At 37.7% G+C, this 144,179-nt stretch overlaps 1 protein-coding gene across 2 annotated transcripts; it reads left to right on the top strand.

Annotated features, from left to right (window-relative positions):
• The first annotated feature begins 30,270 nt into the window (after positions 1 to 30,270).
• Positions 30,271 to 136,596, top strand: SLC6A11 (solute carrier family 6 member 11). Of its 2 annotated transcripts, none has more exons than XM_049826562.1 (15): positions 30,271 to 30,320; positions 31,310 to 31,540; positions 35,497 to 35,631; positions 35,800 to 35,940; positions 37,400 to 37,490; positions 60,483 to 60,615; positions 82,741 to 82,875; positions 117,371 to 117,474; positions 123,420 to 123,544; positions 125,687 to 125,799; positions 127,144 to 127,281; positions 131,932 to 132,034; positions 132,919 to 133,019; positions 134,378 to 134,548; positions 136,349 to 136,596. In XM_049826562.1, exons 2-15 carry the CDS (start codon positions 31,321 to 31,323, stop codon positions 136,499 to 136,501), a joined length of 1,863 nt encoding a protein of 620 aa, XP_049682519.1. In that variant the 5' UTR covers positions 30,271 to 30,320; positions 31,310 to 31,320; the 3' UTR covers positions 136,502 to 136,596. The 2 variants fall into 2 exon arrangements, with proteins under 2 accessions (XP_049682519.1, XP_049682518.1); XM_049826561.1 differs by lacking the exon at positions 30,271 to 30,320 and adding an exon at positions 30,593 to 30,856.
• Positions 136,597 to 144,179: the final 7,583 nt, after the last annotated feature.

The raw sequence follows: 144,179 nt of genomic DNA, 5'->3' as shown, positions 1-144,179 counted from the left end.
CTGGACCGATCTGAGTTTGAATTAATTTTGACTCTGGTAAGTTATATAATTTCCAAGCCATAGGTTCATGAGGGTTTCCATTTGCTTGGGTTATTATCAATAACAAAGCTAACGGTATATTAGAAAAAAGGGAGTCCATCAATTTTGCCAATTTAAGTATATTTTTACCAGTCCTGGGGAAGTTCGGCCATTGCTGCTTTTGTGTCCCATTGTTCTGGTTTTTTTCTTCACAGTTTGTTCCTCCTCTGCCTTGCCCGTCGACTCGGTTGCTTCGAGCCACGGGGTATACCATCTTCTCGGCAGCAAGGGAATTCTTCAGGAGAACAGCTGTTTGGGGCTTTCTGCCTGTTTATATAGGCTTCCCACTTTGCAGCTTTAACTAATGGGACAAAGCAAGACACAGTTGGTATTTCCCTTCTGCACTTTATAGCCAAGATTTCAGCTACAAAGGGAACTGGTTCGTTGGAATGGTAACAATAATATTGAGGGTTTATTCCTTTGGCAAAAATTTCCCACCATTCATGGGATTCTCGAATAATTTCTTGTTTAGACTCTAATTGTTTTAGTTTCCATTCAGTGAGAGTTCTTTGGATTTTCCAACACTGTGTGCAAACTCCTATCGGAGGGTATCCATATTCACAGTGTGTCCACCATTTATCCTGGCATACCTTACACCTGAAACAAGCAAATGGATAACAATTGCAGTTCAAATTATTACACCTAATTCGTACATCTAGAGTGCTCAAATTATTTACATTAGTATACAATACGATTCGTTTCTTCAAGTAATAAGGCAGCAGCAACAATGATTTGTAAACAACTTGGCCAACCCCTGCTCACAGGATCCAACAGCTTTGATAGGTATGCCACCGGTTTCTTTTGTCCGGCCCATTCCTGAGTTAATACTCCGAATGCCGTTCCTTCATGTATGTTAACGAATAAATGGAATGGCTGCTTTAAATCTGGGAGGCTTAAAACCGGTGCTTGTCTTAGCTCCCTCTTGAGACTGCCAAACTGTTCTTGATCCTGAGGGGTCTACTTGGGTATTTTGTCTTTAGACAGTTGTTCATATAAAAATTTAACTTTAAAGCTGTAGTTCTCTATCCATTGCCTACAATACCCAAATAGCCCTAATGCCTGCCGAATTTGCCTCTTAGTGACAGGCATAGGTAATTCTAGAATTCCTTTAATGCGCTCTGGATCCAATATCTTCTTGCCGTTAAACAAGTAATGCCCCAAATATTTCACTTTTTCCTCCACAAATTGTAACTTTTCTCGTGATACCCGTAGTCCTTTTTGTGCAAGAAAGTTTAGGAGTCGAATGCTTTCTTTTCTCACATCTTCCTTATTATTCCCTGCTATGAGCAGATCATCTACATACTGTAACAGTACGTTTCCCGTTTGTACCTGGTATTCTTTTAAGAGCTCTTCCAGGGCCTTCCAAACAGATTAGGGGACTCAGTGAACCCTTGGGGGAGCACGGTCCATCTCAATTGCTGTCTACGGCCTGTCTCTATGTCTTCCCATTCAAAGGCAAAATAATCACGGCATTCTTCTGCCAGTGGACAGGCCCAAAAGGCATCCTTTAAATCAGTCACACTATACCAGGAGTTATGGGGTCCTAGTTTGCTTAGCAGTGTGTATGGATTTGCTACTACAGGGAACCGGGTGATAGTTCTTTTGTTTATTTCCCTTAAATCATGTACAAGTCGATATTTCCCATTTGGCTTCCTTACAGGCAAAATGGGGGTGTTAAAGGGTGACATACAAGGCTCTAAGATTCCTTGTGCTAACAATCGATCAATTTCTGGTTTTAATCCTCTCCGTCCTTCTAGGGATATGGGATATTGTCTTACCCTCACAGGTATGTGGGGTTCGGAAATTTGAATTTTAATCGGTGGGATTTCCAGTTTACTTATTGTGTCTGGAGAGTACCAGACATCGGGGTTAATTTGTTTTTGATCATCCACGGTCAAAGGATAAGCAGACACCGTTAGCTCTTGATTTTTTACTTTAATTTCTAATTGCAATTCAACAATTAAATCCCGTCCTAACAGATTAAATTCTGCTTCAGGGACGAGCAGGAGTTCACCCATTCCAAATTTATTTTCAGTTTCGAATACCACATTTTTGATTTTGCTTACTTTAAAGGGTTCTCCTTTTGCCCCAATTACTTGTACCTTTTCAGGGGAAACTTTACAGCCCTCAGGTATTTGCCTAATAGTCGATTTCTCAGCCCCAGTGTCTACTAAAAAGGTGAACTCTTGTTTATGGGGACCTATTTTTAATTTCATCAAGGGCTCATGATGACTCCGGTCCCCTAAGATATAGAGCCCCTGACTCTCCTATTCCGTTTTCAATATTTCCTCATCCCTGATCTTTTCTCTGCAATTCTTCTTTATATGTCCCTTCTTTCCACAGTAAAAACAACATCTCTGTTCCTTCTCTGTTACTACGTTCCCTTGTTTCGTTCCAGCAGATCTATGTTCACCAGTCCGCCCTTTGCGATCCTCTCTGACCGCTGCTACCATCATTTTTACTTGTCGCTTGCTGCTCTCTTCTTCCCGCCTTACGTAGACTTTCTGAGCTTCCCTCAATAATTCATCCAACCCTCTATTCTGCCAGTCTTCTAACTTTTCAATCTTCTTTCTGATATCTTCCCATGATTTTGCCACAAACTGAGTTTTGAGGAGCGCTTGCCCTAAAGGGTCGTCCGGATTTACCCTAGAGTACAGCTGAAGGGCTTTCCTCAGTTGTTCCAGCCACTCAGTGGGGCTTTCATCTTTCTTTTGCATTTCATTAAAGGCTTTATTGATATTCTGGCCACGGGGTACTGCTTCTCTAATCCCCTGAATTACTATAGTTCTCAGGTCCTGCATATGAGTTCTATGCACCTGATTCTGATTATCCCAATTAGGTCTTTGGAGTGGCCATTTAGTATCTGCTTGGGGTCCCTGGGCATGCTGAGCATCCCACAGTCTCATTCCTGCTCGTCTAATCATATCTCTTTCCTCGGTAGTAAATAATTGACCAAGGATAGATTGCATCTCATCCCAAGTATAAAGGTTTGGTCCCAAAAATTGATCTAATCTTTCTGCCACTCCGAGTGGGTCCTCAATTAAGTTTCCCATCTCGGTTCTTTTAAAATCTCGCAGGTCAGCCGAGCTTAGGGGTACAGAAATATATCCAATCACAGGTTGAGGTCCCCCCATGGGCATTTCCCTTAGAGGATATATCTGAGCTGCCCCTTTTTGGCTTCTAGTCACGCGTCTAGGAGGAGGGGGAGACCCTTGCTCCGACTTTGGTGGGGGAGTGGGCGCTCTGGGGACCTCTGGAGGGGCTACGGGAGCAGGAGGAGGAATGTAAGGAGGAGGGGTTAGAAGGGTTTCGTCTAACTCTTCCTTCTTTTTCTTTTGTTTAGTTTTTACTTCATTCAGTGGGTAAAGTCTAACTCCCGGTCTTTCTAGCCACACTTCCGCATACTGACTCTCCTCCGGGTTAAGGGGTTTTTTATTATTAACCCAGAGGTTTAATTGCTGTCTTACCCAATCCTCTTCTGACCCATAGACTGGCCAAAAGACATTTTTAGAAATCTTCTTCCCTCCCCATATCTTAGTACAATATTCTATCATTTTCTGCTTATCTTTCCCTAGGGTTCCAGGGAAATATCTCCAATTGTCTAAGATATATGCCAGAGGGGTATTCTTAGGTACAGTGGGTACCCTTCCCATGGGAGTCGAAGGCTTGCTGCCCTTCGCCCCCATCTTCTGGATTATCCACACACACACACTCACTCGCTCCCCTTGTTCTGGCCCAGTCCCTCGCAGGAGATGGGAAGCGCAGTACTTAAGAGTCCACACTCGCTTGGTTCAGTATATTGAACCTCTCATTTGTTATAATCCAGGAAACCCAATCCCGCCCAAACAGCAAACTCGCGAACAAATTTGCAATATACTTACGCGTCCTGCGTCTTCATCCGGACTCCCGTGCACAGAATTTTATGGGATGTTACCGGTTTCTCCTTTGCTCACTATTCTAGAATTTAGGTTTGTCGGTAAGGTTGAGGTAGGCTGTCGGTCACGGGGCCGCGGATTGCCGCGGGGCGCCTCCCTGGAGGACAGAAGCCCACCATTCCTTATCCAAGTCACGGCACCAGGAATTGTTATAAATTGAGATCACAATGGATCATAATCCAATTAAAGTTTTATTAATTATAGCAAGTAGAATGTGAGCAAATACAGCGCTGGACGGCAGGGGAGTCTGCGCTCCGCCCACTGCCGTACTGAGCAGTTCAAACAGTCCCTTTTTATACATCTTTACTTCCGTGTTCATGAAGTAGTGGAGATACTCTGCGCATGCTTCAGTTGTTGTTAGGGGGTCATTTTCTGCCTCTTGGTGGTCATTGAGGCCGAAGTAAGAAGTCTTCCTCCTTTGTCCTATAGTTGACCCCTTACTCATATGTTCTTATATGGGGTTGTCTGTCCTGTTTCTGTCGGTTCCTGGACATCTGGCGGTTATCTTGCACAAGCGGTATCTGGTTTAGTTTGTGTAAATGATTGCGGTTATCTTATCTTACACAAGCGGTGTCTGGTAGTTGTTTGCATAAGCGATTTCATATCTTTTGTTGCCTGACCTTTACATTGAGCCTAACATAAATCTTAATAAACAATACCCTAGTCCATAGTTTCTCACACTAGTCTGACTAGATAAACAATGGGTCATCACTCTCAAGCACTGAAACTGGAAATGTTGAATCTCCTAGGCTGATACCCTGCTGCAAATGTCAAACAAAGGATGGAGGGACAATTCTGGGAATTTTACTCTGCTGAAGTTAGGTAAAATCAGCCTTTTCTAGGAAGACCCACTGAGGTTTTGCTGTGTGTATAAGTGAGGCTAATAAATCCTTCTATTTTTATGGTAGTTTTAAAAAATACTTGAACTCCTTACTAAATTCAGTGCATGGTTTTCTCAGCATGGTCACTGGAATTTCGCTGCTGCCATAAATGATAGCAAGGACTGCCAAGGACTGCCTATGTTTTTGTAAGTGAGAGAGATCTTTTGTTCCTCATAGCATTTTTAGAATTTGGGAGACTGATCAATTAATAATGCACGTACCTCTGATAAGTGGTTTGGCCTTAAATTTCTGAGGTATAAAATGGGAGATGATCCTGTCCAGTAAGGCTGCATAATAAATAGGTCATTAATTGAGATCATGGACATTTAACAGAAGCCATTGGTACTTGGAAGTGTGGTGGTATGATTGTTCATTTTAAGTTTTTTTTTAACACACTGGCAACTGTGCTGTGTGTGAGCAGCTGACCTAGAGCTAGAGGTGAGCAGAGGAATTATTTGTGTCAGCACACAAAGTGAACTACCCTAATTTGGAGGACAGTCAGAAAATTGTTTTTGCTATCTTTGCTCATCTTGTCTGTTATTCTTTGGTATGCTGTCTGAATGGGGTAACACTGTCCTTATCTGTAGGTTGGCTTCAATAAATGGGTCTGCAATTTACATTCCTAGTTTTACTACCTCATTAACTCTTTACTTATTCTGCTTTGCTTCCAACACTGCAAATATTTCATCTATTTCAAGGGGGCTCCAATGCTAAAGTCAGGGGAACAGAGGGCCACCATGCAGTCCAATAATCCTCATAATCTCTGATCTTGCAGTCTGGAGACAAGCTCCTTTGTGTCCTCCAGCTAACCAGCTGTCTGTGCTTGTGTGATGGTAACACAGAGGTAGTGCTTTTCCCTGTATATGCTTTGTTCCTTTTACCCTGCTTCCTTTGGGGAGCACAGAGTGACTTCCAGAATTAATTCCTTTAAAATTTCGGTTTCTACCTGCATATCCTTAGAGCAGTCTGCAGCAAGCAAACAGCATACTACAGATAGTTACAATGAAGAAAGAGCAGTGGCTTGGCAACTGCTGTTGACAGGCATTGTGATCTTGGTAGTTTTTCAGCCTGGTTTCCAAAGGAGAGAGGGTGGGTACCATCATATTAGATACAAGTCTGCCTGTCAATCATTTTCTCAATAGTTTTAAACAAATTTACCAAATTCAAACAAATTTAACTTTGAGGTAACAAGCTAAAATAGTATGCTTTTGTAAATTTCTTGAGAACAAATGGAAAAGCAAAGTCTAGAATGTAATACACAGAGCCACACACTTTGTGTGTGTGTGTGTGTGTAAGTGGCTCAAAGACAGGTGTGAGTCACTGAGGTGAGGGGATGGGACATCCTGGCTGCTTGTATCAAAGCAACAAACCTGCTAATTTATAAGCCGTAGACATTAATTACACTTAAAATGGTCTCAATCAGAGATGGAAATTAATAGGTTCCATTAATTAGTCATATGCTATAAACTAGCAGCAAAGAAATGGAAAAACAACATTTGGAAAGGCTTGTGTAACCTGGACAAAGACATGACAAAAAGTGAAATTAGAACACTGAGGATATTTGTATCACTGGCAGACAGCAGGAGAAAGTGATAATGGTGATAACAGTGGTCAGATCAACCTAAGAAAATCCAGTCTGTATATGTTAAATCAGAAATGCTGAAATATTAGTGTAGCGATGGCAGGAGCTGAGGAACTAAATTAGGGACTAGAAACACTAATGCGGGATTTGAGTGTGGATTTTATGAGGAAACAGAAGCATGGTTTGTGGTGGACATACTGTGATCTGAAGGGTCTGCTTTGGTCAGGAATGATGTAGATATTGTTTCACATTAAAGAAGTAAAGTAATAGGACATAAAATATGAACATGAGGTGGGAGGGGAAGACTGAAAAGAATAAAGGGAAGTTCTTAAGTATGACTCAGTATTAAGTCTGCAGAGTTTTGCCTTACTAATACACTGCATTAAACATATTGGCACTGTTGCCCAAACTCATAAGAGCATCAAAGATAACATGTTTGTTTTGCAGTCTCTGTTTTCCATAAGCACAATTTTATTGGTTTTGCATTCCGTAGTTCTTTTACATTTGGTTCTGGTAGGAGCTGTTTGGTTATTCTGACTGGGAATGATTCCTGGCTACCTTTTCTACACTTGCTTTCCATGTATTCTTCAAAAAACATTAGCACAGATTTTTTTTCCCCGAGTCATCTGAACCTTCCCTGTCTTTTGGAGTTATTGAAAATCTGCATTAAAAGTTTGTTTTTTGTTAGTTCTTTTAAGATTCCTGAGTTAAGTTTACTAGACATGCTGACTTTAAAATTCTTGATCTAGCAACTGTGATAGCATCCTGAGTTTCAGTTGTTACAGAATGTATTTCTCTGTGTACGTATGTGTGGTTTTTCCCAACGACAGCTTTTTTCACAACTTAGACTCCAGAAATGCAGTGAAATGCACTTAATTCCTATCATTGCTCACATTTTTCTAATTAGATTTTCATTCTGTGCTGGTTTGATTCCATTTACTTCACTTATGCAATTGGCTGTTTAAAAGAATCACGTAGATAGTGTTTGAAATTTTTATCTCTTTGTCAAATCATACCAAGTTCTAGTCATTTGTATACTCTAATAATATTACTTCTTTTTCTGAGATCGGCTCATCTTTATCAGTCTATCATCACACTAACACTGTGATATATTGACATATTGTTATATTTATCAGCACAATTTAGTTTCGACCTGTGTCAAAGTTGATACTTTAGGAGTTGGAAAATCTCTATTGTACTGTTCATATATAGAAAATACACTGGATTTTTTAGTACTCGTTGACTGAACAATTCAGCGTGTATTGTCCAAACTGAAGTTCACGATGATAACAAAACTTTAATTCTTACTCATTATAAGTGGCCAAAAAGTTTTAGTGTGGTTTTATGGAGTGGAGGAGACGGTAAGAGACACTCCCGTAGAATCATACAATGGTTTGTGTTGGAAGGACCTTAAAGATCCTCTAGTTCCAACCTCTCTGCCATGAGCAGGGACACCTTCCACTAGACCAGGTTGCTCAAAGTCCCATCCAACCTGACCTTGAATGCTTCCAGGGATGGGGCAACCTGTTCCAGTGCCTCACCACCCTCACAGTAAAGAACTTCTTCCGTCTTGTGCTAGAACATTGATACTGAAGATACTTTAATTTCAAGGCTTGAAAGCAAGAATTATTGGCTTTGATCTGGAATGGCACTGTCCCTCTACTTCTGACCTAATCCTTCTTACAGGGATTAATATAACATTTGTTGTGAATCATTTCTCCGTACATTCGCCCTAACAGTTATACCAGGATTATTTTCAGAAATAAGCAATTCCAGAGCATCTTATCTAAGACTGCTAATATTGTGGGTAAAACTAACAGTTGAACAATTTATCTTCGCATTCTTTAGTGTTATTATTGTTAAATAATGATATTTTATACTGAACTTATTTTTCTTATTTTCATCTTGCAACAAATGATATAACATTAAAGTTTGTTTACAGTTTGCCGTTCGAAGACAGTTGCACTGGATGCATGTTCATATAGCCTCATCTTCTGCCCTCTAGGTCAGGCTGAACTCCTGCTGGAAGAGTGAGATGATTTCTCTCCAAAAAACAACTATGTATCTTATAGCTGGAGTGCTGGGGCTGTGAAGGAAACCTTTTCAGCCTGGGAAGTTCTAACAGAAGAGAAAGGGTTTGCTCATAACAGGACTGAGATCCAAAGCAAAAATCTCAGGTGTGAGGGAAGAAGCTAACTTTCCAAAGGTCCCAGAGGAAAATTATGGATGTATTTACATTAGCAAGTCAGTGTGTTGGAGGGGTTTTTGAGGTGCAAATATTTAGCCTGAGGCTAAAAATGATGTCTTGGTGGTAGCACACAAATGCGTTACTGTTCCACTTGAAGGAATTCTACTCCTTGTGGAACCAAGATTGAAATTGCAGCATTTTGAGTGCCTGTCTTGTAATGTGAATGCAAGGTCCTCCAGTAGTTACAGTTAATTTTCTTTTAATTTAATGCCTTTTCAATGGTGCTAGCTGCCTATCCTCTAGATGATTGCTTCTCTTCTTGCTAAGAGGACAGACTGTGTTTAAGCTTCTGTTCCTGTAATAAGCCACATAAAGCTTCTCTGTTTTTATCCCAGTGATCTAGCTACTAGTAGCATATTCTCATTCCACCTTTCTTCGTAAGAAGTACAGGAATAAATACAAAGAAAGCCATTTCAACATTTTCTTTTCTCCAGTATGTTTTCTGGCTGCCAGAATTTTATAGTTTGCTCTATCACCCTCCTGCTCAGTTTCAGTGCTGATATGCACCGTCACTAGTGGATCCCTGCCCACAGGCTTCAGAAATGCATGCAATCTGAGTGTGACATATTGTCTTGGCTCTGGGAATGCAGAACAGACTTTTCTGATGACATGTTTGGCTTCTAAAAATAACTACACATCAGGTAGCTAGCATTTTTTTTTTCCCCAAGACCAAACTCTAAAACATAGTAACATGATGTAATGGCTCCCTGTAATGCTACTCCATTTCCTTGTTTTAGATAAAGGATGTTGGAAAGAAAAATTTATAAAGATTAATATAGTTCTAACTTCTCGACTAAGAATAACTTTAACTTCAGACCATTTCCTTCAAGGTATTTAACTTTGTAACAGGTATTTAGGAAGTCTGTGGCTCAATTTTTCATTAAATGAGTGCAAGTAATATAGATTACTTCCTGTATCTCATCTCTATAAAACAAACTGTTGACCAGTCTGGGAACAAAAGTCTAGAAGTTATGAAAAATGCTAATAAGCTTTATTTTGGAGCATAGAATGGATGACTGTAATTGTGCCTAATCATTCCTTTTTTTGTTTGTTCCAGACAATGTTTTTGGATATGTATATTAACTGTGATAATATGAGTTTCCACAGACACGTTCTCTAATTATGGAGAAGTAGCAAGGCTTAATGCTGCTTTTAAAACACTAGGATTGAATATTTCTGTAGTCTGATCATGCATACCAAGGCTAAGCAATAATTCCACTGTCTTACTGAATGTACTCTCTTTTGTCTTTTCCTGTCTTGGTGATTCCTGATTTAGCCAAGATTCTTTTTTTTTTTTTTTTTTTTTTTTTTTTTTTTAAAGGCTGTGACTGTTTTCCACATTGAAAGGTCAGATTATTCCACAAAGAATATTGCAAGATGTTTCTTTTGTGCTAGATATGTGTATTTCCCCCATAAGGCTACCAGGTGTCTTTATTTCCATCATGTGGGTAACTTATTTTATTAGTTGTGAATCTTCTCCTGTCCATGCATATACTTAAAATAAATTGGTTTTCAAATGACTGCATATTGCTTTGCCTTTCCTGAGAAGATTTCTATGAAATGTAGCATTTCTTTTCCTGGTCTACATTTAAACTCAGTCTTGCTTTCTAGTTCCACAATTTTCTTTACCCCTTGGTTTTACTTCTGGGGAATCTCTGTGTGGTTTGGGCTACTGGTGCTCAGAATCAAAGTTATAACTGAACCATGTTGAAATATGCATACGTCTATATAGTAGCAGGTCTACTTTTCCAATATGTATGTGGAAGAATATTGGAAAAGAAATATTAACATTTATATGTCTGCAAAAGTTAGTCTGCATACCTACTTTTACCATAGATTTGTCCCCGCAAGCAAATTCTGCTCTTCTTTGGGCACAACGAGAACTCCCCATGAAAAGGACTACAGACTTACAAAATAATTAAGCAAAATTCTGTTAATGAAATTTGCAAAACATTGCATATAAATAAATTCTTGGTCGGTGTAAGTCTGGATATTACTCAGGAGATGGTGCACTCTTTTCTCAGTTCACAGTGTACAAAATAAGCCTGCACCACCCAATTTGAAGACTTTGTAATGTTATCGTAACAGTGGACACTTAAAAGGGCACCAGCACTTTAAAAAAAACCCAACACAGATAGGGAAGAGGCTTTTTTTAGTCAGGAAGATAATTTTTTTATTTTTTTAAGAGGCACTTAAAATATGGAACAAGAAAGCTGCTCACTCAAGCCCAGGTTGAGGTCAGGGTTATTTGGGATTCATAGCAGAAGCTGCAGGTGAAATCATAATGTGCTGAATATTTTAGAGGAACATATACATGTTCAAAAGAGACAGTATGAAATGAGGCTCCCAGTTCCCTCCATTGTGGAAATATTTAGCCAGGCTTTGGTTTATAATACCTTCTGATCCTCCTCGGTATTTTTGTGGTGGCTGTTCTTTCTTAGTTCAGTTTATTGCATCTCCACCCACAGATTTTCTGATGTTACTACAATGGAGTATCATGGATTTCCAAAGCAATCGATTGTAGTCTGATTTCCCTTGTTAAAACTTGGCAGTACCACCAGATTCAGTGGACATACTATTTGACTGAAGGTGAACATGATCTCATATACCTTCTCCTTTCTTCCCAAAATGTTTGTCTGTGATAGGGTATTGTCCTTACCAAGTTATACTTTCCTAACTTGCTCTGATCATTGTCTAAATAGTGCTTTAAAAAACTCTGAATAGGTCACTCTGTCTTCCAATGACCTACTACTTATTGCAGCCACTATTTATTGGCTGCAAGGAAAATTATAACTTGCAGAGAACATTATAATGCTGGTTATAACATTTTTCTTTGTTGCCAGCAACAGAATTTAGAAATATTTCTGTAGTGATGTGAAATTACAGATGAATTGTTAAAAATCTCTCCTGCGGCTTAACAGATGTATCGCAGACCTAGTCTGTATTCTATTATAAGATAGCCAAGGGTCACTATCTTTTATGAAGGTATACAAGCTTTCATCCATGCTATACAACTCAACTAGGTTAACATACCTCAGCTAATTTTTTCTAAGCAGTTTGTTTTGATATAACTACTCTACCAGGTACATGGAAAATCTGTGTCCTAGTAGCCACAATACCTAGTGAATCATCACTGAACAATTGTTACATTCAATCATGTTTAGCAAAGAAAAAAAAAGGCAAATTCTATTTATTCTTTAAGCATACGTTATCCACATATTGCTCTGGTTTCAGCTTTTTTTACATATATAAACATACGTTACATATATATTAAAAAAAATCTGGGTGTATTCTTAAGGACTGCTGTGTATCTCAAGTTATTGTGCTGTGTAAAAATAAGTTTAGGTAACTTGGAAGACTATTACCAAAATAAGTAAAAAAACCAAAACAGAACTCAGTGTAATCACAAATAATCTTAACAGTGATGTAAGTACATAAATGTAGCCATGGAATGAAATTACAAATAGATAAAATGTTTTGGTGGGATTTTTTTTTGTTGTTGTGGGGGTTTTTTTTGTACAAAAATAGTCCTTTATTGTCCTATGGAGAATTGAGCTTGATACAGTTTGGACCAGGGAATAATTACTTGTAAACCTCATCAAGCTACTCGAATATACAATAGGCTGAGAGTATCACAGCAAATATGTGGATTTAGAAAGAAAATATCTGTAGAGTCCTGCTCAGCATTAGCAGAATTAGCATTGTACGTGTTCCAGAAGGTTACAGGAAACAAAATTCTTTCCTCCTTCATATTTTGGCAGGAAGAAGCTAACAGTTTCTGAAGCATCAGACTAAATGACTAGGTCATATACTATTTTCAACAATTTTTTTTTTTTAATTGATAGTTACTGTTGGTCTTTGCTGTATATGCAAACCCACTATGGCAAGAGCAGGAATGTCCCTTTTCAAGGTGCATTTCAGAACTCCTTATGAGTCTCCAAAAGCGCTGGCTACTTACACAGTCTGTTGTATGTAGGTGTTCCTGAGGTTTCTGTGAGTACTTTGTTTTCATCAGGCCTTCGCACAGAATGTCGAGCTGTTTATCATCTTGGAGACAATTCCTGTTGATTTGTAGAATAGGACACAAGGATACCACGAGGATTCCACCTGCTAGTTGACATCCTTGTTCTGCTGCAGACTTTTTATAATACTGGTCTCACTGGTTTGTTTAGTCCTTTAGAAAACCCTTCTGGCATTGATGTCTCATGCTTATAGACTGAATTTTTCCCTGTCTGTGCCATAGATCCTGACAGTATGATTGCTCCACTTCGTAATGATTTTAGCCAGCTTTTCATTCCTAGCATTTATTCTTACATGTCTTTTAGTCTATGCTGTTTTCTTGCACATAGCCTGTCTACGTTTTGCCATTTTGCTTCCCATGTGTCTGCTTCATAGTATGTTGGGTAATCTGTCTGTCAGAAAGAGGTTAAAAAGGTTGATGTGGGGGTTCACAAAAGTAGCAATAAAAGTAGTCACTTGACTTAGCCAGTATTACAAGAGTTAACATATTTCTTGTGTAACAATTTTGAACTTTGTTTGACAAACCAAATGAAAATAAAATGCTTCAACTGAAAGTAAAACAGGGAAAATTAGTAGAGTATAAATCTCCAGCCTTCCATCAGAAGATATTTATGAACTTTTTTTTTCTTGCTTATGCCTTTCCAGTTTCCTCCCCCATTCCACTGGGAGAGGAGTGAGCAAATTACTGGGTGGGGGCTTTCCTGCCAGGTGGGCAGGATTTAAATCTGTAAGCTATTAACCCAGGAGGACTGCTTTAATTATCTGTTCTGACCGCTTTCCTTGTAATGAAACCTATAGCAGCACCAGGGATGCCACCAAGAATGTAGCTTTGACAGTGCTGCCAAATCACTGTGTATTCTTTTCAAGATAGTTTAAAATAGTTTTTTGCATTTTTATATACACAGCCTGGGAGCAGAGTTAGGATCTCTCTAACTTTTTCTTACACACAGGTGTGTTCTCTCCTTGTTATTGTATTGGTATTGTAACTGTTACCCAATAGTTGATGTTAACATTCTGCAGAACTCTCCTTGCATTGGAGATGAAAGCACTTTAGGAGATTACAGCTTTACCCAGATGACCTCTTCTCTAAGTTATTTTGCAATGTGAAGTCCAGATCTGAATTCCTAACTTCCGGTCTGAGTTTAGCTCTGTATAATTGCATTTGAAATCAATAATAATACAGATTTTAAAAAAAAAAAATAAAAAATTTTCTCTCTTTCTCAGTAGTATTTGCACAACACAAACTTGCCATAGGTAGATCAAAGACTTTAGGCTACATTAGTCTGAAAAGTCAGTGTGTATTACAACTTTAATATTTGTATGCAAACTATCTTTAACTCAAGGATCCCTTTGTCATTTGAACTGACACATATTCAAAAATTTGATTTGTTTTTGGTTATGCCAGCAGAAGTTATTTTGAAGTCTTTCTGGTGTTGTGTAAATGTTTAATCATTCACATTTTGTACAGGATGAAGCAAATAATCACTTTGTCAACTTGAAATGAGAATAGAATGGTACAGTTTTGCTACCAGTAAAAACTAATTTTCTGTTTGTTTTAGCATGGTGATTCCAGAGGCTACATAGAAAATTGTTTGTGGGCATTCAGAATAGGTCATGTCTGCAGGTAATCATCATATAACAAGAGACTTTTGTTTTTTCAGTTGTTAATAGATGTTGTCATTTAGATTTCTTAAATGTTTGAAGATAGGCATGTGTTCTAGCTGGAGCCCTGAGGCTGCAGTTAGGGGTATCTTGGGGAACAATGATAGTGAATATGCAAAGGAAATATGGGATTTATACAGAACGAGGCCACAGAGTAATCTGCTTTCTGGAGTACTTGACAGATTCGTGATGGTCTTCATGAAAAGCCTATGTAAAGTAATTCAAGAAAGCAGTCAGGGTGAAAGTAATTTCTTATACCTTTTCTTTTTCCTATATCAGTCATATCAGTTGGATCTGAAAATGTGTTGGAAGTATGTTGTTATGAACATAAAGCACCAGGAAGTCTGACATTATTGCATTCTAGTTAATGGAATCCATGGATATGCAGTTGCTCAGTTTAGACTGTTACCAATACTAACAGCAGCAACAAAATGTGCAGTATTAGAGCACAAGCAGAATTAGTATTGTTTTCCAGTAACTTTGTTACTTGTAAAAGCGATAAACATAGAAGCAACTTGTCAGCTTGGGAATTCAGCAGGAGGTGGGGATATTTGGGCAAAAGGACTGTCTGTACCGTAACTCGGCAGACAAAGTGTATTTCCGTAGCAGTGTACCTACCAGAAAAGTGTTTGAGAATGTTAATGACTTTTAGTTGGTTTCATTGCATGCAATGTACTTTCTGGTCAGTGTGCAAGAGGAAGCTGGTTTCTACTTTTACATGCATTTCTGTTTATAAACGGATGTAGCGGCATCCTAGGTGGTCCAGGGTTGTGTTTGGTTTGCATTGATACTTTTATCTTCCTAGGAAGTAGAAAAGGTCAAACAGTTAATGAACTTATTTTAAGGAATATCAAGTCCTGTTCCAGCCAGATATTCAGCTCTGACAACATTGGGTTGCTGAGCCAAGGCCCCATTTTGTTGTCATACACCTCCTGCTGAGAAACCCATTTTCTAGATAATAGAGTGACCACTCAAGTGTAGAAGGGGGATGAAGGAAGGCTGCTGTTTAGAAAGGTCTATCGCTGGAGTGGTGTTAAATAGCATGTAGCAAGTAGCTTCTGCTACATTACCAGCATTCCGTGATATCTGTTAGTATCGCAGTAAGCAGTTTTCAAGGAGACAGGAGTGATATGAACTGTTTTTACAGCTGTTAACTTTAACTAACTGCTGCAAACTACACACTTAAAAACAAGTGTACCTTTCCATTCTGTCAACTCATGACAATTTGACAAGAGGAGGCTTTTCTTAAAAATAAATAACGTAACAAAGATTTAGCTATAAGTTGTAGATCTCAACCCTTTGAGAGAACAGTCATAGAATAAATTTTCTAAGCTGTTTCTAGAGTCAGGGAGAGATTTAACCAGACTCTTCAAAAAAGCTAACGGGGAAGTAATGTTGAGGCACTTCAGGTAAAAAAACACTTGTGGGTGGGGAAGTTCTCTCTCCTGAGCATCCTTGCTACTACCTCTTTCACTGATCTACTTGCTGTTGTACACTGTTTGTCCTTGATGAAGTAAGAATTCTGTTTCGACATTTGTTTTCTATCTAGGTGAGATTTTAAAATTAGTTTAATTTTGATATCTGATAGTATCCAAACACTGATGTGACAAATCAGCTTCAGCCACTGAGATGTGCCTGGTTTTGACACAGAATTCACTGTCTGCACAGATTCCCTTGGAAGTTTTATTAGATCACAGCACATCTGGTCAGAGTTCATAGCTGGTAATGAAAATGGGCAAGTTTGATTTTGTTTCTTTTTTAACTGCCAAGATTTTGTTCAGTTCTATGAATCAATCGTTACAGCAATTAGGCACAATGCTCCCAAGCTAACAACATAAATAAACATAGCAAAATTTTGTTGATGAGAAATGGACTTCCTATTTATAGCATGTTTACATACTTTAGAAAGCACCTGTAGAAATAGTGTGGAATAGTGTAGAAAACTGTAGAAATACTCCATATAATAGTAGTTACATATTACATTTAAAGTGGTGCAGATACACAGCCTGATCTGGAATATGTTGTAGTAAGTCAGTCAATACTAATAAAAAAAGACAGTGTAAATGGGAGGCCCATTTTAAGCCATGAACTACAGAATTAATCATGTCTAGATGTAGACTTTGTATACTAACATGCTTTCCCATGCCCACAAAGTGTAGAGACTTTTTTTTTTTTTTTGCATTTGTGAATATATTTTGAGCTAATCTCTAGTGAAGGAACTAAATGCAATATTTAAAATGAAGCTTTCATTTAATTGTTCCAGGATTTGGCTTTAGCCTGTTTGCAGTAGGAACTTGATTATCCATTTAACAGAGAAGTATTGCTCTTCTAATGAAAAGTACAAGGTTTTGAGAAGATTTCAGATATTTCCTAATCTTAATAGTCTAAGATATGCAAACCACTTAACAGGAAAGATATTCCCTTCATGCCAATATGAAAAGTAATATACAAAGTAACAGGTTTTTGTCCTTAATCTTGAAGTTAACTTGAACAATTAACTTCATTAATATAAGTATAATGTTAGACCTAAAACTGCAGAAAAAAAATAAGGATTATATTTAGAAGTAAAATTATTTTAATGGTAAATAATACATTAAATAATGTTAAATATGTTAAAAAATAATTAAAAATAATGGTGTAATTTAATGTTAAATAATACAGAAATAATTATGGCCCAGAGACATATGCATAGAATCAATTCATAGAAAAGATGTATCTGATCACATTCAGGTAATTATGCCTTGCAAACAAATATTAAAAATTGTTCTCTGAGAGGCATTATCAAGCATAAACTGAAATGAAGCTAAAATGCTGACAGAGCAACCCAGCCTGAGAAAGCTGACCTAGTGATCGTTACTTAACCATTGCTGCTGACTATGGTAGCAGTTTATATGACCATGCCTGTTAAAAAACCAAAAAAACCAAAACGCCCCTCAAAACCCAAAACCCAAACCCAAACAAACAAAAAAACCCAACACATTTACCTATTAGTATTATACTATGTCACATTATACTCTGTTAGCCACTTTTAAAATAACATTTTTATCTGCTGATTTAGTCTGATCACACTCTAATACATTTTCTGTGAAATTCATCAATAATTTTTATAATTTGGGAAAATTAGTCTGGCTGTGTGTTTTGAAGGTGGAGTGAATGAATGCCCTCTGCACTGGCTATCATATTTAAGTTGATAGCTGACTGGCTGAATCATTAGGCCAACACATGAGCGGTGGGTTTGTATACTCATACTGTTACCTCTTGAAAGGACCTGGTTCTTTTTTTTTCCAGAGGTGGTTATATGCAACTTGTGATCTTTAGTCTTTTAAAGCTTCTGGAGATCTAAATGTCCTGATACTTTAGGAAATCTTTGACTTTGATTAAAATGAGCTTTAAAAATATTAATATATCTGTGAATAATTTCATAATAGTCAAACTATTTTGTTCAAGACAACAAACTGAAAAAATCTTAGAAGATATTATTTAAAAATAACCCCAAACCCAGAGAAAAATGAATAAAATATTCAACGTGGAAGAAAGATGGGCCTCAATTTGTCATGTGAGATTTAGTTGTGCAAGTTTTTTTGATATATTGTTGTAAAAAATCTGGGCAAACATATTGCTTGACTTCTTATGTCTAGGGACTGCAGTACACTATAGTTTGGGGATTATTTTTAAATGGCTGTTATGTCCTACTATTGCTATTTAGTTTTCAGTGTTGTATTTAGAATGGGATGGAGTTTGCAGGCACTAGTTTTTCCATATGTTAGAGATGCATCAATGAGAAAGGAAAGACTATTATTGTTATTGAAAGGGAATTTTATGAGGAGCTGCTTTTAAGCCCACGCCACCCTCAGCCCCCCCCTCAGTCCTTAAATAAAACAATGAGCATTATATTCTCCTTCTACTACAACTGCATGGAAGTCCTTTCCATCTGAGTAAGGCTCTGCTATATAGGGTTTGAAGGAGTGGATATGATAGAGTTAGGAACAATTGATGAGCAATCATTTGGGAAAAGGCATTTTAAGAATATCTTGGAGACTGAAAATATAAGAGGAGGATGTGAAGAAACTAAATGTAAGCAGAGTACACTATAATGCAACCTTTTTTTTTTTTTTTTTTAATACAAACATAGATGTAAGATGCACCTAATTCTAAAAGATATAAATTAGAACTTGGAACACAAGAAGTTTTAATACCTTTTATTTTTTGCAAAATTTGAGAATGGAGATTTTAGCGCTGTTGCTATTAATTATTATAATTCCATCATAGTTGTAAAAGCAGAGTGAGAAATAACTTTCAGTCAAGAATTAGAATATGAAAAAGTTTGGATAGTGGAAATTAGTAGATTTGAATAGATTTTCAGATATTTCAGCCTACCTGACAGGAGCTGGTAATAACATTTATGTTAGAATAATGTCTTGTAAAACAGTAGTTCTCATTAAGAGTAAACTATGTATGGAAAAATAATATGAACCACAGAACTTAAGAGTGTGTTAAGTGTATTGCATTTAGCTACTACCATTTCTTCAAATAAGTTTTCTTGAATGACTAATTGTGTTTAATGTGAAACTGTAATTTATATCTGCTTCAATTAGAAATAGGGTGGTAAATTTTGAAGGTGGTAAAAGGAGTTTCTGAAAGCTTCTGCTCTGCCATTATACCAATTAGGTGCCATTCACTATGGTATTTTGACCTTTAACATCAGATTTTAAATGCAGCTCAGGAACTTTCTTTGGCCTCTTCATTTTAATGCAACCCAAATGCTTCCTGAGCAAGCCATTAGGCAGCAGCCAAATTTTGTTTTAATCAAATGGACTCATAGATGGGTTGTTTTCTGTGTCTGGCCAGGATTCTGATTTGCAGACATAAAAGGGGACTTAGAACTTCAAGATGTTGTTACCAAAGTAGCACTGAAACAAATAATTCAAGAAATCATGTAGAGCCCTGTGTTTAAAAAATTATGTGTACATGAGACTATACAGTATGAACACTCTCACATAGCAATCAACACAAAATTAAATTGATATCTTGCTGGATGATATCACTCCACTTCCACTGGTTAATATACTGTGACACAATCATAGTCCTGCAATAAAGGTCAGTGCAAAAAACCCCAGTGTGCTTTTCAGTATATATAAAGTTTGATATACTCTGATTTGTGTTACAGTTCACAAAATTCATATTTAATAGGTGCAGTCTGTGTTGCAGATTTATTGGCCGTACAGCAAATGAACATACATTATTATTACTTTGAGCTTAATATGCAAACAGCAGAGTAGAAAGCAGCTGCTTTGGAAACTCTATCTCTGCCTGTATAAAAACATGTATTGCACTTAGAAGTTTTCTCTTTATTGTAAGCGGGTGGAACCATTACCCTGTGTCTCAAAGGGTTGACTAGCTCAGCAGTAGAAGAGGGACACTATGCTCTGTTCCTTGTTCAAGGCTCTTGTTAAACCCAGTACTGAACTGGTAAACTCTTAAGCTTAAACAGACTTAAAATAGAAATAAACTTACAATTGAAAATCCATTTGGCACAAGCATCTGAAATGTAATACTTTCTTATCATTGCTAACAAGGACCTGAAATTAGTTACATTAATAGCTAACTGCTCTAAACCCTTACTGCTTGTCTTAGAAACAAACCTCAGAAGAAACCCTTTCCTGATTTAAAACCTTTCTTTCTATTATGCATGTATAATATGTCTTTCTATTATGAATGTAATGTGAGTAAAGAATTGAGGAAACTATCACACTTTCTGGAAAGGTAAATGCACTTATAGATACAGAGCCATGAGATATAGAGCCATACCTCCTTAGCCTCAGCTACTTTAATCATCCCAACATTCAATGTTTCAGATGCGCAAACCCCTTTCAAACTGCAAGCAGCTGATCAACTGCCTTATTCTAGCCCTCTTCAGTAGAAGAGAAAAGACCACCTTGGAAATCTAGCTCCTGAAAGCTTTACCTTTAGGCCCCAAATCTGCAAAGTATCTATTAAGAAATTAATTTCAGGCAATAGATGTTGAATGTGCTGAAAGGTTTGCAAATGACACACTGGTTGAAAATTTCATAGTATTTACCTGCAGCATATTCTGTAGCCAGTAAAAAGTTGAAAGGTTGTGATTATGGATACCTCTGCAGATCAAATTATTTTCCTCCTTACTATGCGATTTTCTACTGTTAAATTATATTTAATCTCAGTAACAGGTGGAGAAGCTGACTGCAAAACACAGAATGATACTCTCAAAAATTGTACACTTGTGAATACCAGGGCTAATGAAGACCTGTTATTTGTGAATATGTCACTGTCATTCATGTTCTTACACTTTAGGATATATTAGTCTATTTGCCTTGACTCCATCAGCAAAGACTTCCTTTTTCAGTGGGACAAGTAGATAATGTGGCATCTAGTAAGGAGGCCTGAAGCTGCTGGTGACAGTTTTATTAATATTCTTCCCGGTTTAGTTAACTAACACTTCTAGTCATCAGGAAATGACTACTAGAACAATATTCAGAAAAAGCTAAACTTTTAGAAAATTGGTTTTTAAATTGATAGCTAGCATTCCTCAGCATAAGGAATTTTTCCTACAGAATAAGAAAAATAATTTTTTATTCTTACAGATATTGGAACAAATTAATTCAGGGCATAGTTTTACTGAAACTTATAGAATTACATTATAGTCCAGGCTGACTTGCAAACTAGCAAGACATTAGTTCTTTCCGTGTCAGGTGAAATTCCAAACTTTTAACCTTTTATATATTAAGTATTTAAAAGGTCCACTCATTCCTTGACTTTCTGATTCTCAAAGATCTCCTGGATTTAATAAACCAGAATAATACTTCATTTCATTCTAACATTCATATTGCTCCTTCACTCCAGAAATCAACGATCCATTATTCTCCATTTCAACAACACAAAACATTTCCTGCAATGATCTGTTCAACATTGTTTTGAGCATGTTTATCACAGTATCACCTGCTAGACACTGTCATGCTAACAACTCTTTCTCAAAAGATGTTGAGTAAAGCTTCAGTGAGGATTCAACCCCTTTTGTTAAATCAGGATTGTATTTGTAGCTCGGGCACTTGCTAGTAAGGATAGGTACTGTCATGCTTTCAGTGTGTAAGAACTGCCATGGAAGATAATGAATAAAGGTCCATTTGGCTCCATATTTTCAGTGACAATCAATTTAGAGAAGGAGTTTAAGAAATAGGATACTACTTTGAGTATTACATTCACCAGACATTGTGCCTAAACTAAAGCATAATGGTGGGAGCACAGAATACCAACTGATTATTTCCTTCCAATGAGCAGTTCTACTACCACCTTTCTTATTACAAACTGCGAAGAGAAATGGGCCAAACTTCTCATTCTTCATCCTGTTCTGAAGCCAGGAGAACTACATGTTTCAGAGTATGAAATGTCTCCCTCTGCGTGATATGTTTTCTATAACTTGTCCTATAAATACTAGGATGTTGAGGAAGTAAAACATAACCTGTTGGCAGAAGTTATGAATAAAATTACCTTCTACAAAATTTCTTCTTCTTTCATGCATTTGGTTTTCTATGGATTATGCTCGGTGTTTCTGGTAGTATGATTCTACCCAGTGCCAGACATTTGGAAAAGAATTTGAGATGTGTATTTTAAGATTCTCTCTTCACTGTAGTCAAACACTAGAAGATAAGTTTCAGCTTTCCTGTAGGTAGGATAGGAATAGAGGATGAGATGGAGTAGGAATTATTAGAAATATTCTGAATCATCTAAATAATACTCTTCACACCTCTGCTTTAAACATCATATTAAAATAACACTCTCATGACTATCTTAAAAGTTCCAGGAAAGCTTTTTCCCACTCATGAAGATGTGTCCATTTTGTCTTGTGCCTGAATCATAACATCCAAATAGATGCCATCCATTTCTGAGAGTGCAGCAGCAATTCATACGTCTTCTCTTGCCCTCTCACCATACCTATTATCAGGCTTCTGAAATCTGTGCCAGTAAGAACCCACTGTTCTTCATTCCTCTAGACACATAGTTTTGCATATGTAAATGTGATCTATGTCTTTTTGCTGTAAGATTCTTCTGTCATTGATTTTCTTTGCTCACTTTTAACAAGTCATTGGGGAAAATAATTGTCCAGCAGATATAAAATTGTCTATAATTTGGTATTCTTGTATCCTCTCCATTTGCCTTTCCAGTGGATAAGTCTACATTAACAGCTACTCACTCTTTTAGCTGTGGAAGACAAAAGTTCATGCACCAGGACTGGCACATAGCTGTACTTTTTAGTAAGTGGATATCATAAAATTTGACAGTATTCTATATTTTGTCTCTTAAAACACTGAGATGTTGTTATTGCTGGGCATAGTGGGGTGGGGTTTTACAATACTGTTTTTTTTCTGGTCTACCAGCTAAGTTCCAATCACAGAATATAAATCTACAGGTGTTGGCTTGATGTCAATTAACAGCTGATTTTTCACAGCTCTAAAGAAAGTGTTTTGGTAAGAGGTGTTTCTTCAGTACTCAAGTACTGCAACACCTTTTTTTTAAAAAACCCAAACAACTTAACAGAAGGAGTATATTTCTGATTAAAAATACAATGACAAAAAGCAAAGCAGTAAAAAAATCTTTAGGTACTTTTCAACAGTGCACAGAAACGCAACTTGGCTGAAACATCTGCAGTATCACATCATCTACTCTGCAGGAATCTTGTTGAAGGCAATTAATTGTTAATTAGCAATGTGCCAGCAGACAGCTCAAGAAAGGATTGTTTGCTGAGTTAGTCCAAGTTGTTATATGTAATTTATGTGATAGAGCAGTTGCAGTAGCATAGTCTCTGTATCAATATATTAGGTCTGCTTTAGAGAACTTAACACCTGCTACTTTCTCTGAAACTATAGACGTTCCAGTGCTTAAATGCTTACAGTGCTAAAATGTAAACAAATACTGAATATGATAGGGTGTGTTTGATAAGAGCTGATCAAAATTTTTCAGGCAAATATTTTGTTTTACTAACGTGCAGCTTTATCCAAAAACAATTCAGTAAAGGAAACTTTCTAAAAAATGAGACCTCTTTTTTTTATTTTTTGAACCAATATATTGATGTTGCACTCCATTTTCAAAGATATAAAATACCAAAAATAAAACATGTGATTAAGTTGAACAGAATTTTGGGTGTAACTTGTCATATGTATTTCTTATTATTTTGTATCATGGAGAAAAGTAAATCATCTTCCTTACGGGTTGACCTGTCTTTTGGAACTTTTCTCCTATTCCAGATCTGAAACTCAACCACGTCACTCCCTCATTCACGTCTTATGACTACATTTCTCATGGTAACTTGCAGTTGTTCATTCTGATGTATTTTAAAACTACATTTGGCAGACTGTGCGCAGTGTTGCTGCTACCCTTCACTCAACATGAGTATTGCATAGGTTACCATGTTTGTGAGGGACAATTGGGCGCTGCACTGTACGTTCAAGGTTAAACACCGGTCTTTTGCTTATGGGTAGGCATTGGTTTAACCCCAGTAGGCAGCTAAGCACCACACAGCTGCTCACTTTCTCCCCCAGGGAGATGGGTTAGAGAATCGGAAGGGTAAAAGTGAGAAAAAACTCATAGGTTGAGATAAAGAGAGTTTAATAGGTAAAGCAAAGCTGCATATGCAAGCAAAGCAAAATAAGGAGTTCATTCACTATTTACCATCAGTAGGTAAATGTTTAGCCATTTCCAGGAAAGCAGGGCTTCATCGTGCATGACTGTTACTTAGGAAGAAAAATGCCCTAACTCAAATGGTTGTCCTCCCTTCCTCCCTCTTTCCGTCAGCTTTTATTGCTGAGCATGATATCATATGGTCTGGAACATCCCCTTGGTCAGTTGGGGTCAGCTGTCCCAGCTGTGTCCCCTCCCAACTTCCTGTGCCCCCTCAGCCTACTCGCTGGCACTGCAACGTGAGAAATAAAAAAGACCTTGATGCTGTGTAAGCACTGTTCAGTAATAGCTAAAATATCAGTGTGTTATCAACACTGTTTTGGCCACAAATCCAAAACATAGCTCCATACCAGCTACTATGAAGAAAATGAACTCTATCTCAGCCAAAACCAGTACTGTAGGGAACTTATATAGATGAACATACTAAACGGTTGAATCAGGAGAAATTCATTTTTATCAAGAAATGTTTCTGTTCCTTGTCATGTACATTTAAAAAAATATATATGAAGGGATATAATTGCAAGATACTTACATTTCCATGTTTATTTACTTTAACTATTGATGATTAGCTTCATTTATAAGCTGGAAAATGTTTTTTTAATTACCGTTCTATAGGCTCAAATCTAAAGCCTTAAAGCCAAGTTAAGTTGTGTGAAATTCATGGATTAACACAAAGCCTGACTCAATGGGCTCTTCGTGCAAAAGAATTGCAATAAGACCGCTACCTAGGAGTTGGGCGAGATGCTTCTTCCTATCAGGTTCCCTCTTTCCCACCTGAGGTGTAGAGTTCAAAGAATTTAACTTTTTTAATCTTAACAGTCTTCCCACATTAACCTGAAGCATACAGTGCACAAAGCAACTCCTTATCCTACTTTCTTCTACAGCAAGAAATAATATCTGGGGTAAGATAAAGGACATCAGATGCCTTCAGAGAGCATCTATAATCTGAATTAAATTCTGCCTTTATTTTCTTATTCACTGAGTACCTTTTAATAATGCAAATTCTGAAATTTTAATGTAGTTGAAAATATGTCCAGAGGTTCTGAGCACCAATGTTCCTCAGAGTTCAGTCCTTTTCCAGGTTGTAACACCTCTCAGTAAGTATGAGTTTGGCATACTGACGATATGCATAGCTGCATGAAGACTGCAAGTTCAGTTTCTAGTGGTAAAGGCAGTTGCAGTGTTATGTGTCTAATTCTTTGGAGGTCTCTATTTGGTGTTTCTTTTATTTGGTCTCACTTGCAAGTCACATTAAAACATCATTCCATAGGTATCTTCTCTTTTAGTGCTCTCACTTATATGGATAGGTGTTTTCCTCTCTTCACAAAAAAAATAGTGGATTTTACTCTATTTCTGTATTGTTGGACACCTTTGACTGCATACAATTGCTACACTACTGGAGGGTGGTTATTTTCTGCCAATATGTGGAAATATACCTCATGTCTTATTCAGAAGTACAGTGCCTTAAGGTTTACAGTCAGAGGCATGAGGATGGTTTTTTCATAAAAATAACTTCTTGCTTATTTATTTTCTTGCTGCTCTAAGTGCTAGCAAAAGTAAAAATATGCTTTTGTTAGCTAAGTTAGCAGATAAGACTTTGACACAACATGGAAAGGGTCTCTGTTCAATTTGGATGGATGACTGCTAACTCTTGAGAGTTGTGTATAAGCCTCACTGTTGGTGGTTCCCTCCAAGTGCTCTCTGTCTGTAGAACTCATGTTTAGAAAGCTCAAGATACTATTAGCTGGCCACATTAGCGGAGAGGTGTCTCCATAAAACACAGTGGGAATGGTGCTTGCCTGTGTGTGGCACCATGAGGAATCCATAATGTGTACCACCTTTTTCATGAGGCATCGGATCACCTTTCTCATTTGTTAAAGTACAGGCAGTCACAAAATAGCTGTCAGAAAAGTCTGGCTGACAAAAGACACTGAGGAAGCTTGCAGGGGAACTGAAGTTAACCCTTTCACAGCAAGATGCCTTAGAGGTGATCCAAAGATGAAGACATGTTAGTACAAGTCTAGCAGAAAACCCATGTTGTGGAATATATCATCCACTCCTGTTTAGGAGATAAGATGGTCTGGAAGATAAAATGTGTGTAACAGAAAGAAAATATGGATCTCAGACTGACAGCAAGGGACAAGAGAAGGCCTCCAAAGGGCAACATCATTACATGAAAAAGTGGTGTTCACAGCTCTCTTGAACTCTAGATTAGGCATCACAACCATTGTGAGGCATGGGCAATAAATTTGAGAGATCTACACTGACAGCTGTTAAGCCTTTCTAAATAGAAGCCCAACAGTCAGTTGTTGCTTAAAGTTATCTGCAACAAATAAATCTTTTTTTCCCATTGTAGAAAACTGATTAGGCACAAATCAGACAGCCTATGCTTTTTGACTTAAGTCCAGTCTGTAATAGCATAGCTAAAGGGTGTCTTACTTGTTCACAAATGGCTTTGTGATCTTAGGGTTTTGATCCAAAATATTGTGTCAGATCACTATCACTAATGAAATTCTTATTGTATTTCTTCACTTTTGTGTAGCTATTTACCCATGAAGAGTCTAACTTTGTGAAATCTTTACATAAGGTTTGTGCAGATTTTGCTTATATGAAATACAATTATATTTTTGAAAGGCAATTATATTTTGCTAAAGCTTTTAAATCTGGAGAGGATTGTTGTTCCCTCCTCCCTTCAATTATATTGGCACAGGGCTCTATATTGTTGAAACAACACAGAAATCAACAGTTACGGTGGTTTAATAAGGGGAAGAAATGGAGCCAAGCCTTTTAATTTCTAAAGCTGTGTAACATGACTTTTGCTTATGTTAAACACGTGCATGAATGTTGCATTGATCTCTCTATTAGGACTTTAATTCTAATGAGAATTCTCTTTTAGAAAGCGATTTATTGCTTTTTGTTTGTTTGTTTTATTCAGGAAAAATTCAAAAATCTAGAGGCACATATGTGGGACAAAATATTACACAGTGTAGCAGAGAGTTCACTCTTGTCCAACAGTAGTACCACAGAAAATGAGGCATCCTACTGAGGATCCAAAGTGCGGGATAAGCAAAGCATCCTGATTTCCAAGAAAAGTTGTACATCCAAAGCATAAGAAGCAAAACGTGCAACTGTATCATGCAGTTTTCTTTCTGAGCCTTCTGAATTGTGTAGGGGTTGGGCACTAAGGAGGAAAAAAGCAAGAGAGTTAATCTTCCACATGTGTTGGTACATCTTAACAACTCTGTGTATTTCTGTCTTGAAAGTATGGACCAGGTAGAAGTTCCAGAACAAATAAATGGACAAATAGGCTGAATATGAGTTCTGGCAGTAAGCAAAGAAGCTTGGGTACACTGCGTATTCCTCGGTGCATCTCGGCCATTTATTTCAGCATCCTGGCAGAATCCCGTGGGGATACGGCTTTTTCTTAGAAGTTTTTTTTGCTCAAGTTACTTTATATATCAATTCTACATCTTTATTAATTTTAGTTTATAAATCTAAATAAAGGTAGTCTTAGAACATTTAGTACTTCATGGCACCTTTCTCTGGCTAGCAGAAACATCTGGTTTCCACTCCCACCCATGTCTACTTTCTATGCAGAATTTTAATGGTTGCCTTGGGAGTGTGGAGATAAACCTGAATAAGGCAAAACTTGAATTGCTTCTTTAGGTCACATCATTTTAATGTGGGACTTGAGAGGAATGGCCAGGAAAGTTATTTCTGGTAAGTGCGTTGTAGGCAACAATTCTGAATGCTTCTGCAGAACCGATGCCACATTATCAGGAATGGAATAGACAATGCAGAAGAAATCTCCTTGGACATAACTAGATTACTTGATGTGTTGTGCTGCTAGCCCTTCTACAGAATATGTACTATTGTTTTGGTTAATGAACTGATGTTTTACTAGTAGATACTGGTTTTACTAGTAACAGCCTTCTGATGGTAACTATCAGTCTCTTGTCTTACAGTACAGCCATGTTGCAAGATTTGCTCTCATCCCAGTCACCGAGTTGAACTCTGCATGTCACGTGCAGATCTCCCAACAGACTGACAGAAGCAGGCATGAATTCATTATGAGGAGCATGAGAGACACTGGGTTAGTGCATGAATTGAGATATAGTCTGTGATCCAGAGAATTTTTCATTGCAGTAGAGGAGGCTCCACCAGATTAAAAAAGCAGGGGTATCAACCTGTTTTAAAAATTGGGACGTTATCTGTTGCAAACACTGTGCTGCATTTCAGTAAAGTATTCGGAAAGACTAGCAGCTAGCAATTACTTCCATAAACCCTTCAATTGGTAGGAGACTGAATGGGAATCATTGCAAGAGCACAGTAGTGGATAAAATACTTGTCACCAGGAATTAATAATTTCAAATACTGAACAAATCAGCAGTGATCAAACACCTTTTGCATCTGCTAGTCGTCCTATAGACTGTTCTTTGGAGCAGGCCCCTTCAATTTGGTATCATTAGTCTATTTGAAGAAGACTGATCTCTCCCATGTATTGAATTATCAGTCAGATGTTTACTGTCCCTTAGCTTCCCACCATTTTTAGAATTACTCTCAGGAATGAAATGAGAATTCAGTTTCAGCTTTGATGTTCAAGTGTATCCTGTTCAGCCTGCTCAGCCTGGCTGGAATACAGAAAAACAATGCCTGTTTTGATCCCTACTGAAAACTAGATGAAGAAGGGGGAAAAAAATAAAACAACAAAAGCCCCTCAAAGTTGAGTTTGGTTTGTACAAAGCCAGGTTGGGAAAAATGGATCTATTCCATCCTCAGTTAATGAATACCAGCTGCATTAAAACTAAAAACAAACCACAGAAAGACTGCCCAAAACCCAACCCAGCTCTGGTAATGTATCTGTGGAGGATGTCTGTGTGAAGGACCTTAAAAAAAAAAAAAAAAAAAAAAAAAAAAAAAAAAATATTTTTTTAAAAATCAGAATTATGCAGTTTTATCATCGTTTTCCTATAGGCACTTTTTCATTTCACAGTATAGGTTTGACTAGTGCTATATATGTTGGTATCAATAAGAAAAGGGCCTCATGCCGCACCTGTTAGGTGCAAATGTTTATATGATATATAGTTGACAGAGAATGTAGGGTGAGGCCCCAACACCCACTCTTGTGGCATGCATAATTTAAAAGCAGAATTCTAAGAACTTTAACTGCAGTAGGAACTTCAATGTATAAACACACTGAGGCTACGTGTTAAGCAGGGTACGATCAGGCTCTAGCTTCCAAAGTCAGCTAAAGTTAATATAAAATCTATCCATGGGCATCTTTCCATTGTCTTCAGTAAGCACTGGCTAACAGTTTTCCTGGCAGTGTGAAAAGTCCATGGAGCTGGAGGGCAAGAGGGAGAGAATTCACATGGAAGAGTATGCCATCTCACAGCATCCTCCAGCACGCTTAAATGTAATCCTGGATTCAAGAGACGGCATTCCAAAGCGCATCTCCTGTAGATGCAGAGCAAAATGTCGGTGATTGTAGCTGCAACTGAGAGTTTGGATCCGAGGGAATATTTGAAGCTAAACCTTGAGTGGGGCCCTGCCATTTGCCAAGGAGAAGCCGCAGAGGTAAATAATGGAAGAGGTATTTAGTTTGGGTTGAGCCAACATGGGGTGGGAATAACTGACCTACCAAAAAAGGGGGGGGGGGGGAGGGGGCGCATGAAATGGAAAAAAGTTCTCTATTTGAAATACCTCATTCAACCTGAAACAAGAGTTTGTATTATTTTTTTCCCATTCTTGCTTTTATTTTACACTTATTTAGCTTGAATTTTAAGCAAAACTCCGGTTAGAAATGCCCATGTGGGGCATTTCTGCATTTTCCCAGTGTAACTCGAAAGCGCCCACATTGTTTCCACACTTTTCAAATGTTCCCCCCGCATTTTTTTTTTTTTTTTTTTTTTTAAATCCTTTTTTCTCTTCCCCCCCCGCCCTTTCCAGCTGAAGTTAATGTCATCCGTTTTCGGCGCGTCCCTTTTTTTTTTTTTTTTTTTTTTTAACTTGCCAGGCAGGCCTGAACTTGAACGAAAGCCCCCGACAAGCCAAGCCGCGGGGGAGCCGGCGGCCAGGGCGGCGGCGGCGGGGCCGGGCTGTGCCCGCCGCGGCGGCGGGTACTGCAGCGAGGCGGCAGGTGCGCAGCGAGCCGCCGCCGCCGCCGGCACCGGCACCGCGGGCCCTCGGCGAGCCGCATGCAGGTCGCCTTCCCCCTCGCCGCGGAGGGACGAGGGGCTGCACGGAGCAGGGCTGGGGACCGCCCGGTGCTCGGCCCTGGTGGCTTTGCGCCGGGCGGGGGAGCGAGGGGCTGGGGACGCTCGGGTGGTGATGCTGCGTGGAGGAGGAGGAGGAGGAGGAGGAGGAGGAGGGGGGAGCTGGCGGGACAGCCTGAGGTGGGCGGAGGGGGGAGGCGGGTGTTATACCATCTCGCCGGGGAAGGCTGAGCATTTGCAAATTCCGGCTCCAGAGCGCGGGGAGCATCCTATCCCCGCCGGCCGGCCGGGCAGCAGCCGCAGAACAGGGGGAGGCTTTCCGGCTCCTCGTTATCCTAACGCCGGCCGCGTTATCCCCGCCTCGCCCCGGCCGCCTCTGCCGCCGGGCGCCGGCGGCCGCCCTGCCCCGTGCCTCCCGTGCAACAGAGCGAAGAGCGGCAGCCCGCGGAGCTGCGCTCGGAGCCGAGCACTGAGCTAGAGACCCCGTCCCTCTCCCAGCCGCGCAGGCACAGGCAGAGCCCTGGGTGAGTAGTCTGGGGGCTCCCTTACTCCTCCAGGCAGGCCAGAACCGGTCAGGCCCCCTTCTCCACAGCCCTTTCTTTTTCTGTTCTCGATACTGCGTGCCTGGAAGGTGCAGGAGATCTCTGTCCTCTGGTAGGTTAGTCAAGCTGGGATCCTTGCTTGGGGAGGGATTTTTGAAAAGCTTCGCTACCTGTGCCTTAAATCAATGTCGTACTACTAAGCTGTCTGTCGCAACTTGGAAATCTTCTCCTTCCCTTGTACGTAAGCTTCTCTTCCCTCCACCTTCCCTTTTTCCCTTTTTCCCCAACTTTTCCAGTCTTACAGAGTTGCCTCCTTCACTTTCACCTGCAAATTTATGTAGGTAATAAGAAGCCAATGATATGCTAAGGGAATTCTTTAGTCGGTGAAGGTTATTGCTTAAAACATCTGTATGTTCTTCTTTTGTTCTCCCGTAGGCTGAACAGTCATGACAGCTGAAAAGACTATTCCTATAATTAATGGCAAGCCAGAAGATGCTTTGGACCCAGAAGCCTCAAGTACCAACCTCGTCCACAGCAATGATAAGAAAGTTCATGAAAGAGGTCACTGGAACAATAAGGTTGAATTTGTGCTTTCTGTGGCAGGGGAGATTATTGGGTTGGGAAATGTATGGAGATTCCCATATCTTTGCTACAAGAATGGAGGAGGTAAGATGGCATCATATGTTGATTTACAGCTCACCATAAACATGTGGGAAATAAACAGTTAAGAACGCTTTACAGTATTTCTTGCACTAGTAAGAGAGAGGTATGAAGCATCTGACAACTAAGAAAAAAATCGCTGTATTTTTCTTTCCTTCTACTCACCAAATATTGCATGGCTTACTTTCACAAGTTCCTTTTCTGTCAGTAAATTGACATATCTTTTTCTGTAAGATTTTTAATGTGGAAGAAGCTAGTATTCCGTTATAGTAGTACACTGTGTGTTTTCTTCTGTGTGTGAATACAGACCCAAGCATAGTTAAATAAGTTCATCTGATGAGAAAAAGAGTGTAGCAGTTTATTTTTCACAACAGTATACTTTGGAGAGGATGAATATTGTTTTTGATAATGCTACAAAGATGACTTTTTTTGTTGTGTCGTATCAAAATTTCTTTAACTCAACTGGACTTTTTTTCCCCTCATTACTTCCCAAATCACTAGAGTAGAGTAGCGGAAGGTGTAAAAGCAGCCTGTTACTCAAAGGAGAGAGGAAACCCTATAAAATTTAGAATAAGAATGTTATTTGAGAGAGAAAAGAACAAACTTAACTTCTACAAAAGTATAACATGTGGCCTGTATTGGTTATAGTTAAGTATCAACTATGTAAGATATGTTACAGTTAAGAATAAGCACATCAGCTGTGACTTGCAAAGCAATGAGGAAAGAAGAGTAAATTAAAAATTTAGTTTAGATTTCTGTGGACTGGATTCAACATTCTTCCCACTTAATGCCTGAATCAGTGTTATTGTGAGCATATAGGCTGGGAGAAAAATAATATGTTCAGTGGCTGATATGTTCTTTAACAGGTTTGCTAACAATGTTGTGCTAAATTTCTTTTCCCTTGTCCCTCCAAAACTAGGCACAGTTGTCTGAACTCAGGGATGATTTTGGACCATTTTGTCTGCTGTTTCTATAAGACTAGTACTGCTGTGGAATCTGTGTTTATAGTTTGCCGCTCCTTTCTTTATATACCTGTACTTCAGCAAAACTAAGATAACAGGAATTCACCTGACTTCAGAACAATGTTACCAACTACTGCTATTAGTACAGAAATATTAATGTGCTGGATATGATATGCAGAACAGTTTCTAGTTGATTGTCAAAGTTTTCCCAGCAAAATTTTGGCAAAGGAAAAGAGAAATATTTTTTTCAGTATATAATGAAGATTTCCTTGTTCATATAGTAACATTTATATGCCCATTTGTATGTATATGCTAGTTTGTCAAAATGTGATGGTATCATTTTTAAGGCTATAACATTGGGTAGAAAAACTTCTACTCATGTTTTTGGGTGACGTGGTGAAAAAGTAATTACTTACATATCATACTTAATCACCACCCTATTCCTTAAGGATTGAATTAATGTGTGTGGTTTAATTGGTCGTGTCCTGGCACCATGGGAAATTTGCCATTGACTTCGATTTTATTCAATGAGGACTTGGTCTATGACCTGTGTTTTTGTAACTCTCTGGAATGCCCTGCTGGAATTAGACCAGAGTTGGACTTGTTTGATGCATCAGATGTAAATACTGAAAACTACTTAGTGTGTGGTAAGTGAAGACAATGGTGAGATGTATAAGTTAGTTATGAAATAACTTGCTAGATATGGAACAAATCTAGAAGCAGTAGTATGGAACTTCTGAGGTCTGATGTCTCTCTGGTATTTACTCCAAGCTATAACAGGTAGTGTACGCATAAGCTTCTATAATTTCAATTTGTTCTGATGGATATTTAGTGGGGTTTTTAGGAAAATTAATTTATTTGCAGGTTTAGAATTAGGTATTTCTTGGAATATGTTCTGTTTGCAAGCTGGAAAAGCTGATGCTCTCAAATTTTCATGATGTATACCTGTTGTAGAACAGTGTTGGAAAAATAGAGTCAAAGCTAATGCTTTCAATTTCAACAAGTTGCCATGTTAAACTTGCTATGATTGTGCATATGAGTGAGCCAAGCCAGACTTGATACTGGCCAGCAGTTTGTCTGGCCTATAAGGATTTTTTTCAAACCATTTGCACAGTAAGTCATACAGAGAAACCATGTTGTAGATGCAAGGATTCCATTCTTTTTGAAATCCATGTGTATTGCTTGAGATGCAGCTGAGATTCAACTACAGGCAAATTGCCTGGTTGATGGAAGACACTACTCAGGAAGAAATCTCTCTTGATACGCTGGTTCTGAAGAAAGAAACTGCAAGTCAAAGCAGGTGTATTTAGTTGTCTCAACTTTCTAATCAAGGCTACTAAAGCATAACAATTGTTGCAGGTTGTGGATATGTTGTGGTATTTGGTTATTGGTGTGTTTTGTTTTTAAGACCATGGATGGGATACCCAATTTGCCTTGTAGTTGTAGATATCTTCCTGAGGTATATTCAGAAACATTTTGTTCATAGTTAATATTCTGACAGAGATCTAGTATTAGAGAGGTGCTGTTCATTAATGATCAAATTGATCTTCAGGACTCCCACTGAAGAAAGGAAATGCTGCTATTGCTAGTGCTCTAAAGAACTGATCTATGTATGCAATGATGGACAGCACTGTAAAATGCATCTTCTTAAGAAAAACCGCATCCACCAAAACTTTTTTGTGTTTAGCATATCCTGTGTTGATTTGAAATGGTATAAATGGTGGCTTGCTTACATCATTTAATGGGAGCTTTAAATGAAGCTGATTAGTATTGTGGGATTATTTGTTTAGGAGCAAGCAGGTTGAGGCCTGGATACAACACATTATGTATGTTGTACTAACCTTTATTTTCATAACTTAATTAGTTAATGCTTTGTAATTTTCTTACAACTTAAGATAAATTATTCTATGCAGTGTTTTGCTGTGCTAGTCTGCCTGGTTAAACCAGTAAAACTTTCTTGATCTGAGTAAAAATGGCAGAATCGGTTATTTTATGCTTTCTTCTCAGTATTTATTTCCTTCTTTCCTTGTTTCAGTCTAAACCAATATAGTTCCTTGCTTTCCTTCCACCTCATCAGAAAGTCTGAGTACTGAGGGAATGAGAAAAACAATTCTTTATGCCTTATATGTTAACGGTTTCTCTACGTAGTCAAAAGGCTGTATTTTATTCCTTATTACTTAGGTCCAGTTCTAAATGGAATACCTAAAATCTACATTATTAGCAAATTACATTATGCCTAACGTGTATCTTCTCCCATTTCTTTGTTTCAGCATACTTTACAGCCACGTTCTTTAGGTGCCATACCTAATAACACAATCATTAAATAATACAATACTTCTGCTATGTGTTAATTGATAAGAGAAGATTTTTTTGTTGTTGTATACAATGCTTCAGCATTGTCTTGTATTATTCATTACCTATGCTAGAATTTACTGTCAGCATCTAACAAAAATGTTGATGCTTTGTTGTTTTCCTACAACTTCATGTTGATATTTCTAGCTGATAAGGCCAAGCCCTGCCTTCCTGTTTTTGTAAGTAGTTCTAAAGTCTATTTCATCATTCTCTTTTCATGATCCTTATCACCAGGCTTACCCAAATAACATACAAAGGACTTCTTAGATTTAATTTCCATAATACTTCTTCATCCCTGCTTTCCTGAGAAAAGCAAGGAAGAGAAGGTAGTGTAGACTGACTTGGTGATGATCAGAGCAGAACTGTGTGGCTGAGCAAGACTGTGGTCTATTTTGTGTTTGAGACACATGAGCAGAATTTAATCTATACTGCGGAACTTTGGTCTCATCTTTTTTTAGTTTGTGGCAATGGTTTACAGGTTAACTTTTGATATTTGGGGCCAGGAGTAAACACTTCCTGCACTGTCAGCAGGATGCCTGAGAGGTGGCTAATAGGTGATCCTTCCTTTATTAAGGAAATTAATTTCTCACTCTGCTGTCAAGGAGCTTTATTAATTATAACCAATATCCCTTCAATGTTTGCTTGTAGGTGCTTTCCTCATCCCATATGTGGTTTTTTTTATTTGCTGTGGAATACCAGTGTTTTTCTTGGAGACAGCCTTGGGACAGTTTACTAGTGAAGGAGGCATTACATGCTGGAGGAAAGTTTGCCCTCTATTTGAAGGTAACAAACAGTTCTGTGTTCTACTGCAAAAGAATGCATTAAATTTGAAGTAAAATAAAATAAATTGTATCAAAATGGAAGTTAAGATATACTTAATGTAGTAAACATTTGTTTATAATTACCTGAAAAGTAAAAGTTTTCTATTGTGTCTCACTGTTTTTTCTCTAGGCATTGGATATGCTACCCAAGTTATAGAGGCACATCTAAATGTATATTACATCATCATTTTAGCATGGGCTATCTTCTATTTGTTTAACTGCTTTACTACAGAGCTTCCTTGGGCTACCTGTGGGCATGAATGGAATACAGGTATGACCTCAGTAGAGATTATTGCTATACAAATACTTCCAAGCAATTGATTAATATATTAAAATGTCAGGAACAAACTATTCCGGTAGAAAAGTCTGTGAAAATGGGCCAATCACATCAGACTACAGCATGATAAAGGAATCCTGGAATGAAGACTTATTCATACCTTCTTGGTTTAGGTCATTGTATAAGCATTTGTTCCTGCAGAATATAAAGTCAGATAGCAGAAGACGACTTTGGATTTTGTTAATTCTGTAAGATATTCTGGCTAAATCCCAAGACTCTCATTTGCAATCATACCTATTCTCCCTGAATACAGGAAGTGAATTCTTCTGAAGAGCTGATGAACTGATGACAGGTTACAATCATGCCCTTTCACTCTAATGAAATCAGAAGTTTAAATAGAGAGGAAAATACTAAATGTGGAACTTTGGATTTGCTCTTTTTAATGCCAGAAGTTGAGGGATAATGTTCATCAAACTACTTCTGAAAATGTAGTCGCATATATAATCCTTACTGCATGCAAAGTAGCCTCTTACATGAAAGATCAGGTGTGTATTCATAAGGGTTTGCAGTATAGGGCACTGCATCTGTCCTCTCTGATATTTTTAGCTCTAATGCTCTACTTACTGCATTTGAAGATCACAAACATCTATGGGAATACATACCAATGCCCTTATTTCTATGTTCCTGAAGTTTTTGCATTTATTGCTTATATTACTGTCCAATTTCAAATCATGTACCAATTGTACTGTCGTTCATGGTTTTTAGTAAGTTGGTCATTATTGTGTTCTTTGAGCACACCTAAAGCTATTTGAAATCTTGCAGTTTAGGTTATGTTAGGTAACTAGCCTTGGGCCCAATAGATGTGGAAGGCTTCAGTATCAATTTTGGCAACCCTGCAAAGGAGCTTAGCCAATGTTGATCGCTGTTCAAATACTAAGTGTCAACTCAACAATGCTGAGCTGCTTTGATCTCCTTTCTCTGTATTAGAGATAATAATAATAAGCCAGAGTAACTTTTGACTTGCCATATTAAGGAATGGTGGAAACTTGTTGCTGGCAGTGTCTCATAAGCCAATTGTTACCATTGGCCATTGAGCTAGCGGTTGGAGTAGGAGTATGTTGTAATTCCCAATGAATTGCCTTGGTTTCTCAAAGCGTCTTTCTTCTGCCTCAGATGTTTTATTGGCCCTTGTCATTGCGACTGTGCCTCTGGAAAGTGTTACAGGAGAGTGTATCATACTGCATGGGTATTTTTCTGGGATAGGCTTATGATCTGGTCAAAATAGTGTTGCAGAAGTAGCAGCTGTGGCATTTTAGTGTGCCTAGAAATCATTTAATGACATAGAGAACATGTATTATAGAATGTGGCTTTACAGGACGCATAAACTAGAAGATGCACAAGAGGAAATGTACTTACATGTCAATATAGCAAACTCTTTTTTGTTCTTTTATAGAAAACTGTGTGGAATTTCAAAAACTTAATATGAGCAACTGCAGTCAAGTCTCTTTACAAAATGCCACTTCTCCAGTGATGGAATTCTGGGAGTAAGTGCACATAAACTTTATGTTTGATCAGACTATTCATTATCTTCCTATGTTTTGATCATTTACACCTGATTTAGATACCTTGTAACCCTATAGCACTTAGTGATGTGGTGATGTGAGTTCAGCTGGAAATTTTCTCATACAGGCAAAGAGTCAGGGATGAGAGATTTAACTCTTTTTTTTTTTAGAGGATGCAAGGAAAGGAATTCCATATCCTGAAAGTACATAGAACAAAGTGTGCCACTGGCTTGGGAGCTTGGCTCCTGCTGCTGGAGGAAAGAGCCTCAAACCCATACTAATGAGGAGGCAGAGGTTGAAAGAAAGAGGATTATTTTAAATATTTCTTGGTTATTTTCCCCAGGATGTTTCCTCTCTTAAGAGTTTGAGAGTTGCATCTTCATCCCTGTTTGAGCTAACTAATACTTTGGCTTCTGTATCTCATTATTTTTTAAAGGACTATATAAGTGTTGGTTATTCAGTTATTATAATGGGAGAGTTTAACTCTTTTGTGTCTCCTTGATTCTGGTTTCTAGTTAGAGTAATAGAAGAGAATTATATCTCTACAATTTATGGCCCACTTTTGTGATGACACATATTTTTTCTTAATAAAAATATTTAATTAGTGCATGCGTAGTCACATATTTGTTCCTTGCAGGGTGCAGTGTGTGTTAAGACAGTCATAGAAATGGAATGTTACTTTTAATATTAAGTTGTCTCACAATTCAAAATGTGTTACAAAATTTTGGGTTACTAAAATTTCTTGAGGGCCTGTTCTAATGTCATTAATTTTACTGTTAAGATAGAGCCTTATTCTGAGGCTGTATGTTCAGAGCTCTGTTTCATGTTTAGGACAGCAATAGCTACACTTTGAAAGGACCATGAATTAAGACTATCCTCGAAGGGACAACTCTACATTGACATAATTTTCTTGAATGTTAGCACATGCTACTGTCTTTGCCTCTGAACCCCTTTGTCTTGCTACTTCAGTTACTTTTAGCCTTCATGGGTGGTAGCTGTTGCTTCATTAAATAATACTGTTTTATTTAAAAATTAAAAAACCCAGATCCAAGTTAAATCTGAACAAGGCATGAAAATACATACACTCTCTGATTAAAATTGTCATTTTATTTTCTGTTAAAATTTTCAGTAACCTGAACACCTAACATGTTAAATCAAAATATACCTACTCTACCCACTTCCCAGCTAATGTTTCAGAATAAACAAGTTTCTTAGGTGGCATCTCCTATTGCTATGAGTTAATAATTTTAACAAAAATACCTTACAGTTCTTTGCGATAACTAGAACTTAGATTTCATGTGGTTAGAGTCAATGAACAAAGTATTTTCTCCAGTACTAACCTTATTTACCCACTGCATTTATTTGCTTATTCAGCAATATTCAAAACTCAGCAACTGGTGGTAACTCCAGTTATCCAGAGAAGTAGGCAACATTTAGTTGAATTATTCAGAGGGCACAGACCAAGTTTTATATCCTCATGTTTCTAGGGTTTTGTTGTGGTGGGGGTTTTTTTGTTGTTGGTTCTGGGGGGTTTTTTTTTTGTTAGTGTTGATCTTTGGATTGACTAAATTCCCATGTCAGTTTTATTTTGATGCACATACAGATACGTTTAAAGCAAGTCCCCTTCTCAGAATTCTCTAAAAATGAAGCTAAACAAGATTCTATAGTTAAACTTGGATTCAAGTTACAGTGGGTTTTAAATCATTCAAATTTCGAACATATTTGCCAACCTGATTTTGGCTGAGTTGGGAATGAATTATGAAACTAGAAGGAATAATGAGGTCTGGCCTTTTCTCTAAATTGTTTTACAGTCTTGTGTATACAAAGTTGAAAATACATAACCCAAAACACTCTAAAATCACAAAAACCAAAAGAGAAGGTAAACAAAATAATTTGTTATTTATTTGAAACTTCTTTCTTTGTTGTGTTGTGGACAAACTTTTTGTAATACTAACAGTTTACTGGCCAAAATAGCCAAAGATATTAAACTTACCTACTTTCTCTGTCCAAGCAAAACTGAAGTAGCATGGTTTTTCACCCCTGGAAAATGAATGTACTTTCTTCCTGCTGAGGAAGGTATTTGCCTTGTTAAAATTTAAGTAGGTATGACGTTGCAGGGCCTCAAAAGTTAAAATAGACACGACAAACTAGTTTAGAAGTGGAAGAATGAGCTTTATTAAATATCAGGACTGATTTTGCATTAAAATAAATATCAGGAATGAACAGAAGATTATAATTAAGTTATATGTCTTAAATATATCAGGCATAAATGCACAGTAGAGGTCTTTGTGTATAGATGTGCAGTGCAGATCACAGAGTAGTTAATACAAAGTAAATATATTACTAGACTAGTTAATTTGTCCTGCAAGTCATCTTATAGTCTGTAGATAAGTGTTATCAGAAAAGTGTTATTTCACTTAGCCAGAAGACTTGTTCCCATGATGTTGCTTTGCTCCTTTACAAATTCTGGTGTCAGGAACCATAAATTTATTGAAAGACTGTTTTTGAAACAAATAGTAAAAGGAAAGTTGATGGGGTAGACTGCACAGAACAGATGCTCATTGCTATTTTCAGAACTCATGTGGACAGTGTGTGAGAATCTTCATTGCTGCAATAACCAATCACAGGACTGAATTCATTTGCATAATGACCATGTTCCTTACAATTAATTAAGTTGATGCCTGTGAAGGGAAGGGGGAGGCTCTAGGTTTCTTCTGAACAACCACAGCATTCAAAACCTTTATACTTTGCTCTCTGCAATGTCAAGTCTGCAACTGAAATTCCTCTGAGTTGTGGTCACATAAAGCCAATTTATTGTGTAAAGGGTCAGCTGGGGAAAAAAAGTTTGGGTTTTGGGGGTTTGGGAGTTTTTTTGTTGGGGTTTTTTGTTTTTTTTTGTTTTTTTTTTTCTTTTTTTGTGTCTGTTACTATCTACTCTTGAGAATTTGTGAATTAGTGTGGCAATTACTGTGAATAGTGATCCTATTTGCTCACTCTATGTGATCTTATTTACATGTAGGACTGAATACTGCATTTGTAAACTGTCAGGCTGCTGTTACATCTTTCCTTTGATAATCATATCACATTACCACATTCTAGACTATTCACAGTATCTTCAGATTTTTTTAATAAAAACCCAACAACAACGAAACAACAGAAAAAAAGCTTGGGGAAGAATCAGTATTTACATAAATGCATGTTTTAGCAGTGCTATGTGTTTCTTTCAAGCCCAGCGCTCTCAGTCTAAGAGTTAATAATGCTGAGGGATGGATATACAGGTTGCTATGTATCACACAGCAGACACAGCAGACTGGCATTATGTAAATGCCAGCAGAGGTTAGTAGCAGGGGCGCAAGTTGGATTTGGTTTTGTGTGTTAGTGCGTGCACGTAAATGAAAACACCAGGCCCAAAAGGATGTCTTTACTTCTGGCTTTGAAAAGGAGTGTTTCTCTTTTTCCTTTTTTTTTTCTTTTCCTTTTTTTTCCTTTTCCTTTTTTTTCCCTTTTCCTTTTTTTTTTTCCCTTTTCCTTTTTTTTTTCCTTTTCCTTTTTTTTTTCTTTTCCTTTTTTTTTCTTTTCCTTTTTTTTTCTTTTCCTTTTTTTTTCTTTTCCTTTTTTTTCTTTTCCTTTTTTTCTTTTCCTTTTTTTTCTTTTCCTTTTTTTTCTTTTCCTTTTTTTTCTTTTCCTTTTTTTCTTTTCCTTTTTTTCTTTTCCTTTTTTTCTTTTCCTTTTTTTTCTTTTCCTTTTTTTCTTTTCCTTTTTTTTCTTTTCCTTTTTTTTCTTATCCTTTTTTTTCTTTTCCTTTTTTTTCTTTTCCTTTTTTTTCTTTTCCTTTTTTTTTCTTTTCCTTTTTTTTTCTTTTCCTTTTTTTTTCTTTTCCTTTTTTTTTCTTTTCCTTTTTTTTTTTCTTTTCCTTTTTTTTTTTTTTTTCCTTTTTTTTTTTATTTTCCTTTTTTTTTTTCTTTTCCTTTTTTTTTTTCTTTTCCTTTTTTTTTTTCTTTTCCTTTTTTTTTTTTTCTTTTCCTTTTTTTTTTTTCTTTTCCTTTTTTTTTTTTTCTTTTCCTTTTTTTTTTTTTCTTTTCCTTTTTCTCCTCCATTTAACCAGTACTACCAGGTCTCTTCAATCTTCTAGGCTAGAAGGCTCATCCCTTATTTATTTGTAAATGGAAGCAAATCCAAGTCTTCAGGTGGTTTAAGGATTGCCAATAAAGGCTTCAGCCTCTCTGCGGAAATATTTCTAGCTTTTACTGCTTCTGTGGCCTTGGCTACTGCTAAAGATATTGCTGAAGTCAAACAACAACTCACCCAACTGCAGTGATGACTGAGAGGATACTTTGCAATACTATGAAGCTTTCCTGGCATGTAGACTACTAGTTACCCTTCCTCAGGTCTGTACAGAGGATACTGTTTCCTTGCTACCCTAGCTGGTATAGACTAATTTCCTCTGATAACTCAACATTCTCTACCAGATTTGATGGCCCTGTCACACAGAGGGTGAAGGACTGTTTATTGTCTTGGATGAATTGTTTATTTGTTTAAAAAAAAAAAAAAAAAAGAAACAGCAGCAAAGACTTTAGAGATAAGTAGTGCAGTAGGTTCTAGATGCTATTTTCTTTTTGGTATACTCAGAAGAATCTCATTGTACATGCAAGGACCTCAAAACTTAAAATATTTTTGTGAGCCTGTAATTGATGACTACTTATCTGTAGTGAAAATGGTCTGATCCTTCTGGAGGAGCAGTAGGCAAAGTCTGGGAGTTTAGACCCTCTTTACTTGTTTTCCTGCTTAGAAATACCTATCCATGTTAATGTTTTAAGACTTCATTTGAGTTACCTTCTAAGGTAAGCACCCGAATCAATCAAAATTCACTCTTTATTCTTCAAACTCCCTGATGCTTTTTTCCAAAGAAGGACAGGCAAGAGTCTGAAACTTCACTTTTCATTTCAAACTCATGCCCAGTATTCAGAGACTGTCCAGTTAACTACCGTTTATGGTGTTTCTCTCATTCTAATTGTATAGCTTGAATTAGGGTTTTTCTAAGAAAAAATAATAATCATAATTTCAAGGTACGGCACATGGAACTTTTAGTGTCCAAACTTTAAACAGTTAATAGTGATAGTTGCAGTAATAATAGGGGTGTTGATAACTTTGGAAATGTTGAAGCAGTCCCATGAAATAGTTGTGGCCATGGATGAGGCTATACTTACAGCCTTGGAAACAGAATAGAGAGGAGAAGATGCTCTGCTCCATTGTTCTGTGTGGGAGAGGAAATTGTCTGGCAGGTATAGGGGAGGGCAACCATGTCTGTGTGCTCTTTGGCTGCTATACCACTCTGTCACCATGGTCAGGAATCTGAGGTTTCTAGTGCCTGGGAAGGGAGCTGGACAGACAGAGGACCCATGGTTTTGTGGTTGATTCCACCTCAATAGTTTTTTATTGGCTGTATAACAACTTAGACCTCTGTTAAAGAAGGTCTAGTTGTTGGCCTGTCATTCTCTGGAGGGGGTGATACATCCTTAGCATTTCCAAGTAAAGCCTAGTGAGAAAAAACATTTTTTTGTCTAGGGAAAAGAAAAGGGGCTGTTCTCAGCAAAAGGGAAAGGAGCAAACCCTTTCCTTGCAAAGTCAAAAAGAGTTTTTCCTGTTTCATTCAGGCTGCAAATGACTGCAGGAGTCACATTGTGGTTAATCCCCACTACCGTATGAAAAGTCATTAGCACGTCGAGCCTGATCCTGCAGTGCTCTGTACCCAGAGACCTTCAGCACCTCTCAGAACTAGGTCCTTTGTGCATGTCTTGTAGAACGTTGAGTTGTGCCAGACTTGCTCATTTCTGTTCAGCTCATAAGAGGCTGTGTGAAAACTGCTTTTTGTTTGGAGTCACGTGAACTCTTCATCTGGTTTTGCCTCAAAACCACTGACTTTGCCTGGTTTCAGCTGAAAGAAGTAAATGGGATATGTGTCAAAATTCTAAGCCAGTTTCTTAATATTGAGGGATAAATGTTACCCTAAACCAGGCAGATGAACTTCCATGTTTTTTTATTTTTATCTTTAATATTGTACATAACATTTTTACTGAGGAGAAAAAATGACCATAAAAGTTGCAAAGTCAAGTATTTGGATATTGGGAAATACCGGAAGTAAGGCTGTGCAATTTTAAGTTCATATCTTTTATGAATATGATCAACTTTAGTTGAAGAACTGCCTAATATTTTTTCAATAGATCTGCTTTGTTCTTGCTAGAGGATTGATAGGGAGCAAACACTGTGCAGGTATTCAATATTTTCTTGTTCTTCTCTTTGTTAATTTTCTTGTCTTATACTCTCATTATTATTAGGTTCCTGCTCTGCTGACAAAGTTATTAATTTAACCAAGGTGTCCATGGCTTTGCAGTCATAGTTTGCTTGATTATTTACACATTCATTTATCCTCACAAAATCTCAATAAGGCCACATTATTCCTATTTTACAGAAGGGGATCTGAGCTACAGAGAGAGTGAAAGTGCTAAGTATGAGAGGCCCAAGACGTTTTTTCATGCTATTTAGCGTTAGGGTTGCACAAATTTTATTTCAATTAGGGAACAAGAAAATGTACGCCAGTCAGCTTTGTCCAAAAATAAAGATTAAAAAAAGTTACTTAATTGAAGACATGGTAACATTTGTTTGAAACAAGTAATTGCTATTTCATTCCAAACAAAATGTTTTATTTTGGGCAGTTGCATGAAAATGTAAGGGAACTAGTTTTAAAAAAACCCACATCAACAAGCAGTAACTTTGTTGTCTTTGCTCTAATGACTCAGTACTTAAAAGGCTCTGTTCCTTGTATTTTGCTTGCAAGAAGTTGAATACATATGTTCCACTTTCTTGAATGTGTTCTGTATGGGGGTGGGAATTTCACTGTCTTCTCTTGAACTTGCTCTACTTTGTATAAAAGTTAAATAATCATGGAGTATAGACTGGGATGCTAACATCTTGCTTCTCAGGTGGTTGCTTTGGCCAGAAGTTTACAGGATCATTCTCTTGCTGTCTCAGTAGTTATTTAAGGGATTTAGATTGAAGGGGATACTTGAGGACAAGAGGGATTGGAGGAGACTATTCTGATACTTTATAGGTTAATAGTTAGACCAACCCGTTCCAGTCTTTACGCCAATAAAATTTTAATTGTTTATACACTGTACTAACTATGTATAAGGAGAGAGTGGAAGCTTTTTCTGATTCCACCTACTGCAGAACAGCAGAAAGCTTGATAGCTAGAGGGTTCTCTTGGTGAAAACTTTATAGGCTTTAGGTTAGAGGAGAGCTATGAATATGGGTTTCTAGCATGATGGGTGAGCTTTCTTATTGTTTGTTCCCTTAGCTAGCCTCTTCCCTCTGTGTATGCAAATCAGCTCTTCATTCCCCATGTTTCTAATCTTTAGTTCTGAACAGTTTGAAAGGTCTATTCAGAGGGAACCTAAATGTTAGCGTGCTTCTGGGACATTGATGAGCTATCTCAGATCTTATCTTGATTCCTCAGTTGATTTGTTACTCCTTGGTCCATGCTAGTGCCTGCCTGGCATCCCCACCACAGCTATCTAGTTTAGTATCCTTCCCTAGGATTACATCCAATCCTGGCATTCACACATATATCTCCCACTGCTGCCTCTTCTTTGTATTGTAATTAATCTTAGTCTCTTTTCTTGGGCAGTTCAAATTGTCCTCTGTCTTGTCTCTAAACCCAGTATATTACTGCTTCCCACCTCCAGCCACCTAGTCCCAGTCATTTTATCCAGCCAGTTGTCCACTCCCTGAACTTGCATCTAGTCTCAGGATCATTGTTCACTGGTCTCCAGTCTCAACTCCCTAAACGTTTTTCATCTGCTCCCTAAATTCATAGACCCCTCTTTCTTCTGCTCATTGCTTCTCTTCCTCCTCCCATGCCTATCTGCTAGTGTGAGAAAGACCGGCCTTCCCCAGACAGCCTCAGTCCAACTTATCTTCAAGTCTGCCTAACTACTAGTCCTCCAGGTGGCTTTTTTTTATTCCTGATGTTCTGCAAATTGTGCGAAGTTAGTAAGTATGCAGCATTAGAGCATTTTGATGGAGGAACCTAGGAAGATTTTACCTGTACCCAGATGAATTCTGTTGGCGATATGTGCTTTTCTCTCTTTTTCATCAATAATAAGGCTGTCAGGTTATTGTAATACATATTTTTTCCTATGTCTGTGTTTTGGATGCAGCCAAAAAATTGCAATTAATGTTTTTGAAGCTAATTATCGTAAGAACCTTTGTTTACACAGTAGGAGTCTGAATAAATATACTTGTATCTGACAACAGGATTTTATAATGGGAAGTTCTAAATAATAAAAATTTGGTGTTAGGAGATGCACTGTTATGTTTTGGAAAAGTAAATTTAAAATGTAACTAACTCCTCTCCAGTAGCTGTAGGCACTTAAGGAAATAATAAACATTTCTTTGATTGCGAAGGTACCATGAACAAATTTTGTCTTTTTTTCCTAGTTCTTTAGAATGATACCATTATTTCAGATATAGTTCATAAAATATTTATTTCCACTATTTACTACTTAGAATGTCTTTTGGGAATTTGTAGCATTCAGTTAGTTTCTATGATAAAATATGGGAAAGTTCTGGCCTGCAGTGTTGGCAAAAATAGAAATTATATTTTTGTAGCAAAGGTCATACATGAGCTTTTTAAAATATTCTTTAATTGCACAATTGTAAAAGTTCTAGCAATAATATTATTACCTGCTAATAGTTGGAAAACATGCACAGGGAGCTGAGCAACATGCTTTAAAAACTGTGACCTTTAGAAGCTGCCGGGTCACATACACAGTTTTGTTGAAGGAATGCTAAATTATTTTTTTAAAAGAATTGGTAACAATAAGGGCATTTTCATTATTGTTGTCAATGCAGCAGTGTGTGTTTAAAGACATGTATATCTTCTATACATGCACTTTCTGATATTGTAGGGGAAGAAATATCTGAGAGAAGCACAATTTGCTTGCAGGGAAATAAAAAAAAAAGAAAAGTGAAAGGTCTAAAATAGCAAAACCTTAGTTGTGCTATGACAAGCTTGACCAAGTCAGCCAATTGTAGAACGTGCCAAAATAACCAGGCATGTTTATTCTGGCTTTGCTAGGGTTTTAATTGGTTTCTCATATATTTTTTTTTTGTTACTTGTATAAGAGAAGACTTCTTCTGAAAGACCTCCTCTCAGTTGTGTCTGGTTTTGTGCAAATACAAAAGTGAGCTCATCCCCTTCTTTAATAGTTTTTATGTAGAGCCTCCTACACTTGTACCTAAGCAAACTTAAATCTTCTAGAAGACTAAAAGCAAGATACAGTTGGCAGCAATTGCTGCCTGAAACTAATTAGTCCACTTCAGTAGCTCCCCTAAAGAAGAGAGGTATCTTGCATAGGACAAGCTGGAAAGTTACATTCATGTTTTACAAGGTTGCCCATCCCAGTATGTATTTTGTCTAGCAGTTTACCATGGGAATTGGGTTTGCTAGACTAGATGTGCAAACAAATAGCATGTAACTCTTCCAAGACATATTTTTCAATACCTCTGGAATTCTGTAACTATGCATGCGGCTTTTGTCATTTTCAACTGTCCAAGAATGTGTTCATTAGATTTGCTTACTGTCTTGAAACTGAGAATCTTAAGGACCTTGGTGCAAGGGATTTTTAGAGATGCCCAAGTAGCTCTGACAACCATGTTAAACAGCAGTCACGTTCACCTACTTTTTGGCTATCTCAGCATGGATACTGCATAAAGCAAATAGTTCTGTGCAATTAAGAAAGTCTGTATCTATTTTTGGCTATAGAAAAAGTATCACCACAAGAAAAAAAATTAGACACTTCTTAAGAGTATTTCACAAGTATGGCTTTGTAGATTCAGGGTATTAACAGAAAGGGTGGTTGCTTGGGTTTTTTTAGTCAAAATAAATGCCCAAAGGAGAGATGCTCTTGCTGTGAAAAAAAAATACAGTGAACACAGACTGGGGAGGGGGGGGGAAGCAAACCTTTTTTGGTAATTTTTTCCACTGTTTTCCACTATATTCTTATATGGCGGCAGGGAAATTGATCTGCAGTGTCAGGAGGACTTCCTGAGGAAGACTCATTAAACATTGCTAAGGAATTCCTATAAAGGTTACAGAATATCAATCAGTGCAGGCCTTGAAACAATGGTGTAGTTGTCCTCTGTGGAATGGAAAATGACTGATATCTTCCCAAAGTCCCTTCAACAGCTATTTTTTAATGATTTCGACTCTGCTGACTGTTAGTTTTAGTTTACAAGTAAAAAATTGAGCCAGTAGAATTTATCTAAATTTATTTAATTACAAATAATACTGTAAGTTGCAAGTGCTACAGGAAAGTGATATTTTATGAAGACCCAGTAGCTGTAAATGCGGACGAAGGACTTGGGACCTCCCAAAATAGCTCCTCTGTACATTTGCAGTTTTCTTTTTTCTCTTTTGACCTATCAGCTAGTCTTTACTGCCTTGTGCCCCTGGTCCTTTGCAGTTTCACTTCATAGATTTTTGTAACCAGGGTTTAGTACAAGGCCAGGGAGTATGAAAACTATGTTGACAGAAGTTTTGGGTTGGTTTTTTTTGCCAGCCAGGTAATGGTTTTATATTGGCCTGTCCTGTGTGGAAGACATAAAAGCTTACCATCACTGATTTGTTACGTTACAGTGTAGGCAAGAGATCACTAGCAAGGACTATTTTACAAAATCATGCAACAGTTCTCAATTTTTTGTGGTCTGTAGTTCACGTTCTATGAATGTTTAATTAAGAGTGAACAACTAAGTCTAGAGACTGTCTAAAAGGCTCAACACAAATTTTGAGAGCCATCAGGTTGACTTACATTTCTTCTAGGCGCTTTCAGTTCACAGCTGCTACTGTGTGCTGAACTAATTTATGTCACTCAGAAGGTGAATAAAGAGGAGTTTTTAGTCACTGCATGACTTCTCCAGAGTGGAGTAGGGGGAAAACTGCAAAAATTCTGAGGGAGTCATTGGATGTATTGAGAGAGTACCAAAAAGCCTCTCAGACTTGGTTAAGAAGTTGCCATATGATTCAGTGAAAGAGGCTGAAGGAAAATAGGTTAGGAATGGCTAGAGGAGAAGAGGGGTATTCTGTGTTTATCCATCACTGTCTGTGTCTTGCTGTAGATACACACACAGACACATATACATAATAAAAATGAAAACAAGCAATATATGTATATACACAGTAGCTGCTAAGTAGCGTCACGTTACATTCAGGTAACTTAAGTACTGACTTTAATAAGGTGGGGGTTGACACAAGATGTACATGTCATTATTTGCAAGCAGTACTAGAAATTTTAGAGAAGAGTCTGCTGAGGAGAGTTTAATCTTAGCTTTCAATTTGGTAAGAAGTGTAAAAATGGATGATAAATGGACCCTATCAGGACTTTAAGAAGAAAGAACTAGGCTGAACAGCAGCAAATGTGGCTCAATAAGCAATAATTCATTCTGATATGTGTAGGTCACAGAAAATATGCTGTAAGAGGTAAATATTTTAGAGCTGTCCATAATGCTGTAGCGGAGGGATTCTCCCTAATGTGACCACTGGGAATTGTCTCTCTGCTGCTTTTAAAAAAAAAAAAGCCAAGGATGGAATTAAGTGGATTTCCAGAAGAGAATTCTTACAGTTTGAGAGAATTTTATTACAGATTCTTTAATCTGTAGATTATCTTCTAAAAGATGAAATACATCTTTCTATTGTTGAGCTCTTATGGTTGGAGATTACAAGTGGGTATCCAGCAACATCTGGCAAGGATTATTTGTAGCACTTTTAGAAACCTGTGAATATATTGTATCTCATATTTTAGACATTACATGAAACCTTAGAAAGAAAGGTTTGTACTGTACACAGATCTTGTATCCTTTGTCAGTTCTGGATACATAGCTTTCAGAAAAGTGAAAGTATCAGCTCATGCTGACTTCCAGTGAGAGTTCTGCACCCACACTCTCTCTGTTCATTTCAAAGAACATATAATTTTAGTGACTAAATGTCCTACAAATTCACTGGAAGATTACCTTTGTTCAACTTTATAGCTGTATCCATGCTTGTTCTGGAGGTGTTTCAGTGATTGCCATACTGCTGCACTGGAAGACACCCGACACAACCAGTCCATTTTTAGTTTCCTAAATGTTAGAATTTAGAGGGGAAAAAAGATAGTCTGAAAATAATCTTTTCTTTTTAAGGCATTCTCTTCCTTGAAGATATATGCCTACTATATGATATTAACATTATCAATATGTCATTCTTTCCCATGTCATCATCATGTAACCGGAGCCCTGCAGGTTAGCAAGCCAAAGGGGGGTTCATGCAATAGCCAGTCATGCAGTTCATCTTCTGAATGCTTGTCTCCTTCACTCCTACTAAGGTTTGAGATTGTTTGATGTGGAATCAAGTAAGACCAGAACCAATTTAATATGCAACCTGAGACATATGTTTTGCTAAATTTTGGCATTCATTTAGGTAATGCAGTGTGTATTACATGTAGTATAGGAGTACTATGTAGTATATATTATATTCTGGGGCTTACAATTATAAGGATTATCTCTGTTAAAAGGTATGATCCCTTCCTGTAAAAGGGAGAGTTCTCCCATACATTTTTGTCAAAATCCTGCATCAGGTAGGTTCTCTTCTAACAAGAATTTTTCTTCATTCTGTTGATTATTGCTCATTCAGTGAAGCTCAGCCCCTTTACTTTATTTGGCAGCTACTTTTTAATATATAGTCCTGTAAAGTATAGAACAGGATGTTTGATATTTTAAAACTGAAAAACATTTCACAGCGTTGATATCGCTAGTACCTACGACAATATTGTACCATTCTGTACGTTTTCTTGTGTCAAGAGATAACGAACCATGCCAGACAAGAGAAACCTTGGAAAACAGTGTGAATAATAAATACAGTAATAAATTGACTAGGGAAATAAAAAGAAGACTCTCTTTATGTTCATTTTATTGAAAGATAATTTTTCTTTTTACCTTCTCCTATATATAATATATATATATATATGTTAAAAAGTCCTGAGAAGTTTACAAAATAAACTGTTAGGCTTTTGGTTTCGTAGAGTTTTATATCATTTAGCATTCAGCATAGATTTTGTAAGTTTATCATATGTCTACCACTATCATTGAGTATGTATGTAAGGCAGTGGAGAATAATACCTCAAATCTTTAGCATCTTGTATACTCTGTTTAACGCTGGGGTTTTTTTACTTTCTGTGAGAGGAAACCACTCTGTATTCAAAGAAAGGTGGGAAGTATGTAATTTTGGTGAACTCGCATTCTCTTAGCCATTATTCCTCACTTTGAGAGTTTTAGGGTGTCTAGTCAGTAAACTGGACACTACTGACTCAAGCAATAGAGCCTTCTCTGAAATATCACTGCTTGTATGCTTATGTGTTATTCTTAAAATAAGCATTATTTCAAAAGTTTTTGTTCCTCCTAAGCTGTTATTTTTCCACCTTTGAGTTATGCAGTCCAGATGCATGATCAGCCTCTCTTCCAAATTAGACAACAATTAGTGCAGATTAGACAGCCACAGGGAAATGTCGCAACTCCCTGAAAGATATTTCAGTACAGGAAAGCTTCTGTGCTGTTCAGCAGAGCTTAGTGTTTTAATAGAATGAAAGGAGCAATTTCACTATCTGAGAGATCCTTTAAAGCTGCATGCAGTCATAAGTGTTGAGGAAGAGCTGACTTGAGCGAGAACTCACAGCACTGCTGCCTAGGAAAGGTGCAGGGTCAAGTGAGCCTCAGCATTCAATTTTTAAGATTCTCTGTCAGACAGTGGGAAAGCTGCAGTGATTCTGACAAGAGAGAACAAATGCTGCTGGTGGTGCAACAACTCATAATAGCCATTTCCAAGCCATTCCTATAGCTGTATGGTTGGCCACACTCTCATTAATAAATACTGCGCACAAATACAGTAGATAAGCAGCTGCCTCTGATCTCTGTGACAAAAGAATGTCACTTTTTACTTTTTTATGTGTCCCTGGCAAACATCTCAGCATTCTAGTGTGTCTGGAAGTACTGCAGTCATTATGGTCATACAAATGAGACTGATTTTATGACTGCTAACTAGTTGAATAAGCATCTAGCAGTGCAACAATCCACACTATGGTTGTCTTCATGCAGACGTTTACCAGAACCTTGGATGCTGGTAGCTCTCTGGCTTAGGAGCTCAAGCATCCGCAGAGGATTCTGGTACATGGAATGTGAATCCCACCAGTTTCAGAATTCAGTTAATATCTGCTTGAGTTTCTGCATGTCAGAAACCATATGCTTGCACGTGATACTTGAATACATTTGGGTATGAAATACTCAAACGAATAAGTTTTCATAAAAATTAAAGAATATTGACTACATAAAGTGCAATGAGAGGAAGAAAGATGAGAGTTTAGAAAACATGTCTTTGGATAGAAACTTAAACTCACTTTAACACAGGAATTGAGGATGTCTGAGAGATACTGATACTTTTCTACTAAACTGACGGGAAATCTGTGCAGCACTGCACAGATATGTTATGCTTTTTGTACAAGGAGCTTGGTAACAAGGTTCAAAAGGTAAATATGGACTGGGTCTGAAAAATCTGCAGGGATGAAAGGAGCATACCGAAACACATAATAAGAAAGGCCACTGTACAGTAGCACTACTGCTGCTTAGTGGCTTCATTTTGTTTTCCTTTCATCCCCCACAGAATGCTCTGAGGACAGAGTCTGGCCCAGAGTAAAAAGGAGCATTGTCACCTATGTTCCTGGCTGAACAGATACAGATGGAGAAATGACCTCAAGAGGCTGCCTCCTCTGTTTGGGTGGTTTTTGTTGTTGGTTTTTGTTTTGGTTTTTTTAAAGAAAAATGCCTTGGAAACTGCTCCAAATCAGAGAGGGAACATGAAGGGACCTTCCTCAAATAGATTGAATCTGTTCTTCAGCTTTCCAAATCACAAAATAATGCAGTAAGTACCCCCATACATTCCTTTCAACAATGTGTTGGCAGCAGTTAATCCTCTTTCTATTCAAGAGCCTGGTGCAGCTCCGCACATTGGAACACTTCATTAAAGACACTCTTTCCCAGGAAAATGCAGTGTTCTCCTAGCCAATAGTGTAGTGTTGTAGACTTTCAAAATGCTAGTTTTCAAATTTAGATAGTAAAGGTTACTTTCCATACTTTCCAGCTATCAGTAGTCAGAAGTAGCAGTTATCTCCTACTATGCCCCTCTACAGTAATACCAACAATGGAGGGGCCCTTCTTCGTGTCTGATGTACTGAACTACTAAATTGAAAGGTGTTTTAGTACATTCTCAAACAAATTAAAAACATTTTCAGTAAGCATATAATACTTTTTGAAATAATTTCCTCATGGGATTTTATCTTTCTGAATTTTGCTAGGGCAAATACGTGCAATGATGTTAATTGAAAGAACAGAGGTAACTATTAGCAACAGTATGTTCCTGGAATGTAGGTACCAAAAGGTCATTGTATGCTGTCTAGTTTCTTGCTAAGTATATTATTTTATGTGTACTTAGAGTATGCTGAAATTTTTCCATGGCTCTGTTATCTATTCCCAACTGTGTCCATGTTTGTTTGTTTTTATCCACACTTACATTTTGATTTAAGTTAAACTGTAAGCTTAAAATAGGCTTACAATATTTGGTACTATACACTGTAACCAGAATAAATCTACACTGTAGTAATAACATCATGATTTTGTTCAGTCTATTTGTGACCCCTGTGACCAAACTTCGGCATTTCTGACAGCTAACGGGCAACATAAAGAATGCCACCCTTCAGATATATGTCCTATTATTTCACTTAAATTTATCTTTTATTCATTAGATTCTTGCATACTTTTATAACTTTTTTTCTGTGTTATGTATAGGAAGAAAAGTAAAAATCTTTGATAACATTTAGTCAAGCTATATATGTGTGACTAGAGGTAGTGAAACATTCAAAAGTAGTGTGTCTTTGGCTGTGTGACATTACAAATCCACTCTGGTTTCAATTCAATTTTCTATTTACAAGCAAAATATCTTGTGTAGAATTAATAGTTTGCTACTACTGAATGAAAAACCTTACTCTGGTTTGAGTTAACCTTTGCATTCCAAATTAATCCTGATACTAATGGAGCTTATTTCTCTCAATATTCTGTTCAAGATGCTCAAATGCCACTAGTGCCTCTGGCTTCTTTCCCAGGCTATTGGTCAGTTCAAGAAACCGAACTGCTGCGTATTTTTAAACAACAAAACAAAAACCCCCAAACCACAACCACCAGCAAAACCCCAAACTCAATACCTACAACAAATCTTTTCAAACTCTCACCAATTTCTATTTTCAATGAGGTCCAAAAACCAGTTAATGATTTGTATCTTCAGGTCTCTCTGCAAGACAAATCTTTTTTACAGCAAAGTTTCCCATAGTCTTAAGTTGTTGGCAGCAAACTCAATATGCTCAAAGTTACTCTGCTTAACATGGCTGGTACTAACCAGGGATCTTACATTCTGTAGTAATTCAAGTGGGTACTTACAGCTACCTCCAGTTTGTTGTACTGGAAGCTGCAGTGGTCCTCTAGGTTCTTGGTTTTTTTCCTATCAGGATTGTGGTTGACCTTTTTTTATTTCTTTAAATGTATGATGATTTATGGAAACTTTAATTTATTAAGAAAACATTAGATAACCTTTCTGAACCCAGTATCTTTTCCCCTAAATGCCCTGCAAGGTAGATAAGTTTGCAACATTTTTTTGAAAATATATTCAGGCCTTAGGCTAGTGGCAGCAGTGAATTCTAGTGATAAAGTTTCAAGACATTCCAGTGAAATGTCTCTTAAGATATTTTTCCTCATTTAATTTGGGGGGATTTTATTTAAAGATCCTTAGCTTTAATAAGTCTTGATATACATAAAGAAAAATGTTGGTTGGTTGTTTTTTTCCACACAAGTATGAAACAAACCAGCTGAACTATAGAACTCACTATAGAACTTCTTTTCAAATGCTTGTTATTTCAAAACGGAGAGTATTGCTTTCAATGGTGATTTTCCTGATCTTGTTCTTTCTTTATCTTTCCCTGCGTTATGAGGTGAGGAGAACAAGGTAGTGTAGGGGAATTGCAGTGGTAAGAGAAGAAGAGGAAGACATAGTGAAAGGTACATTATCTCTTTTTTTCATTGTCTGTGCAATTTATGCAAGGCCATGGCAGCTTTTAGATAGAAGCTGAACTGCTGAGGAGCAAGAAGCTGTGATCAACTCTGTCATCTTCTGACCCCTGAATACATCAACCTCACTTCTTGGATGCAGGGGAGAATCATGTGTTTTTAAAACGCTCCCCCTTTTTGGTTTAAATTGATAAAAGAATAAGAGCAGATATGAGGGTATCTACAGTCAGACTGAATTGAGGCTTTGTGAGAAGAATTTCATGTTCTGAATGGCATCTCCTTTCAAAATCAGCATCTGCTGCTGCTTCAGATGGTTTGAGCAAGAGATCCAAGGCCCTGGTGTTAGGGAGAGCAGCATTGTCCTGCTGAGGAAATCACTGTGAGCCTCTGAGCAAGGCTTTCTCTTCCTTCCATCTATTCTTTGCATACCTTGTATGTTATAGTTTAATTATATGTTCTGGGCTTGTTGCTGCCTACTTTCTAAGGGAAACAGTAAACCTTTGTTCTGCTTCAATAAAGAAAATACAAAACAATTTACAGCACTTCAGTATATAGGAGCCATTGGACCAGTATATTTAAATACTCATTATGGTGCTATCAGTTCAAGTTGATTGGCATCATGTGTCTTTTTTAAATGGAAGCAGCAGGGATAATTGTGTCAAGGCCATTAATTTGCCATTTACTTTCTATGACACTCTTTACAAAAGAATCAGGCCAAGATTTTTTGGATGGGTAAGCTAGGTGTCTCTGTTATTTGAGACTTGTCACAGAGCATTCAGAAAAGACTGAGCATTGACTTTCTGCAGACAGCTTCTAGAAACTGGCTGCTTTTAAAAATCCTCATCTCAAATTTTCACTGAGAATTGTGTTCTTATGACAAAGTTGTCTTTTGGTGTGCGAAACGTTCTAACCGTGAGAGAGAGAAAGAGTAATAACGTTTATTTATTAAGAAGTTGTTATGCAGTTAGGAAGAACAGCATAGTAATTCAAGTGACTGCCTGCTGAAATGGATTACTTTGACAGCTGGACGTGTGAGTCTAAAGTAATTCTGGAAGCTCTGTCTGAGCCCTGAGTATGCCAATGTATCAGTCATAGACTTCCATCATACTCACTATTTTGCAATGCGGTGGCAGCACTGTGGAATTATTATTGAAAGCTCTCCGTGTCTTTTTTCCACAGCATGCAGTTCTGCAACCACACTACAAGACAGCTGAATAAAGATTGATATCTCCGTTGACACATTTATGGGTCTGGAAGTTGAGTGATTGTAACCCTATGCATAACTGTTGGCAGGAAATTAGTAATGAGAGGCACCATGAGAGTGCGCACGTGGCATTCACGGGAAGTAGTGACTGGTGTGATGCAGTTCATCATCCACATAGATGTACACAAATCTTCAAGTGAGAAAGTTGCCACCCTCTCTTAAATAAATTTACCAATCCTGCAGGAGCCATTCCTGTTGCTGGGGGTTTGTCCTGTGGCAGGTTTTGTCATGAAGTTCATACCTACGTGATACGACAGTCTGGTGCAGAGGTTCCAGGCTGCCTGAACTGGCTAGCTCATGTACCACAGCAGCACAGCTATATCCATGGTATATGTGTTACAGGCAAGTAACTACTTGTAATACTTAGCCCAGGTAGAGTGCTGTGTTAGCATGGCTGTATGGCATCCGGTAGCTGAATAAGCGTACAGATTTCTCCATAGCATTGATTTGCGTTACTGCAGCCATCTTACATGTGTTCACACCTCCCTATTTTGGAAAAGAAATGCTGTTTACGTTTAGCTGCATATGTACATAAATATCACCTAAATAGCCAGAAAAAAAATAAATGGTTTGACTGAAACATAAGGGAATTTGCTCATTATTTTTTCAGTAAAAATAAAGCTAAATGAAAAAAGTTTCCATTTCACGATTATTGTGGCACAAACATTTTGGGTTGGTTTTTTTTTGATTGTATGTTCTCTTGGTTTAGGGGTTTTCTTGCATCTTAAAAAAAAAATACTATTAATTTTAAAATGTAGTATGCCACTTAACTGAAATTTAGAACCTATCTAAGCAAGCAACAATTATAATTCTCCAGGCTGCCCCTGCTTATGAGTTTTTTCTCACTGAATCTGATTATAAAGTTCAAACTGAACTCAGACCAATCTCTTTCCAACCTGCATCTTTATATAAGTATACTATATACTTCTCGAAAATTAAAAACAAAAAAATCAATTGCAACTGTAAACTGGAAATTATAGGTAATGTACACTTATGTGTCATTGCAGAAAGGTTGGATATGTATAGACTCACAACAAAACTATGTGACTGATATATACTGTGTAGATGTGCTGACCGTATATTATGCTATGTGCCAACAGGCTGATAACATGCTGCTTTCTTTTCTCTTTTGGGTTGCAAAAGTTCAAAGTTGTTTACTCTACAACAATGTTTTCTTGATATTACCAAGCTGCATTTGTCAACGCTGTTCCTCCTTAATCCTGGCAGAGCAGAAATGTTACTGGTGGGTTAAGGTCGTTGGTCTGGTAGGCTCTTCATGGAAACACTGGTGCCCAAATGAGGACCATTAAAACATTTATTGGCTAGTTCTTTTCCATGACAATAATTCATAGTTTGAGGCTATTTAGTCCATTTATAAAATGTTTTTGCTTAAAAAGAAACCTTTTAGTACCTGCAATCAAAATAGGACACTTTGCGAATACCTGTTCTTTGCTTTGTCATCAGGTTTCTGTGGTGGGCTATCCTCTCTTAACATACCTTTCGACATGGTTATCCATAGCCATTATGGATAGCCAGATCCATACTTGTCAGTACACACTCATTGGCCTTTTATTGCCTGGACCCTGTTTAATCATATTATACCACTTTTTTGTCTTGGTTCTCTTGCAAGTAACACACTAATATTCAAGGTGAGCTAAGAATTCAAGGATTTCTTTTGCTTTTTGAATGAGAATTTGTAGAGACGGTGGATGTCATCCTAAGTCAAATTCCACATGATATCACCTGTCATATTGCTTAGAAGAACTTGTATTTTAAGTATCTATTTCATCAGCCTTTCTTGTATGATTATGGCTCAATGATGTTATTTTCTATTCTAGACTGTAGATATAAAATATGTGCTTCCTCTTCCAGATTAAAATATATCCTTCATTAAAAGCTACCTCTCTTCATTTTTGAACGTGTTTTGATGACAGTTCTTTAGGTTCTTTGCAGGTCTTAGCTAGCTGAGGGTGTTCTATGCTAGATCACCTCTCTCCCTAACTGGATGATGGCAGAAGCTTTGCAGAATAAAGCTGGTTACTGGATGAGGAGGAAATTTGGATGAGGTGGCAGTAATTTTACATTTAAGCGCATAACACTTTCTATTGCAAAAATTTTGTGTAATTTCCCTCCCCCTCTCTTTTCTTTTTTTTTTTTTTTTTTTTTTTTTTTTTTTTTTTTTTAAAGTGGAAAGTTATTCTACCTGTATATTCATTGGAAAATAAGACGACAAACATCAGGCTTCAGGTTTGGTTTTGTTTTGTTTTTTTTCTTTAACCTGTTAAATCTTGTCCTGCCTTAGCTAGGCAGTAAACTTCTAGCGCATACATTGTAAATGGCTGCACCCCAGGGCTGCAGCAGGAGCACCAACTGCAGCTCTTGAAATGTGTGAAAGACTGAATAGGTTCTGCAACATGGCCATCTGAATGACTTGGTGATAGATCTTTTCATTTTTCTACCTTATCACCAGCTGTTGACGGTCTCCGTCTTCCTACTCCATCACTAGAGGCAGGTGAAGGAACTTCCCTTCATCCTCAACCTACTGCTGATGAAAGCAGAGAGAACCAGATCAGATTCCTCCCCAGGTAGCCCCAACATTTAGTTATTTTAGGCGTGGCCTTGAATTACCTTTATGCTCTTTGAATTGATTGCCTCGGCTGATGACTGAGTCAAATGCAAAAGGAAGAATTATTTCATATGGGTAATTGCAGGTTGGACTTTTTTAACTTAATACTTCTCTTAACCTAAATATATTTTATTGTAATTAATTACATTATCTGTATAAATATATGCACATTAATTATACATATAATACAGTGTTTGTTATTATAGGGTTTTAACTGTTTCAGAGTACATGTGAAATTGAGTTCATTTGTTTTCATTCACAATGTCTCTGGGTGGGAGGGTAGTGTAAGTCTAGGGTCTCTGAGGCTGTATAGATAACGTAATGACGGATTTCAGAGAAAACTTTACTTGGGATAGTTTATGTAAGGTTGAATGTTCTAAACTTTCACGCAAACGTGTATATGTGTGCATACAGGTGTGCAAATATATTTATGGAAACACACATGGAATGAGCTGTGACCAGTCCCTGTAGAGATTTGATTAAGCCAATAAAAGGCATGAACAACTGAAATTAATTATACTGTGTATATAATTAGTAAATGACCAATTGCTTGCTTTAAGTTGTCTAAAAATTATAAGGTGTTTCCAAAACTCTGAATGTATGGAATTTAAATCCATATCAACTTCTGACCTCACATACCAGTCAAGTCATACTTTTGTTGTTCTGGAAAATTGAGATTCCTGAAAAAAAGTCTTTTAATTATCTATAGGGCTTCTTTCAGGCTTAATAGCAATTGAAAAATCTGAAGAGAATTCATGAAATCATTGAGAACTATAGGAATACATTATTGCTCTTGCTTTTAACCTCTTCATCCATACAACCAGGAGTACCCATGTTTTATTTATGGGCTGGTAAATAATTCACATTTTGTTTAATCTGAGTGTTTATTTAAAGTAAAAATAAAAGGGCATAAAAGGATAGTGCATCTCCCAGATAAAAGTATCATTCTTATTTTAAAAAAATTGTTCTTGTGAATAAAATGCTAGCCCAGATTTCTGGAAACTAGCGTTGAAGCCTGGTTCTACAGGTTTCCTGTGTGAATACTAGTAATTCACTTGATTTTTCTGTTCCCAAAGTCTTTGGGAAAAAAACCCAAACCCCACCAACCAAAAAAACCAAACCTCCAAACTCTTCACTCTATCTTGTTTACTAAGTTTGTAAATACTTCGGTCCTGGGCTGTGAGCTGTGAGGGGTGTTCCTAAAATATATGAGGACTTACGTTTTTAGAACTGAGTCTTAGTATTTCAAATAAACAATTTTCAAATAGTAAATGCAATACATATTTTTGCTGACCATGTTTCACAAAAAAAGTTTGTTTGTTTGTTTTAAATATTAACATTTTAATGTTAACATTTCCCAAAGAAAATGCATCTGGAGAATGTCATGATGTTTGATGGTTTTGAAAAGAAATGTTTTAAAATTATATATTCAATTACAAAAGAAAATTTATGAAAATAAATGTTACAGGGTAAAAATAAAGGTTAGATTTTTTTTCTAAAAAAACAGTTAATTTTTTTAATCTAAAAAAAATCTTAAAAAATTATTATTGTGTTTTATTTGGGCTTATATATGTCAGTTATTAATTAAAAAAAATTGTGGTTTTTTTCTTTGACTTTTATTTTATACAAAAGCTATTTTTAAATCTCTTCTATTTTGTCACTGACCTGGAAAAATTAAATATTTGTTTATTTTCAGCCAGATGTAAAATCCACCGAGAATATTTTTTTATTTTTTTTAATTCTGTCTCTTCTATCTTAGCATTGTGCATTTTCAGAACTCGGTAACTAGGAGTCTCCTTGGTTGAAATTGATTTGGTTTTAGCAGTGTTTTATATGTAATGCTGTTTTGCTTTTTTTTTTTTTTTTTTTTTTTTTTTTTTTCCCTTGGAAGACGAAGGGTGCTAGCTATATCTGATGGAATTGAACATATTGGGAATCTTCGCTGGGAACTTGCACTGTGCCTCCTTGCTGCTTGGACTATCTGCTATTTTTGCATTTGGAAAGGAACAAAGTCTACTGGAAAGGTGGGGTTAAAATTCTGTGTATCAGCTGCATTATGACTCTCTTGTGCTCCAAACCTGTGTTGTCATTTATATTTATTTGAATCAGAATGGTAGAATTTCACATGCATCTTGCATTGCTATAAGTAACTATACTTGGGGCTATATAAATTATAATATTAGGTAATTAAGAATCGGTCATACTTTGCACTGTTTTGTTCCTCTTGGTTTTCACGATTTGCTTTTTCCCTAATTCTGTTAGATGAGGCTGGCTGTTTTTGTTTTGTTTTGGTTAATTCAGCAGACTACATTACTGGCCAGCTCTTGAACGCTGAAAGAAATACTGGGTTGCGTTGATTTCTGTGTATGAGGTATCCAAAAGTTGAATTTTGTTCCAAACTGATAGAAGTTGAAACTCTCAGTGACAGAATTAAATCACATACATAAGCAGAGAGAATTTAGAAGTATAAGCAACCTACAACAAATGCAAATGCAAACAAAAGCGAATGGAACACCAAAAGCAGAAATAATGAAAAAAACTTCAGAGATAAAGATGGACGTATTAGGGAAAAAAAGAGAAATATCTAGCACTCTTGTAACTTTTTGAGGGAATGCCATTCCATACGGGACACCCAACAGAGAGAGAGACTACTTCACAGCCTAAGTGAGTCATGGGATGATGGAGAGGTTGCCCCTGGAGTAGTAGCAGATGTAGTTAGGAGTAGAATATATGATTAATCTACTAAAGAGAGAGAGGAAAAGAGCCATAGTTCTGGAGGGGGGGAGTATGTGTCTAAAAAAAGCACTGCTTTCTCATGTTGGAACCAAAGAATACAAGGAAAAAAAATGGATTGAAACATTTTATGCATTTAATTTTCAATTGTTTATTACTTAGTTTGGAAGTGTGGTTGGATTTTTTTTGTTTGTTTCTGGTTTAGTAGCCTACGTTTATAAATGAAATGTTGAGTGGTTTGGTTTTGGGGGTTTTGTTTTGGTTTGGTTTTTTTGTTTGTTTTGGGGTTGGTTTGGGGTTTGGTTTTTTTTTTTATTTAGAAAATGTCAGAGTGAAATTTTTCAGCTTTCTCAACCACACACATCCTTCTTCCTATCAAAATTTTGGCTGAAACTATTTGTTGAATTCTGTCTGTATTTGCCAACTGTGTCAGTCAATCTGGTACTGCATTTTTCATCTAAGTATTTGGACGCACAGATTTATGCAGCCCTACTTTTATCAAGTCACTGCAGGAAAAATGCTGAGAAAGACTGTCTAGGGATATATATAAGCATGAATAGTTTAGAGGAAAGAGGGAGAAAAAAACCTGAAGAGAAAAATATAGAGAAGCAAAGGTGATATAAGAGAATGACAAGATAGATGTCCATATGTCTTTGAAGCTTGCACTCCAGGGAGGTACAAAAGTGGTTTAGAGTTGTCTGAGGAGCTACAGCTGGCAGTGAAGAAATGAAACTGAGCAAAACTAATTTTTTTTTCCATCAGAAAGAATGTCTGAAGATGGAGATCTATTCTACCATAGCATAATCTGACCCAAGGGTGGAGAAAAAAGCATGTACTGTGAATGCACATGCGTGCGTGCATACAAGGTTGTGCAAAACTGCACTGTACTTAAGAAAAATAACATTGGAGGAAACATTCGCTGACAGGGAGACGCTCTAGTGATTTTGGAAAGGATATATTTTATACCTCTGCATTTCTGTGGTTTAAATTCAGATTTTTATTGTTATTCATATACATATCATACGAGATTCCTTCAGCTTATACCATTTCCTCAGAAATAGGTCTTGCATTTTGGAGGTAATTAAAGTGAAACTGACCTGTTTGACTTTTTTTTTTTCTTTTCCTTGATAGCTTAGCTAAAACCTCAGATTACTGGTAGGTGGAATGAATTTTATTTGATTTTATTTCAGTGTCATTTGGATAACTACCTTTCTGATGAGCTTAGGTGAAACAACCTGAGAAAGAGACATGTCTTGCCCACTTGAAATGGGATAATAAGCTTTTCAACTAAGCAGAAATAACTATCAGTCTTGCAACAGAAGTGCAAACAAAATGGAATTAATACCCAGTATTCAGCTTTCATAGGTCTCAAGCCTAAAAAAATTAGATCAAGGTCCTGTAAGAAGTAAACTCATCATATATTTACACTGTTTAGATCAGTTTACCACAAGTAGCAGTTCTGTTTCCAAAATCATGAGGAAGCAGACTGGTAGATTCTTGTGTTCCTTAGGAATTCCTGTGGTATTCAGCAGTCTGCCTACGCATAGGATCCATTGCTTCTCAAGAAACATGCAGTAAGGTTCTTTCATAGCCAATATTGATAATTTCTTTTTCCAGTTCTGTTCCTGTAATTAGTAAGGGAAGCTTTCTACTAGATGAATGTGTGACATTGCAATTTTTTTCCAGTGATGTGTGTGTTTGTTGTTTTGGGTTTTTTTTCCCCTGGACATAAGTTCACTTTTTAGATGTATTTAAAAATTTTAATATTCTTACACTTGCCACTTATTACAGCCAAAGTAATTGGAAATCTGAGCCATCTCACTGCCTTCCCAGACCAGCTAAACCAAGACATAGCAGTCAGGTGTTGTGGATGCTATAAAGGAATGAAATGCTCTGAAATATAGATGACAGGGCAGTCTTCGGGGCTGCAGTTTCAATTTCTGATGTATTGGCATTTCAAAAGTTCATATTTAAGCTCATCCTATCATAGTCCTTCACACTAGATTGAATTTATTATAAGCTCATTTCCAGGAAACATTTAAAATTGACTTCTAGATTTTTATCATAATATTAAAAGTGTTTTTAGGCTGGCCTGTTCAATTTGCTAAATACTTTTAACTGGATTGAGTAATTTCAATGAAATAACACATTTATTCAAAGCACAAAACTTCTTCAAGTTTCATCACCTTTGGAAACATTTTCAAAAGAAGGTGTCCGTAGGACAGAGTAGTTAGAAAGAGGACAAGGGAAACAAAAAGAGACAAAATGGAGAAGGGGAGAGAGAGACTTAGCATCTTTATACAGCTGTGCTTTGTAAAATATTCAAGAGGTTGGTTTACTCTTTTCCTCTTTCTACTCTGCATCCTAAGGCATAGTGAAAAAAAATCCAAGCCTTAAAAGCTGTCATAAAATAAAACCATCATTCTCCAACTAGCACTACTACAGAACTCATCTACTCAGATTATGAATATTTAATATTTTAAGATATTAAATATATTAAATCTAACATAAAGTTTAACTCCAAATGAAGTGCTTGTGACACTGTTAACGAGATGTTTCAAACTTTTCCATTACTGTTCTTGAAAGTAATGACTTTCTCACAAAACTTGTTAGTTTGCACTTCCAACAGATGTGTAATATCAAAATAATTTCGGGTGGTTCTGGCAGCTTTCAGCAGAGACATATTTGTGTCTTTTGTGAGGTTCTTTCCATTAATTATTCAATCTTAGATCTGAAGTTATTTGCATGCTAGGTTTCACATTTAAAATGTTGCATATATACTAAATGCTGGGTCTTTGAATGAGAAACTCAAAATCCAAACGAGAAAAAATGTAACAATGTGATGTGTATACTGCAACTTGGTGAGCGTTATAATACATGATATCCATCTTATGCAGAAGTATTTTCAGGAGCTAGCATCAAATGCTTCCAAAAGTGAGGTAAGAACTATGTAGAAGGCTGAAGAAAGTTAATTTTCTGAACATTTAAAGTATCATTCTAGACTCTGATCATTAGGGCTTGGTTTAGTATCTTATTTTTCCAAGGTATTTTTGATGGCTAATTATGACAGTTCTGGGTATTTCTATAATGTATGTACCTACATAGTTGCTAAGTCTTGCTAATTTTTGATCTTCATACAACTTTCATGAATCTTCAGGTACCAAGGAACCAGTTCTTTTTCGGATCTTGACTATCTATTTATTAATTCAACTAAATATCCTTGTGCTTTAAACTTTGAGGAAGGGGGACCAGAAGTTCCTAATCTATTTTTCCTAAATTGCTTGCTGAAGGAAGTAATCCTAATATATATATATATTTTTTTGTTTGTTTTAATAAGAGTATATGAGTTTTTTCAGATAGGGATCACTCCTCTGAGCTCATAGTGACTCCTCACTTGTAGCAACTTCTGCACAATTCCTTTTGAAGTCAGGAGGCTGGTAGACTTATAGAGTTATATACAGGCATTATGGTAGTCTCTGTCTTATTCATCAGTCCATTCCTTTACGGTTCAAGCATCTTGCTTACTTTTTTAAATGTAACAATACATCCCTGTCTGGTGGTGATACTGTTAGTTTGGAACCCTGTCAGGTATGTGGATTTATAGAATCACAAAATTGTACAGGTTAGAAGGGATCTTGGGAAGTCTTTTGTCCAGCCTCTTGGTCAAAAAAGGATCAGCACTGAACTGGGAATGATTTTCCTAGTGCTTTGATTGGCTGCATCTTAAAAACCTTCAAGGACAGAGATTTCATATGTCTTGGGGCAACCTATTCCAACGTTTGATTGTCCTCATGATACGAGACATTTTTTAAATACTTTTTTCTACGTGTAGGTTCATTTTTAGTATTTAATTTTGTTACTGAATTACACATTTTTTTGCTTAGCTTGTTATATTTCTGTCATCCACTCCTGATTAAAACACATTTTTGTATCATCTGTGTTACTATGTAGCATGGGTTTGAGTGTCTGCAATTATTCATGCACACAAAATGACTTGAAAATCCTTCTGTATTAATAAGCTAAGTTAATAGCTGGATGTTTTTTTTTTCTGGAGTCTTTCTTTCCTAGTCAGCATCACTGGCCTGTTCATGAATGGGAGTGGCACTAATCAGCATACAGTATGTCAGGCAGCCATGGGACAACTGACCAAACTTGCTCATGTCTTTATAATACCATTGCATGATGTGCTGCTTCTGTTCCCTGTGCTGTAAAAAAAAGCACTACTTCTGCCCACTCTGTAGATGAGGAAGGGTTGAATCAAAAGTGTTTAAAAGCAACCCGCACTCTTGCTATCATTTTTCAAGTATGGATATTAGAACATTTTAACACACCCCCAGCTTTGCATTTTTAATTGTGGTATCTTATGTTTGAAAGCAAGCCACAAAGAGAAAAGCAAAACTCCTTGTAAAAGGGAAGCTAATAGAATAATGACTAATAGATTTGGATCCAAAGGCTGGTTTAGGCAGTGAGTATTTGATGTGTAATAAATGCCATAAACTGCCCTAGTCTTATTGGAAAGAGTTGGACCTAGATATTGTAGATAAATATTGCCAAAAAGACAGCTTCCATCTTACAGAATATTCATAACATATAATATTGCTATATGAATTTGTAACCCAAATAATTTGCTTTGCTTTGCTATGTATTCTATGGCAATAGAATACATTATTAAATAATGGTTTGGTTACAAAAAGCACACAACAGAAAAAGCTTATATTCCTTACAAAATAATAATGTGTTCAGATTTACAGTACGTTCCAATTTGTTCTCCAAAACCTTTCCATAAAGAAACTTGTGTAACACCAATAAGTGTAATTATTTCTGATATAATTTTTCTGGGTAACACTAATTTGAAAAACCCTGGCTAGCTGGAGGGAAATTGCTTTCAGTCTGGGAAACACTTAGTAAACAAACAAAAAAATTAACGTCTGTTGTAAAACTGTAGGTGAGGCTTTGTCATTATATGACTTGGCACGAAGTCAGCATTTTCTGACATGAAGTATTAAAAGAATATTGTTGTGTATCTTCAAGATTTTCTGTTATTTGGTATTAGAATATCACACTGCTTGTATGACCACTAAGACCAAGAGTCATATATCTTTTGGGACTTTTTGAATGAGTTCTCATTAGTATCATAAAGACTATACTTCTGTTCTTTTGCCAGAGCCAAACCCAAATAGTTCTTCTACACTGTTTTGTACTTCTTCGTTAGCCCCTGGCCAATATGTGATGAGAAATCCTTTTCACATTGTTTCAGGATCATCTGGAAGAGGGCTCATAAGAGTCCGTTCTTCACATTTGTCTGGAACTAGTTTCTGTATCATAGAGATAGGCTTCAGTAATCACTAAATATTATTCTGTCTGATTCTGACTTCTGAATCTTTTGATCCTTTCCTACTCTTCGTGTTGAGTTCTCTGAAGTTCAACATCATACCTCATCTTAGAGTGTGTTAAGTTTATGCTGTGTCTCCACTTGATATACTTTAAAACTACAACAAAAGGAGAGGCTAATAAAATAGAGGGTGATGCTGAAAGGTAAGGTCAGGAGCGTTGTCCTGACTTGACACAAGAACATGCAGAAAGCATCAACTCCTTCACCAGTATCAAGTGTCTACAAAACAATCTAGAGGACTAGACCCAGAGCTAAGAGGCTGTGTCTCCTATAAAAAGCTGTGGATGTTGCTCTAAAACAAATTTGCTTGGTTTTTCAGATTATAATCAACTTTGAAAATGTCTTGCACACTGTCTCATCAAGCTTTGACTTCAAAACATGCTAGAAGACATTAATATGATTCTGTTTATCACTTGCTGCTTCTTTTCACCTTGTAGGTACTCTCTTAACCATAGCACAGAAAGCATTGCTGAAGGGTATTGCTGTGCTCACGTCTGTTTAAGTGCTACATAAGAAAAAGCACTGATACAGCTACTTCCTCTACATAAACATGAGTTGTCCAAGATGCTTGATTAAATAGTCCTGCAAGTGAAAAGCTAAAATAATAGATTAATGATTACACAGTATCTCCTTGTGAAACTTGTATGACTTTTCTCCTAATTTATCATTGGATAGCTTCGTATTATCCATTGCATCTCAAAAAATACTGTTTGGTTAGGAAAATAATTTGCAGTTCATCATTGTAAACTATTAGAAATGACCTTGCAAGCTTGTTTGGTGATGTAGTTATTGTATATAAGTGTAAAAGTATGAGGCACTCGATTTTTATTTTTTTTTTTTTTTTTACTTGTCACTTCCATTATTCATTGCAGTATTTCACTTGACATATGATGACATCACTGGAAAAGTTATAAACACCTTAGCAAAGCAGAGAACTTTCTTTTCTTGAAGGAGAAGCAGTAGTGTTTTACCACAAGTAAGCAGGATATTGGGTTGCATATGTGTAGGTGATGGCATAATTTGTTATTTTATGATTATGCTATTGAATTTTTTCTTTTTTTCTATGTATGTGCATAGTGTCTTAACCTGTAATGTTCTCCATAGTTCTTTTCTGCTTAATGGTTCTGATGGGAGCCTGTCTCATTCTAAATGTTATGTTTGACAAACTTGGTTAGACTCCATACGGACTCCAGATTTTTCCTGGTTTGAGTGTTTTATTTAAGCTTTACATGTAGAATTTAGACAAGAGTCTTGTAAAGGGTGTAAGTGTATTTTATAGCTGTGATCAATATGAGGGTCTTGAGCTGGACTTCGTGAAATTTGTTTTGTAACTACATGGCTGTTGTCCTTCCCAATGCTGCACTGTTCCTTACTTCTTAATTAGTTCCACTGATCAGTTTGATTTGCTGAGCTGAACGCAGTGAAGGGCCATTTAAGTGTAAATTGTCAAGAGATTTTATGAAAGTCTATGTTAATTCTATGTGCTAAAAGACCAGAGATAAGAGAAAACAGTAAGGTACAGCCTGTTTGACTGGAGCATCTTGACATAGACCTATTAACGATAACAGAAAAATGGCTTGGTAAGTAGTTTTGACATTATTGTTATTCTATGAATGTGATGGGCAGGAACACTTAGTGAAAACTGTAAGACTGTTCATAATTAATAAATAAGATGGCCAATGAAATGTACTAAAATATGTTTAATTAGCATCTGCATTTTAGCAAGGTTTGACTAAAGGTGTAGAGCCCTGTTTTTTTCACTCTGTAGTATTTCTGAAGACTTGCTGTCCCAGGTTGCATTTCTGATAGGCCTGAGTAGTTCAATACAGAATAGACATCTGAGCTGTTAAGAGTTTATTCCAACAAATCAAACTCCTCGCTATGCATTACTAGAAAAAAAATAAGGCTGCAACTGTACTTAACTAGTTATTATTACATTTTATCTTTCATTTCTCTCTTGAAGGAAACCCCAGAATTTGTGTGAACAGTTTAAAATGCAAAATGTAAGCTCTCAGGCTCTGGCTGGCTGAGTATAGTGTCATCTCTCACTACTGAACTCTACACATTCCCCCCTTACGTCTCTTTTTATCGTCATGCTCCCTCCTTCACCTGCATTTGCAGTGCTGGGTGCTGATTTATGGATGTTTTACTGTTCACCCCCCAGAGAACTTCATTATCCAGGCTAGAGACAATAGAGGGCACACTAACAGTAAATTATTTTTCACGCTTTTTTTTTTTTCACCCCCAGCTCGTATTTCATAATGTTTTGTGAATGATTTATACAGTTCTCAGATAGTTGAGATGTTTTCAATTTTATGTAGCAGCTACTCAGAACTTCAAGATTTGAAGGCTTTTCCCCTTCATTCCAAGCCTTAGATTTTGCAAATCATCTCCCAAGGCCATCACTGTTAGAATGTATCCCTATGGCAAAAGAATGACCCCACAGACCTTCCCACCACAGGAAAGGCAGGGAGGGCCAGCAGCTTCTCTGCCAGCCTGCATACACCTGCTTAAGCTGGCCTGTTTGTATGCAGACTTCTTTTCTTATGCTAGATAGGGCCATGGGTTGATTTTCTTTCTCTGTCCTTAGACAGCCTCTGCTTGGCCCCTCTGTAGCAAACCTGCTTCCCTTGTGTTGTGCACGTGTATGAAACCTAGTTTATCACCCCAGAGTGTTACGTTTTTCAGCTTGCATGCAGATCTGTTCTGCTTCTGGGGTAAACTGCAGCGTGCTCTGTTTTAATCTAGCTTTAGTGTCTTTGAAATAGATTATCATGCTATTGGCAGACCTGAATAGTGCTTATATTTCTGGCTGTGGATAATTCTGTATTAATTGAGAGAGGACCCAATTTTACATCTCTTTCATAGCAGTGCATCTCTGTTGATGTCAGAGTGCCTTCAAATTTACAATTGTGCAAAAAGGACTGGCATGTGGACCTAAACCAAGGAAAATAATTGAAAAGATTGATTATATGGATGTGCTTGAAAATATGAGCAGAAAGATAAGTCAGTGTTTCAAGACGAATGCATGAAACAGGTGGAAAAACTGCTAGGATTAGGATGTTCCTTTTCCTTGAATGGATTACCGGCAAGACACTGCAAGGTATCTGGCACGCTCAAAGACTCCAAATTCAGAGATGGACTTTTCATACCTTTTACCCATCATTTTCTCTGCCCTCCCATCAGGAGTTAAACCTTGCTTGCCAGCAGTTAAGACTCTGTCACTAGTCCCAAAGAAAATTTATTTCTCAATAGCAGGCCATATAAAGGCCTTAATGGATTCAATGAGGCAGAAAGAAAGAGTAAAAGGAAAGAAGAAAAAAAATAAGAGAAAGATGTGTGGAAGAGAAAAAAAAGAAAAAGAACTGGGGCCCATTGTAGAAGCCCAGGAAAAGGAACTAGGCAGCAATGATTGTATCTCCTGAAGTGTCTTTTGTTTTAGGCTAAAGTAATAGCAAAGAATAGCCCTTCATGGCGAGGCTTTAACACTCTGTCCAAGACTGATCTCTGTATTCAAAGGGGGAAAGTAGAACATTCATGAGATGCATGCAGAGTTCCTGCTATCCGCCTCCTCTGTGTGAGGTTTTAAAACAGCTACTGCGATATTTTTTTCACTCTCCTGTGCACTGAGCATTTAAGGACACCTCAGATTTGTTGAAAAAGGAGAATTTTTTTTGCCTTTCTCAGTGGTTTTCCCAAACTTCTGTTTGACAGCTGGGGAAAGTATCAAATAGTAAACTTAAATCAGAATCGTATCTTCATGATTTCATTCCTTCCCACCTACTCCTTAACACCAGAGATCTACTTTTATATGAATACTTACTTAGACTGGATCGAAGCCCTGGTCCACAGCCCAAGCAAATCAAAAGTGTGTTTCAGTGCACTGAAGGACAGCTCAGGGCACATGCAGATGTGAGAGGTTTTGGGCAGAGAAATCACCTGATTTGTCAATGGTAGTGTATGAAAAGAGGAGTGGGAGGGCAGAGGGTGGAAAGCCAGCTGTGATATTTGCAGCAGTAAAGCAGTGAAATTTGCTGAAAAATTAAAGGTGAAGCCAAAAGGCACAGATTAACATTGAGGCGTCTCTATAGGAGAAATATGTTGATTGGCTAAAAGTAACACATACAGGTTTATTTTTTCCAGTAAGGTTACCAGACACTTTTAGCCCATTATTGAAAATAAATACACTGACCCAATAAAACAAGACTTTAGAAATGCAATAGTTTCAGTCATTTGTTCCTATACAACCTCTTCAAATTTCATTTCTCCTTTCACAGAACCTGCACTTCCTTACCAATTGTCTTATCTGCGCCCCCCCCCGCCCCCCGCCAAAAATCAGTGAACAATGCCATACAGAAGCACTTCAAAAAGGAGCCAAAATATAAGTTGTTCTGTTTACTGTGATTGTTGTTGACACACATGTGTCAGAGCTAAAATGTTATTTCTTCAGGTCCATGACACACTGCTTATATCTGTGATTTATAACTGTTGAGGTTTTATGAAGCCATGTTTTACCAAAATGTTTGTGTGGTTTCCCATGTCCTAGTCTCTTTGTGTGTATGTGTACAGAAATCACTATAGATGTTGCTTTTGTTGGATCTTAGTTTATGTATTTGGAATACTACTTGCACCTTTTCTTCAGCAAGAGAATACAAGGTATCTCCTTGGTCCCTCAACTCGAATACAGAAACATGAGAGTTGGTATCCATGTATAGCACTGACTCTCTTAGTGATGCTTCAATTTCATACTTCTCCAGCTGAAATAGAATAGATATAATCCCCTATTCTCACACAGGTAGTTCTCAGCTAGTGCTAATCTTATATAGCTTCAAGATTGGCTCGTTCTTTGCAATTTACAAAGCAGTTTATAGGTATCCATTCCCGTGGCACTGTATGCAAAGGTTAGTATTCTATCAAGTTCCTGCCAGTGGGAAGGCAGTCTCTTTAGTTTCTGCAGTCAGTATAGGCCAGATTTTTGGCTTTATCTACAATGTAAAGATGTCTTTGTAGTAGAAGTTTTGTTTACAAGGCTGTTCTTGTGAGATTTACAAACTTTAATTCTGTATAGCACCCTGGTGTCAACTAACATGGACTGAATCCAAACTCAGTCTTAAGAATGGGAAAGCTTAATGAAATAAATTGCTACATGAGCAACAAAGGCAGCTTCAGTCAGCTGCTGGTGCTATGTTGGTAACTAAAACACATCCCCAAGAAGTGAGTTGGCTGCCACACACCTGCTATTCACTTCTGCTGCTGGGCAATTGAAAAATTTGTGTGGTTAAAAAAGAAAACAAAAAACCTCAAAATATCCTGTATAAGCTTGATTGTGTCGTATGTAGAAAGCATAAGGCACTGCTATAACAGTCTGACACAGAGAATTAACTCTAAGAAAAACTTTGAGTTATTTCCTGTGGGTATAAAATCTGTTCACTGCCATCTGAGATAACTAACCGTAGTTCAGGTCAGTAAGCATTTTTGTGGTTTAGTTTGTATGTCTCTTGTTCCTTGAGTGCCTTACTGAGGTTAGAATCTCAGTGTACCAAGTCTTAGATGAACACAGTGAGATGTTTCCATTCCCCAAAGAGCTTGCCTTTACATCCACATAACAGACAGCCAGGGATCTCTGTTGAACTGAAGGGATGAAGGGAGAGCAGAGAGATCAAAGCATTTGCCTAAGATAGAAAAATAAATCTGTGGCAGTAACATAATCTTAAGTCACACTGTTTTCCAGCTCAATGTCTTTATTGTGTGATTCCTCTCATTTTTCCAATGCATCGTGTCTCCTCTTTTCAGACTGAAACTCAGCTCAAAACCACAATTAAATTGCAGCACACTGTCAGATCAGTGTCCTACAAGGCAGTCTTGAGGTGATTTAGGGGCTAGATGTAGAGGAGGCTGTTTAGTAGGGAAGTTACAGTGCAAGACTTTAAATAAAATAACAATGTGACTTACTGCATTATAATAGATGTAGTAGCCATAGGGAATGGAAATGTGGAGAATTAGGGTCTGGATGATAAGGATACTTGTTAGTTTAGGTGGTAAGGCTATTTATTATATTTCTGTTTAATAATTATTACACTTAATACACAAGTAGTATTGCAAATGCCTTATGGTGAATACATCTCTCAGCTGTCACCATGGTGATAAGGGCCTATATTCCTCAGTGCATGACAGAAATTTGTCTATCATCCTGGGGGTAGACAAACACACACCTTTTTCAATAATAAACAGTAAGCTCTTTATTATCCTAAAACCTCCTGAACCTCCCAATAGAATCAGAACGGGTTTGGTTGGAAGTGACCTTTAAAGGTCATCTAGTCCAATACACAAGACAGTTTCATGATTACAAAAATTATCAAAAGAAAGAAGAGGTACGAGTGTGCTATAGGGATGTCTTTTTTGTCTGTTTGTTTACAAATAATTTTTTTCCCAGCATTTAACACACAGGATTAAATAATGCTGTGGTACTCTCAGAAAGCTGTGTAGAATTGACTGATAAATCATTTAGAGATGGTGACTAACGTATCTGCTTGAGTGGCTGCAAGACTGATAGACTACATAATCAAAAAGAGGCTCACATGTGGTTAGTTTTGGTGCAAGGTTCTAGGGAAATTCCTAATTCCTATAGTACTGATGTTTCGTGGTTTTAATATTTGCAATTATTTACATTTTTTAATGTAGTTATGCATTTATTTGATGACTTTTCATATGCTAGCTACAGTACCTGATTCTCCTCTTACCTCCTTCCCAGTCAAAGCTTTTGTACAGGTAGTATACCCCGATTGCTATACTGATCTTTGCTGACTGGCACCTTTTACCTTTTGTGGCTACCTGAAGAAGGAGGTCTAGCTAGGAAATCTCACTTTACTAATCCTTTTGGTAGACAGCATTGTATCCACTTTCCAGACTGCATACAGTCGTCTTTTTTTTCCATAGTGGTGGTGTTCGTTTGGGAGTGGGGGCATGTGTGGTGGTTTTTTGTTTGTTTGAGGTTTATTTAAAGACAAGTGAGGAAAATCAAGCAGGGCAAGCAAGCAATCTAAGCTGGAGATGATAAGGAATGTTCTGGTAAAGCTCTATTTCACTGGAAAATGTTGATTCACTGAAACTAGTCATTCTTCAGAGCAGCTAGTGATTACATGAGGCTAACACTCATCTGGAAAACACGGTTTCATGTTCTCCAGCAAGCACTCAGAGGACAAACAAACCTTTACTGTCCTCTGGATCAGAGGAATGAGTTGGCCAAAAATGTTGATTGCATTCCAGTGCAGATTTGCAGTTTTTGTGTGACAAGAAAATAATCTCCTGTCCCTTGCATCTTTATCTGCTTTACAGGTTAAACTTTTTTAGTATATGTCAGAACCTAATGACTGGTGCCTTCAGTGAGAGCTGGAAGGCATGTCTAGAGTAGCTAAGAAATCAAATTCATTTAGTGCCTTATCAGTCCCCCATTTCTGCCTGTGTAAACTCATTAACAAAACTGGAAATTCAGGTACTAGTATGGGATAATTCTGGCCCACTGTAAATTATTTTAATAGAAATGGGATTGTCCTATATCAGGAACAGTCATCCCATATTAAATGTTTTTCAAGCAAAATGCAGGTTTCTGTTCATATATGTAACTAATATTGATATCTGGCTTGTTAGGTATAAAGGCAAACTAGATGGCATTCAGAAGTCTGAAAATCCTGGAAGGTTCTGAAAAGGAACAGCTTTGATTTATAAAAGCTTGAACTTTTTAAAGACCTTTTCAGAATAAAAAAAACCTGCACTCAGTTGATTAATTAGTCCTAATTTATATTTAAAATTCTTCCTGATTGATTTTTAAAGTTGACTTTTACTTGATTAAATAGCAGTCTTTGATTTCGAGATATTTGTGGCTCTGCAAATTCCCTACTTGATGGGAGCTCTACATAAACACTTTTGCTTGCAGTAATGAGCTTAGCCAAGATGCTGAAGTTTGCTTCCTCCCTACCAGTCCTCCTCTCCCTGCTCACAACCACACGGCAGGTCTTCCTCTTTGTGCACTTGAATGTTAACCAAAACTATAAATTAACATTATTCTCTAGATATCCATAGTTATACCATTATTTCATTTGCCATTCTAGTTCAAGGCTGGCCCATTTATGGTAGAGATAAAATAATGAATTTAAATAAATAGCCTCTTCAGGGTAAAAAAAACCCCACAAAACAAAGCAAGCCCCCCTAAACAAAACAAAACCCCACCACGCCCTATAGGTACTAGTGACAATATAATAAACCCTGATTTTCTCATCCGATTGCTTCTTTTGTATTTACACTGGTAGAGCTGTATCTGCTTGCCAAATTGTAGTACTCATTTTACTAAAGGTTTTCTGCAACTTTCTGCTTTTGGAAATTACACTACAGACCTCCCCTTGCTTCACAGAATTATTTTGGGCATGCTGTTTTTACAACTGTTGGAATTTTTGCATTGGCAGTGTATTAACAATATATTAACAACATGACAAGCACACTTTCTAACAAATGGATAGCACACTCTTAGGCATGTTAGTGTTTAGAATTGTTGCATCCTTTACATTTTTATCAACGTAACTCCTCTGAGGACACTCAGGCAGTTGGTAAGTATAGGATGAATATTGAGTTTGGACAATATAATTTTGGAGACCAAAGAACAGCAACACTGGGAGGATGCAAGTCATCACACTGAGTTCCTGAGATTTCTCTGAGTTGTATTTACTATAGGTATTTATCTAGGAAGTAAGTCTTCCTGCTCTTCTCCTTTGGCACTTAATGACAGTAAAATATGCAGTAGCATCGATGAAACAACATGACTAACAGTCTCACAGTTTCTTAGTTCAGTCTGTCTCCCTGTTCAGACCAGCAAGGTTAGCATTGTGTGGATTCACTAGTGAATCTTTTCATACACTTCAGAGCAGGGTCTCCAAAACCTACTATAGACCTATGCATTAATTTGTAGACTGTGTAAACTTAGGGTAACGGGACAAATAGTTTCCCATGAGCCTTAATCTAGATAAAGTAAGTCTATTCTCTTGACCTGAATCAAACCTCACTATGAATTTGACCAAGGCCTATTCAGACTGGAATGGATTCTTGAAATATGTGGAACTGTGATTTAAAGACATTCTTTCAGGATCCAGCCCATCTATTATCATCAGTCCCACTTTTTTAGAAGCTGTTGGCGCATTCTTTGTAACTGATTAGGTCATTATTAAGCTGTGCATGCCTATGGTCAGTTCAAGAAAGAATCTGGTTATGTGCATTTACCATTATTTAGTGCTTAAAGGCAGGCACTTACGTAACTGATTTAAATAATGTAATAAAATTAACTGCTTCTACATGTTATATAGGCACTTTTGTGTGTTCCAGTCCCCATGATTGGGCTTAACTATTATGTCTGCACAGAGGGGAAATTCTGTTCCAAAAAGCACTACTTAGTCTGTGTTTTCCGGTTCTATGGATTGCGCAGTCTCTGCAGAATCACTGAAACTCCCTTCTACTCACATAGCAAGGTTTATTTCTGAAGGAAATGTGAGGAGTTTTGCACCCTCTCATTGTGTTCAAACACCGAGTTGAGAAGTAGGGATAACCAAGGAACTGAGGTGTTGCTGTGGGTGCGGTGTGAAGTGCACCAGTTCTGCAGTGTAGATATAGCTATGCTCCAAGGGACTTGTCTTGAAATCTCTCAGGCCATATTTATGACCATTTCTCCTTAGTTTCTCTTGGTAGTCTAACAAATGAATCTTTTGGGGCAGCAGCATCTGTTAAATTAGGGAATTTTTACCCAGATACACAGAAATCTAGCTTTGTATTTGATCAAGGCAGTATATTTTTTTGATTAAAAAAATCAGGCCTGTCTTTGGTACTTTTTCATTGCTTTCCAGTTTTAGCTGTATTCCTGGATTGGCCTGGTAGAGGTTACTAGTGCACTAGGGTCCTCCGCACTGAGTCAAAACTTCCACCATATTTTTCCTCCCCTCCTTTTGGAACTTTTGTCTACAGGTAGGCAGTCTTCTGAACACAGATTATGTTGTTGAAATGGAATTTGGGAAGTGCTGAAAAGTTCATAAAGTCATACGCAATGTAAAGAATAATTCTTGCTGAAAACAAAAAAAAGGAAAAAGACACATTTTTCATCCATTTTTAAATATTGAAATGAAGCTTATAAATAATTACTTTGGCCTGTTAAAGCATTTTTCAGTCAAGAGAGATCTCCCTCCACACATTCACTAAAAAGAATGCCAAAACAAAATGGAATAGAATGTAATTCTTTTGTATTGACTCAAGATGAATTTTTGAGTTGAATTTTCATTTCATTGTAAAAGAAACTGTTTCACCTTGACTCAGACATTTATTTACTTATTGCCTTTATCACCACGTGGATAAAAATAAGGTCTTGCACAGCTCTGCTAGATAGAGATTTTTCTGTGTCCCAGCCAATGACCTCAGTGTGATGTGGTATTAGAAGTGTTTATTCCTTTCTGCTGTTATTGTGTGATGTAGCGTCTTCTGTTTCCTGTGACCACTGTGCATTTAACAAGGTTCTTGCATATATTCATTAGATGTCCTATTTTGGCCCCTATTTTCTAGCTTATCTTGCATTCCCGTGAATTTTTCCTCTTTGATACTTATTTCTCAACTCTCAAATATCTTTAAATTTTCTTACCTGTTGGTTTTTGAACTTTCAGCTCCAAGTGAAACTGTCTGCACTCACACATGAATCATTAGTAGCTTAGAAGAATTTCTGCAGTGTGTAGTCAGTCTGGTTAAGGATGGTTCACAAGATTATTCTGCAGCAAATTTCCTTCTGTGGATAAACACACAAACAGAAGATGATGCTGAATAAATCTGTAAAACACAGAGAAAATAGAAAAATCAGCCATTTTGCTGATTCTATGTCCCCCATCACAATCTTACATCATACAAATCCACTTATCTGGTATTCTGTTGGGTTTTTGGTTCAGTTTCTGTTTCTGCATGTGAAATTTCAGTTTCAAAAAGTAGGCAGATCTAGACATCCCCCCCCCTTCTTTTGACATACTTTTTAAAAACTTGTCAATCGGCTGTCATTCCTTTATACTGTTTTATACCATTTTTCTTGTAAATCCAATTAATGCTGAAAATCTTTCTTCAGTTGTCACTTGTATGTCCTTAGTTGATACAGTGTCACATCAACAAAAGACTCTTTTTGAAACAATGTTATATGGAAAATTTCACAGTATCTATGGTGGTTGAAAAAATCCTTTATGGTGTTATCCTCTGCTGTTAACATCTAGGAAGTTAAAATTTGGTTGAAACTGGAAAAATATTAGTGGAGCCAAGATGTGTGGGTTAACTGTGGCATGTAGAACTCCTTCTAAAATTTTGAGGGAAATCGTGCCCAAATTGGTAATACCTGAGTGTGTCTACAGACACCAGAGCAGCCAGACAGTGGTAAGATAATTATATTTCTATAGTTGTACTAATATGCCCTTCTGCATCAACATTGAAAGCAGGATAAAAATTACTCTTTACCCTGTCATATCACTCAGGTAGTGAAATTTTGGTTCCCAAGCTCTTTCTTCACACAGGAGTGTACTGGAGCATGGGCATAATTTTCTTTTTTTTGTCCTGTGTAGACAAACCTCATATGTCACTGAGATCTGAAGATTGCTCAGCAGTCTCCTCTTAAAAAAGGAAGTTGGTGGTGTCGATCTAGTTCTCTGTGGTTATGCTGTCAACTAAATAAATAGGCTAAATGATTAGCCGATATACTGAAAACACTGAATGAAAGACAAAGATGAGCAGGGAATGGCATCAGGTCTTATTTTCCATATAACTCTTCTAATACTGAGTTTGGGCAAAGTGCTGACAATTCTTGCATTGACTCTACTTGTGTTTATAGCCTAATAGAGCAATAGAGACCTTTAGGGGAAGAGGGTTAGCAAGCCAGTAATTTTCTGAAGCATCAAGTGAAATTTTAAACACTTTTATTCCATTTATAAAATGCAATTGGTTCATTATAGCGCAAACAAGCTCAAACATCGCAGCTTGCAGGAAAGAATTCCCTCAACTTCCTAGCCTTAGAAAGTTCTATTTTGTCCACTGAATTCTGGTTCAGTTATGTTCACAGCAAGAGCCAAGCAAAGGATTCAAGTTCACTACTTCCTATTCGTGACTCGCCCTGCTAAGAAGCTGCTGTGAGGTAGTCTGTGAACATCAGGCCGGTGTGTTCTGTAGTAGCTGTAGCCAGAGCAATCTATTTTTAGGCTTTTGGATTTCTGTGGGGGTGTGGCTCAATTCATTGCGTGCAGGGCTTCTTCCTTATTCTCAACAGATTTGTAATGTATTTCTTCTAGATTTTCTCTCAAGCCAAGTCACCTCCACTTGAACCTTTGCAGCATGATCTGGCCAGAATGTTCAGAAAAGCACCTTTTCATTTAGGACAAGAAGTTCAACAGTCCCGTAGCCAAATTTGAACCCATGCACCATATTTGCACTTTAAAGATACTTAGGTATGAAAAGATGCAAACTGGCAGCTAGTTCAGTTCTCAAGACCTTTATGGTGCCTTACTCATGAAATCATTACGTAGATACCTAGATATCTTTATAACTAACCTTGAGTGATACAGACATCTGAGTCTTTTACGGGTTTGGTATTTAAATTTCCAGTACTTGGCTTCGTGCTTATAACAGTAAAAAATGCAGTAAATTGCTGAAAGTATTACTAGATTTAGTGGTATTAAAAGTCTGGGAAGATTTAGGACACGTGACCTGCCTCTGAAGCCTTTCTCCAAGGACTATGCTTAAAAATTAGGCTTACCATCCAGGACTGAATGCACCCTAGTACTTCCAGTACTTAACTTACTTCCAATACTTTGGTATTTAAAGCTCATGACAGTCAATGAAATATCTATTCTCAGGATCTTTGGTCCTAATGTACTTTCAGTTAAGCACCTAAGTATGCTTAAGAGCTGTTAGATGTCCCAGTAGGTGCCTTTCCACATACTTGTATGTCTAAATATCTTTGTAAATTTGTCTTTCAATTATATTGTAATAGGAGAACTTGGTGAAAAAACTAGCATGCCAGAAATTTTTATTTTGTTTCCAACTGCTTAAACGCTGGCACTGCTCTGACAAGGGTTTAAAAAAAGCATTTTCAGCATTGGAATGCAAATTAACATACCAAGCAATTAAAGTCAATTAAAACAGGATGCAGTGTAATTAGAAACAGTTGTATTCACATTTATATTCAGAGAGGTTTGATGTGTTGAAAGAAAAGAAAACAATTCAGGAAACTTCTAATGCCTACAGATGTGATGATGATACTAATAATGGCATTTGATTTCTAAAATGCCCTATCCTCCCTCACCTCATGAGCTCTTGAGAAGCGTGATAAAATGAGCAACTACTGCACTGGATGCAATGGAATTAAGTGGCTCAACATACTGTGAGACTCAAACACCACCTACAAGTGGTGGCCTTCTCTCCCCTTTCTGAACACAATACACATTACCTGTTGCAGTACAAGAGAAGCTTGCAGCTTTAGCAGCCTCATTTGGCTGTTTGAGCACTAACACCAATAAATTGTCAACAGTGTCAGTGGGCTCAGGAAGGGTATATCTTTCCCACACATGGTTCCTTGGTGTCTCTTTCATTGTTGTTCTGGATATCTGCATTAGAATTTCTTGCCAGAAATATTGAGCCAACTGCGCTCTATTTATATCCTCTTTCTGCATGGTAACCAGAAAGGAAGGAGAGTTCTCATTCCTCTAAAGCTGAGGCACAACTATACTCATGATAAAAAAAATATGCTAGAGGTTGTGGTTCTAGTACTTGTAATAATATTAATAGGTGTGGATGGGCTGTGGAAGGCATTTGGAAAAGCAAACAGAAAACTGTGAAGTATAACTCTACAAGCCTGGATGGCTGCTGCAGGATCACAGACTACTGTACAAGAGTACCTTTACCTGACCTGTCTTGGCATAGAGATTAGTGGCTGCAGCTCTTCCTTGATGGAGCTGAGTGAGGAAATACACCTAACGGAACCTGGGAACAAATCTGCCCCTAAAAAATAGCGATCTGTTTACTGATGTAAAATGTTTCAAGGCAGTGGCAGGGTGTGCAAGGTAACAGGCTGCAAACCAGTACGGTTAATGAAGCATGATGCAATGAAATGGTATTCTTTAATGTTATAACAGATATTCAGGTGCAGCACCTTCCATGTCACCAAATGCATGTGTCTGCTGACTATCCTCTATTAAAAGCAACTGCTGATTTAAAAGAAATAGAGAAAAATAGCTGGCAAAGAATTAAATGCAGAAACATGAAAACCAGTCGCTGGCTACTCCATCTTTTCCACCCAGTATGACTCGGAGCAGGACCATGACCATTCTGTGTGTTTCATTTTTACTTCTCTGATGATCCATTTTTATTTGAAACTTAAATGTGGAGAGCAGTCTCTTTGAGACGAGATTTATTTGAACTCAGCCAGTCATATCAGTTTGCATTTCCACTAATAGTCAATTATAATAAACGTAAGGACTGGGATAAAGCTTTCCATTTTGCATTTTATTGACGTATGAATTCATAAATTCCAGCTTCTGAGACTTATAGGAACATAATGGTTGTCTCAGTTTCCTGGGAAAAGCATGGTTTGTATTTGCAAAAGGGATAAGACACCTGAAAGATATATTGATGCTTACCTTTTGTTAAGGTGAGTGAGAGTGAAGTGTCTAAATATGTCTTGGGCAGCTGGATGTGTTTGGAGATCTGTAATGTGATTTTGAGTTCCTGATTTCTGAGTGTACTGGCTGAGACACACAAGGTGATTACATTTTTAGGGTTAAATACTCATCACGGTCTGAAAATCAAATTTCAGTACATTAGTCATGAAAATGTGTTTGAGAATCCTTTCATGGGTGCATTATCTGATGTATCTCTTTCTTTTACGTAGGCATAAGACAGATAATGAACTTTGAAATTTAAAATGCGTATTTTTGAGGGCTATGCAGGTTGTATATTTGCCAAATGATTTTCCCCATTCTTGCAGCTTGTTAAGTAATTTTGACTTGTGCAAGGCAGATGAATGAGTATCATCTCATATTACAATATTTTATACCTACTCTGCACAGGCAGATATGTGTGTGTGTGTGTGTGTATATATATACACATGGCTATAGATAATTATGGAGAGTTAAGTTATGTTATTATTAAGGAAGTATTTATAGTGACATGGAATTTATCATTTAATCCATCTCCAAGTATGAGCAGCTATATATTGCTGTCAGGTTTGTGACTGTAAAATGGGATCAATTCTGCTCAATTTTTCCTTTAGAAAACATGACTTCTTGCAGGTTTCCAGAACAGCTGAACTGCTCCCCATGCTGAGAGCAAACTGATTTCTGAAAAAAAATGAGGCCATATATTGAGAAAGCAGAAATTGCTGGGCTTGAGCACTTCAGAAATTTTGCCTGAAGGTGCTTTGCATGATAAGGGTACTATAGCAAATTGCAAGGAGATATACATAGCATTTAACCTTTTGGCTTGATGAAATGTTTATTCCTTAAACACAGACATGCAGGCAAAGCAGTCTTATGAGATGACAGTTAAGTAATTACTAGGTGACTGAGAATTCATGGTGTATGTTGTTATATAATACATATAATGTAATGCAATTAATTACTTGCTATTATGAGTCAATTTCCCTGTATCTGTGTTTGCAATAGTATGTGGTACAGTGTACAAGTACACTATAGCTTTGTGTCTGGTCACCAGTCACAAAGAGAGAGTACAGAGAGCTTTACAGAGAGCTTTCCAGTCTCTCCCCCCAAAAAAGTGTTGACCTTTCCTACAAGACGTAAATAGTTTAGAAAAGAATATGGTTGGAGGACCAAATTCACCTGCATGGACAAAGGCATCAAAAGCTCTTTTCCTCCAGAAAAGGATTTGGTTTTTTATCTAATAGCAAAATGGATGTGAAAATGAGGTGGCTTTGTTGCAGTTGGAAGAAAATACTTTTCTAATGTTTGCTTCTTCTTGCTAGGTTGTATATGTAACAGCCACATTCCCCTATATCATGTTGATGATTCTTCTGATTCGTGGAGTAACATTACCAGGTGCTTCCGAGGGGATAAAATTCTACTTGTACCCTGACCTTTCTCGACTGTCTGACCCACAGGTAGGATCATGGTCCACGTATTTATTTTCCTCTCTGACTGGGAAAAAAATGTAAGGGTTTCTTGATTTTAAAGTTTGAGTATAGGTGATTGCTGGATCGTTGTTCATTGTAGGAGATTTTGAATTGTGGATAAGGGTGTTAAAGCCATCGATGCTTACATGTGTTGGAATAGATTATTCCTTTAGTAGAAAAGTACCTTGGTTGACAAATCAGAATTTTCAGAAATATTGAGTTGCAGTTGTTGCTTCTGCCACAGAGGGGCAAAAGCAATGCTATTGATTCAATGGGAACAAATTTAACTGAGACTTATCTATTTTACGGTTCTCTGCTCATTCTAAATCTGTCAAGATTAGTAGAGAAATTAATCATTCTGACGATTGTTTTCTTTGAAGCAGAAATCTCTATGTGCAATCAAGGAGGAATGAAGTACTCAAACTAGGAACTCTGTCTTTTTTGTTGTTTCCAGAGTAGAGTTGAACATGGAAATACTGGATTAAGTTGATTTTTTTTTCAGTGACAGATGACTACAGTAAAACAGTTATTATATATCGTTTGTCTGACATCGAGGAGGGAAGATGACACAAGCGCTACAAAACCTGACAGGTTGCAGACAGCATTTTGCTTACCTGGTTTGGCAATGTAAAAGGCATTATATGGTGTTACTCCTAGGGCTATTACAATGTTAAATGGATCCTGAGATGGAGATAGAAAGGAAGTTTGGGGATATTTGTCAAAATTAATTTTTATTTAATCTGCTTACTGAAAATGTGTCAGCATAACTTTTTTTAACCTCTGCTTGTGGAAAATGTGTATTTTGTGCAAAAGACAATAGAGGGAACCTTTCAGTTTATTTCCTTGAAGTGTCTGAAATGAAAGGCTCATATAAAGTTAACTTTAAAAAAAGTAATATTTCTACATAAAAAACAAGCTAGAAGAAAAAGATTAATTTAAAATATTGAAAATTTTAGGTGAAAACTTAATCATGTTGCCAGTTTTGGACTCGACAATGTTTCCATTGTTCTATGTCGGCATAGATGGGAAGTGAAAGAAGAGTTGTGGAAGTGGTGTTAGAATGTCAGTGATGTGCTACGGATTTCCAATGGCTAGCTTGCTTACAGTTAGCCTCAGTTCACTTGAGAAATTAGCACAGTAACAGAGAAAAACAACAGGGTTCTCTGCCACGCTCAGAGTTATTTGTTTGCAACATATAATAGACTCAGACTGTAGTAAATACAGCAAGCCAGTCCAATTTCAAGTGAACCCCATGCATCTTAACTCATTTTAGCAGAGACAAGAAATTTGACTGTCATATGCTTATCTGAGAACAGGAATGGCACTGGTTTCTTTTGTCCAGTTTTAACGAGTGCTTCACCCCGCTGTATGGTTCTGAAAACTGAAGTTTACCCGCTACCTTAATAAAAAGTGTTCACTGCACACTCTTTTCTTGTACTACACCATGATGATTCCTCCACCTGCAAAGTTTATCGATCTAGTGTGAATAGGAGGTAGTCCTGCTGCTTAAATGTTGATTCTTTCACTTGTCCAGCGGTGTGTGAGAGGACCGTTAACAGGATTTTGCCCTGTGTGTGGATTTTTCACAAGCCACTGACACCCTTGCTTCTGTTTGTCCTTGAGGGAGGGCATGCAAGCTTAAGCAACATTATTGTCAGGCTACAAGGGGGTTTTATATGCCTATTTACTATACTGGTTCCATTTGTAAAGAAATACGTTGTTGCCATGACAATTTCCAAAGCACGTAGTATTAGTCTAAGCAGTCTGTGAAGTACAAAGCACTTAAGACACGTGTGCATGTATCTGTTTGTCCCACACATACAGCTCAGCTGATACTAGAATCTCCTTTGGGAAGGCTTAATGGATTGCTTTAACAAGCCAACTTCCTTCTCCGTTTCAAGGAGACTTTAACTGACACATTGCTGTATTTCAGCCTTAGTATTTTAAGCACCTTTTTGTAGGAAAGAAGCTGAAGTAGAATGGACCATAGTAGAGAGTGTGAACACTAATACAGGTAATTTAATGGTAGTATGCATGATGAAATGGTTTTAGAGTATTATTTTTGTGTTGAAAAAATGCTATTTCATTCAAATAGAAATATTTTGTTGAGACTAATCAAATCAATTTTTTAAGAAAGATTTCTGAGTTACGGGCAGGATCTGTGGTCAATTTTCAAGAAATGAAGGAAGTTTAGCTTCTCAGTCTTAAAAATAGAATTTGCACAACTCATTAAAAAAAAAAGTAAAGTGGAGTTAGTTCAGCTTTATTACGATTTTTTTAATTGGTAAAAAGATAGATATATAGACATTTTCCATTTTATGAAAATGTAGAACTTAATAATATTCAAACCCATGCATTTTTTGCATCACACAGCCCCACCCCCATTCCATAGGCCTTTTCTCAATTTGTTCTAGAGATTTTTGCTAAGAAGCAAGTATAGGACAAGTGATATTTGTGCTTCCAGTTTTCATCTTTACTCTTGTTTATTTGGATTTACTCCGCAATATGAAAGCATAATGCATGTGTACTAGCAAAAGTTGTTTTCCTCTTTATTTGGAGGTCTGTTTAAACAATGTTTCAGGGAGACTACTGTGTCTGTATTAGGAGAGCGGTATTTGAACCACAGTGCCAACTATGTTTACTGTGGATTAAATAAATTAAGTTTCTCTTCAAGGCTCACTTTAGTTTGAAGTTCTCAAATCTTTTGTCTTTGTGTAATTTGCATTCCATGGTTCATTATAGCTTTCTAAGCAGCTAATTCATCTGTCTTTTCAGTTCCTCTTAGCTTTCAAGTGCTGTGTTCTCTATTTCATTTTTATATTCTATCTTTTCAGCAGACTGAATCCTCTTGGTCTGAAAATGCCATCTTTTGTCCTGTGTATCTGTAGAGCTCATACTGATCACTTTTCATTATAATAGTGGAATACTATATTTAAGCTTCAGAAATGCTTTGTTTTATCAACAGTAAGGTCTCTATAGACTTCATGCTCAAATTGACTTGAAATATGTTGCTCTACCTCAATCTGGAAGATACAGGTGCTGTTTATAGCTTAAGTATGGGGTCTTTCCTGAGTTATGCCACACACAAAAGAAGTATTTTACAAAGTTAATAGGTTTGTTATGTTTTTTTGTGTGCAAAGTCACTTAATATGTAATTGTGTGTGGTATGTACTCACTGCTCCTTTTTGGGGAAAACATTTGGTTTTTCATAATGGGATTTTCCAACCGGTTGTGCATGGATGAGGTTAAATCAGTTTGGGACTAGCAGATGTACCAGTCTGATGGATCAAGGAGTAATAGTATGGTCAATAATGTGGAAAACACACATGTAAATTTAAACCCTGCTGTAGCAGTGGATTCTTAAAATAAAAATCAAGCAGCTTTGTTTATTGCGTGCTTGTATGATAATAAGTGGCTGTTACTGGTTTTTTTATTTTAAAAAAAAAGTTTTAATGAAGATATTCATTATAGCATCTGTAGGGGTGAGCATGTCAACATAGTCAGAATTGCACTCTCTTCCGAACAGTTGGTCCTTACCAAAATCTTGAACAAATTTAATTTGGGTTTTGCGACTAAATTGCACATGAGAATACTTTTCTGTGTGGAAATAATACAGGTTGTACTTTCTCTCTGACATACTTTCATGTGAATATTAAGCATGGTAAATGAATGACAGGGCAATTTACATATAAGGTACAGGAAAATCTAAGCCATCATAGTTATGATTGATTTTAAATTTCTCTGATCTTTCATTTGCAGTGGGAAAGTGTTAAAATTGCAGTAAAACTGTTGGCAGAAACATTTCTACAACTCACCTTTAGTAGCTCAGCTATGAGAATTCAGCTATTAGGTAACCATGACTGTGTAGAGCTTCCAGGTGTGTTCTATGGGTGCCCTTGCAATGGGTACTTCACCCAATTTGAAAATGCCTTCCAGAAGTTTTTCCAAAAATTTCCCTGGCACTGAAATTTGGTTGGCTGTCTTGTAGCTCACTGGATCTTCCTTCCTGCCCTTCATGATTATAAGTACCAAAACATGAATGCACAGCAACAAGCGTTAATTTAACCTGCAAAACCCCTTACCCTAGATAAGTCTTATAGTACAAAGATGGCTCTTTTCCTTACATTGCCCTCTGTCTCAAAAATGTCTTTCTTCCTGCGTTTTCCTGTGTGGCACTTAGGCTAAATTTTCATGTTCTGTGTGTTTATAGAGAAAAAGAACTTTATAGTACATCTGGTATCTGTTTTAGGGAAAACACTTTTTGTGGTAGAAAATAACTTAGAATAAATGAACGTTCAAATTTTTTTTTTGCCTGAAAATTGTAGTTTTCATGGCATAATCCTTAATTTTCAGGTTAGCATGAGTATATTTTGCTAGTTATTCACTCATCCTTTAACATCACCTTAGTATGTTTGAGCATATGCATAAAATTATACTTTTAAAAAAGATGGTACTCACCAAAGCTGTAAGCAATTGCTATCCAATTAGGCTAATTATAACATGCATATGTGTGAGACATTTGGGAATACTGTATAGATGTAGAGATAATATTTTCTTAAATCTTGTTCTGAAAATCCAAACTGGAAAAGTATGTGAGAATTTACCTTCCCTTAACTTTTTATTTCCAATGTTTAATAACGCAGAGTTGTTTTAGCAATGAGAACTGAAGCAGTTATGCCACTCTGATTCTGTACAAAGAACTCTTTTCTTAGCAGTAGAAGAAATAACCCAGATTGATTCAATTTTAGTACATGAAGCCTGGAAGCAAGCAACTATCGCAATTGTATCGCCACCTTGAGGCCAAATGAAACCTATGTTTTCAAAGGGTGGAGAAGAAAACTCTCTCCTGGCTTTGAAAGTCCAGGAAACTATTGCAGTTAAACAGAATTGTTAGGGCTCTGTTTTTTTTCAAAAATTGTAGAAGAAATTGTGATTTAAATTTTGGGAGGTTTCATGCTCAGAAAATTAAGGGAACTGTATGGATTCCTGAGTAGTGGACTGTATCTATCTGAGCATACTCATCCTTAAAATTGGAGCCTAGGAATTTTCACACGTTGGCAATGAAATGATATCTAATTGCTGGAGAACTTTTTGATGCTTTTATTTGTTTAGAATGTGACAAGTGAGAAACTCGCAGTCTAATGAGAAACTTACTTCATAGGGTGCATTCAGTCCTGGATGGTAAGCCTAATTTTTAAGCATAGTCCTTGGAGAAAGGCTTCAGAGGCAGGTCACGTGTCCTAAATCTTCCCAGACTTTTAATACCACTAAATCTAGTAATACTTTCAGCAATTTACTGCATTTTTTACTGTTATAATCATGCAGCCATTTAAAAAAACCCAAACAACACAATTAACTGGGAAAAAATAGTAGAGATGAGAGGAGGAGGATATCCAGTTCCCATCACACTCATGCATTTCTGTTAACAGCTATGGAATTTACTTTTCTTTTTCTGACCAATTTCTTCCCATTCTGTTTATTGTTTGCTTCATCAGGTATTCACTTTCTGAACTAGGCAGTTGTGATGCACATGCACGTGAGTTGCAGTAAATTTAAAAAAGAGTGACAGTGAAATGCCAGAAATTCATACAAGAGCCATAGGTATAAAAATCCTTAGCTGACTTTACTATCTGTATAACTACAACTCCCACTTTGCGCATGTATCTTTAAAAAAGAGTCTGTTCATTTGATATAGAAACTAAATTTCAAGCCGTTCTTTCTATGAAAGGAGAAAAATATTGCTGCTGATTGTGAGGGTCTCATGTTGCTGTTAAGTAGTAATCCCCCCCCAACTTTTAAAATTTAAACTTGAAAAAGAATTAATTCTTCTCAAAGTCTGCTGTTCGCACCATTATTACAAATTACTGAGATTTTAAATTGTAAGCTAAGTACAGGATATAGACTGGTACGGTGTTTAGCAACATTTTGCCCTACAATGTAGTTTATAATCTCCACAATGAGGAACTATTTCATTTTAGTATGTACCATGGGTTTTGCATTACAAATTACTTATGTAGTTTTAAAGAATAGGAAGACCAAATTGCTATAATGCAGTGTTCTTGCTGAAAGGGCAGTGGTGTTCAACAAAGCCATAAATCACTCCTGGGATGGATACTATTCCCGCTTTCCCCAAAGAAAGACTGAAGGCAAGCTTGGGAGCACATTTCATTTCCCCTGCTCAACGGAACATACATACAGCTCTCTCTCAGTGAATCTGTACTACAGTTATTGGCACATACATTTCAAAAGGCATGGGCTGAAGACATTCAGGGTCTTCTCCTATCTCTGCAATGCATGGAAGAGCTTAGTATTTGTTCACCACACGAGTCATTACATTGTGCAAAGATTTTAGGTGTATTTGAATATGCTGTGGGAAAGACACAATCTAAGTTGAACATATCATTGCCAAACTGTTGGTATATGTGAGTGCATGTGACATACCTTTTTATGCCTCAACATGTGGGGTTTTTCAACAGCGTAATATCATGACTATTAATTTTTACGTAGCAGATGTGGTTTCGGAAGTCCAGCTATTGCTTTGGAGAGTTATTTCAAGCCCTGAACAAATAGTTTGCCACCTCCTCCCCATGATTTTCTCTTGTGTTTCTTGCTATTGCTACACAAGCAACAGCAAGCTGAGCAGGCAACATCAGGTTTTGGCAGTTAGGAGAGACTTGCTGAAAGAATGGGGTAATTTTGTAATTTCCCTGGGGCTTCTAGGGCACGTGAAATCTCTTCCAGCTATCCTTGCAACCCCTTAGCAACCTTGGCAATGGAGAAACATCACCTGAGTTTCAGGGAAGCTCTAACTGCACTTTAATATTAGACTTTATGGCTAGTGCGATATGCCACTGGAGGGAGACAGGATCCACACATCAGCTCTGTGCATTGGCATAACAGGGAGAGATTTTTCACTCTTTACAACGATGGCACCTGAAAAGAAGTACTAGATAAACTTGAAGAGCCATTTTGTGCGTAAATTAATTAACATTCTCAGGAACATTTAGGGTATTGCGAATAGTATCGATGACTCCAGCCTGTCAGCTGCTCTAGGAGTCAAATCTCCTAGCAAGAGAAGAGCTGTTGTTAAAAATTCTTTTGTTTCAGATGAAATTAAAAATTGGTACAAAAAATACTAAGTGATATATGGATATTAATGAGCGAATAATAACAAGGGACCTTGTGCTGCACAGTGAGGAGAGTCAGTAAGTGAAGCAAATAAATAGTCTATACTATTTCTGGGACAGTCACAAGGGGGTGTAGGATGCCATATAAATAGAGGCACTGGAAATGTATAGTTATTTTAGGAATTGCTAACAGAATTCTTGTTAATGTTGTTATTCCGGAGGAATGAGAGAAAAAAAGAAAAAGAGAAGATTACTACACTAGTGGAATGATATGCAGCTTGCAGAAAAACTGTTATTTACTGTTTAAAAAATTGAGTGCCCCTAAAGATTATTCTTTGAAGACCTGTACAGAAAAATTGCTTTCTAATACCCCAGACATTTCTGAGGCTCTTTTTATTTCCAACCTAGAACTGGAAAAACAGTTGAATTCTCAAAACGATCCAACAAAAAGAAGGCTGGGCAAATATCTGCAGAATTAGCAATGGCTAAAATGTATTGTGTACACCCCACAAACTACCATTGGAGAGACGCCATGCTGTAGGCGTTGACTGGTCAGCCTGGCAAGGTCTCTACCTAAGGGTCTTACAGTAAATGGAGTGGGGTTCACACATTTTTTCCTCAGAAGTAGCCTAGAGAAGATTGGTACTGAAGTTCTCTCCTGAAGGTGTTCTCTGAACTAATAGAAATACAAAATGAGAAGGAGGCAGAAAGGAACAGAAAAGGTGCCTTCCTCCAGGGTGGTATGAGAAAGTTGGGGACTGCATTGAGCTGTGGGCTATGTAGGCATCTTACAACTACATGTGCCTTACTGCTGCTCTTCCCTCTTCCTACCGTGCTTTTTGTATCCGCTAGCACATAGTTTATATGACACTTGTGCATATGTATGTGATTTATTTGCAAGGCCAGTGTGGAAAAGGGAGAAAAAAGTGATAGAAAACAAGGAGAGGGAAGCTGGGAGGAGAAGGTGGGAGGTGACTGATGACAGTTGCTGGCACACTGCCCTAATGTATGTGGGAAAACAAGCTGCCTCTCCCATCATGAACTGTCACCAGCTGCCAGGCAGCTCACAGCGAGGATCCAGATCCAGGAAAGCAAATTGGAAATAAGATGGGTGCATTGGCAGCTATGACTTTCTTATGCTCTCTACTCTGAACATCTATGCTACGTTGTTGACTATTCCTACCTTACAGATAAAGTATCTCCACTGTATTAGTATAGTTTTTGTTTAGGCCATTGAAGCTGGATTGATTGTTGACTATTTTACGTAGCATTGCATAATTGTTTCTTCCTTATGCTTTATAAAATGTTTATATGCGCACACACATATATACACACTAAAGTTATATCATCAAAATTGTCCATGAAGATAACTGACAGGATGGGAAAGTCAACATGTTTTCTTAACTTCACATTCTGCTGTGATGCATTGTGAATACAGTTCATATTCTTTTCTCTGAAATAGGAGTCTTTTAAGAAATAAATTTATTCCTGTTTTAATATTAAATTCCAGAAAATTTTGTAATACAGGAATTCCTGCAAAGGTCCTTCCTTAACTATGTTCATAGTCTTAGATTTCCATATGCTAACATATTTTCCTATATGGATGTTTATAGACAGCTACTTCAAACACTGAGGCTCAAATAAACTGAGCATTCTGTGACCATTTGCATCAGAATCCTGGCCACAAGAATATCTTTTTATGCCGTCAGAGAACAGAGGCAATAACGTGTTTTGTCACACCAGTGCCAACCAAACACTACTACTTCAATTTAGGACTGTAAATAAGGGTGAGGAATGAAAGCATCTGACTGTCACAAAGAGAGAGGCAATAAAATCCATTGAGTAAATTTGTTACAAACTTGGCAGGAAATCATCAGATGTTGATGCAGTTTGGGATACGGGTTCACCGATCTTTCATTCATTTGTTTATTGTCAACCCATGTGAACTTTTCAGAGAACATTTGAATCAAGAAAGTGCAGCTGAATTTGTAAAGAGTGGGAGGCAGAATCTGGTTCCTGGTGATTTTGCACGCAAGTTCTGCATTCACATATTGATATTTTAGCAAAACAAACACAATACATTTCACAAAGACCAGAGCTTTAACAAGTGTTTTTATTTTAAAGAGGTGGTTTCCTTTTTTTATGTTTACTATTATATTTGGAATCAAAATCTTGTTTAGGAATTAAAAGTCAAATGCTTCATTTAAAAATAGAAAAATAACATTTGACTTCTCAAAATAACCTTTCAGGTTTTAACCAATGCTTTTACTGTTTGACACAAATTTACAAATAATGTAAATTAAACTGAATCTGCATTCTTCTGCAAAATTAAACATTTGATCAATGCCAATACTTTCAGTAGCCCCCTTAGTGTCAAAAGTGCAGGTCCTGAATACAATTCCTAAATGGCATCTTTTTTATTCTGGTGCTTTTTTTATCTTGAACTTGGTTTTACTTTGTTTCTGCCAACTCTGTGGCATAAATGAAAGGTTTTTCATTGCCCAGCTCTCTTTAGAAAGGACTAGGCTCACAGCAGAATTTTAGTGAACGTTGAGTGGCTTGTTTACTAAAATTTGCCAGTTGAGTATACAGTTCCTGTCACTCTAAAAACAACTCATGCTTTTAAAATACTCTAAATCCCTCTGTGTAAAATAATAAAACAACATGGTGACTTTGAGGGATGTTCACAAAAAAGTATAGTGAGAGCTGGTACTTTCCCAGCCTGGAGGTCTAAATGAACTTGTTTACCCATCCATGAAGGTGAGCAGAACATAGGTGGAAAATGATTGCAGCAGTTAAAGCACTGAAAAAAAGTATAGTCAGGGCAATAGCCTTCAGTGAGTTACTATCTTATGGAGGAAGGCAGCAAATGTGGCACATGATTAGGGATTACAAACTAAAATGATCTGTTCTGTTTCTTGATCTTCACAACAGAGTAGATAAGGTGGCCCAGAGTCATCATATTTAACATTACATATATAACTGGCATGTGTAAGCAAGATTCTGACATTCAGTGAGGAGGGAAAGGGGTCTTGGAAGTTTAGTTCGGTCACCCACCATTTGCAGCAGTCTTAGAAATTCCTTTTTGCACTAATTCTGTAGAGCGCTTGGAATGACCACAGTCTTACAGCCAGAGCAGAGACAGGTACCTCAGCTTGTGCGAATGAGGCAGAGGCTAAATAACGCAGGGGCTAATTTACTCTCCTGGATATTTTGAGACTGACCAGGCAATGATTTTCAGTTCTGGTATATCTGTGGGTTTGTATTTATATAACGCCATTTACCTGCAGATTTTGAAGTAGTTTAGGTCACAAAATAGTATTAAGTATAGTCAACGCATAAGTCGGTTGTTAAAGAACTGTCTGTCAAACACAACTCCAAACAGTAAAATATTAATATTGTGCTCTCTTTAGGTCCAAGAGAGGTGGTTTGTTGTTTTGGGGTTTTTTATACACTGGCTTAAATTTTTACTTTAGCTGCATAGTCATACAGGTGCAAATAGAAGTAAGAACTGGATGCGTATTACCAAAATACAGAGTTGAAGAATGCAAGACTAAATGAGTCGGCAGCAAGTGGGAAAGGGGAAGAAATAAAAAAAACATGGTCCCTTTTTGTCTTCTTTACCTCCAATCTACAGTACTCAGTACAGTTGGATGGATCAGACTGAAGCAAATCATCCTTCACGTTGAGGGGGAACATGCAAGAAGTGATTCTGAGGGACAGACACAGCATCAACGATGCTTGTGGGTTGGAATGACTTATACATCACTCCATGCTCCCGGCTGGGTATGGGGAAAAATACCTACCAGCACATCAGCACTTTGAACATTTCAGATAAGCATTTAAAATAAGCCTAGGATATTAGCAGTACAATGTGTTTTTCCCGAGTTAAGTTCTCCAGGACAAACCCATCACAGGGAAGAGATGGCAAGCTTATGCCTGAAGGTCTAAAACAACTTTGCTTTATTACTTTGCATTTCTCCATTCCGCCATTGCATTTATTTATGAAAATTATCTAGGGAAGTCATTCTGATTTTTATATCTGTTGAGCCCCTTACAGGGCTGGATGTTGTTAGCAGCTCCTTACCTAGTGTTGTGAGCTTCTTTAAACTCTCAGGTGGAGTCTCAGTGACTTGTAACTCCGAACAACCAGAAAACCCAAAAATGCCTCTCTCAAAAAAAAATTAAAATCTTAAGATCTGGGATTGATTGGATAAGTTGTTGCTCTAAGCTTGCTAGAGGAATCTCACAGATTCTTGGCACATAACCCTGGGTAGGTGCCAGGTTCTTGGTCTTGTTGTAAGCAAATCCCAGCTCCCATTCACCAGTAGTTAACTCTGAGACACATAGTCAGATAGTACGTACCAAGTTATCATCTTTGCATCAGTGCAATGGTGCCCTGCCAGTTGCAGAGGTAAGGCCGTGCTCATTCACAGAATCAGATTTGTCCAAGTTCAGAGAACAAGTCAGTGGCTTGTCTATGGGAGTCTTGGTTGCACACCCTTGATAGCAGTGCTTGCTGTTTATTGCAGATGCTACAAGGCTTCCCACCTCTAGTGGGCTGTTACATTTAGACTTGAAGGCTTCTGACTTGCATGCAAGTTAAGAGTATGGAGAGAGATGAATTTAAAGCTTTAAGTTAGTTATCTATGATTCTATAAAACATCTAAATTAATGACTGTCACTTGCTTAGCACTTAATCATTGATGAAATTCAAGGAGGAAGACCCTACAGACAAAGAAGTAGTGTTTTGGTTTGTGACTATAGAATCTTTGAGACTGCAGTGAATAAATATATATGGGTTTGCGGCATACATTCACTGAGGAGGTAACTGTGACGCTCAATATTCTGAAACAAGTTACGACTGGGCAGTGCTGCCACTGAATTGGTATTCTGAAGATGAGGTAACCTTAATGGTTTCTTACTTTTGCTTCTTAGAATTTCTGTTCTGTTTTGACTGAGAAAAGTAAGTAATATGGAGCCTTTTGTTTTAACTCATTTGGGTTTGCTCTACAGAGTGGGGGTGTATCTATTCAGCCTTAATTGTTGCTTAAAGACTTTTATTGGCTTTTCATTTCTATGTGCTTCCTTGGGCTCTCAGGTAGACAGTTCTGTGTAGCCTTGACTCATTCTTGTTACTTGTCTTCAACATTCAAACAACCGAAAAAAAAATTTGTTTGTAGTTTGAACATGATTGTACAAAATGGCAGAAGTAGGACCCCAAACGCCAAAGCTGTACCAAAGGCAAGGGCCAAGATGCTCTGGTCCTGAGAGTTTCTCAGAGAACTCCTGGGGCAAAGCGGTACAGTTTAAAGCCTGTTGGTTACCCGTGACCTACAGCCAGAAGGTACGTGGCAGGGGTAAGGGAGGTGGTGGGACTCCCAGGCTTCCTGTGCGGACAATGGAGAGAGAAAGCCACCTTTGGAGAGCATTTCCTTTGCATTGTACTCAAGTTATTTGAACGTGTAATGTTATACAACATTTTCACACAGTTTAACTAACTAGACTAAAATTGGATTTTATTGGTTTGGTAAATGTTTACCGTAGTCTTTCCCTGAGCATCTGGTTTTGGCAATATTTAAGAGAGGATAGTGGGCTACCTTTGCACTGATTGAATGTAGCCATACTTTTGTTATGTATTTATATCCAGATATGTAACTGTTGTATGTAAGTAGCTAAAGTGATTTAAATACTTTCCATTCTATTGTTTTAAGTCCTATTAAACAGAAAATGACAGTTCTCGAATGAAAAGAGGATTTAAGATGTTTTAGGAAAGTGGTTAATGCTCTAGATTAACTATATGGCTTTTCTTAGCTTTCTGGGGCAATTTTTGCTGAGTTAGGTTGGGATTATCCACATCCGTAGCTTTGTTGAAGGCCGAGTGACTAAAATGTGATTAAATTATAATGAAATTATATACTTTCTGGTCTGTCACTTTGGATTGTTGACCTATATTGTCAGCACCAATATTTGAAGGAGTATGTTACACAAGATTTCAGTTCTCTATGTTTTGAGATTACTATTTTAAAAAGATAATTAACTTTTAATTGTGTCTTTATTATTTATTCTGCTTAAGCATTCAGGTTTTAGTATGCTTGTGAAGGGCAATATTGAGATTATTATGCAGGCAGCGTGAAATCAATGCTGTCTTCAATTAAACATTTGTTTGTGTAACAGAATGATAGGTAATAAGTTGTCACTTGGCACCTTTAGTTGGTTTATTAAATACTGGTTTTAGTTAAGGCATTTTCTAGACACATTCCTGTTAAATTTTAAAAACATTTTTCACTTTTCCTTTTGGTCTTCAGGCAATAAATATTTTTTGAAATAAATAAACTACAGCAGACATACTCAGTGGATATTAGCTGGAAGCTTGACCACAGTTTTAGTAGTATTGTAGACAATTAAGTAGTTAGAGTAGCTTTTTAGAGAACCGTATTGTATTTGTGATGCTCCTCAGAAGACAGATCTGCTCATTAAATAGCAATGGTAGCTCTATAGGGCAGTATATAGCCAACAGTCACTGCTGGGATTTTTGTGAAAAAGCAAAAAAAAAAAAAAAAAAAAAAAAAAATTTTAAAAAAAGCTTTTGCACACTGTCAGACCTGAAGCTGGAGCACAGCCTTCCTGGTTCTGCAGCCAAGGCACCATTCCCTGTTTGTGTGGCAGTCAGCCAGTAACTCAGGAGGTCCTACTGCAACCCAGCCTTGGATTTGGCAAAAGTCTATAAAAATGGAGATGTAGTGGGCTTAGAAAAATATAAAAGAATGTGCTATTTCACACAATGAATAACTAAATGGTGGAACTCACTGCTAGAGGATGTGGGAGGCTGAAAGTATAAATTCATTCAATTAATTACAGATAGGTCAATTGTGAACTGTTAAACACAAGAGTCCACATATAACCTGTGGTTCCAGCTTGTTTCTGCTGGAGAATTTCTGTCCAGCTTCTACTGGCAAGTTCTCTGTCCTGGAGTGTCTTCCCTGCAGGTGCAGCCTCCTGTGTCCCTACTATAAAATAAGATGAGGTATATGCCAGCTAGTCAGTACATGTTTATTTGAATAGAAAGTAACACATTAGTGGCTGACTGCTACAGATTCATAATTTAACTGATATCTTTAATCCTTTGATAGCAATTATTCATCATTTTCATTATCCTATGCAGGGGTTGGTGGGGGAATTTGTACCAGAAGTTGTATAGGCATGGAAACATAATAGTCCTTATTTGGGTAGTGGCATCATCAGGTGAGAGATTAAGAGAGTTAGAGAAATGAATGTAAGAAAACAACTAGATGATGTTAGTTAGTGGAATGGACAGTCAACATAATAATTTCTTCTGCAGAACAGGGAACACTAAACCAAGCATCAGAGAGGATGTTATTTGCTTGAAAGTATATAAGATGATGCTTTACATAAAAACCTACCTAGAATGAAGATCATGTAGCTCAGTATGCTGTCTCCAGCAGTGGACCTAAGAGAATTCCTAGGGGAATATATGATATTTGTCCCTTGAACTCTTTGGACAGCCAACTATTTTCAGTTCAGGTGATTTCCTCAGGCCTGTGTGGCTTTTTATGTTCAGAAATCCTCAATGGATTTCCCTTCCATGTAGTTTTCTGATCTCCCCTAAAGCCTGCGAAGGCTTTTAGTATCCCCAGCATCTCTTGGCAACAAGTTCCACACGTCTGCTAATTGTACCAGGAAGAGCTACCTCCTTTCATTCCTTTTGAACTGGATCCCTAGAAACTTCATGTGATGATTCAAGAGTTCTTGCACTGGAAGTAACAGTGAACAAAGTATCCCTACTTGTTTCTTTTCTTCTCATTCATGACTTGTTAAATTGCTCTGACATCCCACCTCAGTTGAAGAAGTCCTAGCCCAGTCAATGTGTTCTCATACAGAATCACAGAACAGTTGAGGCTGGCAGGCACGTTTGGAGATCTTCTAGTCCAACTACCCTTCCCAAGCAGGTTCAACTGGAACAGGTTATTCAGGACCATAGAATCATAGGATTATTTCGGTTGGAAAAGACCTTTAAGATGGAGTCCAACCATAACCTAACACTGCCAAGTCCACCAAAGACCATGTCCAGTTGGGTTCTGAGTATCTTTAAGGATGGTGACTCCACAAGCTCTCTGTGGCAACCTGTTCCAGTGTTTGACCACTCTCACAATAAAAGTTTAAATGAAACTTCCTGTGTTTCCATTTGTGTCCATTGCCTCTTGTATTTCCATCAGGCACCACTGAGAAGACACTGGTTCCTTCTTCTTTACTCCCTCCCATCTGGTATTTATGCACATTGTTAAAATCCCCCAAGCCTTCTCTAGCCTGACAGTCCCAGCTCTCTCAACCTCTCCTCACATGTTAGATGGAATAGTCCCTTAATCCTATTTGTAGTCCTTCACTGGACTTACTCCTGTAAGTCTATGTCTCTCATGAACTGGGACCCCAGCACTGCACACAGCAATCTAGACATGTCTCAACAGTGCTTGGCAAAGAAAAAGGATCACCCACCTCCCTTATTGTGCTGGTAACACTCTTCCTTATGCTTAGCCCAGGACACTGCTGGTCGTCTTTGCCCCAAGGGCACACTGTTGACTCACGGTCAGCTTGTCCCCTAGGGCCTTCCAGAAGGTTGTCCCCTAGCCTGTATGGATGCATGGGGTTGTTCATACCACAAAATACAAAGCTCGTTTTGGTTATGCGTTTCATCTTTTTCTCAGACCTTTCAAATTCTATTGTAACTTTTTTATGTGAGGAGACCGTAGTGAGAACTGCACGGAGTATTCGAGATGTAGACAAATGATGGATTTAGTCAGTGGTATAATGCTGTTCTTTTCCTTAGTATTCCTTGTATTTATTCCTTAATAATGCCTACCACTTAGTTTGCTTTCTGGAACGCTGCTGAGCACGTTTGGAACTAACATAACTACAAGATAATGCTTCCAAATAAAAAATATCAGCTAAGAGCCCATTATTTCATAGGTCAAATCAGAGTTCCTTTTTCTTGTATATATTACTCTAAATGTAATTGAATTTTATCTGCCATTTTTTAAAAAATTTATTTTCCAGTCATGCCAGCTCATAAGATCCATCATCACAATTAGCTGTCATTCTTGCTAGTCTGGGTAACTTAATGTCACTTCTTTTTTAACTATCATCTTTACTAGTCTGACTACCTTTGTGTCACTCCTTTTCTCTCAGTGACTGGTGAAGAAACTGGACAGCAGAGGCACAGGTCATTGTAGTATTCCATTGGTAGCCTCCCTCCACTGTAAAAATTATTTCTTTACCCTTATCTGGTGTTTTCCATCTTCTAATCAGTTACTTGTCCAGCAACTATTTACTTTCTTAAACTGCAGATTCTTAGTTTCCTGGAGAGCTTTTTATGACAGACTTTTCCAAAATGCTTTTGAAAATCAAAATAGGCTTGCATCACCTTCAACCACATGGTTGCTGACCACCTCCAAAAAATTTGGGAGCAATAATCTCTCCTGGTTGGGTTATATCTTTTCTGTAGTTTCTAAGCTTTACCAGCAGTTTATGTCATGTTTCCAGTGCCAAGTATAGAAGGAACAGAAGGAGCAGAGGGAACAGGCTCTGGAAATAGAGAGAGATGAATTCTGCACCAGTAATGCTATAGAAACTTGATTGGTTTCTTAATTTTTGAAATGCAGCTTCCAGTGGCACAAGTCCAGCAGCTGGGCCAGGATCCAATGTTGAGGTGCCCACCCGTGGCACTATGCCAGTGTAGTTGAGAAGGCGAAATATATTCTCCACCTCTGTGCAAGTCAACACTGCAGACTTTTGCTTAATTTGCCTTTGGGCTTTTATGCTTTTGGCAGTGGCTGGAGAAAGGCAATGCTGTGGGTTAGGAAGCTAAGCTCTTATGACTACTACTCCCTGCTTTCCACAAAGAGTTGATACAGGCAGATCATTTTCTTACAATCGCCTGCTGACTGCAGTCACTGAAAAAAGAGGTTGTAGGAGTAGAAACTACAGCCATAAAAAAGATTACTGAGAGTCAATGGCATCTTCCCCAAAACAGTTGGAGGAAGGCAGTAACGTAATCTGATCTAATCTGAGAAAGTGTGAATCGAATGTTTAGTGCACTGATGGCCCCAAGCAGCCTTTAATGCTGGTGCTGCTACTGCAGAAAAGGCAAGAACAAATAAACAAGAAAAAAATATGTAAAAATGAAAAGCACATTTTACGAGCGCTTTCCACTCTGTCTGCTCTTTCCCTGTATTGACAGTGCCTGTCAATCTCTGCACACCCCACTCTAAGGAAGAAAGAGGAGTTGTTAGAACTCATTGCAGAATGCAACCTGGGAAAAAAATTATAGTATTGGTACATAGAGCCAAATCACTTTCATATATCCCTTGACATAAACTCTCTAGTCAAGGACAGTTCTTTTTATCAGGAGTTAATGAGATCTTTGTGTGCACATGCAAAGACAGAATTAAGACCTTGGGTATGCATTACATACGAAGTCTCAATCTCTCAGATCTGTGAATCAAGAGTGTCTTCAGACTGACTTGACCAGATAGTGCAGTGACCTAAACAGGGATCTTTTCTGTCTTTGCAACAGTGTATACAAGGGTAGAATCTCTGTAAGTGCTTATTTTACCATATTTACTACAATTGTCCTAATACCTAAATGCCACCGTTAGGGTTCCTTCTGCAAGATATTTGCAGGCAGGAAAATCTTTTGTGTCATGAATGGGATTTCTGAAGTGAGCAAAGATATAATGAACATAGATAAGCTTTTGTGAGATAAACTTTTATTTCCTGCTTAGAAAATTTGAATATGTTCCTGAGGGGTACTTTTTATTTAGATGAGAATTTATGTCATAAATTTGATTATTCAAACCCAGCTCAATTTTAAAGACTTTATAATGTAAGGGACGTGGGGGTTTTTTTATTATTATTATTTTACTCTGCATATGGCGTCCTCAAGCTCATAATTTGCCAAATGCTACATTACAGTAGTAGAATATATATTAACTCTTCAAATATTTCAAACTTTAGCTTGATAAATATTTCTGCAAGCAAAAAAAGCCAACAAGCAAGTCTTTTAGTTGCATTTATTGTTTTCACAAAATCTAGTTCTACAAAAACTGGCAAGGTAAAATCTTGGCCCCTGGCAATCAATGGGAAAATTTCAGCTAAATTTTGTGCCCCAACATTGCAGAAGCTTTACTTGTTTAAAATGAACTGTAAAGTTTTAAAGCACTCAATAGTAAGGTAGCACATTCTTTTTCTTCTGTTTTGAGTTTGCTTTCCTTTTTCTTTTTTCATTACTGTATAGTGCTAAATGTAACTTTTCCTTAAACAGAGAAATTTTCACATTGGGAAGTAGACATTAAAAGATGTTAGAGGTGAAATATCCAATTTGAGTAGAAACTTCAGGGCTCGAAGAGGTCTGGGATCTTCAGCTCCCACAGGTCCCACTGAAAATCACTGGGCTCATGCCGTTTGATATTAGGTACCCTACTGAAGAACCTTAATGTAGTGCTTTTAATGGCCCATAGAAGGAACAGAGAGAAAATAGGCTCCTCCAGAGGGTAATTTATCCCCTAATGATTGAGTAACATTTGAGGAGGGGCCATTCTCTCTCCTTTGGCTACAGGAGAACTCAGGAGAGTACATTCTTAATTTAAGCACCCTGATTAGACTCTAACCTAGATGGCAGACAGATTTTAACATCCTAGCTATATTATAATCACTAGTTTTACGGAGCAGGACCCTTGACTAACACAAGAATCCTGAAAAAACTCAATATAGTGATAGCTTTCCTGGGAAAATGGTGCTTTTGATGTGATGCTGCCTTTGATGGTGCAAACGATTTGTTCTACAGGCAAAAGTTCTGTTTTCTTAACATAAACTGAATCCACTCTGGGAGTATCTTTCTGGCATCATATTAGGCACAGATTCACTGAGCAGGGAAAGGGACTCTACAGCACCTTTTTACCTGCTCTTGGTAGCAGCGTTTCATTTTTGTTCCAGTTCAGGTATGCCTGCACAACTTCTCCTTCCACGGCACAGCTGGATTCAGCCCTGTAGTATAGCATCCTCCTTGCACAGACGGAATAGTTGTAGCCTGCATATGGCCATAGTGTTTTTTAAATTTTACTTGTTTGTGAGGCTGCTTAACAAACTAGTACAGACTTGACTATTTTGCAGCCATATTGCATGACCTTGCTGTGGAACTGCCTAGTGTATAAACATCGAAAATGGAACAGATCACAAGTATGCTACTGCCATGTTCTCAGTACCATGAGAGTTGCATTTCTGCCTAGATGAAAAATAGTGTTATTTGAAAATAATCTTTAAGGTGTGATTTTATAGTCTGTCTGTCTTTAAGTTGCAGCTTTACACAAACCAAAAGGCTTTTTGCTGGTTAGTATAGTACTCAAAGATGAGGAAATACTTCTTTCAAGAAATCTAGCCTCTATTTTAAGAGTGGTTTATATGTAGTTCAATATGATTATGTCAGTTATTTTTAGTAATATTTAGTATGTGTTCTAGTTATTACTGGATATGAATAATACGTGGCACTAAGTTACTTCATTGATACATCTGAAACCTTTGGATCAGCACTCTACAGCAATAGCTGTTTAAATAATATCTCGTATACAATACACAACATTTTACTTCTCAGTCAAACTTTGCTTCAGTCAGGGTTTATGTACCATTTTAGCATTCATCATTGGGTATTTGGACAGTGTCTAAATTGCAGAAATGAATGGAAATCCCCTTGTAGAGAACTTAGTTTAGTATGAGGTTTAGGCTGTTTTCAGTAATAGAAAGAATTGAAGATCGAATAATTCTCATGCTTCTATAACTGTATTTTCTGCTGTTTCAAGTGCTGTTCATTTTAGATACTTTGTTAAAAGTGCAATTTCTAAGATAAGGATTCTTAAGACAATTGCTTAAAAAGAAAAACTCTTGGGAATTATTATTTTTAAAGAAGGTAGACTGAATAACATTTAACCTAATGTTATATAATCTAAGTATAGTTTCTTCTTAATTTCTGAATGAAGTTAATTCTTTGAATAATGATCCATGACCAAAACATTTACCCTCTTTAAAAGTATATGTAATCAGGGCTGAATACTGTGTTTAATATCTCCAGTCTTCCCCAGGCTTCAAAGATGCTGAATGAGAATCTTAAGAAAGTAACAGGAGTAAAGAAAAAGCTATCAGAGAAAAGGATTTGTTTTGTCATTGTGATATTGCAGTCAAGCAGCTCTGTAATAGCAATTAGGCATCTTGAAATTATCAACCTCCTGAGAGGATATGGAACGCTACTACATTTGCTAAAACTCCTGTGTCACCCTGCCCCTGAAAACCTAAAAACCAAATCAACTCCAGAGCCCTACATTCTGGCAAATGTTATGCAAATGGAATATTTGAAGAAAAAAAGACCTTAAAAACATCTCGGTTTGGATTCAGAATACTCCAGAAATTTGTCAGGATGACCTCTCTCAACAATCCCTCTATTCAATTGTGTGTAAGTATTTTGAAACTCCTCTGACTGTCCATAGTCATTATAGTGTATGCGGGAGCAGCCAAATATCTCCTTCCGAGAGCATTTTGCGATAGTGTCTTAGTCAGCAAAGAGGAACACTAATCAACACCCTCATTTTAGAAATTAGTTAACTGCGCTTCCTGCATTTATTTAAAAAAAACTTGAGCATCTTTATTTATCATTTTTAGGAAATGACATTAAGCATGCCTCAGTCCCCAAACATGCCCCCCTAAAAGGCCTGGTAAAGTCTGGTGTCTCTAGGACACCGAAAATATACTCTGTTGAAAAAAAGAAAGGCAGGCAATGGCTGGTTTTTTGTGCTTTTTTCATATCATGCACAGAATGAAAAAAAAATTAACTTCCTTTATTTCCAAGTGCCTGAAGCTTTGTATAGGGCAAGTGTATGAGAAGGCAAAACTTTTGATGCTTTTAAGGCATGCTACAAGAGAGCTATACAGCACAACTGGAACATGTGGATGCCCTAGCAGTCAATAACTTTACCTTTCCAGAATGCTGGACAAATTTCAGTAACCAAGAACTGTCAATACAAGCAGGCTTCATCACAGAGGAATGATGCAGACCATCCTGTTGATCTGAACTCTATGTGCATTTGGTATGCAGTTACAAGAAATAAGTTGGTGAAAAAAACAGGTGCCTCTCCCAAGAGGTATTGGGATTTAATGATATTTTTGCTTCTTATCAATACCTTTTTAAAAAGGTTTCCAGCTTGTCAGATTCCCAAATTTAAGTAAGTGAAGACAATTTTCATTTCTTATTGCTCTGACACAAAAGAACTTTTCCAGCTACTCAGTAACTTTTTTTCCCCCCAGAAATTGTGTTCATCAAATATCTCTTGAATATTCTGTGTATCTTATACTGTCAGCCATGTCCTTACCTTATGTTCCAGAACTAACGTCATGGAAAACCGGTATGTATTTCAAAGGAAAATTCTATATTATGAGATAACCCTCTCCTTATGTGTATTCTGGGCAACTGTTGTAACTATTGGCTGTAAATGAAAACATGCAAGTTTTATCATAAAGATAGTTTAGAGAAATTCTTGGACTCATAACTACCATGTAGATGGGATTTTTCCTTTGGGCAAAGTTGGAATGTTGGTATTGATTTTCAGATAAAGATAGGCCTGGCCAAATATTTGTTCTTTTGTTAGATTTTTTTTTCTTCCTAAATATGGGAAAAGTCCTATGAAAATTATTCCTGGGATTTTGTATATTTGCACAGAATAAATCAAACAAGGCTTAAGGTAGGTTGGTGCTATTTAACAAAGAACATCAGATAGCTACCTATTATTTCTTTCACACCTTTATATTTCTTGGATGGTCAGGACAAGATAACTAATAGCCATTGAAATATTGGTTGGAGAGAGCAGCTCCAAAGGGTTATGCCTTAATAATGCTATTTTAGACACCTCTAATTGCTCTTTGTAATGTAACTTTGTGACAGACTAAATCTCTGAACATGGTAACCTGAAAGGGTGTTTTCATGGCCATAATGGTTTCCTTTTACATCACTATCAGGCAAAACTGCCCTTAGGCATTGGTGTTTCTGAGTCAAGTTGGGGATGTAAAGACACTGGGACAACCCAGTAGTAGTGGCCCAGGCATTCTTCCGAGCCTCCAGGTCTCCAGGATGTCATTGTGGTGACCATGCCATGCAGAAGCACCAGGCTTTCAGGTCTACCACTGTGGAAAACTGAAGTCTCCTGAGTATTCAATGTCCTGGAATTCAGAGACCTCTTGAGGTCTGAGATGCCAATTAGAAATGGAGATAATGTAGAGGTTAGAAATGGAAGTAGACAAACAAGCATCCCAGCATTAAATGTATATAAGCCTTGTACCTTTCAGAGCGTGGGTGAAGTAGGAGGCAGAGATTGCTCCTTTAATAAATCAGTTCACTGTACTGCAATTTAGTGAAATAACAGATTTACAGGTGGGAGTTGTTACCTTCTATTGTTTCTCTGTTGACATTAAATCTGGAGGCGAAGCTGTGTAGATGTGTGGGGCACTTGGGGTGTGCAGCTAGCTGTCCTCAGCCATTAGCCAAGGTAAGGAGACAATTGGTAAGAAACTAGTAAAATACTGGTGCAAAATGCAATATGATTAGCACCGTAGTTTTTGCCAGGTTGGGATTTCTCTTAATTGGGGTGCTAGTTTGTGCAGTATTTGAATCGTGCTGTCAGAATATGCTGGCTGGGAAGTGAATCCGAAGCCTCTGGTCTCTTTTCTATCTCCTGTTGTACCATGCTGAGTGAGGATGTCAACTGACAAGTCCATAATCAAAGTGAATTGTAGGCTCAGAAGACTGCAATCAGAGTCTGGAAATCAAAGACACTTTTTAAAAACCCGCTGCCCTTCCCACAAACATGCACGCCTACCTGCCATCTGAAATGAGCATTCAAGCCCCTAGTTATCTCAGTTAGCACTCTGCAGAGAAGAGGGATTTTTGGATAATGTTTATTTCTTTTTTTATGAACATACTCCCTAACCTATATGAGTGCACTCGTGGTTATACAAACAGGGAAGTACAACAGTACTTTGTGGTTGCTAGTTTTGGAATCATGCCAAGGCAATCAAGATATCTCCTAAGTTTTGGGTTAAGGAGTTCAGGAAAGTAAACCAGTCTCATAACAAACATTATTTCCGTCATGAAAAGCAGTCAGAGTAAGTGAAAGAATTCTTCCTCTAAGTCTCAGAAGGAACCTCAGTATGCTTTGCTCCAGCACCTGACTTTCAACATTGGCTGGCAACACAGAAACATACTACTAGTGTGGCTCCTGTATTGAGGAAAGTCCTGTTCCATTTTAACAGGGTGGTACTTGGCTAACAATTATGCCTCGGAAAATTAGCATTTAAATATGTGTAAAGTAATCTGAGCTATAGTGTTGGTCTCCAAAGGCAGCAATGAATAAACAAAACTTCAAGTATTTAGGTCCTTCTCCCCCTCAGCTCACCATTCTCATAATGAATATACTGTATTCATCCTGTCTGTAAGTAACATTAGCAGAAGGTAGGAGAGAGACTGCCTAGCAACCCACAGAAATCCCAAAGAGAGGTGGAAAGGAAGTGATTTTCATGTAATTATTCACTTCTACAAAAGCTGTTGTCAGGTAGACACTAGAAACATAGCTGTTTTATTATTCGCCTAACCTACTTTTAATCTTTTGAGAATCACTACCATTAAAGAGAAGGGAAAAAAGAGCTTAATTCAGCCATTTTCTGCCTGGCCGTTTAAGTTGTGTTTTCCTGCCCTAATGAAGGCTCTGCTTTCAGAAGCTGTGTTGTTTAAAAACCCCTGGGTAGTAAACTTCAGAAACAAACTAAGTCCTGTATCCAAAACTCAACATTTTTTTTGCTCCTTCTCCACAATACACAGTTCATATTTTGTTTTGGTTTAGTTTCCCAGTTAATGACATTTCCCATTGAGTTGAGAGAGTAACAAGATAATTTTATTTTATTTTTTCCCAAGAAGGCATTTCGGGACAGGGGGCAAGGGCTAAAGAGTTTATTTACTTTAGGTAACAGTTGGTGGCAGCGTGCTTGGATCCAGCAGGTTTTTTTCACTTTACTTTTCTGAACACGGGGACCCCAGCTTTGCCCTCAGCCATGATTCCTTGGAGTTGACTGAGGCTGCGTGAAGATGACTGAGGGATATTTTAGTACTATTCTTGCCATCTGGATAAGCCTAGAGGAGTTGTGCTTCACTTGTAAAACATCATGCTAAACTCTATTTTACATCGATGGCTGTCTGAACAAACAGTTGCCATTTTCAAGTAGCCTGAGGACAGGCACGTTTTCCGTGAATAGTGTAATTTATATCCTTATTTTTCTGCATCATACTTCTAGCATAGGTTCAATAAATGTAGATTGTATAAGTTTAGACATTGAAAGTTTTCTTTTAAAGGAGTATATTTAATGGAATATAGGTATATCAAAAGTATGTTGATCTACTATTGAAAGTATATTTGTTGAGGCAGTACCTTTCAGAATGATTTATCGTGAAGGTCGTCATGTAAGTTGTCAGAAGCTTTAACCTGTGTCTTTAGTTAAAGTTATATTCTACTGAAAAAAGTTACTTTAAAATTGCATTGTAACAGACTGTTTTGCTCACTGGTGTTCCAAGATTTCAGCTGCAAACGGGAGGCTTTATTTTCCTTGTCAGCAAAAAGATTTTCATTGTGACCCCTGGGATTAATTAGTTTAATTTTGTGAAATATTTTTTTTGTCTGATTTTGAAATAAATATGTCTTTTTTTAATTAACTGTTGAAAAGATCTGTAGATTATTTTTTAAAACTAAACATATACCAAAATCAGAAAATCAGTCTTTTTTGCAATTTTATAGTCAAACGTGAAAAATTATGCAGTTACAGTAACTGTGTTGATTATGTGGGAAAATTTAAATAATAAAGTTTATCCTTCCCTGTTTGATTTTGTCTGCAGGATTCATAGGAATAAGATACATTACCAGTGTACTGCTAGACAGGAAAAGAGCAGAATACATGCAAGGAATGGATTGATTCACTTCGAATGTCTCCAGCTTCTGATTGTTGGAGAATAGAAGAGTACTTTGAACTATGTATTTTACGCCGTTGCATAGCACAAGCATTCAGATGATTTTTGTGTTAGCTGCTACTGAAGAAAAAAATGCAGTTAATTATGAGAGTGACCAGTGAATAAATGAAAACTAGTCAATTTTCTTTCATGCCTTTGAACAGAGATTTCGGTTGATGGCAGTGAATTATCCAGAGTATAACCTCTTGCACTTTTTGCAATGGGATCTATAACCATTGTACTTTCCTGCTTAGTGTGGCCTGCGGGGCACATGTAGGTGTTTCAGCCTCTTCTCCATTCATTTGGCAAAGCATTCTGTGTTGAACCTGAAAATATCCAAAATTAATCTCTGCCTTTTCTGGGGGAGTGTCATCTGAATGTATAACATTCTTCATCTTGGTTAGCATATGAGGAACATAGGAAGTGTCAAAAAAAAAAAAAAAAAAGAGCCACACATATACCTGTTGCTTTCCTTTCAGTGTATATATATCCAGTCTTAATGCAGCAATCTACTTCTCATCCTGGTGTTCTCTCCTGCTATTGTCAACTATGCTGTACCATGACAAACACAATAGTTTTTGATGCAGTTGAAAGTTCTTCATAATGAGAAACCTGCAAAAAAATTACTTTAACTGGAAATAAGATCAGAGGTAAAATGCTCAGTCCTCCACTGCTACCTATTTTATCATTTTTCTTAGAAGACACATTCATATATACATAAAAATGTAGCAGAGGAATGTAATAAACAGCAATTTAAGAAATGTTCTTCTGGGAATGATTTTTATAGTTACACATTACCCTATGCTGTGTCAGCACGCTTCAATTAGTAAAATAATTCTTACTTTCCTAGTGACTTCAGAAGTTCATCTTAGTGATAATGTCATTTACTTAGGAGGCATGGGTTCCAAGACCTGAAAAAATAGTCTTGTAAAGAAAGCTCACTGCCTTCAGGCTATGTGGTACTTTCCTGTCGCAGTAGAGAGTATGTGCTCTCTGTGTTCTTAATATCAAAAGATTATTTTGAGTAGCAGAATCCAGTAGCCCTGGAGACCTTTGGTTTGCTACACCAGAACAGTTATGGTCAGGAGCCTCTGCGTGTGCAGGATTGGTGCATTAGCAAGTATGTCTGCAGGAAAAACATACTGTTATGTATGAACATAATTTGTTTAGTTTAACATAGCTGAGTTATTCATGTTTGCTTCCTATGTACAATCACAGCTATCTATTGGTGTCAATGTAAAATGAAGGCCTGCTAATCACAAGACAAAGAAAGGTTCCAGCCTGACCTTGAAAAAAGGTCAGAATATCTCAGTGGCATCTGTCCATCCATCTGATTGTCCTCTGAATTGTACGTGTAGGCTCACAGCACAAGCACCTGCTCTTTTTCTGTGGGGTTACAGCAGAAGGGTCAGCTTGGGTTTCAATTTCAGTTCCTATTCAGTCAAATATGTTAGCTAGTAACTGAAAGCAGTCAGACAAACTGATAGAAAAGAAGGACCCAGACTATGTGAGATGAAAGGACAGGGTAAAATAGGGACTTTGGCTTTCTCCCAAAGTCAGTAGAAACTGCATTTTTTTCATTGTATTTTGCTCAGCATATATTTTGGGGGTTTCTACAGTTTTATGTCAGAAATTATTAGACCTATTCTGACCTGTTGTAGCAGTGCTTGGAGATGTAGTTGGCATCACCAAAGGCAGCAATCCCTTAAACATTCTTATCTAATTCAGGTGGCAGGAGAAGAGGAAGGAAGCCTGTATTAGGGCCATAGCTGGCAGATCTTTTTGAGATGGCTTGACTCTCCAAAAGTTTCTATTAGTACTCACAATTAAACACGTTGATTCCCTCATGTCTGACAGGGATAGTCTTTAAGTGCCGGTGCTACTTCAAGATTAAGACCTAACATTTTTATAGTTTCTTACAGTCCTGTTATGTCTAAACCTGTATGATAATGACAGAATGTACAGTACTTTTTCCCAAAACACGAAGCTAAGATCCTTATCCTGGCTACCCTGTGTGATTTCCATAACTGGTTTTCAGTCTTTGTTTGCTGTCCATTGCCTCTTCTTTCTTCTATGCTGTGTATGGATTTTGGTTTTATTTTTTTCTGATCATGGTTTAGTCCTCTAGTTGTGACCTCCTCCATTCATTGAATTTGGCTACCTGTTACAGTATGTGAAATATCCAGATAGTTTAACTGGCTCCCAGGTGGCTTGGATGTAAACCATGCTTTGTGACCATAGATTCACAAAGCATGTGCTTTAGAAGCCAACTTGAAAATGCTAAACCTTGCGGTCTAGTACAGGAAGAGATATTCCATAACTGACATGAATTTTTGACATTTTCAGCACGTTCCCCACATATTGTGAGAGACACTGGCACATTAATGTTAATGTCATCATGTGTAGGACTTAAACTCTAGTAATGTTCCTGTTTAAGTCTATTTGGCAACAGGTTGTTTTATTCAGGCATTCTTACTGTTATAAAAATCTGCAACTATTTTATGCCTTTACCTTGAAAATTAATTCATTATATCCTGATAGCAAAGGCTTTATTTTTAAAATTCTTATTTGAAACCAAAGGCAAACTGCTTTTTAAAATGCAAACACTGCTGAGATTCATCAAAAAGAAATGAATAATTTAAATTAAAAGAAAACTCTGAAGTGCTTGCTCATTCTCTGATAACAAAGCGTAAAATAAATTACTATCAACATTTGGAACATCATGTTTTAAAGAGTGAGCACAGCATTTAACTGGCCTATGAGATCTCCCATATTCTCAGAGTGCTTCATTATGGAATTGCCATTAACCACTCCGTAGTTAAGGATGCTTTGAGCTTTGCAGCTGAAGTGGGTGTTCAATCTCACTGTTAAGAATGAAAAAAAAAAGTGTGTATTTATGAAACTACACCACTGGGATGCATATTTCAGCCAGTACTCAGACACCAATGTGAAATTTATTCCATTGATTTTGATAGAAATACTCAGGGAGTTGTGTGGGTACAAATATTGGCAGCCCCTACATGTTTATTGTTCCTAACAGATCTGTTAACTGTAGAGTACAGGAAAGGTAATGGAAAGACAGGCAAACTGTATATACATTTTGTTTAATGGAAGAATCCTCATAGTGCTTGATTGTTGTCCTAGTTATGTATGGAGAAACACGAATGTTGCAGTTCTTTTAGATCAGCCATTACATTGAAAAGTCTCTAAATTGTCACCTGAACCAAAGCATCACAATGATTTGGTACCATTAAGAAATCTGTGAAATATAATTTAGAAGACTGCAAAAAGAGAAAGGGTGACACGTGTGTTTCGTTACATGCACAAATCTCTGAAACTGTAACACACAGGCACCTAAAGCCTACGTGTAAGTCCAGACCAGTATCAAGAACCCACAGCTACTACCTCAGCATCCTCATTGATTCTGTGAGTTCAGAGAGCAGTACCATGGGGAGGAAATCATGACATCTCTCCTGCGACAGGTCAGATACAGCTCTTAGGTCAGAGCCAGTTGTAATGAGAGTGACAATACTGTTTTCCTGTTTGATATAAAGCTGGGAGCCTTACTCTATAGCAGCTTTATTCATTCCTGCAACTTTTCTTGGTGTGTAATTAGGCATATACTTTATCATCTAGATACTGCCTCCTCTTTAGAGCTTTTCTGGGTTTTTTTGGTGTAAATTCCATTGTATCTTTCATGCCCACGTATGGTCTTTCCTACTTAACACCACAGTGACAATAGCACTAGTGTTACACAGTGGTTATTCTCATCTGTTGCCTTAGAGAAAAAAAATCGCCTTCCAATCACAGTAGATCTGTGAATCAACAGCTGGAAGGCTGCTGTTACCGTTTGTAGGGTGCTTGTGAGGTTGTACAGGTACACACATAACTGAGCGTAGAGACATATTTGAACAAGGAGTAAGTATAGGAAGTGGTTGAGGTGGTTTAGAGCTGCACTGGGCCATTTCTAAAAAATTACATCCTGTTCTGTTTGCTTTTCCCGTTTTTACCATTATTTGAGAAACCGACTGAAAAATTAAACCATAAGCTGGTGTTTATCCCAAGAGCTTGTCTACCCAGCCCACAGACTTGATCCTCCCAGGCAGAGGCAATGCAGGCTGACCAGGTCCTGTCTTCTTCCAGGGCCCAGGCACTGAGGTGTGAGACACCTGGCTGTGGATTCGAGCATATAACCTGCCACGAACATAATTTCTGAGTATCACATTTTTAACACACACACACGCACTTCTGCTCAAAACATCCTCAACGTGCACTTCAGGCATCTCGCATTTTTCCTATAGACTAATATGCAGAGACATGTACAAGGAGGTGGAATAGTGAAATTTCATTAATAGCTTCCTAGCTGGGCTGTAAAATGAAGCTTTTCAGATGACAACATAATATATTTTTTTAAAACTACATATCTTTTAGGAGGATCAAACTGAAAATAACTACTTAATTTTCCCATGTTCCCCAGACATGAAACAATTTTACACCTTTTGAGTTACATTCAGCTGTTTGTCATGACTCTAAAAGCTTGTGCAAGTGCCAGATAGTCAGTTTATCCTGGGAGATGTTTCCTGCAGTCACAGGAGGATTCCATAATAGCTGCACAGTAGTGTATAGAAAATAATTACAGAGAGTATGGAAAGTAAAGAGAAGGTACAAAGTTAGAGAAAAACCTGGAATCTAATGATAGCCCTTCAGGTGAGTAATGTTCATTTTTATTCCATGCATTATGGAAATAACATCAACACGTAACAGGTTTTCCCCAGGGTCTCTGCTTTATTCAAGTACAGCATCAGCTAAGCTCATTTCAGGACAGTTATGCAATGTTTTGTTTTATCCTTTTCACTCATTGCTTGGCCCTGTAAATATACTGCATATTGTTCAGACCTTGATCATCACAAAAAAATGGCTCAGCCTTTCAAAGTGACTTATTTCTGCACTGTCCATGGGCTTCATAAACCTGTTATTTTGTTTTCAGTGTATGGCATGACCCCGTCTTACTGATGTAGAGAGATAGATCTACCGAGACTACAATGAGAGGCTGTCAGTCTTCTGGGGATTTTCAATTTGAAGTTGGTAGACCTGGCTTTTTATACTGTGGGGGTTTTTTGTTGGTTTTTTTTTTTTTTTTAATTGTTCCAGACATGGTTTTCATTCACCTTAGTTGCCACAGTGAATGCTCAGTAATTTTGTACTTCGCTTCGGATATCCATTAAATGAGGATTACGTAGTTAATGAACATTTGAGAAAGGGTTGGTTTAAGTGATTTATGGACACAACGTCACATAGAAACTTTATAGCAGAGACGTTGAAAGAATCTAATTTCCCAGAGCAGTATTCTGTTGTCTTCACTACAGCACATCCCTCTTCTTCCTTCTTTATCCTTCTTCATTCATTACATGTGCTACAATCACGGCAACAAAAGAGACAAGGCATCTTCCGGACAACAGGATCCTCTGTTTGACTAGCTTGATTCTTCTGCCTGGGCAGAAAGTCATGTAAATGAAGACTGTGTCCTAGACCTACACACAAGAAGGCCAAATTAAGTTTACCCAAGCAGACTTAGTATCTGGGTATTGCCAGCTTTTGAGAGCTGGACTTTGCAAAACAGTGCTTTCCATTTTTAGTAAAAGATGTTCTTGGTTATTCTGTTTTGTGGAATTATGTTTTTGCCAACAAGTTAGTTATCAGCAGGACACAGCTGAGACCGCTGCTTGTGAGCTAATGGTGTGAATCAGGAAAGCTGTAAAATGAAGTGTGGGAAAGCTTCAAAATGGGGATCAGGACACAGACAGCTCTCTGTTCCCCTTCCCACTCAGAAAATGGGAAGTGGAGAGAGACTCACACTCTCTCACTGTCATGCCTCGTTTCTACTTGGAGAAAGCAGGCAGTGCCATAGAGTTGAGGCTTGTTTACTTTGCCTTCTCCCTTTGGGAACAGAGCTTCATCGCACAGGCTCATCGAACAGCCCCTTCTTCCTAGCTAGCAAGCTTTATTTCCGTACAGCAGTTGGAGCAATAGCTGTGCTGCGGTATTCTGAGCTGGCATTCACATTTTTCTTGTTTGTTGCTAATGTAGCGCTGGACCTAGCTTGTCTAGAAAATGGCTGTAACAAGTGCAAAAATGTAAGCACGGTAGATATGAAGGATAGTAGGTATAAAGGTTCTGTCCTTTGGCATTTGGATTTTTTAAATATTAGGGTATAATAAACAAAGGTTTTGTGCTTTAATTTTGATCTTGTTTTGGCATGGAAACATTTTAATTATGATATGAAAAAAGTAAGAAGAAACACTTAGATTCATCTTTTAAAGTAGAAGCTAATAAAAGACTATAAAACATTTTCAATCCCAAAATTTATGAATGCATACTACTGAATTGACTTAATTATCACTAACCAAAGGATTTTCAAGGTACAAAGTTTATAAAGCATGAACAGGATGTTCTCTGGTACAGGTCCTTTCCTCCGGAATCTACTCATGTGAGAAACCTATCAAGCCCTGTCTCATTTCAGAAAAAAATGTAGTCCTTTTGTCCCAGTCTTTCATCAGCTGCTGGCTCCAGAACCCTTGGTTTGCAGCTTATTGGCAGTGTTTTCTTTGTCTCTGTCCTTCAGAATTTCATTGTTCTGCAGAATTGTTCTACATTCATTCCATGTACTTGGTTACAAATTCTAGTCTAAGCCAGACGTTGCAAATTCAGCACTCAGAAATAATTTATAATGCTTTTGTTTCTGTAAGCCACATGGGTGACACCTGGATTTGTGAGTGGTATCTACAAGAGCCCATCTGTACCCACTAGAAGTTTTAATGAGAACAACTTCCCATGAGGTAGAGTTTATGAATGACTAAGACTGGGTGTGACTTAGACTAATAAACAATTTGTGTACCTCAACAAATTCTCCAACCACAAATGAGTACTGCAGTCTGGTGGTAAATGTCAAATGGTCACTAGCTGTTGGGGCAAGAATATGAAGAACTGAGCTGTAATATCAACCGCATGGCTTTAAAATGTTGACGTGTCTAGGCTTGTGACAAAAATACAACAGAGTTAGTCCATTTCTCATGTTTTTCCAGCTATCAAGAATCTATCTGTGGTTTCTAAATTAATTTCCCTATTTACCACTCCCTTGATGAGTTGTAGATGGTTTTGCCATTTCAGAAACCTGAAACTTGAAATATTAATGGTCATCACAAATTAAATGTCACTGGTTGTCTGAGTGTAGAACCCAAAAGAAGCTACACTGATCTATTATTCCATTCAGTAAATAAAATTACTTCCTTCTTTCTGTTTAAACATTAGCCATAAGTTCTGATGGAATTTCTAGATTGATGTTATATAGTGCAACAAAAGCAAAGGGCTCTTCAATCTGATTCAACTTTTATAGAACACGTGAACATTTGCTTACAGAACATGTTTCTCATAAAGTAGTTGCCACTTATTATTTTGAAGCACTGCCAGATGCCATGGGCTTTACAGGAGACTTGTTTTTCTTTGAAGGAAATAATATCACTTATGGCCAGAATTTTATCTGTTTTTCTAACTATGTACACAGGACCTCCAGAGGGATGTGCTCTCTGCTCCTCTTCTGAAGCAGCTCTGGGGTTTCTCACTTTGGAGTACAGTTCTTCTTTGCCCCCATTTCCACTAGGACTTGCTGTCCAAGGAATAATCAGACTTCTGCAGAGCTGGCGTATGCCGACAGGAAAGGCTATTGTTCATCTAAGTGCTATGCAATGCATTGCAACAATACATGGTGCAAAAACTGAAATGGAAAGAAACAGCAGATTCCACACGTGCTGATCCAGTTTCTTAGCTTTTATTTATGCTCAAGAAGACCGTGCATTTTCAGTTGACCTATGCTCCTTACAGCTTTTTGGGAGCTTCTGATCTTGTTAAAGATCCTGTCTGTCAAAAGGCTTTCTCTGTGAAGTCTTTTCCTTACCAAGTGGTGAAACTTTGAGATGTAATCAGCTGTATCTTATTCAGTATGACAGCAATGAAACCATTTAAGCTACTGATGCAAATCAAATGTGATCTTAATGTTATTCCTAAACAGAAACCCTCACAACAACTCCAGAGACTAACGTCTCACTTGATCACATGTAAAACAAATCCACTCCCTTGATATATTTATGAGTATTTGATTATTACTATTATTAGTCATGAAATTACTACCTGCGTTACCTCTTTCCTGTCTCAAACTTAGAGTAGCTAATGGCTACGCAGTTATTGCCTCTGGTTATCAGTCAGGGTTTTGTTACTTCTCTGAAAAACACTTTGGTTGCTCTGCTTTAAAAAGCAAAACTTACAGAGCTCATATATGCCAGGAAACTAGGAGTCAGAATTGACTGGATTGGAAATGACAGTGCAGCTCTGTAGACATGGGTTCTTCACATCGCTCTCATGGCAAAATCAGGAGTTAAGAGTCTATTCACCTCCAATAATAACACACCCAGACTCTAGTAGAATGAAATGAACTGTTTTGTTGGAGTATCTTTAAAGTAAAAAAAAATTGCATGTTATGTTGATTTTCTGAGATTGCTGTGAGGAGAATAATCTTACTGTGTCAACTCATGCTTCCTTTTTTTTTCTTTTCTCTGATTTAGAATTTAGTATTTCCATCACTTTAGGATATAAATGTTACCATAATGATATTATAAAGGTACTTACTTGCTAAGCTCTACAGAACTTTTATTTGTTAATTGTACAGTGACCAGAAAAAACATGTCCTGGTGCCTAATTGGGGCCATTAAATATTGCTAAAAAAACCCTCCTTCCTTTGATAAGTTGCGTCTTCTCTTTCCCCAGCGTGATTTGTATATTATCTATGAATGGCATATTTTGGCTTTAGAGTATTTTTTCCACACTAAAATTTTAAATTTGCATTAATAATTATCAAGTGAGAATGAGATAAATGAAGATGATTCTATTTAGGTTGCAGTTTCTAGCATCTTATAGTGTTAATAAAACCATTAAAGAATTTATATTTGGTGAGGTTCTTCTCCAGAAATTCTGTTTCTGTTTTTACAGGTCGAACCTGTAAAGACCAGGTGAGTTACTCCTTGTAACTGGGAAGGAGAGGGGAAATTAACTCACAGCATATTTTTTTGAAGGTTGTGTCTTATAAAAGGTTTGCCAGACACTATTACCCTGTACAGTTGCCTCTGCAAATTTGCAGTCAATATATGCATAAAGGTGATTTCTTCTTCACCTTTTTTAACGACTCGGGTTTTTTTGTCTTCAGGTGTGGGTGGACGCTGGTACGCAGATATTTTTCTCTTATGCGATCTGCTTGGGGTGCTTGACAGCCCTGGGAAGTTACAACAACTATAATAATAACTGCTACAGGTAATATCTTCCACACTTTATTTTTATATTTAGTTTCAGTGATGGAAGTGTCCGCATACTTGGCTTTACTTAGAAGTCTTTCCCTTTTCCTCTAGCTACTTGCATGAGTAATCATAAGCACATGCACATGTTTGTATGGGACAGAGATCTGTAATGTTTTTTATAATTGTTTCAGAGAAACTCTTTTCCAAATTTGGTGTTTTCAACCCTTTTGATCATATCTGACCCTTGCACAGCCACAAGCCACTCAGTACACACAAGCATACAAATTGCACGTATAATATACTGAATTTCATACATGTATAATTGCATGTGTGTGTAATATTTGATTGTATGATGTGTATCTGCTTTAAAAAAAAAATCCTACAAAAATAGTTATTAAAAATTGCCTGTGTTTGGTCTATGCTCTGAATGTCACTTTTCCCCATAGTTTACTGGCTCCTAGCTAAAGCACAGTAGAAATGGATAGCATTACATTGTTTATCTTTACAGAATTCGGTAAGGAAATTGCTAATGGCTTCAGTAAGTTTTAATCTTTCTTGAATCAATGTCAAAAGGATATGACACACAAAATCCTCATTCCATTTTATTGGCATGGGCAGGAATATGAGCACTACTGGTTTTTTTCTTCTGGCATTAGTAGTTATTGAATCAGTTTTGCTACAATTCAACAGCCTTTAACATGAGACAGTAAATGATGGTTTGATTGCACTGACACCATGATGATCTGCAGACAGAGAATTAAAATTTCATTTTTTCTATAAAGGAAATAATGCAGTCCAAAAGCAAAAGAATTCCAAACACACCAGCCCCAAAACCCCCAAAGTGTAAGTATTTAAATTCTAAATTACAGTTTTACTTCTTTCAGGAGACAGTTTTAGAAAACTGCCACCTTCTTTCAATGTCTTAGCAACAATTTTCTCTTCTGTCAGAGAAACACCAAACAGTAGGACCCTCCAGACAGAGAGGGAATTGGGATACTGGAAACCACAGGGACATGAATGTATCCACCAGCTGAATGTCTGCAAAGCTATCCAGCAGCAGTTTAGGGTACTTTACTACCTAAATGTGCAAAGTAACTCAGCAGCAACAGAAGTTACTTTTTGCTTGGCTATGACAGCCAAAATTCCAAATGTTTTGCCATATAAAGTAGTGTAAGTTCCCTACTATCTTCAGTGCTGACTGACATTATTTTCAGAATAACGATAAAGATGCCCCAACAGAGGGTAATGAATGCCCTTACAGAACAGCGGTTGACGAAAGTTTTCCCCAATTAGCCTAAGTGATGCTTTAACAAAGGCGCTATCTCTTTTCTCTCTTATTTAATTTTATTTTTATTTCTTTCCAGTTGCATCCCATCTAGAAACTATTCTGTTACTTCCTCAAGGACTGCAGTAATCTTTTTACTGTGGTTTTGTAACTCATTACCAAAAGCAGGAGGTTTGATATGTCATCAGAGAGCTTATGTAATTTTCCTTCTTTTCCTCTGACCCTAGCAGCATAGCTTGTAAAAAACATCAGGAGCTCTCATTTAAAGCTCCTGAGCAAGGTGCTGCAACAGAACACTTTTTACTGAACCCAAGCTTCACAATTCCTCTAACAAAATGTTTTCACACATTTCCTGAATAGGACAGATTTTATTTTGTCCCAATGTACGATTCTTAAGAAATCTGAGGAAACGAGTAGGACAGAAGTTAACTGCAGAAGGCAGCTGAGTTAAACAGGGTTGCTAACAGAGCAAGACATACAAAGCAGCTATGCAGTGGAAAGCAGAATTAAATTTGTATTCTAACTAGCACTTACAAAAAATTAAAATCAAGCCATGGATTTGCCTCTCACAATACCCGCAGTGTACTGTCTGATTGTAACATCTACTTCCACCCTTTTTGCGCTCTGTTTTGCTAATTATTTTTTTTTTTTCCTAAGGGAGAGTTGCAGTGGAAAATAAGGACATGAGGTATTTTTGTGGGAAATGGGAAAACCTAAACTGCACATGGGTTTTTCTTATTAGCAACCTGATCTAATTCATGAACATTGTAAATGAACTGGAAGCAAGTCACTTCACATCTTTGAATAGGAAAGGAATTTTTATTGTCCTTACTTATCTTTCATTGTAATACATTAATACAGATCCTCCCTGGATTTACAACAGTTTATGTCAAAAGTGACTCTTATGAAAAGATGAAAGTAATGGCAGCACCATCAGCAGGCAATGTTTTCACCATATAAATAAAAGAAAGGTGTACTGATGTTTCCTCTAATTTTTAGCAAGCTACGAAATCCTAATACATTCACACTTTTTAAGGGACGGATTATCTTCAGACAACCTCAGCAGACAGGAGAGGAAAACGTTCTTGTTCCTGCTTCGTGTGCTCTGTCTTGGCAGAACCGATCCAGCTCCCTGCTGGACCCTGTGCATTTCCCCACCAGGGGAAACGCCATTCGGCGTCACAGCACCATGCCTTTGTACTGGAGGCTGCACCTCAGCAGGACCATTTTTATGTATGAGCCCCGTGTACAGATCAGGGGTAGGCTGCCATGTTGCCATGGTGGTGCAGAAGACAAATGAGTGATTTCACACACTGTCAACAAATGGACAAACCTTTTAAGAAATTAAGATGTGTCCTTTATCAAGCTTGTAGTCTAAGAGGAAAAGAGGAATGGGATTGGGTCTTGAGGGGATCCGTAAAGGCAAAGAAGTAACCGGAGGGATGCAAAAGGCTCTGTGGACTCTGCGCTCTAATCGGAGAAGCTCCTTAAGGAAGGCAGAATGAATTTTCACCAGTATCCTCCAAGTCAGGTGGGGAGAAGATAAGGGATGCATATCTTGAATTATTCAGGTGATTGGCAAGACATTAATTTGGAAGACTGTGAAGTTTTCATAAAAATTTGAAGTTTGCCTTTCATTTGAAATCAGTTTGGGCTTCAGTCAGGCTCTGATGTCTTCCCACCAGGGATGCTTATAAAAAATTGATGGAAAATTAGATAAACTTCATGTTTTCCTTCCAATGGTTCTTGGGCATTTGTGTTTTAAAATTCATTAGTTTCACAATCAACGGACCCAGATCCCCCTCTCAATTTTCCTTCCTGTAGCATAAAAAAGAGACTGAACTACAGGTTACACGCTTCTATCTATGGGAAAAAACCCAGTAGGAGTTGAGGGGTTAGTAGAGTTCCTGCAAAAAAGGAAGGATGGAAATTAAAATCGGAGGTTATATTTTTATTAGGACAGGAAACACTGCTAGGTTCCCAGAGAATTGAGTGATCAGTCTGTAACTGTCTAACTGGGGAAGAAAATGAAGGAGCTGTGGCTGTGTTATGTGAAAAGAATAGGTACCTCACTAACTGGAGATTATGAAAATCCCCTTAGGTTCACTTTTTCCCATTTCCTTGGAGAAATGCATACCTAGCCTGTAATTATTTTGTACCATGGCACTGTGGTTCGCAAGTCTTCCCTGTGACTGGAAAAATGTCTGTGCTCCTCTTGTTCTCTCAAAGATGATCTAGTCATATAGGATGGTCCAGCTTAAACCACTTGGGCCGTGCCCTAGAACCTTCCAGCAAGAGGAAGCAGCAGAAACTGCCAGGGGCTCTGAAGGTGCACAGGGAGCAATGTGTCTTCACCTCAAGCCTTTTTCTCATGGTTAGGAACCAACAGCTCTGTCCTGTGCCACACCGTTCACCGGAAAAAAAATCTTGTTTGGACTGCATTTGAAGCCTGGGAATTATCTCTAATAAATCTTATCTGCAGAAAACAGGCTGTTCCAAATGGAGGCATCATATGACTGGTGAGCAGTCAGATCCATCCCACTGAAGTACTGTCTCTCCCCGCCCCCCCCCCCCCCCCAAGGGATTAAAAAATACATCTTTCTGACATCTCTTATTGACAGGGTTTCATCGCACTTAGTTTTAATTTCTCAGCATTGAACTCACCAGTTTCTTAGGTAAGATAGGCTGGGGTGAGAATCTCTCCAGAGCTACTTCAGTGCTGAAATACACCGAGAAGAATGGTTAGGAAGATGATCTTTTTCTTTGATTTATTTCTCTGCAAAGCACAAAGAACTCCATGCTCCTGGTTGCTTTCTTTTAGATTGCTATTTTGCTTTAAAACATCCAAAGTGTATAACTAGCCTGGCTGTGCATAACTACGGGAAGCAGTTTCATATGAAAATCAAATAAATAACAGGTTAGAATTCTGACCATTTTCAGAAAGTATTTTAAAGGACCTATTTACCCCTGCTAGTGAACAAACAGCATTAGAGGGTTCATGCGTGAAATAAATATGAACATCACTGGACTTCTCCATGTCTGAGTCTTGATCTACAAATGGGAGTATTCATGTTTTTTCATTTCTAGACAAATGTTGGCAATTTATAGATGGTATACCATACAGAAATTTTTTACTATGAAATGCTTATGAGAACATAAAAACATTCTCAAAATAATGGTTAAAATTAACTGTAGATAAGGTGACAGGAAAGAGGCAAAGCCTCCCATGGCCCAATGGCCGTAGTTCAGCTGATCCCTCACTTTGCAGTATTGGAAGGTATGCCTGCTTCCTGCCATTTACAAGGTGTGTGCCTGATGCTAAGGTGAGCCGAAGTCAGTAACAGGAAGAGCTGTGAACAGATGTGGGATGCAGTGCAGGGCTCATTAGTGAAGGAATAAGATGCTGGAACTGGTCACCTCACTTTCAACTTAATAAACTGATGAGACAAAGCTAACAGGATAAAAATACCAAACGAAACAAGCAACAGGACAGAGAGGTTGCCAAGGAAGTTTTGCTGGAATATGTGCCAGGACTTCAAAAATATGAATTGTCTGATTCTCAAAAAGTCACTACAAGTCTGTGACAAAGATGGGAATCATTACTGAAGATGTGGATTCAGTACCTGTTAGGTTTTACAGGGTCATTTCTTCTCATAGATAGCTTGTACAAAAATTTGCTTCAGAATGGTAGTAGGATGGGAATAAAGCGGACTAAGGTATAGGCTTGACAGAGCTACAGGCTTGCCTTGTCTTTCAGTGGTTTAGAATCCTAATTTACTTTCAGGCGTCTAGGTTAGATTATTACTTTCTCACAGTACACAGCTGTCTCTCATAGCAAACAGTCTTAAAAGACTGACTGTCATGATAAATCATTCCTACCTCATCATCTGTCAAGCCTGAAGTGCTGTCTGAAAGCAGGATGAACAATAATATTTCACTGAGCTCTGGAGAAAGATTGCACCTTTCTGCAAGAGTATTTTCCCTTTTTTTTTTTAAAGTGATTTACTATAGTGACATTTCCAGTCTGGGAAATAAAATATTTCTTCACCTTGGCCTTGTAATTGTCTGTTTGTAGGATACAGCAGTCTGAGAGATCAGTGTCCCTGCACTGTCTTTGCATACTTGTTAGGCGATTTTTAGACATATACATGCTTCTTACATTATGTATGGTGCTTTCCAATACCACAGCTTCTTAAAAAAAGTTTATAAACCAAACTGGAGTTGTATTTTGTATGCATATATATTGCCAATATTCTGTAACTGGAACAGAATTAGCTAAGATCTGACCATAGGATTTTTTTCCAGGAAACAAATTACTACCTTTATAGTTTATAAATTAGTTCATATCCTCTGGAATACATTATTACAACTACTGTAGAAAAACTGTTCTTAACACCATTCTTACAGTATTTTTACATGGTTTTTAAAGATTCTATTGAAAAACAGTGAGTAGCAACAGGTTTGCAATTCAACCAGGGTATTATGATGGTATCTTCTTGCAAACGCTTATGCCTGACTGATTTCTCTTGGGCATAATATCAGTTGGGAGCTTACTCTTAATGAGCAATTTAATGTCCATTCCTGCAGCTTGGGGTTCTCTTAGTCCTATGGCTCAGTATATGAAAGAAACCCAGGCTTTGGAGATCAACTGCAGTGTTTTTTATTTATATTTTCAGAGACTGCATCATGCTCTGCTGCTTGAACAGTGGCACAAGCTTTGTTGCTGGTTTTGCTATCTTTTCAGTTCTTGGGTTTATGGCTTATGAACAAGGCGTGCCCATTGCAGAAGTTGCAGAATCAGGTAAGTTCCAAAAGTAGTTTTCTGAGTTAACAAAAGATGCCCAGAGGTTGCTGTCTGTGCCACGTCTTATGGATAAGTTGACTGTTTTGCAGATAGTTTTACAAAATTTCTCTTAAAAACCTGTTACCTGACTCAGTAGTATAACTGCTAGAAGAAGGGTTCTTAACTATTTTTATAGTCATACATTTATGTGTGAAAAATATTGTTGTTACTGTGCACAGCACCAAATTCATAAAGTCAAGGTGCTATTGTAACACAAACTTACTCCAGCTGAGTATCCAGAAGATTGTTTATCAGAGATATATTGCTCAGTTATGTCCCTTGAGTGTTACGTCCTCATGAAAGGAGCATTCAGTTTTCTTTAAATGAGACAGACGGAAATCCACACAAACATTTGTTCCTTCTGAAAAAAAGAAAAAAGGGCGGGGGGGGGGGGGGGAAGATATGGCTATTAAAGTGAAATCAGCTGTTTAGGAGAAATCTTTGGAAGTCCTTTGAAGTCTTGCTTAATGTATACTATCCAAATACAGATTTTTAACAGTCAGAAGGCTAATGCCATCAGTAAGTTTTTCTCCCAGGGACATACACTGAGACCCTCTGGTTCATTAAGTATAAAAGTTCTTGGTTTGAGTCCAGAAAGGCACAAAGGCCCTTCTCTATGAGAAATTAACCATCTAACGTTCATTACCATCACTTGGAGTTAGGCATCCAATGAAATTTAATTGCTCTTTAATGCCTTTGTGGATGTAACATCTTTAAGCATCACTTAAAACTCAATAGAACAAAAAGAACAGGAGCGCTACCCAGAAAGACAAGCAGTATAATGCTAAACTGTTGAGCAGGAGAAATGACTCTCAAGAAGTTAGTCAAGGTTAGCAGGAAAACTGCAAAGCAAGTAAAGCTTCACTGATACTGTCATAGAAAATATTTCTCTTTTCCTAAAGCCCCCAAGACAACTGGCTCATAGTATTACAGAAACTATATAGAAAAAGGTTTAAAAAGACTACAGCAACTCTGGAAACTATAGAAGCTTGTAAATACTGCATCAAATGAAACAGCAGTAGTGTGGTGACAGGTCTTCACCAAAGTTATTGCAGCAGGAGCACAGAGGTACTCCTTTATCAGCCTTGTGATACTGCCTTTGTAGCCCTACTTTAAAAGCTGTCTAACTTCAATAAAAGTTATTATAGCATGAGAGTTTGCAGCAGCTGAAAAATGGGTACAGGTGAATAAGAACAGGAAAATATGAGCTAGGTGAGATGGTATTTTAGCAGATCTGCGAAGTTACCAGTCCTGTTGCAAAAATGTTCTATTTTAAAGATTTCTGTAGCTATGCAGCCAGTCAACTAATGTTATGTACCAGCAGCAGCACTCAAAAATGCATAGCAGGTTTTGAACAAACCAGTAGACATTTGGCTTGTATCGTGTATGGTTTCCAAGATGCAGCTCTTGCCATTGACTGCATTCTTGCACAACACGTCAGATACAGCGCTGCCTTAGGGGAAAAAAGAAAAAAAAACAGAGTCCAGAATATGTTAATAAGTTATATAAGGCAATCACAGAACCACATGCTATTATTTATTCAGGTATGTGAGTCTTGCTGTACATCCACCCAAAGAAGAAGGAGAATGTAAAGTAAGTGGTATCTTAACAGAAGTCTTGAGCTTCAAACATTTGGACAAGATGCAGGCAGAGTCGATGTGCCCAGCAAGTCTTCATTATTGATTAGCTTCATCACCAAATATTTGGACTATTAGAGATGTAGAGTTTGTCAAGGTTTTCAATTTTGTATTTAGCTCCTCTTATCTGCCATAAAAGAAAAATCAAGTTGTGGTGGGTTGACCCTCACCGGTAGCTGAGCATCCACACCACTGTTCACTCACTCGTTCACCCCAGTGGGATGAGGAAGGGAACAGGAAGAGAAAAAGTGAGAAAAATGGTGGGTCCAGATGAAGACAGTTTAATAAGTGATGCTGTGCAAGCACTGTTCAGCAGTAGCCACAATGTTGGTGTTAGAAATGCTGTTCTATCCACAAATCCAAAACCCAGCACAGTACAGGCTGTTACGAAGAAAGTTAACTCCACCTCAGCCAGACCCAGTACACAAGTATAAAATATTTCTTTTCTTTTCTTCCTTTTCAGGACCAGGACTTGCATTCATTGCTTACCCTAAAGCTGTTACCATGATGCCTCTTTCTCCTCTGTGGGCAACTCTGTTCTTCATGATGCTCATATTCCTTGGATTAGATAGTCAGGTATGAAACAAACACTATTTTAAATATTTTGTCAGATTCCCTAGCATGTGTATATCAGCATCCTTGATGTAAATAGCATCTAACCTGATGAAAGAATGAACCCTAACTTAATTCCTTGCTTAAAGCCATTAATTCAAGTTCCTTATTTTAAATCTTAGTTATGTGAGGCTGGAGATTCCTTTGTGATTTACTGTGAACACTGATCCAGCCTGACTATAGCTTTCACTATTAACATGGAAATCAGTTTGAACTTAAATACGGGTGATTAAAATTCACAGTTCAGTAAAATACCAGTGTGTCTTCTTTTCCCATTTTTAAAGCATTTTGCAATGAATTTTGAACCCAAATATCAGATAGTAATAATGTAAGTTCCTATGGTGTATTTATACTTTAAGATACAATAGTAAGAAATGTGTAGTCATATTCTGCAGCAAAGTGACAGCATAGAAGTTGTCCTTCCTATGTGACCATAAAAATTATGAAAGCTGTTTGATGAAAAATGTAAAGTATCTGGCATTATTAGCATGCAGCTCAGCTCTCGGCATGATTTGGTTTGGAAAGTTTATGATTTTATACTGTAGAATAAAGCTTTTCAGTGCTTATTTTGCATGACATTTCCAATCACTAAGCTTAACATGTTAGTAACTGCTCTTTTTCCTGATCTAAAGATTTTTTTTAAAGTCTTTCTAATATGACCAGTTCCTGAACTCTACTCTTGACTGTTCCAGTGAAGCAGGCTTTATATTGTCTACTGTTGGGCATTAATTTTGGTGCCTATTTTAGAAACCTTGCTCCAGAGCCCTGAGTCAGAAGCTTGGGCCTCTTGCTTTCTGCTGATTTTTAAAGTCAGTAAGAATGTTCCTTCCCTCCTTCATTAGATGTACTTAGCTTGGGCACTTAATAGCTTTGTGGAACTTCTCTCTTCTGTAAAATGGAGAGAACTTTTCCCAAAAACCTGCAGTTCATTTAGCAGTGCTTGAAGGTGCATAGCACTGCAGTCCTATGAACAGTTTGTACATTATTTAAGTCCCATTCAAGCCACACTTGAAAGATTTCATTTTTAGGTAATCTATCTGCTACAGGGCAAATGCATTCTGAGATAATATTAGTGGATTCAACTCTTTGAATTTGGTGGTGGACTGGAAATCCATAGCTTTGGACTTCCTAATTCTGAAATGAAGTTCCTCTCAGTTTGAGCTTTTGCATATACAGAGTGTCTTCAGGGATCATTTGGTCTCTATGATGAGAACATAGAAGGATATTTCAAGCATTTGGTAGCAAATACAAATTCCAACAGCAAATGAGACACGTATTTCATTTGTACTTTCCTGTCATTTGTTCTAGTTCGTGTGTGTTGAAAGCCTTGTGACAGCTGTTGTAGATATGTACCCAAAGATTTTCCGAAGGGGCTACAGAAGAGAACTGTTGATTCTCGGCCTTTCCATTGTGTCATACTTCATTGGCCTAGTAATGTTAACTGAGGTAAGATGTGCTTTGTTGTACTACTGCAGAAAAAGGGAAATGGGTTTCTTTTTATAATCATAACAGATAAAATGCAAGAACATTTGCCGTAGACAAATTTCACTGTCAGGAATATGACTACAAAATACTTGAGAGACTGTTCTCAACTACTGTGTAACATTTCAAATGTGAAATGTATCCTCAGTTTCTCAGTGGAGCTTAGGAAATATATTAATCAAAGTTACGTAGTCAAGGAAATTCCATTTGCTTTGCACCAGCCAACCAGATATACTGATCACGGTTTCTGCTTACTTACTCTGGGCAGATCAGTCTGAAAACAACTACATTTTGGATGACTAGATCAATAAAGAAGATGAATTAAAGTGAAAATAGAAAACTAAAATGTCTTTGATTAAAAAAAAAAAAAAGAAAAAGAAAAATTTTTTTTCAAACAAACCAGGTTGTTTGCTTTGGGATGTTCTAAGTCAAAAATTCTGAGGGTGTCAGTCCATCCCATCAGTTTATGATACAACATGTCTGGCACTACTGTGTTTGGTACCGAGCTTGGGGAGGGACTCTGGTATCCTTTGGTACTTGGTAGGAGTTTAGTGCTTGCTTTGCAGAATGAGTTGCATCTTCCTCTCCTTCACTTTACCCTCTCAAGACAGGAAGAAGAGGGGCAGAATCCACACCCTCCTCTGCCCATGTTCTTCTGGTTGCTGGGCCATTAGAGCCTCCCTGTACTAGGCAGTGAGGCAAAGAAAAAGTTTCATGTCTGAGGAGCTGTAGAACTAAATGTCTGAGGAACGTTTGTCCAAGGAAGCCTGGCTGTATTAACGGCGAAGGGCCACGCCGTGTCTCTGTTGTGCAGCAATCTCAGGCAGGGTTTCCCAGCGAAGCAGCCTCCCACAGCTTCATAAACTCATCTGGGGTCACTTACATTCCCTCTACAGAGATCCACAGTCCTTAGACTATGTGCTTTTCAAATTGCTTTGTTACTGAAAATGAGCAAAATCACTTAAAAAAGGTGGTAGGCAATTGTAAGCATGTTAGTCTGTTGTCCCCAGTATGCAAGTTTTTACAATAAATAGAATAAATCAACTAATCAGAATATATTAGCTTTAGATACACTTTCAAGGAAAGAGTAACTAAAGATGGGGAGGAAAGTGCAGACTAGGACAGAACGAAACTTTTATTACTTTTTTTAGTGACAGTTTCTGCTAGACTGATCAGATACCTCTCTCTGATAAGAGATATGATACTCTGTATTAAGTAAATGCAGTTGAGCAGAAGTTTTATACACTTCAAATAAGGAACTGAAAATTCACCACAAGAAAAAATATTAATTTTATTCAAAAGAAAAGGACTGGTACAAGAAACTGCACAAAGGGGAGATGATGACTGTTGGTGTTAAAAGAGACAGTGGCCGAAATGAGATTCTTAGCGAAGTTAGACAGAGCATGGTAGCAATTTTATCCAGTATTTGTAGTTGACTTGCTATGGAAATGAGTCACATATAGTGATTGGCTACATCCGACTAGCACTCTGGCAATGTATTTCTTCCTTCGTTTTAAACTTTTAACCTATTGGCAGATTTTAGTCAATTTAACAGAAGTTTCAAAGATAAATCCTCTTTCATGAAAGTTCAGTGTTCATGAAAGTTGGCAGCCAGATAGAGAAGTCCTACAAGTGTCCTTATTGTTCAAAAGAACAAAGCATGAGTTCAGTCTTTATTAAAAAACAAAGAATTCACAAAAAAGCTGTAGCCTAATGAGTGCATGAACGATAAGGGCTCACAGTCATCTCTAAGATTTAAGTCCAAAGTCCAAATCAGGCTTCATTAACTCTAATGGTCCTGGGTCACAGAGGAAGGCATAATGATAGAGAAGGACTGGATGTCTGGAGTATTAAAGGTGGGGTAGACTATAGCAGCACAAGGTGTAAAGTCATCCATATAGTAGTAAACATTTCTACTAGGCACCCCACTCCAGGGCATATAAGCTGGCCATGAATAAGTAGGCTGAAAATTAGGAAATATTTCTATCCAACAGAACAGTGAGGTTCTAGCATTTTGTCCAAGAACAATAGTTCTGGCTTTAAACTGGACTTCAGATTGTCCATTGGCTTATGAAAGGTACTATGTGACACAGCTCCCTGTGAGAACAGAGGAATTGACACTGGTTGATTAAGAATTCCTTCCAGGTGTGTGTCCCTACAACTTGAGCATTGAAGCAGAGCAACCTTATAAGGACCAATTTGCCTGTAATTATTCTTACTCTCTGTAAGATAATTTGTCTTTGCTATGTAAAACGGGGAAATTTTGGAGTATTTCCTTCCACAGTGCAAGTGCTAAGCAGAGCACTGAGAGATACATTATCGAGATGTACAGGCTAAAAGAAATATAAGCATGAAGAGTGAAGAGGAAGTAAATTCTCCAAAATGACAGGAATATTCTTGCAGGTGTTTTGTGGAATTGTTTCCCTTACATTGTATTGTCTTAGTTGGTTGATGTCTAAGTTTCCAATTTGTTCAGATATTTGCTGAGCTTCACTGTGAGCTCTTTGCAGTAAGATGTTCAGTTGTGAGATTTTGGGAAGCAGTCAGCTGGCAGAGCTGAGTAAAAGCAGTGTAGCTAATAATCAAAAAGTGTCTGCACAAGGAGAAAAAAAAAATCTCATTTAATTATAAACATTTTACTTCAACATTTGCATTCTTGTCTGGGACCACTGATATTCTACAGTGCTTTTACTATAACTTTTTGCTCAACAGAAACCATAAAGGACAGAGAAACACTTTTTTCTCAGTATTGCTAGAGAGACATAAGTTATTACTGAGAGGTGTGACTTATTTACATCATCAGCTAAGCAGTCTAAGTAGCTGTGATCCAATGCAGAAATGACGCACTGGTGGAAAACACTCCATTCCATGGTACTTCAGTAAGGCATCAAAGCATTATGCAGGAGCGAGACTTCCAGTGGTAAATATATATCCCAACTCTGTCCTTATCCTCTCTTGCATTCCTAAATACACATTCCTGGATTTTATTCAGGCTTTGGATTATTCATAAAAGATATTCTACCTTATAGAACAACTTTCTCATTCAGATATATGGTCATTTCCTAACTATACAGTGCTAGTTTTGCCAAATGCCTGCTTGGACATCAATGCAGTTTTATATACAATAACTTTAGAACATTCTTATGTTCTGTAAGATTTAGACAAGATTTCAAGTTTACAGAGTCCATCTTAACTTACCTTCAGTCAGTTAATGCAGAGAAAAAAAGGGGGAAATCCTAGGTATTGTTTTTGATTTAGTTTTCTTTATGTTTTTAGGGTTCTCTTCCATTTGCAGAAAATTGTCAGAGAGGTAATGGATCATATGTACTACCCAAATAGCATTACATTTCAACTGAAGAGATGCTCTCAAGCCCCTATTTCCTTCACATAGCTTTCTGCAAAGAGGGAAGTCTTAGGATTCCTTTCTATTGAAATGATCTTTTGTGAATCTCCTCGTTATTATTTCAATATTGAACGCATATGTGAGAAAAGATAAAGTATCTTGCACAGAAAGTGCTGTAATATCATTCATATAATTTGAATAGTTGGGTTATCCATGATGTTATTTATTGGACTTCATAGGTTTTCTTCTCATCTTGCCTCAAGGCAAAGGCTCTAGAAAGCCAGCCAGTTTGCTTAACAGTTCTGACTATTGTAAGCAAGAGAAAAAATACAGGAAAAGAAGAAAAGAATTATGTCTATGACAGATGTGACAATTTATATAGTTGAGTCATAGTCAGCCAGTGAGTGAGGATGTCTTAAGCACATTTACCTTTTTCATACTGCTTGGCGCTTTGGCACCACTGAATGTATAAAATTACAGACTGCTGATAGTATAGTGTATGTTGTATATGGATGCTGTGCTAACATTGGACAGTGCTTAGTTTTGGTTGCTCTCCTTTCTGGATGTGCAGAGGTTGCTATTTTAAAGACCTCTGGAGAACATTTTTTAACTTGATAGGAAAACAGTTTTTAGAAGCTTGCTTGGAGTCCAGGTGATTCTTCTTTCTCTCTTTTTTTTTTTTTTTTTCTTCTTTTTTTTTGTCAAATAATAATGACTTGTTTCAGTATTGTGGCTGAAAGGCTGTGAGCTACATTCAAACTTTATAGGTCAGTTTAGTCATTTTACAGTCTCTATGCCATTGGAGAGTGATTCTAGTAGCTACAGATTTTGCTTTCTTTCCCTACATTTTAACTAATTATTTTACATATTAATAGCACAGACACAAAACAAGACCCTGCATCTTCATGTGTAGTGATCTGGAGATGCAAAGCACCTGTAGGTGTCTACAGCTTGATGTGATAACAAATGAAGTTGAAAAAAAAAGTATGGAGGTGGGAGAGCATTCTGGAAACAAGTCCGATGTAGTTCACTCCAGGGTTTACTACCTTAAAGCAAATGCACAGTATTCAACTGTGCTGTGGAAGAAAAAAATCTTTCACAATACGAAATCACTGAGAAATGAATATTCTTTGTTCAAGGAACCAACTTTAGTAGGAAGATTGCCAGGGAACCAACAGATTGACTGTGTAATTAAAGCCATATTTGCTATGAAATATTCCTACTGGTGCCAACACAATATTTTTTTTCCTTTTGCTGTTTTTGTCTTTCAGGGTGGCATGTACGTCTTTCAGTTATTTGACTCTTATGCAGCTAGTGGCATGTGCCTTCTTTTTGTTGCCATATTTGAATGTGTCTGCATAGGCTGGGTTTACGGTGAGTTGCTGGAAATTGCTGTGGTTTTTCAATTTTTATGAAAGTTTTCTGTTTGCATAAAAGCAATGTGAAAGCCTTGTACCCTTATGGAGTGGGGCCCTCCACATTCCCATGCCCCACCAAAAGTCGGGAATGCCTTATTTTTCCACTCTAAATTACAAAGATAGTAGACTTCCCCCCCCCCCCCCCCAACTTTGGTCCTTGTCAGGACTGACCTCCACCTTCCTTCACCAAGGAAGTCCTTAGCTGACTTAAAAAGTGGGGGTGGCAATAAGTCTTTCTTCTTTCACAAAGTCCATGCAGGGCCTGTTCCCTTCCACTTCTGACACTGACAGATAAATCCAGGGAAGTTTGAGTTCATGCCTCATTAACACAGAAGGGACATAGTAGTGTCCCTAGCTCTGCTGTTTCTGTCTGTCAGCAAAGTCAAGAGAAAACCACCACAGTGCGGGGTATGTTCATGGTTACAACCTCGAGCATTTTTTGCACACAAAGGACTGACAATTTTGCTTGTAAAACAACATATGAACTTCAGATCACACATGTCCCCAGCTATGTAGGCAGTCACACACGAGCTTGTAGCATATATATACTCTTTAACTGGGTTTTCTCAGACTGTTACTGACCAGAAGCCATTTTTGTTTGACAGCTTGCCCACTCCTACTCTCTGTTCATATTGGTCAGATAGAGATGTAGGCAGCAATCTCTGCACAAGTACGGAGCAGATGACGGAGATGTATGTGTCAGGGAAAGAGGTAGCAGCTTCAGTCTTTGCAGCTCTGTCAGAACCCATGTTTTTCTCTTTACTGTTTTAAATACTGACTTATGCAATCTCTTCCATGTACATTCTACATCTGCTTTTCATTTGTTTTTTTGGGGGGCAGGCAGCAATCGCTTTTATGATAACATTGAAGATATGATCGGGTACAAGCCACTGTCATTGATTAAATGGTGCTGGATGGTCTTAACTCCAGGTATTTGCGCAGTAAGTACACATGGCCAAATAACTTGTTTTAGACATAAAGAGGGTATTCTGTACATATTTTTAGAATTTTGCTGCTACTGATAATTCACAGTTGAGAAAACTGCCTATTGATTTGTAGCACATGTTTTAATTAAAAAACATTCTGTAGGATCTGTAAAAACTGTTAAATATTCTGTGAATTGTGAGAAATCTCAGTATATACAATAATAGGAAAAAAATAAACTCGGGTTCCTAAACAAGCATTTGCCAACACAACGGAGGCTGTTTTTCACTGCATCGCTAGTGTACCTTGTGTCTACCCAGCATAACTCAAGCTCCTCCAGACTTGTGCTGGTTTCCTTGCTGCTCCAGCCTCCTATTTCCTTTCCTCTCTTTGGGTGAGTAGACATTTTTCAAAGATGACAGGACATTTTTTCCTCTAGCAAAAGCAGTAGAAGAGGCCAAAAGCACATCTCGTATGCATGAAGAAGGGAAAGGAATTTGCCTTACCAGAAGCTAGCAGTACTGGTGCCAACTCTGGCAATCTGCTGTGGCTACGTAACAGGGACAAAATTACAAAAGGAGCATAACCAGATTGCCCATAAATTTGATCCACAAGTGCCTGAGGATTAGATACTAAAACCTTCCAGTTGTCCAATATGTAAATGATAGCAACTGCAAAACCACAGATGCTGGGGCACCTGGAGATCCAGGTTCCCTTGAGCTCTGCCAGTTCATTTGCAAACTTGGGAAAATTTCTGACTCATTTTCACCAACTCTGAGATGAACTTAATATCACTTGCTCTTGTCAACTCTTTTCACCACTTTGGAGAAAAGTACATAGTCACTTTTCTATATTTCATAAATTTAAATGGTCCAAACTGCTTGATTAGACACCTGTTGAATTTAGACAGATGTATTTGAGCTTTTGTGAGGATGAAAGAGTTGGCCTGCAGAACTGCAGATACAGACAGTGGATTAAGGCAACTTTGAAAATTTTGGCTTTCCTTTTTCATCATGACAGGTTGGAAAGAACACAGCTTGTGTTACTTAATCACAGCTCGTTCACGGTAACAAACCTTAATCTTTCCTGCCCAGGTACCGTTTGCCATCAAAGTGCAGGTTTTATTGTCATTGAGAGGTAAATAGGATTTAAACTTGAAAGGTTGTTCATTTCTGTGGAAGCGACTGAGACACATTATTTAAGCTCTACATAGAAGAAGATATTGCTGGGTGGGTGGTTTTTTTCTCTGACTGAAAAGCTTACCTCTACTTTCCATCTTTAGGGAGACTGGCCTTGCCTAAACAGTTAGTCATTTTCCTGTTACATAGGCAGTGTTTTTTCAAATACCACTAATATGTTCCTCTGCTTATTTCAGGGAATTTTCATCTTTTTCCTGGTGAAGTACAAGCCTTTGAAATACAACAATGTGTATATATACCCTGACTGGGGCTATGGCATAGGGTGGATGATGGCGCTCTCTTCCATGATCTGTATCCCTTTGTGGATCTGCATTAAGCTGTGGAAGACAGAAGGCACTTTCATAGAGGTAAAATATATTTTTAGATGAATGATACTGAAAAAAGAAGTGGGAAGGGAGTGTGAATCCTCACCTGCATGAGACTAAGCACAGTTTAATCAAAAAAGCAATGCCACATACCTGTTGCAGTGGCATCTTGGGGTAGCCCTCTCAGTCACTGGTGAAAACAGGGTTCTGAATTTTCTCTGTTTTCTTCTGAATTTCGTGTTTGGTTTTTTTGGGGTTTTTTTTGCCTTCACTGACTTCAGCCTGTGGTAAACTAACCAATACTATAGCTTTAAGGTGCTCTGTTCCTGCTCAATTTGTAGCTTAAAATGTCTGTAACATCAGCTAAATCCCTCAAGAAGGTTTGTAATAGCCATTCATTCAGGTCAGCTGCTTTCTTTCCGTGGTTTTGGTAACTAATCTTTGTGCTGCCAGGATTTTCCTCTGGGAGCTGGGTAGCAAACGCTCACATATGTCTTCAGGACAGTTTTCCTGATTGCAGTTCTCTGAGTAAGAAATACAGGCAAAAATAAATAAATATTCGGTGCAATTTACTAACATTTGGTATCAGGTAAAGATTATTAAATATATGACATTTTTTCCAAAGAAAGACAATGAAGATGGCTATAATGGAAGAAATAGGAATATAAATCTTATTCAGCTGTTTGGGATTTCTCATATTCCAGAAAAGCCTAGTTCTGTCATCTGGAGTTCCTTAGATACTAGTCAGTAAAAGTAGGTATCCCAGAATTGCCGCCTCCTATCTCAATAGATACATGGAAGGGACTTTATTCAGTTGCTGTCACGCTTTCTCAGTCTTTCTGATATTCTCTAGGATAATGCCAATGTGAAGAACAAGACAGTAGGAATTTCTGTGCCTAGGGTGCCTGGGGCTCATTAACTTATCTAGCACTTTTGAAATATCTGTCTCACAGTGTATACCCACACTTCCAAGATTATCCTCCACTCAGAGCCAAAGGGTATGACATCTGAATATATCTGAATATATCTCAGTGTAATAAGTACTGCTTTCTTGAATGGAGAAGGTAATATGCAATTTATTGTGCTGTCTGATGGCAGTCCATATTGAAATTACTCCATTACACTGATTAAATACAGCCTGGAGACTACCTAGGAAATCTTTACTGTGGGTATATAAACAAAAAATGAATTGTCCATAATATAGTTTTCCTAGCATGTTAACATTAAATATTTTCTTAATGCATCAACCTTACCCTGTCTCTACAAGTAAATAGACTTTGTTTATAGTCTGAAGCACTGCAGACAGGTCATTATCTTTTCCATACATGAATGACAAGAGGGTTTTTTTCAATTACAGTTGGGAGCTTCTCAGTAAGCCAAATTCCTGCAACATGTCTGCTCCCCCAGCTGTAAGCAGCAATGTTGCTACTGATGTATTTGCTAGAAAAGAGAAAGTTCTTAAATGAACACACATATTTTTCTTTTGCTTTTTATTGTAGCTTAATACACTTTGGCAATCTTATTTATTTTTTTCAGTGTATAGTACCACGAGAAAGAAAATGTACCCATATAACAGGCCTTACCCAGAGCATTGTGCCGAGTTTCTTCATGGAGGGGGATGTTACTCTAAATCAGCATGAAAATACACTTTGACTTTGTCTTCGCCTTCACTCTCTATGATTTGTAAAGAATTATGCAGCATGCAGTTTTATGGATTTACCTATAACAGGGAAATGAGCAGCAGACATGCAAGAGAAAAGGGTTTTATTGTCAATCTGTTTAAGAAACGTGTGCCTGTGACCAAGAAAAAGATAATGATTTCCATTCTCTCGGATTTTCTAGAAATTCAGGAAGTTGATTACACCTAGCTCAGATCTGAAAATGAGAGGGAAACTTGGAGGAGGAGCCTACATTGCAGCAATAAATGACTGCGATGCTAAACTGAAAGGAGATGGCACCATTTCAACCATTACAGAAAAGGAGACACATTTCTGAAAGAACTATCTTTTTTGTTTTATTTTTTTGTATAAATAAATAAATAAATAAATTCACTTAATTATAGAGGCTGGCTTGTTTTGCACAAAATTTTATTAACCAGTTAATTTTAAAGTGAAAATTGTATACTTGTTTAAAAGTGATTTTTTTTAAATTACTATATAAGTAATGATTATGTAAAAGAAAAAGAAATAGTATTATATGGTATGTTAGTGATGACTTCCTGTAATATGGTGATTTTAGTAAATGTTTTTTTAGAAGTTAGAGGGACCTGTATAATGTGCTGTAAAACTTTTCTACTTTGATTTCTGGCAGGTGTAATGTTGTATAGATATATGCATTCTAACGTGTAAGCATTTCAGACCATTTCAGCTTTTAATGTATGTATATAAAGGGGACCAGAATGTCCTTTTGTTTATATTGGAAGAAATCGCGAGGGGATGGGGGGTGACTTGTAACGGCTGTTGCATGTTACTGTCTAAATGTGGGCTGTATCCAAAGTCCACTGAAATCAGAGGGAGCCTTTCCAGCCGAGGCCAGTGGCTTTTGCACCAGGCTGCGTGTGATTCAGCCTTTCCCTAGGCTAGGGCAGCTGCAAGGCTGAGTTTTGCACGTAACAAAGCTCTTCTTTCAGGGGGAGTTTTGTGAAGCCCGCAGGAAGCACCACCTCACCAGCTCTTACCGCCTTCCCTCCACCCTCCATTTGCTTCAACAGGTCTAAAAATGTGGTTGAATGGGCCCACTTCTGAGTCACTGTTTTTCTGGAGATTGGATGGAGAACATTTCTTAAAGAGCTATGAATTTTGCTGCTCTTGTAAGTTAATGGTCTCTGAGATGATGTGTGCTGCTTCAGGAGACCTCTAAATCTTTTTCATTTTCTTTAGTGTCTGGGTGGCCAGTACTTCATTTTGGTTGACACTTCCCATCCCCTGAAGTGAAATGTGTTTGTCTATGCTTGTAGAACAGGAGATGAAGGATACTTTATATATGTGGAGATGTTCTGAGGAAAAAAAGAGAGCATGTTTAGAGCTCTGCATACCTTGGCCTCTCTGTCTGTCTCTGCCATTCTGTCTGTATGTCTACTCATTCCCCTCAAAAGAAATCAAGGATCCTGTAATGACAATGTGTAGCACTATATAGCTTTTCTCATCTTAAAGGTACTTCCTAGATACTCTCAGATTAGGCATTGATTCTTCCACCCTGAATGGTATCAAGCCCTGCACTGAAGTCAGAACAGGAGCTTATTTGGTGGAAGGCTAGAGTAATTGGTCCTTAATCTCTACAAGAGTTCCAGGAGGTAATTTATATGTGGTGCAGATGAAGGAATTAAGACAGGGATGTTGTGACTTCTCCGTTTCGCAAAGGGAGTAGTACTGGGTTTGTGATATCGGGCCTTTTTAGTCTATCAATTGTATGAACTGACTCCCTCTGATTTAAAACAGATTTTGTCTGTGAATCCAATTGATGGATGGTTGTTACCGTGAGGTATGCAAATGGTAGTCCAGGTATCAAAATCTCTAGACTATCTCTTGCGTTGTTTTGGGTTTTGTTGTTTGGTGGTGGTTTTTTTTTTTCCTGCCAATATTCCAAATGCTATTATTTATTCTGGACAACTATTTTTTTTTCTTGTCCTGTTTTTTAATTTAATGGTTCTATGAGAAACCTGTGGAGGAATACTGTACTACACTGCACAATAGCTGATGAGGAGAGACAAGCAACAGCCTAAGACACTCAGAAGAAATGTCATAAAATCTGCTCTCTTCTCTGCAATTCAAAATCACCAAAGCTCAGATACCAGCATCTGGATTTATTTAAAAACAGCAGTGGCTGCTAGCCTTCTACAGAGGAAAATATTTCACTAGAAGTTACTAAGTACATCTTAATATTACATAGAACTGTACATGTAGTCAGCATTTCTTTGAGATTTTACAGTTACCTTTTTAAAAAGCATTTTCATAGAATCACTTTGTCTCAAGTCACATAATTAAATCTAATAGACCTATTTAATTTTACTTATTTATATTTTTTGTGTGGTAAGGTGGAAGTCTAAGAGGGAACTTCTCTACCACAATTCTACTTCAAATATTTTAAGTCCTGCTTGCCTTTGCATGTGTCCATCGTTAGGTGCTTAGGAAAGGACATTTTGAATGATCCTGCCTTTACAAAGGTACAGAACCATCATGTTGGGAATGTCTTGTGAATGCTGGCCTCCCTCAAAGAGAGGCTTCAGCTTGCCATCCAGAACTGGAGGTTACCAAAGAAAATCACAGTCCCATTGCAAAATGATACTTCTGGAAGAGGAATGCTCCCAGGAGTGAAACCACAGATTGAGTCATATATAACAAAGCAACTGAAAGCTACATATTGACATTGAAAAAATGCCCACTCCAAAACCTAGAAATGAAAATGTTTGGAATTCTTAATGAGTCATAAATATTTTTAATCCAGTGTCCCTTTCTGGTCTTTCTCTCCACTCACCAGAGTTGCAGGACTAAGGCCCCAAAGCCACATACGGGAATTGGGATGGATTATGTTCCCTCCCAGAGTAAATGTCAACACATTTTCTTATCAGTGAAGGATGTGCAAACATAGATGCACTGTTAGGTTACACTTGGCCTTGATTTCAGTGAAGTTATCTTCAACAATCAGGACTCCTCGTGAACGTTTAAAGTGTGCCAAGAGGTGGAACCCACACCACTCGACTGGCCACCCATTAGGCACAAAATAAAAATTGCAGACAAGTCAGGGTTGTCCTTTGAATGATAACACACACTGTTGTAGCAGAAAAAACTTGGCTTGTGCATTTTAGCTTGTCAATGTACTTTGAACTGTTGTACTCATCCAAATATCTCCACAGGAACTATGTACTTTGTATGGAACTTGCTTCCTATTCTGCTGCTATGAACCATTTCACCTGTAGCTTTATACACATACATATGGTTTGGCATGGTCTAAAGTATTATACAGTATTACTAATGTGCTGTGCTTGTAAATGTGTGCATTTAATATCTGACTTGTTTAACACTTTACTGATTTTTAAAAAAATATTTTTCTTTTGTGGGGAGGGATGCGATAGGGTAAATTTCCTAATAGTATTTGTGTTTTGTTTGGGGCTTTTTTGAAACAATATGAAGGGGAAAATGCAAAAAACAACTATATCATGATGATTTTTTTTATGCAGTAGAAACAATATTGCCCTTTTCTGAAATATCTGCAGTATTATTAAAAATAATACAATAAAAATGAACAACCACTAAGGTTTATGTTACATTTTGCACAAAGAAAGATTGTTTGGTTTTGAAGGGCACAAGATTTCGTCTACTCGTTTTCAAAAATTAAAGGAAATGGGCAAAACCCATTCTGTGTATTTTAGTTTATATCAATGTATTTTATATGACCCTCACCTAGCAAATTAAATAATCACCACTACCCTGTTAGGGCAGACATATGCCCCTTGATTTTAAGTGGGGAGCTTAGAAACAAGAGAAGATTTACCAACTTGTTTGAGCTTATCCAGTAAATCTGCGGCTGAAACAAACGGAAGTCTCCTGATCTCACAACTTAATGTCAGTGTTATTCAATATAAATCCATGTTGCTCATGGAAAAGTGCAGACCTGATGCCACTTTCCTCCCATCCCTCCCCACTTCTGGCTGTGCTTTGTTGTGGCCTGCTTTGTGTCGCTGGCAGTGTTAGGAGAGCCCTGCAGAGAGCCACCTCAGGAACTGGGCTGGCTGAAACTTCACCCAACAAAAGCCTCTGGTCAGTTCTCAGTAACTCCAGCTTATTGCCTGGCCGTACAAATGCTAGTGCTGAAGGGAGACACCACAGGAAGGTGAACTACATCCTCCAGCTGCTATACACACTACACTGGATTAAAATAACCTTCTAACCGTGGCCTCGTCACAGGCCAATGCTTTGTCCCTTTGACTATCTTTTGTACTATGATTTTATGCTTTTATACTCTTCTATACACCCAGAGTACTGCGTTCACTTAAGAAGGCCATGGACCTGTTGGAGTGAGTCCAGAGGAGGGCCACAAAGCTGATCAGAGGGTTGGAGCATGTCTCCTATGAAGACAGGCTGAGAGGCTTGGGGTTGTTCAGCCTGGAGAAGAGAAGGCTCCAGGGAGACCCTATAGCAGCCTGCCAGTACCTAAAAGGGGCCTACAGGACAGCTGGAGAGGGACTTTTTACAAGGGCATGTAGTGATAGGGCAAGGGGTAATGGCTTTAAACTGAAAAAAGGTAGGTTTAGATTAGCTGTAAGGAAGAAGTTCTCCACTGTGAGGGTGGTGAGGCACTGGGACAGGTTGCCCAGAGGGGCTGTGGAAGCCCCCTCCCTGGCAGTGTTCAAGGCCAGGTCGGATGGGGCTTTGAGCAGCCTGGTCCGGTGGAAGGTGTCCCTGCCCATGGCAGGGGGGCTGGAACTGGGTGATCTTTAAGGTCCCTTCCAACCCAAACCATTCTATGGTTCTATGATTCTTTCTTATGTCAGTGGTTCATATACAAGGAAAAATGCTTGCTTTAGTACATGGCACACTGATGAAAAACTCTGATATTCTACCCTGAGGCACCCTATTATATAGTAGCCTGCCACAGAAGAAATGAAGCTCTTAAAGGCTGTTTTCCACCTTGATTAATTAAGCATGGCTATAATAAGGAAAATGTGCTATGGATTTTGACAAAGCCTTTCAATTCCTCTCTGACCGTACCAAGTACTCTACCCAGCAGCAAAGATACCGCAGGAAGGGCATGCATCCTTTTCCCAGGGTTGATGTCCTTGCACCTGCAGCAGCAGCCCATGGCAAACCTAGGATCCAGCCAGGCAGCATGACAAGGTTCTTGGCCCCATCTTCCAACTAAATATTGTGTAAATCTGACCAAATCTGACCTCAGATGTTGGTGACTCCCCATTCAGAGGAATACCTGAACTTGGTCATCCACAGTGCAGCAGCACGCCTAGTGAAGACTGAAAACACCAATTTCTGACTAGATCAAAAATGCCCTAGTGAATTATATACTTCCGTATTTGGCTGGGAGAAAATGTGAAAAATTGCACAGACAGACATAGAAAGGAGAAAACTGGCTGGAATTCTCTTAAAAAAGGTTTGCATAAAGCTGAAAGGCTTGAGAAGGTGTAATACACAACTGCTCAGACTCCCCAGATCTTTACGAACACTAAGGGCTGAGTGCTAACAGTACAAGACAGTTTCCAGCTCTTCTTTCTAAAGCTACTCTTAAAATATAAACTATTTATTACAAAGTAATACAGCAAAAGGGACCAAGATTTGGTTGCTGATTTGAAGTGAGAATTTGAGGGAAGAGTTGCACACCCCTTTTCTTACATACTTTAATTTTTAAAACTTCGGCTCCTTCATCTTTTTTAACCTTTGCTCTCTGAGAGCTGCAACCAACCTCAGCCGTGACTGGGACTTCCTCAAGTCATCCTGAATTCCAGTCACACCCACCTCCTTGTTGGCTGGCTGTGCTCACATTGATTACAGAAGGCTCTTCTCGGGCTTTCAAGCTAATTTTCTGCATTTCTGCCACCTCAGTTGCCTTGGTCATCAGCTATGCTTGTCCATCCTGCAAACAGAATAGCCTTGAGCTATATTGCTGGTACTGACAACTCAGAAGCACAAGTATCACACATTGTCATAAGTGGAAGGAACAAGAATCTTTGCTTGCTCCAAGAAATACCTTACCAGCAATTGTTTCTAGTGCTATTATAACACATGCTAGAAGCCTCGGCCAGGCCCCTGTTTCACACAAGATGTTACTGTCAGCTGATGGAGAGGGTCCTTCTACGTCATGATTAAGTCCATGGCTTTTAAGATGAGAGAGTCCTTGCTACTGTGGTATTCCAGTTAAACAAAAAGAGAAGCATAAAGATAGCCAAGAGTTCCTTGCTATAAATAGTGACAAAATATCGGGGTGTGCTTTCTATTTCTATCAGTTTGCTGTTAATATAGTCCATCAGCCAACTCTACTATCCATTCCCGGCACTTACTACATCACTATACAAGAGGCACAGCAGCTTTTCTTAAATGTTATTGTAAAACATCTTATCAGAAACACTGAGAGCTCTGGCTCACCCCTTTTTATTTAAATGAAAACACCCACTTATTTATCATACTATACACAGATGAATAATTCCTCTCCTCTTCCCAAAGGGCTAAAAACTGTCTGCAATTAAGGCATGCCATGCTCAAAAGAGCAAACTACAGCTATTCAGGCAGACAGCTCTAGGGCCAATTCTAAGTTTGGTTGCAGCTAGTGACATGGAATTTAGCTGTGCTCTGGTCAGCGCTGCTGTCAGGAAGCCCTGGCACCCACCTGCACAAGTGAGAGGTAGAACGGATCAAGATGTTGGATTATGGTTGGACTTGATGATCTTAAAGGTCTTTTCCAACCTTTCTATGATTCTATGATAACACAAAGCATGGTAAAGGAACACAGTTGAGAAATTGTACCACTTGTGCCTTCACAAGCCTTACGCGTATGGAAAAGGTATTTATGTGATTTATTCATATGTGATGTCAGGGTTGTTTTTGTGTTTACATCCTTCCATCTGTGAATCAGCACAACTGGGCTTGTCAGCAGGAGCAAGCTTAGCTGCTTGAGTAGTGGATCAGAAGCTGCTGCAGAGCACCACCTTGCTTCGAGCACTGTTTAAGTAGGCATGCCAAAACACTGCGGTTCTTTCTGATCAAGCCTTACTCTTAGCTTGCTCCCAAATTAATTTGGAAGAAAAAATGTATAAACTTCAACAGAAACATGCCCAGAAATTATTTTAGGCTTTATCAGCTTGCTTGGTTTTGTTTGGCTTGGTTTTTTTTCTTTTCCAGTGAAATTAGTTTCGTTATCTGTGTTGAAATGCAAGCAAAAATTACAAGCCAAATAATGCAGTACCAGGTCAGTAAGCAGAAATCAAGAGAAAAATAGGCTATTAAGACAAGCACAGGACAACTAATCTCTTCGTGTTGTCTGCAGGGATGAAAGCATGATGTATCACAAGTGATATTTAAATCAGCTTTTAAATTTTACCACTTATTCTTGGATATTATTTCTAGAAAACCAGCCCAGGTTACGTTTAAAAGTCTCTGCTTTTTTGCCAAGCTTTTGCTTCAGACTTCACAGAAAACTCATTGGGTTCTTGGGGCACAGACTACTTCTCAAGCTCTAGAGCCTACTGCTTCTGTAGGTACCACTTTTCTCCTGCCCCTTCTAGACATCTCTGCTTTCTCTTCAACAAAATTCAGAATACAGTCCCTGCTCCTGCAGTAGAAGGAAGAGGAAGTGGTGGTGGTGGAGGCTATTAGCTGATTGGATTAATTAAAAGTAATTGACAGCACAGGAAAGGAAAGGAAAGGGAAAGGGAAAGGGAAAGGGAAAGGGAAAGGGAAAGGGAAGATATAAGAGAAGGTAGGGAGAAGCTATCTTTGGGAAGAAGCACTCAAGGGGTGTTATTGGAGTGCTGCTGTGGATGGCTGTTGGAGCCGATATCCTGAGCGTAGTGACTGTGGTCTTGTCTACCTTCTTCAAGCACACAACAGGTAGGGATTATGAAGCATGGGGTGGGTGACAGAGTTTTCTAGCATTGTAATTTCTGGAAGTAGTCTGTGGTTTTTTATGTATTTCTGGATCACATGGGAGGCCTTTGTCTGCCACGATCTGA

This window comes from Accipiter gentilis, chromosome 23, assembly GCF_929443795.1.
Source record: "Accipiter gentilis chromosome 23, bAccGen1.1, whole genome shotgun sequence".
In the NCBI taxonomy this organism is placed as follows: domain Eukaryota; kingdom Metazoa; phylum Chordata; class Aves; order Accipitriformes; family Accipitridae; genus Astur; species Astur gentilis.
The sequence above is the reverse complement of the archived record's forward strand: the minus strand, read 5'-3'. Positions and strand labels throughout refer to the sequence as shown.

What these genes read in the sequence shown, in the direction of transcription:
- SLC6A11 (XM_049826562.1), top strand. Translation starts at nt 31,321, where the DNA reads ATGACAGCTGAAAAGACTATTCCTATAATTAATGGCAAGCCAGAAGAT. An exon ending in TTGCTACAAGAATGGAGGAG is followed by an intron (nt 31,541 to 35,496) that starts GTAAGATGGCAT and finishes GTTTGCTTGTAG; the next exon opens with GTGCTTTCCTCATCCCATAT. An exon ending in CTGCATAGGCTGGGTTTACG is followed by an intron (nt 132,035 to 132,918) that starts GTGAGTTGCTGG and finishes TTTGGGGGGCAG; the next exon opens with GCAGCAATCGCTTTTATGAT.